Source organism: Gigantopelta aegis, chromosome 8 (genome assembly GCF_016097555.1).
Source record: "Gigantopelta aegis isolate Gae_Host chromosome 8, Gae_host_genome, whole genome shotgun sequence".
Classification (NCBI taxonomy): Eukaryota; Metazoa; Mollusca; class Gastropoda; order Neomphalida; family Peltospiridae; genus Gigantopelta; species Gigantopelta aegis.
In genome coordinates, this window is record NC_054706.1 from 27,519,453 (window position 1) to 27,663,631 (window position 144,179).

At 37.7% G+C, this 144,179-nt stretch overlaps 7 protein-coding genes across 8 annotated transcripts in view; 4 read left to right on the forward strand and 3 right to left on the reverse strand.

The window, feature by feature from the left end:
- Window positions 1-22,338: 22,338 nt before the first annotated feature.
- On the forward strand, window positions 22,339-38,537 carry LOC121380042 (ragulator complex protein LAMTOR3-A-like). Its single transcript, XM_041508770.1, has 6 exons — window positions 22,339-22,539; window positions 25,335-25,369; window positions 28,402-28,460; window positions 29,606-29,739; window positions 36,374-36,437; window positions 38,253-38,537. The coding sequence occupies exons 1-6, from the start codon at window positions 22,531-22,533 to the stop codon at window positions 38,324-38,326; spliced, it is 375 nt and encodes a 124-aa protein (XP_041364704.1). The 5' UTR covers window positions 22,339-22,530; the 3' UTR covers window positions 38,327-38,537.
- A 9,687-nt stretch (window positions 38,538-48,224) lies between these two features.
- LOC121379594 (transmembrane protein 26-like) lies at window positions 48,225-62,066 on the forward strand. Its single transcript, XM_041508242.1, has 4 exons — window positions 48,225-48,421; window positions 55,854-55,995; window positions 59,242-59,569; window positions 61,600-62,066. The coding sequence occupies exons 1-4, from the start codon at window positions 48,225-48,227 to the stop codon at window positions 62,064-62,066; spliced, it is 1,134 nt and encodes a 377-aa protein (XP_041364176.1).
- Window positions 62,067-64,576: 2,510 nt separating this feature from the next.
- On the forward strand, window positions 64,577-73,015 carry LOC121379595 (transmembrane protein 26-like). The gene is made up of 3 exons (XM_041508243.1): window positions 64,577-64,812; window positions 68,436-68,565; window positions 72,293-73,015. Exons 1-3 carry the CDS (start codon window positions 64,577-64,579, stop codon window positions 72,920-72,922), a joined length of 996 nt encoding a protein of 331 aa, XP_041364177.1. The 3' UTR covers window positions 72,923-73,015.
- A 4,705-nt stretch (window positions 73,016-77,720) lies between these two features.
- LOC121379327 (transmembrane protein 26-like) lies at window positions 77,721-89,391 on the reverse strand. Of its 2 annotated transcripts, none has more exons than XM_041507897.1 (3): window positions 89,081-89,391; window positions 81,447-81,588; window positions 77,721-78,886 (listed from the first exon to the last, which is right to left on the reverse strand). In XM_041507897.1, the coding sequence occupies exons 1-3, from the start codon at window positions 89,272-89,274 to the stop codon at window positions 78,395-78,397; spliced, it is 828 nt and encodes a 275-aa protein (XP_041363831.1). In that variant the 5' UTR covers window positions 89,275-89,391; the 3' UTR covers window positions 77,721-78,394. The 2 variants fall into 2 exon arrangements, with proteins under 2 accessions (XP_041363831.1, XP_041363832.1); XM_041507898.1 differs by lacking the exon at window positions 89,081-89,391 and adding an exon at window positions 87,693-87,822.
- Window positions 89,392-93,788: 4,397 nt separating this feature from the next.
- On the forward strand, window positions 93,789-108,414 carry LOC121380158 (transmembrane protein 26-like). The gene is made up of 3 exons (XM_041508952.1): window positions 93,789-94,176; window positions 104,887-105,031; window positions 106,949-108,414. The coding sequence occupies exons 1-3, from the start codon at window positions 93,983-93,985 to the stop codon at window positions 107,498-107,500; spliced, it is 891 nt and encodes a 296-aa protein (XP_041364886.1). The 5' UTR covers window positions 93,789-93,982; the 3' UTR covers window positions 107,501-108,414.
- Window positions 108,415-118,675: 10,261 nt separating this feature from the next.
- On the reverse strand, window positions 118,676-133,234 carry LOC121378890 (transmembrane protein 26-like). The gene is made up of 3 exons (XM_041507248.1): window positions 132,949-133,234; window positions 131,885-132,026; window positions 118,676-120,640 (listed from the first exon to the last, which is right to left on the reverse strand). Exons 1-3 carry the CDS (start codon window positions 133,140-133,142, stop codon window positions 120,155-120,157), a joined length of 822 nt encoding a protein of 273 aa, XP_041363182.1. The 5' UTR covers window positions 133,143-133,234; the 3' UTR covers window positions 118,676-120,154.
- Window positions 133,235-141,699: 8,465 nt separating this feature from the next.
- LOC121379422 (transmembrane protein 26-like) overlaps window positions 141,700-144,179 on the reverse strand; it is a 9,840-nt gene continuing 7,360 nt past the window's right edge. Inside the window, exon 3 of the mRNA XM_041508041.1 lies at window positions 141,700-142,454. Coding sequence (XP_041363975.1) covers window positions 141,765-142,454 — 690 coding nt within the window. The 3' untranslated portion in view covers window positions 141,700-141,764. The remainder of the gene's footprint in view (window positions 142,455-144,179) is intronic.

Sequence of the window (144,179 nt, forward strand, 5' to 3'; positions counted from 1 at the left end):
CATGTATCACCAATCATAGGACTTGTGGTGTTTACGTCTCTGCCAAAAGTTGGGTCCACCTCGAACTTTGACCCAGCCGGAAGTTATTTGGTTTAGTACTACCTATTCTGATAACATACATTTTTCAAAACGTGTCCAACTATGTGTCTTTATGTCAACCAGGATCTGATGTATTCTGACAAAAACCGACAACCTCACTGAAAATGTTGTTTCTACAGTGCAACCTAATATAATGTACACCTCATAAGGCATATATATTGCATACAGTTTTCTACAAATGCAATATGTCATTAAACAACGAAATGTTTTAAAATAAAACTGTCACTTGGGTGTGTTTACGCAGGTATATATATGTAGAGACAACAAAGATGGTCAGATGCACTTGACTGACCCCTAGATTATGAAGACCTTAACTGGCACATCAAAGAAATATCAGTATTAAAAATACACTGTCTAAGGAAGGAAACCAACATGACTGTACCTGTATGAAGTAATGACTTAATGTCCTGAACATAGGTGTCGGGAGGAAATCCTGTATGCTGGGTGTGGGTGTCTTCAAGTTACTAGGTGTGGGAATTTCAAATCCATCGGCCATGCTGATTTTCATAATGAACCATCAAAACCATTGGCAGCCACCAATACTCCTGACTATATTTTATTTATAGCCTACTGTAGATGGAGCTTTTAATAGTTGTGATATCTGCAGCGTTCAAACATTTATTTTTGATTAATTACTGGGGAAAAAACACTATTTTTAAATGACATAATTACCCGAACATCTATTTTCTTGCATTATTTTCTAATCCAGATGAATACAATATGTATATTGGGTGTATTCCTACAATCTGTAATCCAGCATTTTATTTAGCTAGTAACATTGGGTAATACAGCTTTAACAATAAAATAAATTATCAACTTAATCCAAGGCAAATAATCAAATCTGAAAAAAATTGGTTCTGAATTTAGTATAAACTCAGAATGCTCTTCATGAGAGCAAACTAAGTGATTATTTTACAAAATTTATCTGGAGATCTAAATATATGTTTAACAAGAGTATAGTTATGTATAAATAAGAACAGAGGGCACAATAGTGACAACAAATTTAATTATGTTTTTGGTAAAGTTTTTCTTCAAATTTACTTAAAATTTTGGATAAAGCTACAAATTTGTCCAAACTATAACTTAGCACCCTATATATATATATGTCAAAATGACAATAAAAACCAAGTTCTTTACAAATTTGAGTTTTCGGAATTACTAGATACTAGATGAAATAAAATTGCATTTTTGTTTTTACCCAGATGAAACTATATTTTTTACAAACAACACACTCACATTTATCACCAATCACAGGACTTGTGGTGTTCACTTCTCTATCAAACGTTGGGTGCACCTCGAACTTTGACCCAGCCGGAAGTTATTTGGTTTAGTACTACCTGCAGGGATGTTTCCATAAATCACATCGTTGGATTCGCATTGGCAAAAGTAATAAAGTATAGAGTTAAAGTTTGCTTTTCTTAAAGACACAATTATAGCACATTGGTTTATCAACTATCTGCTATTAGATGTCGAATATGTGGTCAGACAAAATCCGTTACAGTTTTCCATCAGTAGCAATGTTTGTCCTGGGCATAAGCTTACGACTTCGCATTTGATATAATCGGGGATAGAAGTGAGTAGTTTTGAGATGGACATAATTAAAAATAAGACAGTTAGTAATGAGCGCAAAATAAGTCCAGAGTAACTTAAGATTAAAAATTAGTTTGTTTTTGTTTAACGACACCACTAAAGCAGACTGATTTATTAATCAGCTATTGGGTGTGAAACATTAATTTTGGTAATTCTGACATATTGTCTTAGAGACGAAACCCGCAACATATTTCCATTAGTAACAATGGCAGAGTAACTTAGGGGGCCAAAATTAAAAGTTTATTTCGAAAATGTTTTCAATCGATTTGAGCTGACTGTTTTGTCAGCAGGCGGCGTTGCTCTCATCTTCCTATGTCGTTATTTCCTTCCTTTATTCCAATGTTTTGCGTCATCTAACAAATAAATGTTTCATTAGTTCTAACTCAACAAATAATATTTAAAATAAGGATAAAATTACTTACGATTACACTTTTAAAAAGACGATCCTCAGTGTATAATTATACTACACACGTCGATCCTTAGTGTATTAAATCATTACAGTAAATGCATGGATTAAGTGTCCTACTTTGAGGTGAATTATTAATCTTACAACTAGCTCATAAATTAAGAATGTTTGAATGACTTTAAATCAAGTAACATGAGTAGTAAGGGGACCTGTTCAGAATCATGACCTACTTTTCCGTGATATTGACCTTGGTGTGTTCCTCCTAGAAGACAATGAACTGGGCATACTAGGGAAGATGCGCGATCTTGGTGTGAGGCATAGCCTGACCTTGGCATGTGCGTGACAGAACAGAACTTAACCGATAGGACCAACGCCTGCCCTTGTCCCCGGCCAAGTTAGATGGACAATGCCCGATTTCTTTCATTCTTAAAAAAACATACATGCAAATATATAATGAAACTCATTTCCGATGTCGTAATTATTACATAATGGACATATTCGATTGTTTAGTGATACATTTTTCCATCTGCCAGTTTCAATAGGAAGATTATGATTTGAAAATCGTAATAATGGATACCAGTGTTTTATCTCTATAAGTGTGAGATATGTGTCAAATTCAACAGTATTCTTTAATAATTTATAATTTGAAGCTTTGGATGAATTATTAACGTGAGTGGAAATAGATCTTTTCAACAAGGAACAACTAGTAATACAATTGCACTGTGAGGACCATATATATGTAGGCCCTACAACCAACATCACCTAAAATTGATTTTACAAACATAATCCACTTGTGATTAAAAACATTATTGTTAACATCGTTTAGTAATAATTTATAGACTAATGATAACTTGGACTGTTTTCCTGTGATTAATCGATACCAGAAAGACATCATTCTTAATTTTACAGTGATATAAACTGGATAACGTCCAAGTTCTCCATATAGCATGTACAATGGTGTAGATTTCCTTACAGGTAATAACAATTTTAAATACTGGTTACATAATATTTTTTTTTCATTCCCAGTCTGGAGCTCCACGAGGTAAGACGTGTTTGTTTCGACTTGGGGGTCTTTCATTTCGTTGTTTTTGTCGGCGAAATGTAGTTTTGTACTGGGATGTATGCGGCCATTGGAACTGATTGAACGCTGGAACGCTTCTCGTTTTGACAGCCTGCACCACCAGGATGGATTCTTTTTTAGCGAGATTCCTTGCCTCCACGTCATTTCTCCGTCTGACTGTCGACTTGGGTTTTTTCGTGACTCGTATGACGGCCATTCTGCAGAACGCCACGGTTGTTCGCGTTTAGTCTCTACATGTCCGAGCCTGTCCTAGTAGCACTGGAAGATTGACCGCCCCACTCTAAGAAGAAATAGGAAGCGGGGTCGGCCCCTACTACTCTTTTTCTAGACTTTACCTTGCTTTATAGTGATACCATCTCGTATCCTCCGGAGTCGGGCCCGTCCGCACCACTATACCAAACCATGATGACTGGACTATACCCTAGTCTGATACTCTCTCTCGTTCAGACGGACCCGGCTTCTCAAGATCTGTATTTCAGCACAGCAATACACCTTCAACGTCTATCGACTGTCAATCTAGGGGTTTTCTTGACGGGATGCAACCCATCTCGTCCCTTTAAGCTGTGCATCCAAACGGCCTTAACGAGGCCACTCGCGTGGACATATCGATCGGACTTTAAACTTTTAGATCTGCGTTCATAATTTTATGTAGAAATTACTTCTTTATTTTTAAATATGATTAAATAGTCCGATCCTCTCTTCTTTCTCTTGTTTAATTTTGGACTGTCCTTCTAAAATGCTCCAAATTATATAAATATTCGGCCGAGCAGTCAATTCTTTTTATTTTTGGCTTGTAACCTTTTTATTTTTTATAATGTTTTTCTATTAACTTTTTTACTAATTGCTATTTTCAAAATTCTGCCCATACCAAGACTAAGCCTGCCGAATCGAAACATTGCAATAGGCCGCCTCCAGTTAGGTCAATCGCAGTCAGCAGTCGCACGCCATATGAACGTCCATCAGAGCACCATTTCACGTCTCTGGGACAGATACTAGCAGTTTCAATCAGCTGAAGACCGGCCCAGAAGTGGAAGACTTCGCATAACAACTGCAGCACAAGATCGCTACATCCGGGTTCTGCACTTGCGTCACCGAACTGCCACAGCAACGAACACTGCTGAACGCATACCTGGTTTGAGAAGGGTGTCTGCCAAAACCATTCGGAACCGACTTCGAGTAGCTGGTTTACGGGCTAGGAGACCCGTCCTGCGACGTCAACATCGACATTTACGTGTTCGCTGGTGCACAGATGTATAGCGGTGGAACTTGGGAAACTGGCGGCGATTATGGTTCAGCTACAGCGACGTGATGGACAACGTGTTTACAGACGCCGCAATGAACGTTTTGCCAACAATTGCGTCGCCCAAGTTGACAGATTCAGTGGAGGGAGTGTCATGATGTGGGGAGCCATCTCATACACCGACAGAAGTGAACTTGTGTTCGCGCAAGACAACCTGACAGTTGTATGCTACCGGGATGAAATTCTTCGCCGTCACATGCTTCGCATTTTGGATTGACAGAGAGAACTCTTTCAGCAGGACAATGCCAGGCCGCATACAACACGTGTAACGATGGATTTCCTACAGAATGAGAACATTAATGTGCTGCATTGGCCATCAAGATCGCCAGATCTCAACCCATTGAATATATATGGGACGAACTGGACAGACGTGTACGCCAGCGTAACCCGGAGCCTCAGACGCTCCCGCAACTGTCACATGTACTGCAGGAAGAATGGGCTAGGATTCCACGTGCCCGGATTCAGAGATTCATTCAATCTATGCCAAGGAGATGTCGCGCAGTGATTGCTGCTGCTGGTGGCCACACACGGTACTGATTACAGCGCCCTCATGCGACGCTGTTTTGTGACGAAAACGCCTCCACTCCCGTCAGTCCATAGCAAGAACATTGCACATACGCCTGTCAAATTTGACTGTGATACGATCATAAATAACGAAATTAAGTTGATGAAATTGCATTTTGATATAATTTGCGATGTGTTAAATATAGGAGCAGGGTTGAAAATTAGCAGTCGCCCGTTGCGACCTTTATTGGCTAAGTGCGACTAAGAATTTTACAAAGGTAGTCCGTTGGGCGACCATCGATTTTACGGTCTGGCTTGTATGGTACTAGTTAAAAAAGAAACACATTGATACTGAATCGCATATGATAAAACACACTATTATATACTACAGATCTGGCAGCAGAAGACATAGAACATGTTCTATAGTTTGACAGCGCCAACATAATGTATAAAGATCACATTCATATAAAAAACATATTAATGTATTAAGTTTTAAATCCATACTGTCTCAAATAACATTTTATTGGAGGTAAAAGTGCAGCGTAAATTAAAACAAAAATTATTTACAAATTACCATCAAACTGCATAGGTTAACTCTTTTTCTCCCTGATACATGTTTTAAGGCAATTGGTGGAACATTCAAGGTAATCAATATATGATCAGGGTCGTATTTCTGCATAAAGCAGAGTCGAGTGACCCTTTGGCAAAATAGTGGATGCTTCCTTGGATCTCTATCTAGTGCCTAGTCTATAGGAGAATAGCCACTCCTGGGGAAATCATTTCTTGGGAATTTAACCTCTCTTGCATCGCCACAAAGCTGATTCTATCCCTCTTTCATCGTCACAAAGAGGACTGCCATTCCCAGACTAATTGACTTTGTATCTATCTTTGTACTGCGTTATCTTTTACAAAATGAGATTTAATATTTATAATTTAATAGTAGTTTGTAAAGAAACATGTTTATTTCTACAGTAGTTATTTTATTTTATTTTATTTTTTAAATTTTTGGAGTCGGTATGGGTTTAACTTTATTCATTATTAAGTTAAATGCCAATTCATCGGTTTTCACATGGATATTATTCAACAAAAACACTCTAATTTTTCTTCAACTGGCCTTGCTGACGACCATAGTTTTGATGTTCAGTTTCAACCCTGTAGGAGATGAATCTAGCGAGCTGTCGTCCACCCTGATTGTTTTGGTTTTCTTGCATGGAATTTTTTCCTTTTTTCAAAGCTGCAATCTCGCCTCACATTAATTATCATAATTTCATTTAAACATACAAAAACACCTACAATTTTAATGAATTGTGTGTGACAGTAAGATAGTTGTAAGTAGTAGACGGGCCTGTATTGGGCCATGACCTACTTTCCCGTGATCACGTGACCTTGGTAGGAAACAATGGCCTTTGTGTAGGAGACAATGGCACAATGGCCTTTGTGTAGGAAATAATGGCCTTTGTGTAGAAAACAATGGCCTTTGTATAGGTGGGTGCAGGTGTATGGCCTTTGTGTAGGAAACAATGGCCTTTGTATAGGTGGGTGTAGGTGTATGGCCTTTGTGCAGGAAACAATGGCGTTTGTATAGATTGGTACAGGTGTGTGACCTGGGTAGGAAACAATGAGCTTTGTGTAGGAAACAATGGCCTTGGAAAGGTATGCGATCATGGTAAGAGACAATGACCTCTGTGTAGGTGTGCGATCATGGTGAATTCAAATCAATTTATTGCATATTACCAAACAAACTGATGTCAGCAAACAAATAAAAGCAAAGAAACATACAGCACCATTAACAACAACAACAATTAATAATAACAATATTAATGTACAGGCCAGGTGTAAGTGACGTTGATGTTGGTTTTGGCTTCATTGTATAACGTCTATTGTGTTGTTGTTTTTTGTATTCACAGTGGACATACACGTGGATGTTTTTTCAGTGTTTTATTCTAGAAACCCAAAATAATAGCCGTTAAAAGATTTCTCGTGGAGAAGGACTGTAACTGTTTGCTGACTGTTTGGTTTAAAGTGAGGCTTTCATTTCGCCAGACAAAATGCGTGTGTGATGATTTTCATTCATTTGTATTTCTTTAGCACATTGTCGACGTTTTCTTTTGTTGCCGTCATTCAGCCATTCATTCATTCGTTTAATAATAGAGGAGTACAAAGAATGAACGATCAAGAGCTTTCTATTCAGTCTGTAAACCTTTATTGATAGCCATTTTACAACTGTCGGACCTCATCCAAAGACATTTTATTACGCCTCTCAGTGTTTATAAAACCAGGTGAACTGCAAAAGACATACCGACGCGTGCCCGTCTTAAGCAGCGAATAAATCTATTATGGTATGCACACTGACCGTCAAATTTTGTTTGTGTTTAGCGACATCACTAGAGGACATTGATTTATTAATCATCGGTTATTGGATGAAAAACATAATTTTGACAGTTTTAGAGAGGAAACCCGCTACATTTTTTCCATGAGTAGCAAGGGATCTTTTAGATACACAATCTCATACCCCTTATGGGGCCAGTATTTCATAATTAAATACAAACTTGTTGTGCGTGCGTGTGCGTGCGTGTGTGTGTGTGTGTGTGAAACACTCCAGCCCATTCCTATGAAGAAAGAACGCGTGACTGCAACTCAACGCTCCAACCTAACCTATGCTCTTTTAACTGCATTTTAAACACAAGTATTTCCCAAGAGTACAAGCCTTTATAGACAGAGATAGACAGAGAGAAAGAGACAGCTAGAAAGAGAGAGAGAGGGGGGGGGGGAGGGAGGGGGAGAGAGAGATGTCACACGTGATTAATCCATTAGTGTAAGTCGGCGACACGCGCGCCGCCATGGATTTAACAAGTAGTACGTGTTAACCAAAGGGAAATAGCTGCATTTTTAAACAGAAAATTTCTCTAGAGTACTAGCCTTCATACGGGGCTTTTTAATTACCAAATGGGTAAATACAGTGATCGATCTAGGATCGATCCCCATCGATGGCCAAATAGGCTATAGCTAACCAGTGCATTATGTCTGGTATATCAAAGGCAGTGGTATGTGATGTCCTACACACAACTCTTGCTACTATAAAGTAGCGGTAGAAATATCCAATCACAAATCTAGTCATAGAGTAAAAAACACACAAAACAAACGCAATGGTTTGGTTTTTATTTTATTTTATTTCTAAAGTACAATCGCTGGTCTCTCTAGAGACAACTACACATGCAATGGACACATATCGGGTTACATCGAGAGGCCTTAAGGGCGACATGTGAATAATATGAGTGTTCATTTCTCTTCATCTTCGTGCTCATCATCAGTATCAGCATCATCGGTATCGTCATCGTCTAGTTCGTCCAAATATTCGCCAATCCATGAACGATACTGATTTAATTTAGAACGAATCTATGGTCTGATATCTCTGTCTGGATTCACAAACTGTAGAATTTTTCTCGTGTTGGGGCCTTTGTCAAAGTAATGCATATACGTCAGAAAGCGAGAGTACGTGTCTTTAAATAACTACCATTGCAATGTCTTCATGTTTCTTTCGATGGCATCTTGGGACATGTTTTTTTCTTCGTAGCGTTTCCTCTTGCTTTCGAAATAGTCACGATTGATGTCGAATTCACGCTCGATCATCAGACGTACGCCTTCGTTTTCCAGATCGGACGACGGCTCTTCATTTCCCTTCTCGCACGTTTTCACGTGTCGCTGTAAGTCACTCCCGTCTTTAAAGACCAGACCATACTTATCGCAAGACTGCATCCTCTTGACCTTTTTCAGATAGAGCTCTACCTCATTTTCTTCTTCTTCGTGGTCACTTTCGTAGGCGGGTATGCCTGGTAGTTTTCTCTTGAATGCGTTTCTTTGCATGATTTGCACGTAGAGCTCTTTCTCCGACGGTGGTTGAAACTCTTCTGAGACATTCGCCGTTACGTTCGTGCTTTTATACCATTCGGACGGTCCCGTCTCTAAACCATTAGGTTGAAGGCGCCAATGTTCGGGCGTGGTCGGTTTCAAGTCCACCAAGAGATGTCTGTAGGGCCTGTGGGTAGCTTCCTCAAACCGTTGCATGAAATGACGAGTATTTCCAGGATACATCTGCTGTGCCAAGGTTAGGACTTGCTGCTTGTCGATGGGGTTGTTGAACAGTGCCAGGTAATGACAGTTTCTTCTCTGTGTCGGGTCTTTGCTGTTATAGAGGTTCTGGTTGATGGCAATCACCGAGAGGTTTCTGTGGTGACTTCCTTCCGTGAACAGATCGGTGATACGAGAGTCTTTTCCAGCTGTAGACATCAGGTCATCCAACACGATGAGATTTCTGACTCTGGGATCCAAACAACGATCCTTTTCCAAATTCTCGGGTATGCCTTGAAATTTTTTTACTCGAGCAACCATTTTGATCGTATCATAGAGAAGTTGCCATCGTTTATAGAGCGAGATGATGCGCTGGGGAGGCGGGTGGATTTTACCATCCTTAGCAGTTTGTACAACAAAAATGTTTTTCCACACGACGTGGGTCCCGACACGATCATGGTGAACGGATGTAACAATATTAAGGGCTGCTGCTGCTGCTGCTGCTGCTGTTACTGCTGCTGTTGCTGCTGCTGCTGTTGCTGCTGCTGCTGCTGCTGGGAAGGCTTATTTTCAGATTCCAAGAGTCCATGTTTATTTCGTACGTGCCGAGTTAAGTCGTGGGTCCAAACATTTGTTTTTTCGCAAATGTGACACTGATTCATGAGGATGACTGTTGAAGTGTTCGACTTGAACTGGCGATGTTGAAACTGCCATGCCTCCTTTTATAATCTTCTCAGAAATGCTTGTGCCGTGTTTCCCCAGTCTGCTCTCGTCGTTTCTGTTCCACGCCACTCTCTTCACGTTTCCGTTTCTGCTCGGCCTTGGCTTGCTCTACCACCTGCTGCGTTGGGGAGACCATGACGACTTTGGGTGCTAGGGGCTTCTTCTGTTCCTCTTTTTCTTTCTTCCACGTAGGGTCGTAGAGTTCTAGACATCGATCTACACTGTACATGATCTGACTGTTTCCACCACGTTGAATTTCGAAGTGAGGCTGAACTTTGCCTTCTGCTTGCAACTTGTAGAAACGGGTCCACTTGTCCACGTCGGGAACGTACAACTTGTACTGGTCTGACATGTTACTTCTCTGAAGGTTCTACCTCAAATGACGATGTTACCCATTACCCTTTTATTTATACTCTCTACAGTTTCGCGCATGCACACAAAGATTAAATTTTGTGTGGTACGTATGACCCATCCCCCATCCCAAAGCATAGCTCGTGCACGGCTCAGGGCCACTCTCGGGATCACACTCAGGGCCTCACACAGGTCCACACTCAGGGCCACTCAGGGCCATACTCAGGGTCTCAGGTCCACACACACACACACATACACACACACACACACACACACACACACACACACACACAGGGTCACCCTTAAATTACTAACAAACAAAACGTGTTATTCACGAGTTTATTTTACAAAACGAAAAGTATCACACCCATGCAATACGTGCTTAATGTCTGAACACGTTATTCACATAGGGACATCTCGGGGACAGTCTGTAATGTTCCATCACTGGATCGTCCATTCTCTGTCATCGGTAGGCGCGTAGTCCACAGCAGTAACAGACGACGGCATCGTGGTCTCCCGTGTAGAAGAAACCGGCCTTGGCGAGCTCCCTCGGTTTCTGGCGTAATTGTAAGGGCCACCACCCAAATGTCTGCATTCGTGTATAGAATCCTCTCATTTCGGGTCGATGACAGAACAAGTAATGTCTCGAAAAGCCATCTCATTCGTCATCGGCGTCGTAGGCATCATCATCGTAGGGAGCAGCATCCGTTTTATATTCTCTAGCAGCATCCGTCTGATCCATGGGTTCTTCGTTCACGATTTCGACGGGCTCACGGATATCCATGGGGTCTTCATCCACAATTTCACCGGGTTCACGTGCAACGTCCGTTTGATCTGTGTCATTTTCTTCAGGTTTGGTAGTCACTCTTTTGATCGTGTGTCTTTTTGAACATTTGCAGATCAAGACGTCGTCCTCGTCGCTACTGCTGCTGCTACTAACACTGATCGAATATCCCGATGCCATTTTCTTCGTTCCAGATAGAGTGCAACAAGATACAAAAATGTCAAAATCATCACGTCTGCTCTCTTCGAGTTCTCAAGCACGAATGAGCCCTTGGGAGAGAAAACACAGCCTTATATACAAGTCAGTTTAGTTGGAATCATTCTATTGATGGTACCCGTTGGGGTTGCAGAAGGAGCACTGGAGAAATCCCATCTGGTTTTGATGGTCGTCTTGCATGGCGCAGGGCACAATCGAGTTCAGCTCTGGTACAAAATCACACATGACTGTGAAACAGCCTTTCAGTTTCTCCCATTGTTGTAGAGAAAGGAATATTCCTTTCTTCGAAGGTTTCACAGATTTCGTTTCATCACACCACCACCACTGACGCAGGTCCACCCCAGCAAAGTTCTTGTCCATACTAGCATGAATATTGGCTCCAAGGTGTTTGATCAATGTTTCATCCTTCCCTTGTTTCAAGGCTGAAATCGTTTCGTCTATCTGACTCTTACATCCACACAGTTCAACCCACTGCTTTAGATTTACAGCGATACCTCGTTTGGTGGGGAATGTTTTCCCCTTATCACTGTCGAATTTCCGTATATGTATCAAAAGTTCTTGCTTCCATGGTTGGGCCATAACGTATACATTTTGTCCAATTTCTAGTTGGCATCGCGATTTTTCACCCTGTTCAGAACATTGAGTAGTACTTGATGAATGTCCCGATGCCATCTTCTTCTTTCAAAAAAAGCAACAAAACACAAAACTGTGAATATCATCAACCTCTAAAAGAAACTAGACGTAGACCTTGTCTGTGGACTTTTCGGCGAGCGAATATAAATGAAGCCAAAAGCACCCTTTTTATACCCGAGGGAGGCACCCCCAGCTCAGTCCATGATCGTATACCTGCACCCAGGCCATTGTTTCCTACACAAAGGCCATTGTTTTCTATCAAGACCATACACCTGCACCCACCTATACAAAGGCCATTGTTTCCTATACAAATGCCATTGTGCCATTGTCTCCTACACAAAGACCATTGTGTCATTGTTTCCTACACAAAGGTCATTGTTTCCTACCCAGGTCACACACCTGTACCAATCTATACAAAGGCCATTGTTTCCTACACAAAGGCCATACACCTGCACCCACCTATACAAAGGCCATTGTTTCCTACACAAAGGCCATTGTGCCATTGTCTCCTACACAAAGGCCATTGTTTCCTACCAAGGTCACGTGATCACGGGAAAGTAGGTCATGGCCTCATACAGGCCCGTCTACTACTGTTGTAATAGATCAAAGAAAAATATGTTTATAGTGCGTCCCACGGGGAACGCATTTATACAATACTATGGAATTTCCTACAAGTTATTTATTTCTGAGCAGCTTGTTTTCTAAATTACACACAAAAATAGTATATTTTTGTTATTTCCAAAACATTTTTATTTTTACGTCAAACCAAACTAAAATTATTTACAAAAAAAAAACCCGGTCTATATGTAATATTCTGATCAGAAGTCCCCTTCCCCACGTGCGATATTATGTTGTTGTTTTTTTCAATGTATTTCCGGGGACGCATGACCCGACCTCTCCCCTAAAAACACCACTAGCCAGTCTAGACTTCCTCTACACAATTTCCTGCACACGCGCCTGTTTTACTAAATATTTTGTTTGCTGCAAATTAATTAGGCATATATACATTACATTATAAAGTGTAAATTTGACTGTAATAAGAGCTAAATATATAATTTAACTTAAAAACATCCACCTAGTAACAGTACTTGTTTTATTTTCATCAAAATATTTGTATAAACATATTTATGTTAGTCTTGCATGCCGATTATTTAAGGTAGGTAGATGCCCAACATGTTAAAATGAAGACATTGTTATATACATGATTAGGCTATAAGCGTAAGTGGCAGGCAAAACAAACAACAATTTTACCTCCCCGCAAAGAAAACCCCAGTAACAACAAATCTGCCCCCAAATAGATAATAGCCTACAAAACAAGCCCACACACACCAGTACACAAGCACAACCAAAAACATAACCCAGATGAACAAAAAAGGTTTTACCTATGTATATATGGCGTAGGAAGGTGGCAAGGGGGGGGGGGGGGAGGCGCACACGCACACACAAACATATATAGATAGATAGATAGGTAGGTACGTAGATGGATGGATGGATGGATGGATGGATAGATAGATGGATGGATATATAGATAGAGAGATATATAAACAATTTAAATAAATTTTAGTAGAAAGTTTTGTCCACTTCTTAATGCTCTTCGTTAGATAAAGGCAACCATTACGTAATTATCAATCCCTAATTAACTATAAGAATTACACCATTCATACTTATAATGAAAATTTAATTAATTAAAAATTAATATCTGGTGTCCATTTTAAAATGTTCAAACTTGGCGTGATAGAGATATATTTACCCTAGACAATAATAACTTCAGGTGTCAGGTGTGACCATACGGCTTTAATGTATCTACTTGTGTCCACTTTTTTTTATTGATTCTGAAAAAAATGCGTCAAAATGTTAACATTTTCCTCATGTAAAATGACCCCAAAACACATGAAATTGCATCTCAAAGCATCTAATTTTCAAACCGGCCTCGGTGGCGTCGTGGTTAGGCCATCGGTCTACAGGCTGGTAGGTACTGGGTTCGGATCCCAGTCGAGGCATGGGATTTTTAATCCAGACACCGACTCCAAACCCTGAGTGAGTGCTCCGGAAGGCTCAGTGGGTAGGTATAAACCACTTGCACCGACCAGTGATCCATAACTGGTTCAACAAAGGCCATGGTTTGTGCTATCCTGCCTGTGGCAAGCGCAACTAAAAGATCTTTGCTGATTAGTAGCCTATGTAGTGGCGACAGCGGGTTTCCTCTCAAAATCTGTGTGGTCCTTAACCATGTGTCTGACGCCATATAACCGTAAATAAAATGTGTTGAGTACGTCGTTAAATGAAAAAAACAATCTTTTTAATTTTCAAAAACAATTCCGGGGGAGGGGGCATGTCCCCTCCTCCCCCCCCCCCCCCCCCCGAGTCATTTCGGGCTACTTCGTGCGAATAATTGTTACATGCTCATATACCACTAGAGTTTCGAGCTTCGTGTTCCTCAATTAGAATGTCCCTCTTTTCACTTTTTAAAAGTTGGCAAGTATGCCAACACTTGAATTTATTTTTACAGACAAAAAGTTAAAAAAAAAAAAAAAAAAAAAAAAAAAAAATTGAAACTTATTGCGTTGTTCAGATATCGCGGTTATTTCGGCTCGGTTCGATAACGGTGTAACCACAGGTATCCCCAAACAACAACGTCAAATATATTATAATAACGTTATATAATATATATGTAACTATAGCATTCGTATTACAGCAGCGGAACAAGGTCGTAAAGCTTTATTCTCAATTCATAACTTATGTAAAAATTATTCTTTTAATATTGAAACAATGTTACCTGTATTTGATACCTATGTCAACAGTGTTCTTAGTTATGGATCGGAAGTATGGGATTTCCACCCTGGCCAAGACGTTGAAAAGATTCATTTACAATTTTGTAAAAAGTTACTGGGTGTACGGAAAGGGACATGTAATGATTTTGTATATAGTGAATTAGGAAGATTTCCATTGTATATTATTAGAAAACTAAGAATTTTTAAATACTGGATCAAACTACGTAATACTATTAACTGCATATTAATGGCTATATATGAGGAAATGGATCAGCTTAAAAATAATTGGTTAATGGATGTTAAACAGGAACTAAATGTGCTTGGTTTAAATTATATATGGAGTCTAACGGAAGTTGATAATAATACTTACAGTGTAATTAAGCAAAGATTGTTTGATGTGTTCAAGCAGCAATCTTACAATAGAATAACAGCAACGTCAAAAGGTAATTTGTATAAATATTTATTAACTGAATTTAATTTGCAAAGTTATCTTAGAAAACCGTTGGACGTTACACGATTGAAAGAAATTAAAACATTTAGACTCTGCGCCCATAAATTAAATATAGAATTTGGTAGATACAGAAACATTGAAAGATCAGAAAGATTATGTACAGTATGTAATACAAATGAAGTAGAAGATGAGTACCATTTCATTCTACAATGTCCAAGATAAATGATATAAGAACACAATTTATAAAACAATATTATTATAAACGTCCAAGTGTTTTCAAGCTTATACAGCTTTTAAGAACTGACAATAATAAAGATCTTAATAACCTTGGGAAATATTTACAACGGGCAAATAAGGTAAGAAATGAACTAGTGGAATAAAGACGTAATGCTAATAGTGATGTACAACGTAGTGCATCATACATGTGTATCCCGGTAGCACCTCAAGTATTTAACATTTTCTCTTATGTAATAACGACCTATATCTTTATGTGATATAAGTCAGCAGTACTGTGATACTTTGTATTATATATGTCTATAATGTTAAATCACTCTCCACCATTATCCTGTACATTATTGTGTACATATCTGTATAATATATGCTATATTGTTTGTATGATGCTGATGAGTTGTAAAACTTAAGGCAATAAAAGGAACTTGAACTTGTTTGGGGGGTACCTTTGGGTGTAACAGGATCGCTTAAGCTCGGCTGTTAAGCTGAGATTCCTTTTGTCCGGTTGTGTTTGCGGCTCCGTTTACCACTCCGTTTGCGGTTGCGTTTACATACGTTTTGGAGTGAATCCATTTGACGGCAAAGTATGCGTTTATACAGCCTTTTGGCAGAAAGTCATCATGGCGTCAACAATTACCGCACGGCGAAACGGATGAATCGCCCCACGGAGCGATTGAACTAAGCGCAAGCGGTTTCGGATAACTACACGCAAACGGACCGCACTAATGGAATCACTCTCATCTGGAACAAGCTGGCTTGATTAAACCGCACCGCACCGCAAACGGAGCCGCAACGCAACCGGACAAAAGGAATCTCGGCTTTAGACCGTTATCTAAACCACGCCAAATAACCACGTTATAAAATAAATATATAGTCTTCAAAAAAGAAGGAGAACCTGAAATATTAATGCTACTATCAACTATTAGACCGAACATGTATACGTTTTGACCACAGACATCCTAGTAAAGATCGACGTTCAGGTCTGTTTATCAACACATCGAAACACACGAGCGTGGGGTGTCATTCTCGATTTTGACAATTTCCAGGAAGGTTGATTAATCACTGTGGAACATTATTTCTGTCGATCTTTTTCATTCTGTTGATCATACAGTTGTTATTGTTTTGTTTTTAGTCATTTTTATTGTTTGAATTTGGGATTTACTGATAAAAATAACGTCAACTTTCCAATTTCACTTTTGACCCCAATCGTCCTTCCAAGACCTTTGGTGGTCATAAAACCTACTGTAATACTGAACTACCGGTTGTAATGTTTGCCCAATTAATTCACTATTATCATATAACCATTCCCCACAGCTAATATACCTTACAATTTTGGCAATTGTAAATTCTTATTAGAGTTCCCCTACTTATTTTAAGAGTATATAAAACAAACCTATTTACGTGCCAATGGTCGAGTAATATGGCGTGGCTGTCATCCATATTTATTGGATTTGTTATTATCTACGCAAGATGTTGCGTTTCGTTCTTTGTAGTTAAAGGAGCTCAATCACGGTTTTAGTGGGCCTTGTTTCTCTAAATATGTATTATAAATGGAAATTACATTCATTTGGAATACCAAACCTAGTTATTGTATGATCCAAAACATTTTAATTGAACTACGATCGAGGGAATTCCATGACACGCTTCATTTTTAAAATTTGGAAGTCTTCTTGTACAAGGGGTCCAACCTAAACCGTATGACACGTGCTTGAACTTCGTATACCATTACCAAAATGGCGGATAAAGCTCGCTTCGATACACGACGGTGAGTACATTTTGTCTTACAGCTGCATGCTGAATGCCTTTCTGATTAAAATAATATTGCGATACGGCTTTAGAATGAATACTCTATCCATCTGTTTACGTAATTCTCGATTTTGTTCAACCCAAAAAAAGCTATTGAAGAAAAACCTCGTTGTTCTGACGGTCAAAACAAACATGTTCAAAATATTTGGTGTTATTTTAATGAAACAAGTTATATTTATATACTTTGAAAGTGTCATGATGAAAGCTTGTACACCATGGAAGCTAAATTATGCAAATGTGTTTTGGAAAGTCATTTTATAATTGTTCATCCAAGACATTTCTTATAGTTTAGGCACATCTTCGTCTGCTCCCCCTGGCTTAAGCTAAGATTTCGTTTACTTCAAAAAATTATATTTGAATTTGTACCCCTAAACTATCGTGATTATATTTTTCAACTTAAGGTGTGTGTTGTTGTTTTTCAGTAATGGGGAGATACAAAAAGAGGCCAGTTAAGCCTTTACCAATAACGAAAGAGGAAAGTTGTTTTTCCGTCTTGACACCTAGAAGATCCAGTTCTGGCAAAAGGCTGTGTAATCGTCGTACCTCAGACTTTACAAATTGCACAAATAAATGTTTCCTCAATCCATTTAAGAAAGCATCTTCCATATCAACACCTATAGATGTAAATCCTACATCAAATAAGGAATTTCCAACACCACCACAGCAGAGATCATCACAGAAGAAAGGAGAAAAGCGATTTAGGAAGACGTTGTCATTCGCGTCTCATAGTGTAAATGACAGTGATGATAATCATACATTTCAAGTGTTAGATGAACGGTCCCTTGACGCAGACATGTATACTGATGATATAACAGAAACAAAGTCACTCTTCAGAAGCAGGGTTCAAAATGGCTTTTTTTTCCCCACAAAAAACAAAAACAAAACAAAACAAAACATTTCCTATGTATTATTTAAAGATACGCTAAAATGGCACTGTCACGGTAATTCATCCTGCGTGAGGTATTCTGACGCCAACAAGGACTTGTTTTGGACAGGAACTCTTTTGGAGGTCAGTTTATCAGATTCATGAAAGGATTTTCTCGCCGGGATATATCCTGGACCACCTCAAGGAGTTCAACCTGCACGTGCCAACTACAAGGTGGATGAAGGAAAGATACTTCTTTCATTATGACTTGGAATCAAGAACAAATGTTAATGTGTTCAGATGTTACATGCAATTAAATTGTACACATAAACTAAGTTTCAACTATTCAAATGCGTTCTTATTTATTAAAAAAAAACACCTAAAAAACCCACCCAAGTATTGTTCGAGACCTGTGAATGCTTATATATAATTAATTTATGATTTGATTACATGTACATTTGTATTCAAAAGCAGCCTGAATAGTCTATTTATCCTGAAACTACTCGTGTTACATCACTGACACTATGTGATACCACTGGCAGCAGTAATGAAACATTTAGGTTATCACACTCCAGATGACAAACATCTCAGAGGCTTTAGATTGGATAAAAACGAATTGTGATGCAGTATTTTTAATGTGACGTCACAATTGCAATTCCTAATTTTTCTCTGTTCAGCTTGAAAAAATTAAAAACAAAATTTAGTAGAATGGCAAAAGAAACGTAATGCAAATCCCATCATTTATGAAATAAGTTTCTCAATTCATGAAAGTTGACCATCTAACTTATGTCACTCACGTTAGTCAATTTTCAAAACGTCACCTAAGACTAAAACCCATGTCTTAACTAACGAGAGTGAAATAAATACAATGATCAACCGTCACTCGTTGCGGAACGTTTATGTACACAATACAACTTACGTCATATTGTCGTTAAATTTGTCTAAACACATCTGAAAACCCCCAGATGTAGGTCAAGGGTCAGTCAAGGTCACAGTAACCTATTCGAGATACACGGCATGCATCCGTATACTCGGATTGCTGTTTTAGGTGTCCAGTGGGGGACTAATAACAAACTAATACTACATTGCATTATAATGTTGATTTATTAAACAATATATAAAAACTAGATCATTCATTACAATGAATCTGAAAACGCGGTGTCCTTGGAGATGATTCCTAGTTAACAACACTCGTCCACAGTCAGTGCACTGGTGCCCGCCTGGTCTGCCGTGATGGACAACCACATGTCTGGGATCGCAGACCTTCCAGAGTATAGTTGGCCGCAGTCTTCACAAACTGTCCTGAAAAACAAAATTTGGAACATACGATTAGGTGTCCTAAACCCGGGGGAGCAGACGAAGATATGCCTAAACTATAAGAAAATTCTTGGATGGATAATTATATAATGACTTTCGAAACGTATTTGCTTAATTTAGCTTCCAGGGTATACAAATTTTCATCAAGACACTTTATAAATGTATACATATAGCTCGTTTCCTTAAAATAACACCAAAAAAATTAACTAAAACGTGACAAACCTGAGGCTGATGCAACGCCATGCCATGGCTTCCCCACACAGAATGCGACTACGTTGAGTTTAATGTTGTTGCTTGTCAACAATAACCGACGTTAATAGCAACCAAAATGGTTAAAGCATGTGCATTGATAACATTTCCACATTATACTGTAAATAAAATACACAATTCCATATACTTTCATGAAAAAAAAAACCCGGATGCATCCAGTTCTTGAATAAAGAGTAGGCCTATACTCTTTTTTTTTTATCATAAATTTTGTGTGGTCTTCATTTTTCATTTAATCTAATTTTAGTTCAATCAAGACATTCTCTATACTTGTATTTATTTTGCCATCTTCGGCTACTACATCTATTTATTTATTTTTATTTTTAAAATAAAAAGTATGTGCAGTTAAATTACTCTCACACACACACACAATAATAATAATTTATTATACAAGTTGTTTTTTAAACTTTATTTATTTTTATTTTTTCTTGTGTGTGTGCAAATGTGTCTGTAGCAGGCCTGCAGTACGAAAATATAGGTTTTCTACTACTTTATATATAAATATGGCTTCTCCCCCTACCAAGATTGTCCCTACTACTAAAGATGTTGCCCCCTACCCAACTCCAGACAATACATTTGGGCTATTACACGTCCGCAGGTACAATATTATTGTACTTGCGGACGTGTAATAGCCCAAATGTATAATGTATTAAACAATAAAGGTATACTTGTATCTCGGATACATACATACATACATAGGCTACATACGCTACATGTGTATATATATATATATATATATATATATATATATATATATATATATATATATATATATATATATATATATATACATACATGTATAGTTTTCTGGGTTTTTTATTTTTTTATTTACTCTGTTATGAATCAATGTAATTTGGTGGTTGTGGCACCTTTGTAGATTTTGCTTCTGTTCAAGTTAAAGGACTTTCCTTTTTGTATCTACATGTCGTTTTATGGTATTCTGCAGTTCTTCGGATTATGTGTGTGTGTGTGTGTGTGTGTGTGTGTGTGTGTGTGTGTGTGTGTGTGTGTGTGTGTGTGTGTGCATGTGTGCACACAATCTGCTTCAGCAATTATTTGCAATAAAATGAATGGTCATCGCCATATTTGATATTTGTTTTCCTTTCTAAAAACAGTTTCACATGGAGAATAATATGGCATTTAACCATCTCATTCATACATTTTCCTTGAATATGCTACATAAGTGCATCTATACAAGAGGGACCGGCCTCGGTGGCGTCGTGGTTAGGCCATCGGTCTACAGGCTGGTAGGTACTGGGTTCGGATCCCAGTCGAGGCATGGGATTTTTAATCCAGACACCGACTCCAAACCCTGAGTGAGTGCTCCGCAAGGCTCAATGGGTAGGTGTAAACCACTTGCACCGACCAGTGATCCATAACTGGTTCAACAAAGGCCATGGTTTGTGCTATCCTGCCTGTGGGAAGCGCAAATAAAAGATCTTTGCTGCTAATCGGAAAGAGTAGCCCATGTAGTGGCGACAGCGGGTTTCCTCTCAAAATCTGTGTGGTCCTTAACCATATGTCTGACGCCATATAACCGTAAATAAAATGTGTCGAGTGCGTCGTTAAATAAAACATTTCCTTCCTATACAAGAGGTAATTTAACCCTGGTTAAAAGCAACTTAGGTTAAATATGTGTAGTCTAGCAGAAGGCATATTGATACAGATCAGTTTACTAACGGTCACCATAATTGCCTCATCTCCTTTCTCCACCTGTATCTTAGTTTTGTACATATTACTTAAATTTTAATTGCAATAACAGCCCAAGACAAAATCTGCAATATCCACTTACTAGGTAAAACAACACTAAATATATATATATATATATATATATATATATATAACATATAATATATATATACATACACATGTATATATATACATGTATATATCTGTGTGTGTGTGTGTGTGTGTTAATCATTATTTACTTAGGTAAGTTTTTGTGTTTTATTAATAAATATACCATGTTAAACCCTATTATTAAAACAGTTACATAACACTATGTTTTAGTAGGTTGTAGACCGTGACATGAAAATAATATGGGAGTTATTAATTGCTACCCTAACTTAGATTATGGGGGGGGGGGGGGGGCAATTTAAAATATTAATATTCACATGTCACAGGGAGCTATATATTATTCTCCTTGAACTAATCTGAGGGGAGTGATGGGTAGCTAGAGAGAGATATAACTCCCCTTAAATGACAAGGTCTGAGGTTGGCTATATTTTATTATTGGTATTTTCTTTTCGCCTGCAAGGCCAACATCATGAGATAATTTCACAATCTGTAAAAACAAAATCATTTCATTATTTCAAGAAACGGGTTTTTTTTTTTAAAGAATAAAAGAATGTATTCAGTGGAACATTTTCACTGTTGCCAATACATCTATATAATATTATGACAATAATATTACTGTAATTTAAAGTTGTAAAGTAACAACTTTGCAATTGTTTAATTATTACATTCTATTTGGAAATAAAATAATTATGTTAAATCATAAAAATAATTATCTTGAATCATGCATATAAATTTTATTATTATACATACAAATTATATATTTTGTAGCCCACATCATAATTATTATAATATTAATAATTATCTTATCATTTCAAAGTTGTTAAAATTTATAATTAATATGACCTGAAAATTGCATCAACAAAAATTGTTCTGCCCAACCTGCCTCTAGTCAGGTCCCCATGACAATATAAGCTATACGGAAACATGTCGGTAATAAATATAGACTATACTAATTCATATTCCCGTTGTTCGCTTCTATTATATGACAACCCAAGGCGTTATAATACTCATAAGACATGCTGCAACTATGTGTTAGCTACAGAAAATAAATGACAATATGCAAGGCATGCAAATACAGTAATCACTAAGGCTTTGCTTCACCCCCAAAGACCCGGATGATCGGTAACTAGGCCGTGTGACGTCACGCCGGTTCCGAGAATTATCAGTGTGTGTTCCGAGATTGATAATGGTTTCTGGCTTTTTCATATCGGATGTTTAACGCTACAACCCACTTCCGTTGAATGCGTTATGAATTATCAAGACTAATAACATGACTGAGGTGGGTCTTCGTTCTTTTATTGATAATTTACGTTTATCATGATATTCCGCATATTTTATGAATTGACACGAAATAGGTAGACATGACCGTGTTTATAAATTTGTTAAGTGCATATGTGCTTTCTAGAGAATGCTTGTCAACTCGTCCCAAACATGCTCCGCCCCCACTCCGTAAAAAAAAAAAAAAAAAAAAAAAAAAAACCATTCCGCAAGCTCAATTCAGCCGTTTTGTTTAACGACATCACTAGAGCACATTGATTTATTAATCATTATCATTGGCTATTGGATGTCAAACATTTGGTGGTTTTGACATGATGTAGTCTCGGTGATAGATTTAAGCATAATTTTCCACTAGTCCACAAGACAAGTACATATAGAAATCTACTTGTCCGTCAATATCTTCACTTACAAGTCGGGAGTCCAAATAAGTTGTCAGTTTTAAGTGCAAGGACACTGTTTTTGATTGATCAAAATAAAACAGAATTATAAAATTTTTACTTGTCCACTGGACAATCATCGTGGTACATTTTGCTTGTCCCAGTAGATTATCACTTGTCAGGAAAAATGGACTCTTGAGTTTCAGAGATGAAACCTGCTACATTTTTACATTGGTAGCAAGGGATCTTTTATGTGCGACATCCGACATGGACAGACAGGATAGCACATGCCACAGCCTTTGATTACCAGTCGTAAAATAGCCTAATGGCGGCCATGACAAAGTCATGACGGCTAAGCCAATTCACTTAATCATCTCAACCCAGTCACATGCCTCTGAGAATTGAAATTTTTTGTAAACATTTATGGGTTACGCAAAATCAAAACCTATTTCGTTTTTACGTAACCTATCATGAGCATGTAAATGATGTGAGAATTCAGTGCACAGACGGAAAATGGGTTACGCAAAACTATACTTATGCAAGCGATGCACGAACAAAACTATATTTAGTAGTGCTGTAACGATAAACCGGTATATCAGTATACCGCGATAATTGATCAGCTCGATACGAACCGCGGTACAGTTTTGCGTATCTCGATTTTTATATGCTATTTTTTTCCTTGTATCTTATTTGACTTGAAATAGGCAAACAAACAAACAAACAAAAACCACATCATTTTATTAATTGGTGATATGACAGGAAATGTAACAATCATGTCAAGCGTAGTCGGCTTACTTGTTGGCATACGAAGTGATAGGTCGGTTATACTTGGTTCTAACTTCTAAACAAAACGTGTTAAAAGTCCAATGGAAATAACCAGTTAACGATAATTACAAATAAATGTTTTGTTACTTACACATTTATCATTCATTGTTCATTTACATTGGAATACGACTACGGCTATCATCTTCAAAGAAATAAACCAACAAATGAGAATCACACTTCGCTGCTTTTCACTGCACTCGGAATACTTCGGCCGATCGTTCAAAATACCTCGGCTCTGGTTCGGTCGATCTGCCGAAACATTGCGACTCAATACGTACATTTCCATGTCAAGCGAACAGCAACGGAAAAGCCCAATAATAAGGCTTTCCGAATGTGACAATATATAAATAGTTTGACACCGTCACACCGGTGTTCTAGTAGACTAGTATTGTGTTAAAAAGTAAAAATATGGCCTCAAACATTTAGCCTGACAGCTGAAACTAATAAAGATCATTAAAAAGTTATGCCTTTTTTTTTCATTAAAAAAAACACACCCATAAATATTAAATTTAAATAATATCAACTATATTGCAATACTGTTTTTTTTATCGCAATATATCGCAATACGGTTTTGACCGTATCGTTGCACCCCTAATATTCAGAGGACTGCCTAATGATAGTGACCTCTTTCCTAAATCAGTTTAATCTACTTTCACTGTGGTTAATACTAATAGGGCCTCCATGAGTCCAAAATATTTGACTCGAGGGTCAAACTCTACCTAGACCAAGTACCCAACACTAGTTGATAATGATACTAAGTAATAAAGTAAAATAGCATTATGCATCTTAATTCCAGCACAGAATGTGGATGTCGAATCATGCCAAATGTTGTATTGCATAAAGCATAGGGCAAAATGACGTATAAAAAAAATAAAAAATAATAAACAAATAAATTCATTAAATGAGAGTGCTCTTCCTTGCACAGTGCTTGAACCTTAATTGGATATAGGCACATTAATAAGTTATCATATTTTATCTTATTCCTTAAACGGGTACTTGAGTCTTTTGAATGGAATTGAGTCTTGCTAGACTCGGCCCGTGTTCGAGAACTTGTGGATACCCTAGTGGTTTAGCTTGATGAACTACATTGTACCTAGTGGTTATTTCTAGTCAATTAAAAATTGATTAGCAACTACTGTTTAATGTTTCGAAATTGTGTAGCGATTTCTGAAACTTACCTTGTGTAGTAATTATATCCTTCCCACAGGGAGCGCCTTTTTCATACTGTGGAATTTATTACAAGTTATTTACTTCAGAGCCGACTGATTTCTAAATTACACACAAAAATACTGTTGGTTTTTTTGTGTTATTTTCAAAACACTTTTACTTTTCTTCTAACATGAAACCAAACTGAAATTATTTGCAAAAAACATTTTTGTAGGAGGATGGGATGAACTACGTGTACAGTAGCTACTTGTCATACATCAAGGTTTATCTTCATAAACTAATTCTTTCGATCCATCTAATATACATCACAACCCATTTCTGTCGGAGAATAATCTGACTAATTTGTTCGGTTCAGAGGTTTAAGTATTTCTAATAACTGATATGTTATTAATATATAATTAATAAAAATTAATATTTAATTTTTCAGGAGTTGAAGAGTCATTTGCTAAAATTGATGTCCACGTGAGTAACATACACATATACGGTAGCAGAAGATGTCAACATGTAGAGAGTGAAAATGTTATAACAATTAACTTTTAACTTATTATTTATTAGGTTTTTCATCTGTCTGTCTTAGATCAATGAAAAGTTTGTATTGTATAACGACACCACTATTTTTTTATAAATTATCGGTCATTGGATGTCAAACATGGTAATTTTGACATATATATAGTCTTAGAAAGGAAACACGCTACAATTAATCATTAGTAACAAGGGATCTTTTATATTCACCATCCCATAGACAGGATAGCACATACCACAGCTTTTTAAATACTAGTCATGGTGCACTGGCTGGAGCGAGAAATACCCAATGGGCACACTGTGCATCGGGTGGACACTTTACTGCTGGGATACGTTATATACAGGTTCAGCTCTATATGGCTTTATCACATAGAGATGGGAGGGGGGCATAGCCCAGTGGTAATGCACTCGCTTGATGCATGGTCAGTCTAGGATCAGTCCCCGTCGGTGGCCTCATTAGGTTATTTCTCGTTCCAGCCAGTGGACCACACCTGGTGTAACGAAGGCCATGGTATGTACTACCCTGTCTCTGGGATGTTGCATATATAAAAGATCCCTTGCTGCTAATCAAAAAGAGTAGCCCATGAAGTGGCGACAGTGGGTTTCGTCTCAATATCTGTGTGGTCCTTAACCATATGTCTGATGTCATATAACTGTAAATAAAATGTGTTGAGTGCATTGTTAAATAAACCATTTCCTTCCTTCCTTATTGCATAAACTTAACTACAGATTAAGTTCTGTCTAAATTTGTTTAAAGAACTCTTCATGAACATCAAGTATCCAGCAACATGTAATTAAGTTTTAATGTGGTTGTGACTTTCTGTTTGCCATGTTGTCATGTGATTTGATTTTTTTTTTTTTTGATTATTCCCAGGGTATTGTGACCTACACATGTTCCCAAGGACTATGTCGTTTTTATTCCCAATTTTATAATAATAAGAATAATTCCCATTTATTATTATTATTATAGAAAGATATATTTTGAAAACGATACATGATACTTGACAAACGCCCCCTACCTCTCCTACAATGTTTCATAATGCATAATAGATACACAAATTTGAAAAGTAATACTCTTTTAAATTCTAACTTAGCTTAATGAGGTGTTTTTGAAATTAAACTGAACATTTATCAATATTTTTGTAAAACGATGCTAAAATTCCAAAATTGAAAGCCATTGGTGTCAAGTCAAATTTGAGAAATAGGAAACCTTTTATTTAACAATGCACTCAACACATTTTATTTTTCGGTTATATAAATATGGCATCGGCTTGAGAAATAGAACCCTGATTCCCCTTTTATATATTGCATGGTTCTAACATTTAAATGTTATGCGCACTCAGTAAAATTATATACCATTCAAATTAAAACATGATTTGAGTGTACTATCAGGATATACATGCATGTAATAACATTTCTAAAAAATCTCTGAAAAAGTATGAATACAATGATACATGTGGGCTCACTCTGTTCATTGCTAAATTAGCCAATTGCTCATTTTTATACAAAGTGGCTACAACATTTAGTCTTTGGCTAATACAATGTTCTTTAAATTAACCACTCTTTAATAATATTCAAGGAAATTCTCTACATATTAGAGAATTGGCCAAACCAAAATATTTTCCATTGTGAGCCCTGATGCTGGACACAGTATGCTGTAAGGGGCGGGATGTAGCCCAGTGGTAAAGCACTCGCTTGATGCACGGTCAGTTTAGGATCGATCCCTGTCGGTGGTCCGATTGGGCTATTTCTTGTTCAAGCCAGTGCACCACGACTAGTGTAACAAAAGCCATATGGTATGTACCATCCTGTCTGTGGGATGGTGCATATAAAAGATCCCTTGCTGCTAATTGAAAAGAGTAGCCCATGAAGTTCCGACAGCGTGTTTCCTCTCTCTGTATATCTGTGTTGTCCTTAACCATATGTCTGATGCCATATAACTGTAAAATAAAAAATGTGTTGAGTGCATCGTTAAATAAAACATTTCCTGCTTTCCTTCCCGTATGCCGTAAATGTTTCATTATAATTTGCCAACAAAATGCTGGTTTTCTGTCCACAAACTGAATACTGCATGTACCGTACATGTATTCAGTCTCCTTACAGTGTTTCTGCCAGAAAGACATTTTGGTGTATGGCTCTCTGAAATTGAATATTTACATTGTTAGTGCTGAATACAACCACAGTCGATAAGAGGGTATGGGGGAATTCCCCAGAAAGAAAATGGGTTAGGTTTAGGGTTAGGATTAAGAAAATCATACAGTAATCATGATAAGAGTAATTAATTTTGTCAAAAGGTCAATTTAAAACAATAATATCTGCAACATTTTGGGGGTATGGCGTCATACCCATTTTACCCTCTTGCAGAAACCCTGCCTTAGTAAATAATTATTTTATTTAAAAATGACTGGGTGTTTAAATGTTTAAAAGAGATGATTTGTCGAAGTTTTCTGCTCACCCAGAGCTAGCCATGGCTATGAATAAAACAGAAGTAAATAAATGTCTTGTTTTCACTTTAGTGCATCGAAAGAAAGAAATGTTTTATTTAACGACACACTCAACACATTTTATTTACAGTTATATGGCGTCAGACATATGGTTAAGGACCACACCGATTTTGAGAGGAAACCCGCTGTCGCCACTACATGGACTACTCTTTCCAATTAGCAGCAAGGGATCTATTATTTGCGCTTCCCACAGGCAGGATAGCACAAACCATGGCCTTTGTTGAACCAGTTATGGATCACTGGTCAGTGCAAGTGGTTTACACCTACCCATTGAGCCTTGCAGAGCATCACTCAGGGTTTGGAGTCGGTATCTGGATTAAAAATCCCATGCCTCAACTGTGATCCGAACCCATTACCTAGCTACCAGCCTGTAGATCGATGGCCTAACCACGACGCCACCGAGGCAGGTTGCTTTAGTGCATCGAATACAATAATTACCAGTAGTTAATTTTCCTTTTTTCTTTTTAGAATTGATGGGCTTCATGCTATTGTTGTTACAGACAGAGATGGGGTATTAATGCTGAAAGGTTCGGAATTTAATTTCATGTTTCTTTTTGTTATTTTTTTAATGAAAAGTCACAAAAGATAGCCTTCCTGATATTTTGTTAGCTGGAAACTACTAATGTTTATTTTTAGTGATATTAAATACATGTACTCCTATTGTAAAAAAATTAAAATTATACTTGTCAATGAGTACTATTCTTATGTCTTGTATGAAATAATATGTATTAAAGACACTGTTTTGAGTTTGCAGCTATTGTAATATGTTTCCGACTAACATAGCCTTTTCTGTGATTAAAATAACATTTTAAATAATATTAGTTCCTTGTTTAGAATACCTGTGTCTGAATATCTGATGGGTTTGTCTTTGTGGTTGTGAGTTAATGTTTTTATTGGTCATGGTTGATTTTGTTATGTGATATATATTTTCTTTTGAACATACAAAATTATTGGAAGGTAAAATCTGGTTTGGGCTACTACGAACATTAGGGTGGTATCAAACACCTTGTTTATCAAAATAGTGATATTCTAAAGAAGACAGTATCTTTAATATGTAATTTTAGTCATCAACACGGATCTGTTCATCACAAACATGTTTCAATGGCAGCTAACCCTTTAAACAAATTTCACAATTCACAATACAGCATATAATTGGTGTTTCACAGGAAGTTTCATTTTGATTGCTTGTGTCCTACATGTTTCTGACTTTAAGGGACATTTCTGAGTTTGCTGCATTGTAAGATACATGTACATGTATTTCCGACTAATAAAATATTTTATGATTACCGGTAAACTTACATATTAAATATATTTTCTTGTTTAGAATATTAGTGTCTGTATATTCAATGTCATGTTAATATTTGTAAGAAGCCCATACTGGATTTTGCCTTTAAATAATTTCGTACATACGAAAAAATTATATTTTAGGAAATAAAATAAATTTAACCTAGTATAAATATTAAAACGATCATAAACACGTTTAATATACAGCCACTAATATTTTATGCAGATAAATATATTTGATATTTAATTACAATTGTTAAAAAGTCTCTGTTAGTTGATAACATCTTAAAAATTGCAACAAACTCAGGAATATCCCTTTAAACCAGCTTTTGGGATATATATTTTTAGATATCTTTTCAGCTAATTGTGATGGGTTATTGTTTTACAGTTGCTAATGAGAATGCCCCTGAACTGGCACTGCGACCAGCATTCTTATGTGCATTTGGACTGATGACAGAACAGGCTGGCAAGATGGGAATGTCACAGAACAAATCCATTGTGTCCATGTACAGTTCATATCAGGTTAACATCATTTAAACAATCAGCATTCTCTTCACCTAATTAGCTTTTTAAACAAGAGACATGTGTAAGTGTATTGTGGGTTTTTTTGTTTGTTTGCTGATGTACAATATATACTCTTCAAAAGAAGAAACGCAAAACCACATTGTCGTAACATTTGGAGAATTGATTTAATTATTGAATGGTGAGTCCGATAATTACCAAATGTTGCAGGATTGTTCACAATTCACTCTAGTCCATTGTGAGTAAGTGATAGGACACACCACCAAGGTCAAGGTCATCTGGAGTCAATACCGGGTGTGGCCTCCGCGTGTGTTGACAACTGCCTGGCACCGCCTGCCCATTGAAGCAACCAGAGTACGGATGACGTCCCGGGGGATGGTGGCCCACTCGGCCTGCAAGGCTGCTGCCAGCTCGGGCAGGGTCTGGGGCTGTGGTTGTCGCTGTCGAAGGCGTCGGTCCAACTCGTCCCATAGATGCTCAATTGGGTTCAAATCCGGTGATATCGATGGCCAAGGAAGGACATTAATGTTGTTGTTCTGTAGGAAAGCCGTTGTGAGACGTGCTGTGTGAGGCCTGGCATTGTCATGTTGGAACACTGCGTTGGCGTTGGCCATAACTGGAACGATGCGTGGCCGGAGGATCTGGTCAATGTAGCCCTGTGCATTCAGGTTGCCCTGCACGTGGACCAGGTCAGTTCTGCCAGTGTGTGAGATGGCTGCCCACACCATGACACTACCCCCGCCGAATCTGTCCACTTCCTGCACGCAGTTTGCCGCATAACGTTCACCACGACGCCTATACACGCGACATCTTCCATCATGACGTCGGAGCAGAAATCGGGACTCGTCACTGAACCACACCTGTCTCCATCGCAGTTGAGGCCATTGTCGATGAATCTGGCACCACTGCAGTCGGAGTCGACGGTGTTGTGGTGTTAAGATGACACCTCGAACTGGACGTCTGGCACGAATTCCTACCTCACGTAGGCGGTTCCGTACGGTCTGGTCGGATATCCTGCGCAAACCTGATATTGCTGCGGCTGTGGAGGTGGCAGTAGTCAATCGTTCCCGAAGGTGGCGTACCCGGATGTAGCGGTCCTGCCCGGGGGTAGTGACCCGTGGTCGACCGGATCTAGGGAGGTCACGTGTTGATCCATGTTGCTGGTAACGGTCCCACAGTCTGGAGATGGTGTTTGGGGACACATGGAATGCCCTGGCAACGGCCGTTCTGGATTCGCCTGCGTCTAGTCGGCCGATGGCATTGTTTCTCTGCGGTTCACTGAGACGTGGCATGTCCTGGATTGTCAACTGTCGGCCAGATACAGAGGCCAGGCAAGCGAACACCCTGCACTTTTATACTGTCGGTGTTCATGTTGCACGTGCAGACAACGCACGTGCAGTGGTGACATGGTTTGCACGTGGCTGCGTTTTTGCGAATATTCACATTTTGGAACTTTATTGTACAGTAGCTGCGTTTTATCGAATGTAACCGTGGGAATGTGTTTGGGACATGCAATGACCTTATATTCACAAAGCATGAACCGGTAGGAAACATAAAATCGGAGTTATAACCCATTTGTACCCTTTTGCGTTTCTTTTTTTGAAGAGTATATATCCATAGGTCTTGGAACTGGGCCCCCTCTCCCATTTCTGAAAATAATTAATTGCCCCCTCTCTCCCCCCCCCCCCCCCCCCCCCCTTTAGTTGTAAGGAAGGAAGGAAATGTTTTATTTAACGACATACTCAACACATTTTATTTACAGTTATATGGCGTCAGACATGGTTATGGACCACACATATATTGAGAGAGGAAACCCGTTGTCGCCACTTCTTGGGCTACTCTTTTTGATTAGCAGCATGGGATCTTTTATATGCACCATCCCACAGACAGGATAGTATATACCAAGGCTTTTGTTACACCAGTCGTGGTGCACTGGCTGGAACGAGAAATAGCCCAATGGGTCCACCAACGGGAATTGATCCTGGACCGACCACGCATCAAGTGAACACTATACCACTGGGCTACGTCCCGCCCCCTTAGTTTGAAAGCAGATGAATACATTATTGGTTCCTCCAGTTCCTGGTACCTGTATTACAGGGTTTTTTTACTGTCAAAAACATTGTTTTATTGGGGTACGATTCAAGGTAACTTTCTTTTCATTACATTGTCCAATAAGCTTTTAATGTGAATTTTATTGTACCCGTCTAAGAAAAACAATTGTCTGTTTGTTTATTAGCCTCTCATCTTCTTATCCCTAGCCTCTCATACCGAAAATAGAAATCTAACTTTGGTGTTTTCTAATCTCAGAAATTTGTGGCTTTTACTAGCAAGTGATTTTATGGTCATTGGGTGCCATTACTTTTCACACAATGTTCTTCACAAAGGAGACATTATTCAAAGATGTGAGTTTTCAACTTTTTATCTGATTTAATAAAAAATAATAAAAAAAAATTTCAAATAATTTTCACAAAGTACATGTATGGTTAAACCCCTCTAAACCGGAGACGCTAGGGACCAAGTGAAACGTCTGTTTTTAAGAGGTGTCCGGTTAATTACGAAGCTGATTTTTAAGAAGGACTGTAAAAAAAATTCAGTTTGATGGGAATTCTGGTTTACAGAGAGTCCGATTTTGAGAGGTTCCACTGTAGCTTGGTTTGATCTCATATGCTGAGAAATAACTTTTATTTAAACATATTATAGAGTGTTCTGCTTTTTAAAGATAATTTCAGCTTTTATTACATAATAAAAATATATCTGTATTATTATTGGTCAAAAACCAGTCACATGACCTTCTGGAAATAGTGATATTGCTCTCAGACGGTCTCACCTGTCCGATCAAAAGTGATTGATATTGCCCTGGGAGGTTTAACCAGTGAAAATAAAGATGAGACAAAATTCTATCCAATTAATGAGTAGGTAACATAATGCAACATCAACTGCTAATTCTGATGTAAACAACCATAAACTTGTGACAAAACGCTTTCCTGTCCTTCAACAAAAACTATAACATCTTTATTCATACTGAGTTTAATTCCGCAAATACGAAAAAGACAAGGTCAGTAATTGTCAAATTTTGTAAGGAAAATCTCGCAGATTTAGGAACGTACTTGATACATCAAAATGCAGTTGGATTCGGCATTCCCTGGATTATATGTTACAAATAAAGAATGCATTTGGAGATAATCAGCAACTGTTCAATTTAAATGTATGTGCAGATTTATTATATTTAGTTTTTTATTTTGTTATTAATATGATTTTGACATTCTTGCTGGTCATACTGTCGCTAATTTACTTAATGTTTGCAGGGCTCGAACTTAACGATGGCAATTGCCGTCAGTGAGATATAAACTGCCATCAGTAAAGCTCCTCACAATGGCAAAATGTATAAACATGTCTGAACATTATCTGCCAGTATTTAACACAGACATTTAGGGTCCTGGTTGGAGTTAATGGGTGTTTAGTTAGTACCACTCGATGGAACGAGCTATGTGCATACACTGTATAGTCGTATAATATACGTTCTAACTGCATTTTGCTGTCCTGCTTTTATGTTATGTCGCGCGTACCCCCCCCCCCCCCCTTCATATTCAAAATGCACACTCTTTTCACACTGAAAAACATTGATCAATCTGCACACTGAACATCAAGGAAAACAAGCAGCAGTGTGTACAGCAGGGGTGGGGAAAAATAAAATTGTCAATCGGTCCCACTTGATGTTGTCACTACGGGGGGGGGGGGGGGGGGGGGGGAGAAAAAGAAGAACATTTAAAAAACGATATTTGCCAAATAGTTAAAAAAAAAAATCATAGTGATATTTGTATAGTTTTATTTTGAATCATGAATGCGAAACGATAAACATAAAAACATGAAGAAAAAAAAATTTGATCACATAATAATGATCAGTGAAAACCCCCACAAATTGTATATATTTTACATAATAGAATAAATAATATAAAAAAGGAATAAAAGTTATGAATTTGAAATCCCATATATGTATAAAAAGTATGAGTATTCAGTACTGTGTCCTGAAAATTAATAAAAGATGGCACCGTTCGAAGCTTTTGACAGCCTAAGCTAGCACATTTTTAGACAAAGATACTAATAACGTCATCACTGATTGGATGAAATTTGACCTCTACTGGCTCTTGAGATAACAGTACATGTAGCTGTTCTGCTTACTCCCACTTGTTAAAAAAAAGGTGGAAACCTGTTGTTAATTTTAAAATCCTTTATAATTATTGGATACACTACATTGAACAGTCAACAATAAATACATTTATAGATTATTTTATTATATTTTATGCTATTTTAAGCAGTTTGTATTGCACAAAAGCCTCTTGCTTCAGACTAGGACACTCGACCCGACACTACGACAGAGCTCCGTACACAGGTGTTGACAGGTGTTGATTGTAACCAGTTGCAAATTCTGGGTCCTTTGTTTTAATTGGCGTGTAATACCTTGATGGCTTTCTAAACCATGAATGGTGCTATCGTTAAGGTCTGTTTAATCTCTTGACCGACTCAGCGACTTTGATAAATGTCTAGCCTAGTGGCAGTCGATTGACACTGCTGTAGGTCCCAACTTCAGTGACTGGCGATATACTTAGGCAGACTTTAAAATCACAAATGTCTGAAACACCAGCCATATTGACCACTATTTATTTATTATTTTAAATCATGCACGAGATACCGATATCTGGGCTGGCCGGTCCACTCGACCGATTGGAATTTGTTCTAATAATAGAAATGGACAGGTGCTTCGGACCGACAAGAATGACAAAAGTGGGACCGGCAAACGCGCGTTTTTCAAAAATAATTTCGGTCTCAGGTATCGAGAATCGGTCCCAGACTGGGAAAAAAAGGGCTTTTCCCCACCCCTGATGTACAGAAACACAACTGACGAACATATTCAGCAGGTTACGACAGTTACCGTTATGTAATTTAACAGTATTTTTTTAACAGCCTCTATTGTGTACCATACTGGTATCTATTTGTGTTTTTTAAAACAAACAATGAGCAATGAAAACATTTCATTTTTATCATTTCGGCAATCTCCGACTGTTTGGCACCTAATTTGTCACGTGATCAGAACGGTCATTCTGTCTTGTGTGTCCACTAACTCATCTGATATTTTATCCTCGGTTGCATATTTAACTGGTCTAACTGATAATTTTTACTTACCGGTACTGTCATTTGTTCAGCGATACCTAATAAAATATTCAAAACTTTTAACTTTGTTAGGTATAAAAACAATGGAAGTGGTAGTGTTCATTATTAAAATAATTTATCTTGGGTGCCACATAATATGTACAAAACGAAGCTACTTTTATCAGCTATTGATATCATATAAATGACATTTTGTAATCGATTCATTCGAAAAAGATAGAAATAAAAAGAACAAAAAGATGTTATTCCACATTAGGGCATCACTTTAATCTTTATTATTTTTCAGATGTCTTGAAATCTTTATTGAAATAATATTAAAACTTTGATCAGTTCACCAAAATGAATGTCAGACCGACATCATCTCCTGTTCAACTACACAAAACATGAGTGTTTGTACATTGTAGTAACCTTTTTGTACCAGATATTGAGGGGCAAACAAAGGGGTAGGTCTTTCCACAAAGTTGACCAACACAGAACGATATACAGTAACCAAGCTTTCCTTTTTATTTATTTTATTTTATTTTTTACTCTCTTTTTTAGAAGGGGAGGTCACACACTCACCCCCTTTAATTTCCCCCCAGAGAGAACAATAAAGGGCTGGCGGTATATATTGAGGAAGGGTTGGCAATGCTAAGAGATCAAATACACATCCCCACTCGCTAAAAACAATGACTGTAAAACACAAAAAAAGACATTTACACCACAAAACCTATGTCCATTGATTCCAAGAATGATAATCTTTCTACCTGTAAAATTTAATACCATCCATGTAACAATTTTCATGTTGTATTCACCGAAAACTTGGACAACTTCGTCTCAGAAACACCAGGTTCCATGAAAGTTTAGCTTATGCTACTAGTTCACGATTCCATTTATAATAAATTCTTGTTTATGGAAGTTTATTTACATAAATTTAAGAAATATGACTACATGTCCATACAAAAAAATAAGCTTTCAGTAATTAAAGCTTATTTACTGCAAAAATCAGCTTTAAAAAATTCCCGTCGATGTTCCCATTCACCCACGGTAAATTAAAACAAAATTGCTGTGGGTGATAAATTCTTAAGTTCGAGCCCTGTGTTTGTTTTGGTTTCAACTGTTTATTTCCGCATTTCTCTGCTTGTCATGCGATGTCTTAGGATTACGTGACGTCACTAAATCACACATTTTGCAGGAAATTATAAGAAATCACTTATTTTGATTCTGATAAATAAAGCAGTAATATACAAGTCTTATGGATGTTATATATAATAAAACAATTAGTGACCATCATTGAGGGCAATATCAAATTTTTCTGTCCATGAAACCTGATATCGCCCTCAATGGCAGTCAATAATTGATAAGTATTTTTAATCTGTGATTAGTGTTAGTTTATATTTTTTAAAATGTACTGCCACATATCAGTTAGCAAGGGTATTGTGTACTATTAGCTTGTTTGTTAAATTTGGCTTTTTAAATACTTTTATAGGTGGTACAGCTGAACAAACCTCCTCTTTTGGTTTCTATGATAGCAGATGCTGATGCGAATACAGGTATAGTGGAATTTCACTAATATATATATATCACATTTTTCAGGATGTTGTTTTAATAATAGGTTTGTATTCCTCAAATTAAGGGGCGGGATGTAGCCCAGTGGTAAAGTGTTCACACGATGCGCAGTCGGTCTGGGATCGATCTCCATCTGTGGGCCCATTGGGCTATTTCTCGTTCCAGCCAGTGCACCACAACTGGTATATCAAAGGCCGTGGTATGTACTAATCTGTCTGTGGGATGCATTAAGCAAAACCAACAAACTTTCTTTAGTAAAACATATAAAGTGTGTGACAGAAAATCTGCAGTGTGTATCCATTAAAATAGCAATCAGTTCTTTGTCAATATGAAAATGCAATTCAGATTCAAACTGCAATGTCGCATGTTGACCTGTCTGCCAACCATGTTGGATTTTGTAATACAGTAATATAAATTTAGATGTAATTTTTTTATAGGTTTATAATTCAAGGTATAATCTTTTATATTTCATATGAAAAATAACACAATATTTTTGGTCACTACACAGCTTAGAGACCACTGGTTTAATAACTTACCATAACTTAATTTTAAATGCCTTAAATGTTTAATTAATCGTAAATTATTTCATTAGAGTTCGTTGAAACAATAAGTAGGTTTTTTCCCATCCTAACCAGTATCCCACTGAAAAAAAGAAAGAAAAAGGTTCATGGTTTAAGTTGTTCACCACATCGACAAATGTGAAATTGGCTAACATCTAAGATAACAGCTAATTTTAAATATCCTTAAGTTTGTTGGGGCGGAATGTAAATCAGTGGTAAAGTGCTCGCCTGGTGTGTGATCGCTCTAGTAATGTAATTGGGGCTTAAAAGCACGAAGGTGATTGCATGCTCTTTATGGTGATTAGTATTAGTCCAATGATTCAATTTTAATAGTTTAATTGTTTTTGTTGTGTAATGTTATTTTTATATATAGGGACCATACATGGAATGTTCCACTTTTAACTGGGGATGTCATCTTTTCATACCTAGTGTAGGCAAACTGAGTTGTAGACAAACTGAGTGTAGGCAAAGTGGGTTGTAGGCAAACTGAGTTGTAGACAAACTGAGTGTAGGCAAACTGAGTTGTAGGCAAACTGAGTTGTAGACAAACTGAGTGTAGGCAAAGTGGGTTGTAGGCAAACTGAATGTAGGCAAAGTGGGTTGTAGGCAAACTGAATGTAGGCAAAGTGGGTTGTAGGCAAACTGAATGTAGGCAAAGTGGGTTGTAGGCAAAGTGGGTTGTAGGCAAACTGAGTGTAGGCAAAGTGGGTTGTAGGCAAACTGAATGTAGGCAAAGTGGGTTGTAGGCAAACTGAGTGTAGGCAAAGTGGGTTGTAGGCAAACTGAATGTAGGCAAAGTGGGTTGTAGGCAAACTGAGTGTAGGCAAAGTGGGTTGTAGGCAAACTGAATGTAGGCAAAGTGGGTTGTAGGCAAACTGAGTGTAGGCAAACTGTAGGCAAACTGAGTTGTAGACAAAGTGGGAGGACACTGGAAAGACAGCCCAGATAGCTGAGGTGTGTGCCCAGGACAGCATGCTTGAACCTCAATTGGATATAAGCATGACAATCTAAGTGTTTTAAAACTCCATCTCCTTCTAAAGGTGACTTAGCTGATTATTCCTATTAGTTAAATTTTATTTACTTAAAGTAAGGCTAGTGGATTTTTAATCATGGCTAGTACATTTTTTTAAATCACTGATCCCATGGCTAGTGGATTTTTATGACAATTCTAGAAGCCCTGTATTATTATTATTCTGAATGGTTGGCATGGCATAACGAGCTATTTATTTTTATTTTTAGGTGATATCCTACATTTGGAAAACGAACTTAAAGATGTTTTAACAGATGTGGCTAAAGTGATTCAGATGTCATGATGTTTGTGTGTACTTCCTACCATGAAAAACAAACAATTGCCATGTGAAATACTGGACATTGATCATGTGAAAACATCATTGGTTCATCATCAAATAATACTGTTATAATGTACAGACTGGCTGCCAGGGAAGACATACCAATTTTAAAACTGATAATTATGCTGTTATATTTTTCACATTTGCCAAAGTATAAATCGTTTGGAAACCATATTGCTCACTCAATCTTTACATTTACATAAATTTTCTGTAACCTGTTGTCCACTTGGTCAAGGGTAGATAGCTTGAAATAATAATCTCTTTTGGCTTATAGCAGTCAGTTTTATTGGTGACTTTGTGGCAGTCACACCTTACAGAGATCGGTATTGGATCTTTCTGTTTGTACATTCGGGTGGTGGAAACAGCACTAAGTCTTGAGAGCATTAAAATTTTAGTTTTTGAAATCAGTTCTTTAATCTGTACTCCGTTACACAGCTGATGGTGATAGCAACCAAGTGTTTCATAACCCTCTCAACTAGGGCTTCATGAGTACTTTTTCACCGGCCTTGGTGGCGTCGTGGTTAGGGTAGGTACTGGGTTCGGATCCCAGTCGAGGCATGGGATTTTTAATCCAGATACCGACTCCAAACCCTGAGTGAGTGCTCCGCAAGGCTCAATGGTAGGTGTAAAAACAACTTGCACCGACCAGTGATCCATAACTGGTTCAACAAAGGCCATGGTTTGTGCTATCCTGCCTGTGGGAAGCGCAAATAATAGATCCCTTGCTGCTAATTGGAAAGAGTAGCCCATGTAGTGGTGACAGTGGGTTTCCTCTCAAAATCTGTGTGGTCCTTAACCATATGTCTGACGCCATATAACCGTAAATAAAATGTGTTGAGTGTGTCGTTAAATAAAACATTTCTTTCTTTCGATGCACTAAAGTGAAAACAAGACATTTATTTAATTCTGTTTTATTCATAGCCATGGCTAGCTCTGGGTGAGCAGAAAAATTCGACAAATCGTCTCTTTTTTGTTTTTAAATTAAAACATTTAAACACCCGTGGTAGGCCATCGGTCTACAGCCTGGTAGGTACTGGGTTCGGATCCCAGTCGAGGCATGGGATTTTCAATCCAGATACCGACTCCAAACCCTGAGTGAGTGCTCCGCAAGGCTCAATGGGTAGGTGTAAACCGCTTGCACCGACCAGTGATCCATAACTGGTTCAACAAAGGCCATGGTTTGTGCTATCCTGCCTGTGGGAAGCACAAATAAAAGATCCCTTGCTGTTAATCGGAAAGAGTAGCCCATGTAGTGGCGACAGCGGGTTTCCTCTCAAAATCTGTGTGGTCCTTAACCATATATCTGACGCCATATAACCGTAAATAAAATGTGTTGAGTGCGTCGTTAAATAAAACATTTCTTTCTTTCTAAACTGGATGCATGTGTCTACAAAATGCATGCGGCCAACCACAATGAAATAAAGTAGCAGATGCAGCAAACACAGCAGTCGGACCGCACGCACACGTCGCATCATGTCTGTACGAGTCTTTACTTGTGAAAGTGTGCAGAAGAAACTAAGGTTTCAGTAAAAACAGCCCACCCCTTTCCACATATAATTGTGAAAATATGTTTACCATTATTTGAAATTACTGAAGTTGTATGTTACAGGAGCCAATTTCACAAAACATCGTAAATTTAAACCGGTCATACGTTTACAGATGTTTGGAATCTTATTTCACACAGAAAATGACACTATGGAAAATGGAGCATTTTATTACACAAAATAAAACGAAATATGTGTATTTTAAACTATATTTTGTGTATTGTTAATAGTAACAAGGACTGTCGTTTAGTCGCAGATTTACGTTCACGTGCAAAACTAGGCATTCGATGTTTTGTGAAATAGGGCCCAGGGGCCTATTTCACAAACATCGTAAGTTTACAACTAGTGATTATACCGGGCATACATTTATGTGTGTTTGGCAACTATTTCACGCATTTTTTTTTTTTTTTTACACCATTACAGAAGATTGGGCATTTTAAGGACAAAAGTAAATGAAATGTATGTATTTTAAACAATATTTGTTGTACTATAATAGTAATACACATTTTGGTTTAGTCATAGATTTACGTTCACGTGCAAAACAAGGCTTACGATGTCTTGTGAAATTGGTCCCAGGCCTATAGGAACTGACACGATGGGAGGAGGCCTGTGTATCCCCTACCTAAGGGCCAAAACATTTACTATTTTTCGTAGTCCTATATAAGCCTAAGAAAAAAGTGTGTGTGTGTACACCCTTGCCCTCTCACATCACATATTGTTCCTATGGGCCTGCCTTACAGGTTACATGTTTATGGAAAATAAAGTTTGTTATATGCTATATGCTTTTGTGTTGACTGTTCCAAGAGTCCATCCTTTTTCTTTTAGCCTTTCTGTACATCGTGAATCCACTTTATTTTAAATTCTGGCTAAGGGTCGCATATATTATAATTCTGTGATAAAGACAATTAATTTAGGTCACTGGTATTAAACAGTTTATTTTGTTTAACAACACCACTAGAGCACATTGATTGATTCATCATCGGCCATTGAATGTCAACCATTTGGTAATTCTGACTCGTAGACCTCGGATGAAACCTGCTATATTTTTCCATTAGCAGCAAGATATATTTTTAGATGTACTTTCCCACAGACAGGAAGGCCTTTGACCAGTTGTGGTGCACTGGTTGGAATGAGAACATTGGTGTTAAAGGCAGGATCATTTGGGAGTAGTCTGGAGGGACGTAGTAATTGTGGTTCTTACGTATTCCCTTAATGTGCCCCGTGCACTGATATGGGAGTTTACATACTGAAAACAATTAGGAGAGGCCTAGTAATTTGGCAAACGTGTGTCCAATTCCTGTGTTGTTTATATAATATAATATTTTTTCAGTCGGTGGCACAAGTGCATGGATTGTTATTACTCCCCTATCAGTACAACCGGAGGTGGCGATTGAGCTTAACGTGCACACACAGAGCAAGCTGTTGTAGCGCAGGGAGTCGACTTAAGTCGGCTCGTCTATCCATACGACCATATGTTTTATCTCTGTCCTTTTTGTCTGTCTGTCCCACATTTTTTCCCCATAGCTTTTTTTTCCAGAATGCCTCAAGATATTGAGTAGAAATTTTGCGTATAGCTCTATCATATACTGTTACATGTCAGTATTTGCCCATTTTTTTTACACAGTAATGGCTACATCAAGTTTACATTTTGATGCGAATTTTATTCAAGGGACATAACTGTTAACAACTTGTCCATGTTTCACAGAATTATGACCCTTGAATTTGGGAGATAACGAATATTTGTGGGCCCGGTAGGAAATATGTGTTGCTTTAGCAGTACTCTCAGAATGCTTGTTTGTAAGTTGCTCTTCGTAGCATCTCGCCAGATCAAAGTTCAAAGTACACCTAACAACTTTTAATATTGCATTAAATAAGGTCACGCCTGCCATTGGTGGTAGATGTGGCATGGTCATAAAATATTTCATCCGGTAGTAAATTCCTGTAATTTAATTTGAACCATTATCAGTGTATCAGCTTCTAATATGCTTGAAACATGCGGGATCCTACTATAAATAGGACGACAAGTTTTGTGTGCAACTAGATAAGTCAATTATCTCTGAAACTAACAGATTAACCGCCTATAATATTTGTGATTTACTAAGTATGAGGTATTATAGTATTAAAGATCGTGGTATGTGTTTTCCTGTCTGTGGTAAAGTGCGTGTAAAAGATCCCTTTCTACATTAGGGAAAATGTAGCGTGTTTCCTCTGATGACTACGTGTCAGAATTTCCAAATGTTAGACATCCAATAGCCGAAGATTAATTAATCAATGTGCCCTAGTGGTGTCGTTAAGTAAATCAAACTTTATAGTATTGATATATATATACACGTTGCATATAGCAGCTTCAGCCACATTATGTTGATTTGGTGGTATACACCCTTGATCTACAGCTCGCTGCGATAACCCATAAAGAGCGAGTTGTACACCAAAATGCTGAGACTGTAGGCAGTAGAATGAAGTACATTTCAGAATCAATTACATAATGTTTTGTATTCAAACAGGACCCAAAAGAACGAAAAACGTAATCCTTTATTTTCAATAAAGCGATATGCATGTATTTATATTTTTTTGTGTGTGCGTGCGCGCGCGCGCGTGTGTGTGTGTGTTTGTGTGGCAATGGACCAGGACATGCTGTTCATCTTCTACACAGTTGCGGCAATTAAAACAAACTTTCTCATCAACTGGGGTGTTATTGTAACGACCGGTTTCTATACGTATAGGAGCAACCCCACAGCGAAACATAGTAAACGCTCGTTTATGAGATCTAATCATATTAGTAAGTATAAATTGCTCAGCTCCAAAGTCCATTTTGAACAACCTATAAACACGAAGTTTATTACCCCATGTTCATGAAAGTTTCCAGTTATCTATGAAATTTCGAAACATAGTTTTTCTCACCGTGGAAACCACATATTTATTCAAATGTCCGTTTGAAATATTAATAAAGTGATCCAAACCAAGACTACACAAATTATACAGTACTCTGTAAGTATAATTTTTCTTGTTCTTATTTGCTAGTTGTTTTGCCTACTGATAATAATATGTTATAGGTTATCCTGTTGTTATTTAGACAGTTCAATCTCGTGTTCAGTCTAACAACACTGCCCCACGGTACTGGTTCACAACAGGCGGGATCCAACACATATCACTAATTACAGCGCCATTGAGCCTAAGAGGTCGTATGCCTGACTTTATCTCTAATTTTTTTGTTTAAATAGGTCTTTCAAGGTTTGAGTGGGATCTACGTTATCCCATTCTCTCTCCCAAGAGATGAGTGTGCCTCAAGGTAGCATCCTGTCAGTGACTTTATTTTCTGTGAAAATTAATAGCATCACCTAAAGTGTTTAAAACCTGGTGTTGATAGCTCGTTACATGTCGATGATTTTCAGGGTTGATACAAATCGTCCAGTACGAGTATCACTGAACAATGGGCAACTGGCAATGGATTTCAATTCTCAAAGTCAAAGACTGTCTGTGTGCATATCTGCCAGGAAAAGAGGTCACCGTTTAGATCCTCAGCTTGTTTTGGACACACACAAAAAAAACCGATTCTAGACCAAATTTCTGGGGGTTATTTTTTGATAGGAGGCTATCTTTTGTACCTCATTTAAAATGTGTTAAAAATTGTGTTAAAATATTTTAAAAGTTATTGGCAAGACTAAATGTGGAGCGGGACGAAAGGTTATGCTCCGTCAGATCACAGCTTGACTATGCCTTACACCACATGGAATTGGAGCATTCCTTAATTGGGATGGTGATACGAAAGTGTGTCTTTTTATTTTTTGTCAATAAAGATGTTATATTTTGTTGGGTACCCAGCCATGTTGGTATTAAGTGCAATGAAAAGGCAGATGTTGCTGCTAAGTCTGCTTTGAATTTGCCATGTGACTGTCGGTAACATATTAATCAATATAACTTTTCGACTTGGCAAGATGATTGGGACAGTGCGGTCGCGAACAAGCTTCATTATGTCAGTCCAGTCCTGTGAGAGTGGTAGTCCTCCTACAGGCGGTGCAGGAAGGATGAAGTAGACTTGTGTCGTGGCCGCATCGGCCATACATATTTGACGCATTCATTTGTTTTAAAGAAGGACCCTCCACGTCAGAGTGAACATTGTCAGTGTACACTGACTGTGCGCCACATTTTGTTGGAGTGTGATCATCTCAAGCCGACGAGAAATTATATATTTGGTAATAGAAATGTTTTGGAATCTTTTAAATTCCACCCAGAATTAATTTTAAAATGTTTAAAACACTTTAATTTCTATACAAAGTTTTAAAATATACTTACCATCGATGACATTAAAGTATTGCATTATACTGTTCCCCACATTTCCTAACACTGTGGTTTTCCATAATTATATCAATAATATTTCAATATACTTACCTTTTCTGACACCCAATAGCCGATGGGCTTTTTTGGTAGGTTTTTTTTTATGCTGGTGTGTCGTTAAATATCCATTCATTCATTTTTAAACAGGCATTCTAAAGCAATATATGTCCCCTACCCGGCCCAACAAATTTTCGTATTTCCTAAATTCAACGGCCATAACTGTGTGAAAATGGGTAAATTGCCATGAAAGTCAAACTTGATCTATAACAGAACATGATAAAGCTATGCACAAAATGTCAGCTCAATATACTGAGGTACTGCCAAAAAAAGTCCGGAAAACACATTTTCATATCTCATAAGTTCAAGGGCCATAACTGTCAAAAACTAGGTAAATCGCCATGAAAGTCAAAGTTGGTCTGTAACAGTACGTGATAAAGCTGTATATATTTCAGCTCAGTATATCAAGGCATTTGTGAAAGAAACTTCCGGAAAACAGTATGTATGACAGACAGAAGGACACATAGAAGGACGGACATGAAACCTATAATCTCCCCCGGTCGGACTGGTAGGGGACTAAATATGTGAAATGGGGCGATGATTGGTGTCTGTTTGCCAGGAAATTCCAAAGCGAATGATTAAATATTCTCTTTTTTCTTTCTTTCTTTTTTTCTTTTTTTTTTTTTTTTTTTTTTTTTTTTTTTTTAACGAAGCGATTGATTGTTGAGTAAATTATTTTTTTTGTCTTGGTAATTAGTATGTATAAAATAGTGCAACTATTTTAGTACTTGCTATGACTTTCAAAAAAAGAACAACCTTCACCGCATTCTTTTAAATATTGTTTTTAAATGTTATATGTTGTGTGTATAATGTTTTGTTTAGCGACACCATTTGAGCACATTGATCTATTAATCATCGGCTAATGGATGTCAACCATTTAGTAATTTTAACATGTAGTCTTAGAAAGAAAAACCGCTATATTTTTTCATTAGTAGCGAGGGATCTTTTATATGCACCATCTCACAGGCAGGATAGCATCAGTCGTGCTGCACTGGCTGGAACGAGAAATAGCCCAATGGGCCCATCGACAGGGGTCGATCCCAGATAAACTGTGCATCAGCAGTGCTGTCAAGTCTCGCGCATTTGAACGTCGTGTCACGCTCTCACGCCAGTACATGATTTTCTCACGCATTTTAAATATTATAGCAAAACAAATTATACATATATATTTTTTGTTGTTCATTCGATCTCAATGACCGACAAACAAGCCTGCGACTGCCGGTTAAGCACCATAAGGCATTAAAATCAAATAATAGGTGTCCATGTTGTTTATTGGTCAGAATTTCGAACCTTCCCGCGCCGGTTTATTCGGATTTACGATGTCGGACAAAATCTCACTCCTTGCAAAAGTTCCAACTTGAGAGCTCTGCATCAGGCTAGCTCTTTACCATTGGGGTGCGTCCCGCCATCCATGAGAACGAAAACGAAAACTAAAATTAATCTTGTGTGTATACAAATAATGTTTATCAAACTTTATGTGTGTGTGCACATGTTTAAATACAGATAGATATAGGTGCATACATATTACATAGATATAGATATTATGTAGTGTCTGGGTCGTTACACAAATGGGTAATTATTTTGTTTTTAAATATGTAATATATGGCCTTTGTTTAATATTTATATATATAAGGCGAACTAAAATAAATTTCTGGTCTCTGATCAGCGCGCGCGTCTATTTTGACCGTTACGCGTCAACATTTTAAAATATTATTATTAGTTTATTTTCCACGGTATGATGTTGATTTTTGCCGGGCTTTTCTTGCTTAGACGTAAAAAAAAGCCGCATTTGGAGTCAAAATGCTATCGCGCATGAACTAGGACGTGCATTCTGATTTCCATTTTAATATGCACTTTATTTTGGTATCAAATATATCCACCTTTTCTATGCAATCCATGCTTTATAAAAAAAAACCCGCATCGTCGCATCTAATCTGGAACTTTGGTCTGACCAGAGTCCGACATTTCTCTCTCTCTCTCTCTCTCTCTCTCTCTCTCTCTCTCTCTCTCTCTCTCTCTCTCTCTCTCTCTCTCTAATATATCTATATATATAATATATATATATATATATATATATATATATATATATATATATCCCCGACAGCCTGTAAAGTGCATGTTTATCTATTTCGACGTGAGTTTAGCACTTAACTGCATAAAGTGGGCAATGGTTACGAATATATTCTTTTGATTCTTAGTGACTGTTACCACTGAAACGTTCGTTCTTGCATAAATTCCGAGTTATACTTATATATATATATATATATATATATATATATATATATATATATATATATATATATATATATATATATATATATATATGTATATATATATATATATGTATATATATATATATATATATATATACATGTATATATATATATATATATATATATATATATATATATATATCTATATATATATATATATATATATATGTTAATATTCTCGTATATGAAATAAATGGCGCTTGTAATAATTTAAGGTCGCTTAGTATTTTACCATTGTCATAACAATACGCATTGTGTTTTGCACTTTTATTTGCTTATTTTGGCACTCCTTCGTCCACGGCTTATGTTTCTCTCTATGTGCCTTCAGGCAAAATAGCGCGCCCCCAACCTGTTCTTCATTTCGTCTATTGTTATGAAACAATACAAAGTGCGAATGTAGTTTTGTAGCTGTTGTTCTCGAAACATTCCACGAGTTAACTGAACTGGTCTGTAGTCTTATTGTCACAACTCAGTTTTTACTTAGTATAGTCTGATCATAAACTCTTACGTAACTAATTGCTGTTTGTTTGTGTAGAAAATAACTCGGAGAAGTAAGGTTAGTCAGTTGACCGTGATGAAACAAGAATCGTATAACCATTAAAGCTTGAAACAGTTTTCATTTTGTCGACGGGGTCAACATGAGGGTGTTGTCGGAATCACCCGAGAATTAAACGAACAAAGCTACAGACAGGGGACAAACGGTGATTCTTATCTTTATGATTGATCAAAGTATTGTGTTGGCTGAAGTTAAAAATGGGGAGTTCAGCACAGAGGTTTGCATTGAGGTTTTATTCGACTCGCGGTTTAATTAAACGATTCAAGAAGAACTGCGATCTTTACAAAGCGTATGGACTGTAATGGATACGACAGAATTAGCATTGTTGAAACGGAACTAAAACCAAGACATCTGGAATCTTTATTGGCCGTAAACGGAACAGCTTATAGGTATAAAGACTATAAGTCCACAACAATGCTATGACAATTAAGCATTGAGTTGAAGGGTCACTAATGTGTGTATAGATTTAAGTTGTAGGCCCTACAATGACGAGCCGGGAACCTGCTGTATCGAAGGTTGTAAAAATCAACAAACATGGAAAGGAATAAATTTTGATTACCAAATCCTCGCTGGATTACTGGTTAAGCGTGTTTATCCCACAATCGACATAATTGTTGAAGTGTAAAGAGCAAGGCGGATTCCGAATAAGACATGTTTTGGGGGGATAAGGTTACTCAAGGTTTAGCCTATTCTAGCGAATAATGGTAAGACCTATAAACTTAGAAGTCAGTGTTTGTCAGAATGGTATTAACCGTGACAATGGGATATGATTTCTGCTGTTTTAACTCTTAAAACAGGAACCGAAGTTTGACTACCAGAAGGCAGGAACTGGATATTATTGAAATTCTAATTTATCCCTAACAGTGGATTTGGAATTTAACATCATTACTAATTGATGCCTTAACAGAGGAACTGGACTTTTACACTACACTGTCTACACTACGGTGCTCTACCTTAGCCTACGAACGTTTGTGATCGGCGAATTTTAGAAACATTGGAGAATAAATGTAACCGATGTGAATTACTTTCACTTGTTCAAGAAGTTTTGTATGTTGTGTTCTGTTTGATTCGCCTCTCGCCTCTCGCCGACGGCAGACATGAAATCCTCACTACGGGACATCTTCTGGGCGTTCGTGGTTCGCCTGATTCTCATCTGTCACACGTTTGTCGCCTACTGGCGCATCACGGATGTCACGCAGAACGGCACTTATTGGTATCTGCTCATCCTCAACGTTTTAGTGTTGGGCGAAACGTTTTACAGAATCAAAGTCAAGCGTGGCAAAGAAGCAAAATGGTATTTTCCTATTTTTTCTTTTTTTACTTTTTAAAAAATAATTTCCAGAGAGAAAAAAATACTTACATATGTATGTATATATATATATATAATTATTATTATTATTATTATTATTTATTATTATTATTATATTATATTTTTTACTTTATTTTATTTTATTGGTTTTTGTTTTGTGTGTGTTTTTGTTCTTTTTATTTATATCTTTATATTTGCTTGGATTTTTATTATTATTATTATTATTATTATTATCATTATTTATTTATTTATTTGGCTGTGTGTGTGTGTTGGATGTAGGTTTGTTGTTCTTGTTGTTTACACTTTTACTGCTGCTTTCATTCCTTCACTGTCTTACGTCTCTGTCATACTTCTCTGTTCTGATATTATCGTCTGTATATCCAATTCCAACCATATGCACTACATCCCAATCCTTGTCTCTCTAAACGCCATAATATGTGCTTGTTACTTGTGGATGTTTGCCAACGTTCAAGCTGTGAACCTTGTCCACTCTTAATATTATTCCATGGTGGTTTCTAGCATTGTAAAGCAGAACCTGTATTCACATACTACGTGTGATCACTAGTTAAATTAATACCGTTTATGGACGATGTACCCAGTAGGTACATTATTATTAATAATGTACTCAAATCCTAACACTACCAATGTATTTTGGGGCAATAAACAATTAAAAAAATAATAATAATAAAAAAAAAAAAAAAAAAAAAAAAAAATAATAATAATGTACTCAATATGCATGTGTACATAATTTTATTGCTTTGAATGTGTGCGCGTGCGTGCGTGTCTGTATACATTCGTGTATTGGATTGTTGTAGTTTGAGATATGTCTCATGGGATGTTCTTTTTAATTTGTTTTTTTAATATATGAAATACCCGAAGTTAAACTTTTAGGTTTTGCTGAAACTTGTCCTCGAATTACCAAAACAATGATTTCCAGTTGCAAGACATCTCACATCCCTAAACTGGCTTCCCTTAACTTCCCCTTCAAGGCGATTCTGTCTGCGTTACTGTTGTGTAGACTGTTTACGAGAATGCACCGTAGTAACCTATTGATTTTTTATTATAATTAGATACATTTATATACCCAAAGAAATTTTTTCCTGTGCACCAAATAAAAAGATCACCTACCACCTGCAACGTTTGTAAATGATTGAAATTTGTTTAAGATGATGACGCATTATAATTATGATAATAAATAAATAATTTCCTGATAACGAATTAGACATATACCTTGTATATATCTTGCAATACCTGCAGACGAACCTTTTTCCGTGACTATATAATTATTTGAGTTTGGGACTGTTAAATTCAGCAGGCTAAAGTTAATCGTAAGGTCTGTTACTCTCAGCAGTGAATGTCTTAACTCTTGATAGCTACCATATGAAACGATTAACGCGATGAAGCAATTAAATCTGGATAGATTATATCGATCGATTATATGGATAGACGTATTATCGTGTATATTAAATATACAGTTCAGGTTATATATGTTTTATTCTTATTAAATAAGGTTTATGAAAGAAAAAAACGTTAATTAAGTAAATTGGGAACTGAGAAAATATTACCACTAGTGTTATCATATTAAATAGAGTTGGAACGTGGCTTAAATTTGTAATAAAACTTAACTTGTATTCGGCCTAAGTGTGTTACACCCCTGCGCGTGTTGTAACCTCACCGTGGTGCAGGGGTGTAACATTCTCTTTGAGAATGGCCAGTACAGCACAAATCCCCTTGTTTTCTTCGCAATACAATTAAAATTTGAATAAAAGTCAGTATCTATCTGTGATATTTGTATTTTTGCACAGTTCTTTAGGTATTACTAAACCAAATAACTTCCAGCTGGGTCAAAGTTCGAGGTGCACCCAACTTTTGATAGAGAAGTGAACACCACAAGTCCTGTGATTGGTTATAAATGTGAGTGTGTTGGTTGTGAAAAATAATAGTTTCATCTGGGCAAAACAAATAAGCAATTTTATTTCATCTAGTACCAATGTGTCAAGTAGCCTTGTGCTCGAATTTTGTAAGGAACTAGCAGCTTGACCCCCCATTTTTTCTGATTCACTTTAAGTGTGAAGGGTAGTAGTATTTATATCCGTGGCGTTTATGTTGATTGATACGCTACAGGTAGGAGTTTTAGCCACATATGTTACTATTGTCGTCTATGGGATTTGATTTGGTAGTATACACCCTTTACACTGTGTTTTTATTTAAATCTTGCATTTTTATATTCTGCCATTAAATGCAGGTTTCTGCCAGAGGGTAAAACGGGTATAGCGCCATACCCAAATTGTTTTGCAGATTTTATTATTTTAACTTAACCTTTTGACAAAACTTATCATTACTGTATGATTTTCTTAACCCTAACCCTAACCCTAAACGCAACCCATTTTCTTTCGGAGGTGGGGAGGGGGCTCATACACCTTGTCGACTGCGGTTGCATTCAGCGTACACATTGTAAATATTCAATTCCATAGCGCCATACACAAACCTTTCTTTCTGGCAGAAACCATGTAATGCAATATAAAATTATAATTACAAAGGTGCTATAATACAAGACAACATAAAACATCGTTTTACCACATTAGTAAGTATTGAGTAGCTTCTAAATGGTACAACTTTGTTTTGGGTGTTTCTCAACATTAAGTGTTCTCTCGGGTAACAGGTCGTTTCGCATTTATTACTATTTCACCCGAGTCGTTTTGAACAGGGTTGATTCGTACCTCTAACTGTGTTCGTTTCGCCCCATGTTTGATTCGCCCTAATTTTTTATTTTGTTAAACGCAGCGTTCGAACTGGTTTTAGGGCGAAACGACTTGGAATCTGATACAAAGATTCCGGGTCACACTGAAAAGTAAGCTATGTATCACAATGAAATTCTGCCAATAACAGATAACACAATTTATTACCCAATCAAACTTAAAAACAACTATCTATTAAACTCAATATGGGTCTCCCCCCCCCCCCCCCCCCCCCCCCCCCCAATATAAAATCCTGGTTACGCCAGTGGTATCGTAACAATATTGTACGCACAATTGTCGTACAGAAGTTGCCAATTCCAAATCAAAACGACCTAGATAAATTGGTGGCGATTTTTTTGGTTATTTGTTTTATTTGTTTTATTTTGTTTTTATTTTATTACTTTTTTTTAGCGCATATAATATGTGTCTCGCCCGCTCCATAGCGACAGAAAGTTCATAAAATGTTTACTTACACACTTATTTGTAAAACACGCATTCTCTCTCACTCCCCCTTCTCTCTCTCTCTCTCTCTCTCTCTCTCTCTCTCTCTCTCTCTCTCTCTCTCTCTCTCTCTCTCTCTCTCTCTCTCACACACACACACGCGAAAAATATTGACTAAATTGACAATTTACACTTTACAAGTGTGTGTGTGCCTGTGTGTGTGTGTATGTGTGTGTGTATGTGTTTGTGTAAGTGTGTGTGTCAGTCTGTGTGTGAGTGTGTGTAAGTGTGTTTGTGTGTGTGTGTGCGTGTGTCTCCGTGTGTGTAAGTATGTGTGTGTGTGTAAGTGTGTGTGTGAGAGAGAGTGTGTGTATAAGTGTGTGTCTGTGCGTATGTGCGTGTGCGTGTGTGTCTGCGTATGTGTCTGTGTGTGTGTCTGCATGTGTGTGTGTGTGTGTGTGTGCAGCCGCGCGCACACAGAACAAAAGCTAACGAGCTATAATAAGAGAAAATAGGGAGTCAATCAACCATCGTTTTAGTACGTTTTGTGCATTGAATAGTTTCGTGATAGTATAGCTTTTTCCTTCTTCTTTGTTTGACATTACGTTTTGTATCATGCGCATTTTAAAAGCAAACTATGTATACAAATGAATTTCTGTCATTAATAAATAACACAATAAGCTGGTATTTCGTGCATTGAATGAATGAATGAATGAATAAATGTTTAACGACACCCCAGCACGAAAAATACATCGGCTATTGGGTGTCAAACTATGGTAATGCAAATAAATAAAGTGATGATCAACATCAATATAAAAATCAAGACAAACAAAAACAGTGTAAAGAACTGTGCAAAAACACAAATATCACCGAATTTTACGGATACTGAATTTTACTCAAAACTTCAATTGTGTGCTGTATTGGCCATTCTCAAAGAGAATGTTACACCCCTGCACCACGGTGAGGTTACAGCACACGCAGGGGTATTTCGTGCAAGTTCTCAATATTATGCGCTGCATACGCTTTCCGCTATTTAACTTCAGAAAGTGGAACGTCATTATGTACATGTATTATTTAGAATCATCAACGTTGTCCACGAGTTACAATACTGTAATTCTGATCTATTAACAAATGTTTATGAGAGTAAACGCAGTCGCTCGGGTACCTGTGTTTGATTCCAAACAGAACCCCTTTCGTTAATGGACTGATAGCAATGTCATTTATGTTTTGTAATCATATCTTTTATTCCCTGGGAGTACCAAATAAAAAAGCTTCGATTATAGTTCATAGATACCAGATAACAGATCGAAATGCGAGAAAAAAATACTATTATTCTTTAATTACACTTGTCTTTGTATGTCTATCTGGCTGGCTTGCTCTGTCTCTGCTCTCTGCTCTCTCTCTCTCTCTCTCTCTCTCTCTCTCTCTCTCTCTCTCTCTCTCTCTCTGCGACTGTCTCTTTGTCTCTTTTTATCTTTGTTTCGCTCTCTGTCTCTCTCTTTGGGTCCGTCTCTCTCTTTCTCTCTCTCCATTCCCTCCATCTCTCTCTCTCTCTCTCTCTCTCTCTCTCTCTCTCTCTCTCTCTCTCTCTCTCTCTCTGCGCCTGTCTCTTTCTCTCTTTTTGTTTGTTTCCCTCTGTGTCTCTGTCTGTCTCTGTCTCTGTGTGTGTCTCTCTCTCTCTCTCTCTCTCTCTCTCTCTCTCTCTCTCTCTCTCTCTCTCTCTGTGCGCCTGTCTCTTTCTCTCTTTTTGTTTGTTTCCCTCTGTGTCTCTGTCTGTCTCTGTCTCTGTGTGTCTCCCCCCCCTCTCTCCTCTCTCTCTCTCTCTCTCTCTCTCTCTCTCTCTCTCTCTCTCTCTCTCTCTCTCTCTCTCTCTCTCTCTGCGTGTTTGCGTGTGTTTGTTTTTACTACGCCCAAAGGCCCAAGGGTATGTACATAATTCATAACGTATGATAACAAAGCAAGACAAGCCACAGGTGACTAATTTTACTAGTATTCTGTACTCACGGTTAATGGTATTAATTATATATGTGAATAAAACCAATGGTAATTATATACATACGTCGAGTTTCAAAAGGTGAACAAGTATTTGTGTATTTCGCACCTGATGCGATTCAGTAATTTAACTGAACTTAATGCATGATCAGATACCCAAATTGATGTTCAGTTTTGTAAGTATCGATTGATCTAGAAATCATCAGAACCGGGGCGGGTGGAGTGTTTCATAAGATCCATAACTCGTGTCTTTTTTTTCTGGGGGATTGCTTATAGACTTTTTTTGTCTTTCTTTCTTTCTTTCCTTTCTTTCTTTCTTTCTTTGCATGTGTATGTGTGTATATGTGTGTCTCTCTGTGTGTTTTCAATACAATGTCCATCCTCATCCCATATAATATTTTCTTCAAATTAATAATAAGCTGAGGATGTTACACATATCTTCGCATATTTGAATATACATTTGTGACATCTTCTTCTTTCTTTTTACTTAAAACAAACCCCAAAACATTCAGTTCTCTTTTAAAATTAAACAAATAATACAACCCATTGTTTCGGGTGTTCAGCTGGTACGTGCTATCCTGTTTGTTATAAAGTTTAAATAACATATAACCGTTCTTAAAGTTAAAGTTATAGTTTGTTTTGTTTAACGATACCACTAGAGCAAATTGATTTATTAATCATCGGCTATTGGATGTCAAACATTTGGTAATTTTGACATATAGTGTTGGAGAGGAAACTCTCTATATTTGTCTTAATGCAGCAATGGATCTCTTATATTCATCATCCCACGGACAGGATAGCACATATCACGGTCTTTGATATGCCAGCCGTGGTGCACTGGCTGGAACGAGAAATAGCCCAATGGACCGCTCTCTTAATGCAGTTGAAATGAATACCCTTCGTGGTAACTGAGCGTTTCCTGGCCTTCGTTCAGCCAACCATTTTTTCTTTAAAACGCTTGCAAACAATTATTTTGACTGGCCATGTAGATGCGGATCTAAGGGGCCCGCCCCCCTAAATTTTGCGACCGTTATAATTTTATTATATATTAATTTTCATTTTTTGACGATGCCCTCCAAACCTCCCCTAAAATTCCATTGGCATTCCGCCTCATGTCATTGCCCCCCCCCCCCCCCCAAATGGATTTTCTGGATCCGCCACTGCCATGGTTCCTGAAGTGGTTATTCAGTTTAACGTGTAGTGTAAAACTCAGTCTAGCAAGCGCTTGCAGCGCAATTCAGTGTTGTATATTGGAGGTTTTTTTAAAAGTCATATAAAGGGACACATCAAAGAGGCGGGAAAGGGGTTACGTAATTGCAGTTGTAAAAATGCTCTATTGGTTGGCTGACTCTCACGTCATTCATCTTTCTCATCTATCACCCTGCGTCTATGACTCATTATCTTAATACATTAAACATTCATTCATTCATTCATTCGTTCATACATTCATTCATTCATTCATTCAGAATTATCAAATGCTTGACATCCAATAGTCGATGATTAAGAAATCAGTGTGCTCTAGTGGTGTCGTTAAACAAAACAAACTTTAAACAACAACAACAACTGTTCTGTCAGTTTCGTCCGACTTGTCTATGAGCTGTCCACAACCGGCCTCGTGGTGTCGTGGTTAAGCCAACGGACATAAGGCTGGTAGGTACAAGGTTCGCAGCCAGGTACCGGCTCCCACCCAGAGCGAGTTTTAACGACTCAGTGGGTAGGTGTAAGACCACTACACCCTCTTCTCTCTCATTAACCACTAACAACTTAACAACTAAGCCACTGGCCTGGACAGACAGCCCAGATAGCTGAAGTGTGTGCCCAAGACAGCGTGCTTGAACCTTAATTGGATATAAATACGAAAATAAGTTGCAATGAAATGAATATTGGTTAGAAACACTTTACATTGGCTACAGTCTTTTGAAACAACATGCTGGCCTTCTCGTTAAAGAGACAAACCCTAGTTTTTAAACACTACGATGTATTTTTCACTGTTAGAGCCGTTTTTTATATTTAAATTAGGAGTACTTACATTTCGTAAATTTTGAATAGTCCAGTAATGGTTATCGAGACAAGGTATTGTTATTTTTGACGGTATTTCCCTGTTTAACCATCACAGACTTTAGCTTCTCTCTGTTATAACCTTATCCAAATGCGTTGTAGGTTTGTAGATTATCTAAATTTAGTATTACATTTTCGCGAGCTGAAACTAGCGTCTGCGCCTTTAAACCAAATTCCTTCCATTTTAGGTTCTGTCCCTGCTTCCTGTTTTACCTGATCTGCACCGTTCCAGCGATATACATCCTAGAGCTGGATCGCCTGGAGGCTTACAACAAGATCTTTAACGATCAGAATATAACACAGAGCGTTGGTCTGTCCACGTTTCAAGGGGTACGTAAAACCTGGGTTTTTAAAAATTATTGTTCACCTTCTTTATCTTTCACGGGGCCGGACGTAGACCAGTGGTAAAGTGGTAGACCGGTGTAAAGGGAACGCAGGTCCTTGGGAACCTAGCCCGAGTACTCTGACGGTGAGAGAGCTAGACGGATATTTGGACAGTTATCAACGCTCTCAAACTGTTAACTGTCCAAAAGTCCATCTATCTCTCTTACCCGTCAGGGTACTCGGGCTAGGTGGAGCTGAGGTCCTATGTGGTACTATACGGACGGAAAGAGTAGTCCTATCGAACCTCCATATCTTAGAAACCATAGTCCTACCCGGACTTTCATACATGGTTTATTTTTAAGCGGGTTTTTTTCCCCTCCTCCTTCTTCTTCTTCTAGGACTTGTATTCTTACCGGATTTAAATTCTCTTTACACCGGTCTAGGATCGATCCCCGTCGGTGGGCTCATTGGGCTATTTATCGTTCCAGCCAGTGCACCATGACTGGTATATTAAAGGCCGTGGTATGTGCTATATTTTCTGTGAGACTTGATGCATATCAAATATCCCTTGCTATTAATGGAAACATGTAGTGGGTTTCCTCTATGAGACTATATATCACAATTACCAAATGTTTGGCACCCAATAGTCGATGATTAATGTGCTCTAGTTGTGTCGTTAAACAAACTAAAAGTTTAACTCTTCTCTTTCGCAAGCTACACCTGCCTTTCGTTGAGCGATGTTAACGTTCGTGGACTACTTGACTAGCTCAGGGCTTAGTTCAGACTGGTTCCCGAAGTGGTCATTCAGTTTAACGTGTAGCGTAAAAATCAGTCTAGCAAGCGTTAGCAATAAACGACTGGCTGAACTTACCCCAGTAGTACAGTCTGTACGGTGGAATGAGGTGTCTTTTCCAGTGTTGAAGAGATTCGATGGGCCACTGCTATTGGCGGATCCAAGGGGAGGGTGCTGTGATGCGTAACCCCCTCGAATTTCATATACAATACCTTCGTCGGCTTCTTGTTTTTTTGTTTGTGGGGGGGGGGGGGGGGGGGAGATTGTCATATATATAATGCATTTTAGTGTATTTTTAACTATTGTAGGTGCTCTATTTAACGTTACATCCTCCCTCAATACTGCTGGTGCCTTTTTAAACGTTTCACCCTCTCCCTGGTAAAATCTTGCACCACCCCCCCCCCCCCCCCTCACTGCAGTCATTATGTTGTTAATGCTGGATCCTTATTTTAGTTCTGGTCCTCACCCAAAGATTAATAAAGCAACATAACGGTTTTTCTCCGTAAGTCATCTTTCCAACTGTATGCCGACTTATTGTAAATCATAAAATATTAGCGATTTTAGCCAAATCCAAACAAAGTGACATATTAGCGACATAGACCTTTAGGAAGGTCATCATATCAGAAACTAAAAAATTAATACGTTTAAGTTGTAGGATCAGCTGAAATAATGTTTTTGGCGAATCTTGACGTTATGCAGCTTACATACATCTTGAATTTAGTAGAAAAGTGCAGTAATGTGCATGCTAACTAATTATTGTTATTTGCTATCCTTTTGGTTTAATCAATGGTATGTAACTATTGTTGTGCCTTCAGTTAATCACAGACAAAACAATCGCACACTTTGTGTTTTGGAACAGTTTCTTGTATTTCTCTTTAAATTTAGCGTCATGAAATATTGGCGTCTTGGATGACCTCGCTAAATTAGCTAACAATATCAATAATATATCATAATATTATTAACATGTCTATGACTATACTCCTCAAAATATCAGTGCCATAAATTGAAAAAGAACAGCCATCTATCTCAGTGCAGGGGCAGAACGTAGCTCAGTGGTACAGCGTTCGCCTGATGCGTGATCGATCTAGGATCGATTCCCGTCGGTGGACCCATTGGGCTATTTCTCTTTCCAGCCAGTGCTCCAAAAACTGGTGTAACAAAGACCGTGGTATGTACTATCCTGTTTGTGGGATGGTGCATATAAAAGATCCCTTGTTGCTAATCGAAAAGAGTAGACCATGAAGTGGCGACAGCGGGTTTCCTCTCTCAATATCTGTGTGGTCCTTAACCATATTGTCACAGTGCTAAATGTCAACTTTATAACAATACGGATTATATCTTACTTTTACAAGTGCATTACTTAGAATTAGTTAATTGGTAATCTGACGTCTGCCATGGTATCCACTTAGCGATTTGCCAATCAAACCAATTAGTGTCAAGACCTAATTAAATATGTAACGAGCAATCTGATACAATGCAATTTAATTGGTGCTACCTAAGGACTAAAATCCATGGCAATTACGAGTCAACAAACATGTCTATCTTATAAATATTAGTTTTTCCATACATGAAAGTATAGAGACCCGCAGATAGACCGAAGAGGGAGACCCAAGGGCCCACCTTGGGGTCTCAGTCGCAGTGTCAACTCTGTCGTTCACCTAAGAGCTTAGACAATATATATTTTATCTGTATCACCATGTTGGTAATTTATTAATCATATTTCATGTTTGGAAAGTAAAATACAAGAAACTACATCACCAACTTGAGACTTCTGTATTCATTCAAATCCACAAACAAAACTAAGAAAATACGCTGTGTTAATATGTCCGACGCCATATGACCGTAAATAAAATGAGTTGAGTGTGTCTTTAAATAAAACATTTTCTACTTTCCTTCTATCTCACTGCAAGTGTGCTTTTAAATATATCAAGTCAATCATAAATGGCTTAAATAATTTGTTTAAGGGGATGGTGGGGAGATATATTTGAGGTAATATTTCTGTTGGGGTTATTCCGTAGATCAACCCAATCCTACAGGTAGCAGGGAAGTACATCATAATACACTGTTTACCATATTAACATAAATTCAAAACAGCGGAGAACAAGAACTGTCATGGGTGAATCACATACAGTGATAATAACCAGTCCATATTTTGTGCTTCAAAAATATAACCCCTAGTTAAGATATTTTTGAAGCACAAACTATATATACCTGGTTTTCCGTTTCTCGGTTGCTAGGAAGTTATTACACCCCAGGCTTGTATTCATACTCGGTACACAGAAATGCATGTAGGTGATGGAAAATACTATTTCATTTTAAAAACTTGTCAACAACATACGCAGGTGTCAAACATGTTTTTTTTAAACACGTGTGTAACACAACGCTGATTGGTCAGTTTACTTCCCTGCTACATCCAATGCCTTTAATATATTGTTTCTTCTTTCTTTGCTCCTCCACAGGTAACTTTGCCAATCACTTTGAACCCAGATATCTGGGTGTCCGTCATCGAACAGTCCATGCTCTTTCTCATGATTCTGGGACGCTGGCTGCTACCAAGAGGCGGGCTGTCTCGTGATCAACTCTCCCAGCTCCTGTTCGTGTACATCGGCATGGGGTCAGACAACATGGAACTGTTCGTCCTGTTCGAGGAGTCCCCCGTGAGACAGGACCGACTCTTGACGTTCGGGATCCTCGGCATCTGGACGATCAGTCTGATCCAGTTCAGCGTGGTTCTCACGGCCACGAAGAAGTCGAAGTCAAAAACCAAGAGCAGAGTAACTCCTTCAGGTTAGTAGTAACGACCCCATTTACAGCCGGGGCGGGACGTAGCCCGGTGGTAAAGCATTTGCTTGATGTGCGGTCGGTCTAGGATCGATCTTCTCCGCCAGTGGACCCATTGGACTATTTATCGTTCCAGCCAGTGCTCCACAACTGGTCTAACAAATGCCGTGATATGTACTATTCTGTCTGTGGGATGGTGCATATAAAAGATCCCTTGCTGCTAATCGTAAGAGTAGCCCATGAAGTGGCGACAGCGGGTTTTCTCTCTCAATATCTGTGTGTTCCTCAACCATATGTCTGACGCTATATAACCGTAAATAAAATGTGTTGAGTGCGTCGTTAAATAAATTACTAGCAAGGGATATTTTATATGTACCATCCAACTGACATGATAGCACATACCACGGCCTTTAATATGCCAGTTGTGGTGCACTGACCGGAACGATAAATAGTCCAACGGGCCCACTGACGGGCATCGATCCTAGATCGACCGCACATAAGGCGAGCGTTTTACCACCTGTCTACGTCCCGCCTCTCCTATAGGGCAGCACAAGACTCGCATATATATATATATATAGCGCCAAGTTACCATTGCACCGTCCTTTCCTTCTGGGCATATGGCGAGTGATCCATTGCTGGGCAATTAAAGACCTTGCTATGTGATGTTCAATTGCTGTTTGCCAGAAAGTATACAGAAAATATACCTGATATCTAATCACAAACGAGTCTAAAACCCCAGAGTTTTACACTCAACAGTTCATTATTAAAGTGAAATTCATTGGCATGTTGCTAATTTGGTGACAACTGTCATATCAGGCACATTAGCACATTGGGTCCAACGTCCGCAAATTTTCCTTTTCTTAAAATGTATTTTCCGTGGGAACATGACCAACTCAGTCCAGACCCCCACCTTGCACAATCTCCTACCTACAATTTACAATTTGCACTTAATTATTTAAAATAAATTTGTTGGAATTTTGTTCTAGTCCCTTACTTTAGTTCTCAAGATAGATTTTGATTTGTTACAAACATCAGGATGACTAGAAAGGCTTCCGATTGATTACATGATTAATATAAATGATGATTAAAACTGACAACAGCAACGTAAATGGTCTTGGGTGCATTCTGAGACATTTTGAATCAGACTTTTCCATCATTTTAAAACTAGTGTGTACATGTGTTAAAACAGGTCTGATCTTGACCACAGTCAACCATTCTAGGCGTTAAATGTCTTGAATCTGAACGAAAAAACCCGTAACCACGCATTTTTTTTGCATGATGCAGAGTCGAATGGGCATTTGGCAAAATAGTGGTTGATTCTATCTAGTAGTGCCTCGTCTATAGGAGGACAGCCACACTCGAGGAGATCCTTTACTGGAAATTTCATTCCTCTCGCATCGTTAAAGGTACTGAATAGCCGATAAAATATTATTTAAAATAAAAATGTCCGGCGGTGCTGTTGGACAAATTTAATATTTCTCTTGTATTTAGCCAGGTTCAAATATTGCCGATGACAAAGATATAAAGGTACTGAATAGCCGGTAATATTATTTAAAATAGAAATGTTCGGTGGTGCTGTTAGATAAATATTTCGCTTATATTTCTCCAGTTTCAGATGTTGCCGATGACAAGTATATAAAGGTCTTGAATAGCCGATGATATTATTTAAAATATACAAATATTTCTCTTACATTTCTTCAGGTTCAGATGTTGCCGATGACAAGGATATAAAAGTCTTGAATAGCCGATGATATTATTTAAAATAGACAAATTGTTAGTTGTTATATTTCTTCAAGTTCAGATCTTGATGATGGCAAGGATATAAAATCCTCTTATACTTCTCCAGGTTTAGAAGATCTTGCCGATAACAATGATATCAAATTCTTGAATAGCCGATAATATTATTTAAAATAGAGAATTCGCTAGTTGTCATATTTCTCCAGGTTCAGATGTTGCCGATGACAAGGATATAAAGGTCTTGAATAGCCTATACTATTATTTAAAATAAGAAAAATGTTTCTCTTATATTTATCCAGGTTCAGAAGATCTTGTCGAGCACAAGGAATCGTGTGTTGTCGGCTGCTTCAGAACGGAACTGTGGAGTCTGGTTCTGACGTTCTGCTGTCAGGATGGACCCTACCTGTCGATTCGCCTCTACGCCATGATAGCACACCGACTCATCACCTACAGCATCATCTTTTTCACATGCAAGAACCTCTTTATCATAGGACTGCTGCTGTACCGTCTGTTCGTGATGTGCTTTGACAAAGAGGACGAGGATTCTCCCAAAGAGGACATTGTGACTAGGCCCAGGAAATCACAACTCTGGCCCAGAAGACTTCCTCGCAATTCTACAAGCTCCGTGATCAGCGAACAGAGAAATGGGGTCAATGGTCAAATGTCGCCGAATGATTCGGTTTTCGAACGAAATGATTATCGTAGGCAGCCGTCCTCAAATTCAAAAGGAAGCAAGAAACTTTCGGTTATTTCTTTAGACATATGAAAAGAAAGGGAAATATTGCTACATGATGTGCAAGTTTTGGACTCAATAGTCGACGCGATTGTTATTGGAGAGTTCTGTGTTGAAGCCTTGTTAAGTGTTTTATTTGTATTGCAGACCACTGTCATACGTCATCAAAGTCGAAAGGTAGCAAGAAACATTTTGTTATTTCTTTAGACATGAAAAAAACAAGATTGCTACATGTTGTGTCTATGTTGGATTCAGTAGTCAACGCAATTGTTATTGGGTTGGGGTTTTTTGGGGGGGGTGTGTGGGGTTGTTTTTTTTTTGGGGGGGGGGGTTGCCGTGAGGGTCTTGGAGCGTTGTTAAATGTTTTACTGGCATTGCAGATCACTTGATTGCTACCATGCAATGCAGGTGATCTACACCAAGTTCCCTAATCATACACCTCAGTCATTAACCTTGCTCTTTCACAGTTCTTGTTATATCACTGTACTCCCAGTTTTTGTTATATTACTGTTCTTCTTTTACCCCAAAAAACAACAACAGTGTCGAATGCAGAATTATTCCAGGGATAGGGTGTAACAATTTACACAAAGGGCACCAACATTCAGGGAGACGTACATTATTGAACAGTACACTAACATGCATTGTATATGGCACTACTTCCCAAAACACCATGCTGTCCCCAACTGAAAACAAATAAATTCCTTCTATGAATTTGCTATGCACTGGATTGTTTCGAGACACTTCCAAATTTGACGGGGGTGCACACCACCAGCACTCTCCTCCCTAGATGCGTGCTTGTAAAATATTTAATTACACAGGTAGGCAAAAGGAGAATCATCGTATTACCAAACGTCTTTTTCATTACCTTGATAAATGACCATATTGATTCAGGGATAATATATTGGGTGCCCACCTAAAAACAAAAACCGATTACCCAACTGAATATGTATTTTTTTACAACGTACGGGGACTGTAACTTTGGTATTTGACGCCCATTACTATTATAGATATTTGCCACCTTCCAGTGAAAAGTTTAGGCCCATAGGTCAAAATAGCAACATATTCAAATAAGTAAAACAATGCGACGCCAGACGGAAGGGCAGTATTAAGTGCAAATGTTTTATATCACTTACAATTTTCAATATGTTGCCAAACAGTTCAGCCGCTTACACTTATAAACTGGACCACAGAACTCAATGGCTTTTTATTATTTTGCATTCCATTTGTGGATTTTTAAAAGCTGTTTCAGATTAATACACACTCACTCACTGAAACGAATGCACTCATTTAATATTAATTTCCAATACCGGTAACTATAATGATGATATTTGTATGTTCAGAAGATGGTTCAGTACGTTTCATTATATTCTCATTATATATTATACACATTTCTGGATCTGTTTTCTTTTTCTTTCTCTTCCTGGTGGGCGGGTAGATAGTTGAGGTAGTTGTATGACTCCTCTATATTAAAAAACAACAACACGAAACACATTATGATGGTATAGTATTTCTAGAGTGTGTAGATGCTTTCAACGGCGTGACTCTAAGAACTTAATTAATATAAGATAAAACCTATTACGAACAGCTCTTGTTGAAATAGAAAACCTATTTTTCATTTCGATTTCGATTCTAATACACGAGCCACCATACCTGACAATACCTGAGAGCGTATGATTATGTCGTGTGACACCTCGGCATTATTGGCGTCCCATTAATAAAACATAGAGTGAAAAGCTCTCTAATCTTAACCCTATTGTAAATATTGTGTATCTGAACCCAATCTAAGATCATGTATGGAGGAATTGTTAAATCGTTGTTTGTATGCTTATTGAACTTCAAACATCGCAAAACGTGATCTCAATACGCAGAATAATTTCGTGACTTTTGTTGGTGCTTTCGTGCGATTGTTTTCGCATGAAATGGTATTTAGTGGAAATGCTTAGCAACGGCATAAACAGTAATAATGTTATATATAAATATACAGAAGGTCTGTTCTATCAGATATTGCGCTGCTGACTCTGTTTACCCGCATGTCTGACATATTGTTTTATTCACAAAGACCCGCACGAGGGGGGTTCTTTCTCTCGGTATTGATCGATTCTATAATTACTCTACTCTAATAGAAAGGAACCACTGATTTGCTGCGACACGTTTTATGCAGACAGTTTGATTAAACATATAAATTTTCCAGCAGCTATATATTTTGTCATATAAAAAAAATCAACTCGCGCAAATCTTCAAGGTGGAATATAATATTTTCATACTGATTAATCTGTAGTCCTTCCCTGTGACTGAGGCAGATTCGGATATAACAAGAGGTTCTGGAATAATACTTTAAAAACCTGGGTCCAACTTCTCTGGTTGTGAAAACCCCCCAGAAAACAAGCAAATGTGAGCGCAAAGAGAAAATTAACAAAAATCAAGAAGCATACGTAAAACTCAAAACCACTGTGGTTAAAAAGGTGCATTCAAAAATAACTAATAACACAAATAATACAAAGGGGAAAGTACACAATACCCTTCATACTTCTTCATCAGCAACAATGGAACAGAGAGTGGAACATGGGGACAATATGAGAAGTAGATTCTTGAAAATGAAGGATATATTTATGGCGCTGTTTGTTCGTCTGCTTCTCTTCATCCACTCGGTGTTGGCGTACTGGCGCGTGGAGTCCACTGGGCGGTATGGACAGAGTTGGTGGTTCCTCCTGCTCCTGGTGCTGCAGCTTCTGGAGGCTGGTTACACGGTCATCAGAAGAAAAGGAGTGGAAAACGAGTGGTGAGTCAACCAAACTGTTCAGAGTCTGCTGCCTTAAAAATTGTGTGTTGCAACAGGGAACATGTTGAATTTAATTTTTGAATTGGGGTAGGTGGGGTGTTTGTGTGTGTGTGTGTATATATATATATATATATATATATATATATATATATATATATATATACTACTCAAAAGAATTTAAGGGTCAAAAATTTATAACCAAATAAGTTTCAGAGTGTATTAGATTGATGATGTAAACTACACCAAAAATTTAATTTATTGTTCCATATTTACAAAAAAACACAAATAAACGTCACTGTATACAAGAAAGTCACATGACATGCTGTCAAAGTTGAAGGTTGTCAAACATGGATTTTACACATTAGAACATTCGTTTAATAGTGTGTGAATCCACCCCTGGCGCGAATACACTCGACACATCGTTGCCTCATGCTGTTGATCAGACGTCTGAAGAACTCTTGGGGAATGGCCTGCCACTCTGCCATAAGAAGTTGACCCAGATCATGAAGGTTGGCCGGAGGGGCATGGTTATCCCGAACTCTCCTGCCTAATTCGTCCCAGGCGTGCTCTACTGGGGCCAAGTCAGGCGAATATGCTGGCCAATCCATCCTGACGATACCTTGTTGTCTGAGAAAGTCCGTTACCACCCTGGCGCGGTGGGGTCTGGCATTGTCATCATGCAGAACTGCCCCGCCGCCAATCTGCTGAAGGCCTGGGAGAACCAACGGCCGGATAATCTCATTCAGATAGCGGATTCCATTCAGATTGCCATCCACCACATAGAGGGGGGTCCTGTGGTGGATAGAGATGCCGCCCCACACCATGACGCTGCCACCACCGAACCGGTGACGTTGTCTAACGTTAACGTCAGCGAAGCGCTCCCCAGGACGTCTGTAGACACGAACCCGACCGTCGTTGAACTGGAGACTAAACCTGGACTCATCAGTGAACATCACTTGACCCCACTGAACACGTTGCCACCGCAGATGAAGCGTGCACCAGTGACGTCTGGCCGTTCTGTGACGTGGTAGGAGTGGTGGTCGAACAGCCTGGCGACGGCAGCGTAGATTATTGACTCTCAGACGTATGGTTTGATCAGACACTCGAGTTCCAGTCGCAGTCCGCAGATTGTTACGTAATCGGCGTGCAGTGGTTGTGCGTTGACGTAGAGCCATATTGGTGATGTAGCGGTCCTCTCTATTTGTAGTGCTTCGGGGTCTTCCCGAACGTGGACGATTTCGAACAGAATTCGTTGCTTGGTACCGTTGTCACAGTCGGCCAACGACACTCTGACTGACACCAAGTCTCAGAGCAACATTTCTTTGCGTATTGCCATCCTGAAGCCAAGCAATAGCCCTTACTCGATCTTCGATAGTCAGTTGAAGTCGCACCATTGTCGAATTTGGAGTGTGCACCGTACACGAACGCAAGCTCCAATTATACGGAAATTCAGCATTGGGAACATGGAATACACGTGCAAAGCGTGCAAATGAAGCGCTTTGTGAAAAAGCAAGTTATGGGCACTTAGCAGACCTTTCGCTTTCGCCCTAATTTACGTGCAAATGTAAGCATGTTTTCGCCATTATAACTAGTCGACCGTGTCAATGACAGTGGATTTTAATTCATTTATGGGTTGCTTAGACCCACTTTCGTCAAAATGGAACAATACCATGCGTGACGTTATGGTCTAGCTAATATAATTGACATTCAGAAAATAATGTCGAAAATATCGTCTGACCCTTAAATTCTTTTGAGTAGTATATATATATATATATATATATATATATATATGTGTGTGTGTGTGTGTGTGTGTGTGTGTGTGTGTGTGCGTGCGTGCGTGCCTGTGTTTGTGAGAGAGAGAGGGGTGGTGGGGGAGACTGCTGTCCATTTGAACATGTTTTCGACTAGGGTCTAAAATAATTTTGTTTTGTAGGGAACATGTCTGGAAATTTGTTTTTAGGTAAGATGTTCTCTTTTTCCCCCCACTTTTTTCTTTTTTTTTTCTTTTGTATATTTGTTTACTACATTCTATTTACACCTACGGGTCTAAATAAAATGGTATGTATGTACTCTTTTTTACCTACAAATTAATTTTAAAATACTAAAAAAAAAAAAAACCCACACACATCTAAAAATAAATCAGGGTCGGACTTATTTCCAAGGTAGGGTTTGGTTATCGGAAACACCCTTTTTTAGGCATAACACTAGCATAAATTACGTAGTAAGTACAATTTCTTGTTTACAATATTATACCAGAGCTTTTTTAAGGACTAATATTACGTACGAAATACAATTTCTTGTTTAGAATATTATAATAGAGCTTTTTAACGACTAATATTACGTACGAAATAATTTTTTCTTTACAATATTGTAATAGAGCTTTTTTCAATTATTAATATTACGTACGAAATACAATTTGTTGTTTAGAATATTATAATAGAGCTTATTTACCGACTAATATTACGTACGAAATATACTTTCTTCATTATAATATTAGTACGTGTATTGTGGAGGTAGAAAACGTAAGAGAAGAGCAAAGGCAGATATTAGATTGGATGGTAAAGATATTATAAAGACGGGGCGGGACGTAGCCCAATGGTAAAGCGCTCGCCTGATGCGCGGTTGGTCTGGAATCTATCCCCATCGGCGGGCCCACTGCGGGCAATTTCTCGTTCCAACCTGATGTATCAAGGGCCGTGGTATGTGCTATCCGGTATGTGGGATGGTGAAAATAAAAGATCCCTTACTACTAATGGAAAAATGTAGCGGGTTTCCTCTCTGAGACTATATGTCAAAATTACCAAATGTTTGACATCCAATAGATAAATCATCTAGTGGTGTCGATCCCCGTCGGCAGGCTAGTTCCCGTTCCAGCCAATGCACCCTTACTGGTATATCAAAGGCCGTGGTATGTGCTATCCTGTACGTGGGATGGTGCATATAAAAGATCCCTTGCTAGTAATGGGAAAATGTAGCGGGTTTCCTCTGTAAAGTCCAATATAGACTGGATGCGGCGCGTGCGTGCGAACCGACTGTTGTGGCTGATGTGGCTGATGCGTCTGGTGCGTCTGACGCTTGTGTTTTGGACATGTATATCCTAACCGGCCTCGGTGGCGCAGTGGTTAAGCCATAGGACTACAGTCTGGTAGGTACAGGGTTCGCAGTTCTTAAGGGCTCAATGTGTAGGTGTAAGACCACTGCACCCTCTTCTGTCTCACTAACCATCTAACAGCTAACCCACTGCTTGAACCGTATTTGAATATAAGCACGAAAATAAGTTGAAATACAATTAATGAAATGTATATCATATCCGATTCGTCTGTGGGGCCAATGGGCTATTTCTCGTTCCAGCCAATGCTCCACAACTGGTGTAACAAAGGCCGTGGTGTGTACTATCCTGTTTGTGAGATGGTGCATATAAAATATCCCTTGTTGCTAATCGAAAAGAGTAGCCCATGAAGTGGCGACAGCGGGTTTCATAGATCTCAATATGTGTGTGGTCCTTAACCATATGTCCGACGCCATATATCCGTAAAATAAAAAATGTGTTGCGTGCGTCGTTTTATAAAACATTTCCTTCTTTCATATACGACTATTTATTACTATATATTGTATCTTTTCAGGTTTTGTGTTTGCTATTTGTGTTATCTAGCAAGCATTGTACCGGCCATTATAATGTTGGAGATAGATAGACTAATACGTCTCGACCAGGGAAACAAGTCGCAACCAGGGTCACTTTCAACCATTCCAGAGGTAAATAATTATATACACAACGAAGTTAATTAATATAGTTTTGACATTTTGTTGTTAAATATGATTTAAAAAAAAAAAATACAGCTGCTTCCGTTGTAAGCTGTTGACATTGTAGCATGTTCTGACATTTAATTATTTAAACAACAATTTAGACGAACATTTTTTATTTCGACTTATTTTCGTGCTTATATTCAATTAAGGTTCAAGCAAGGTGTCCTGGGCACACACCTCAGATTTCTGGGCTGTCTGTCAAGGACATGACAGTGGGTTTGTTGTAAGTGGTTAGTGAGAAAGAAGAGGGTGTAGTGACCATTTTTTATTTCAACTTATTTCCGTGCTTATATCCAATTAAGATCCAAGCATGCTGTCCTAGGCACACACACCTCAGCTTTCTGGGTTGTCTGTCTAGGACAGTGGGTTAGATGTAGGTGGTTAGTGAGAGAGAAGATGGTATAGTGGCCTTACACCTACCCATCGAGTCGTTAAAAGCCGCTCTGGGTGGGAGCCGGTACCGGGCTGCGAACCCAGTACCTACCAACCTTATGTCCGATGGCTTAACCACGACACCATCGACGGATGTAGACCGAACAGCATGACAAGTATTGTTATGAACCAACGTGTATTTAATCCTAGCCGAATCGGTAGTTTTCTAAATGCACGAGCACCTACCGTGTGAAAGACGTTTGCATGTATCGCAGGTTAAACTTTCATTGAAAAGTTGTTTAGAAGCAATCTGTGATAAACACTTGTTCAAATAATATGACACTTTCAAATAATTACCAAATTTCTACTACCCATTAGCTAAACTTATGATATATATGATATATGATGAAACACGTGGATAATATAATAATTTAAAGCATTTCAATAATTACATAGATACCTAAGCTCACAATACACCGACCTTGTTTAAAATTATTGATTACGAAATACGATTTTCACCAGATATATGAAGTTTAGTGTGGAAGTGGCTTGTGGGGGTTTACATGTTTGTTTGTTTTTTGTTGTTTTTTGTGACTTTAGTGTATTTTTGACCTGGGGTATCGTTAAACATTCATTCATTCATTCATTATTGTGATTTTCTTTTTGATAAAATTTTATACTTCTAAACAGGACTTTCATCACATCTGGTTTTTACCTTAATATAATAATAATAATAATAATAATAATAATAATAATTTAAAACAAAAATCATTGTTCATATAATTACATAATAAATATATAGCATTTTTTCAAATAGTATTTTATTTTTGGAATATATTTACGAATTGAATTTAATGTTTTCCATTTTATCCAAAGACACATGCACCAGCACGCTGCATGGAAGCCGTTCATACTTTAAATACTTAAAAGTCCCAATTCTGGGTATATTTTAAAGGGACATTCCCGAGTTTGCTGCATTGTAAGATGTTTCCGACTAACAAAATATTTCTACGATTAAACGTTCATATTAAATATATTGTCTTGTTTGGAATATCAGTGTCTGTATATCCAATGTGTTTCTGGTCGTCTTAATATTTGTAAGAAGCCCAAACTGGATTTCGTCTTTAAATAATTTCGTACGTACGAAAAAATATGTTTTAGGAAATAAAGTGAAATTTAACCTAGTACAAATATTAGAACGATCAGAAACACGTTTAATATACAGCCACTAATATTTTATGCAGAAAAATACATTTGATATGTAATTACACTCGTTAAAAAGTCTATGTTAGTCGATAACATCTTAAAACTTGTAGCAAACTCAGGAATGTCCCTTTAAAATAATGTCACGATTATTCCCCATAAACACTCCATGACATAGCTGACCGTTCACAGTTGTGAGTAATCTGAGTTACGTGCAAATACTGTTTTCGTCATATCGACCTTCTGAGTGTGAGCGGTTCTGACATATGTATTACTACATTGTAAATTAAAATGATGAAAATGAGTGTTGATGGTGAAAACACGAGAATTAATAAAGCTGTAGTTGTGCAAGGGTAGCAGTGCAAGCTATCACAAAAGGCGCGTACAGTATTTTGGACGGGCTTGCAAGTATTCAAAACTATATAAACAAGCAATACTCGCCTACAACGCCAGCCGACAAAGATATTACTCGTCCTCCACTAAGAATAAATAAATGTATAAACAAGCAATACTCACCTACAACGCCAGCCGACAAATATATTACTTGTCCTCTGCTAACAATAAATAAATGTATAAACAAGCAATAGTCGCCTACAACGCCAGTCGACAAAGATATTACTTGTCCTCTGCTAACAATAAATAAATGTATAAACAAGCAATAGTCGCCTACAACGCCAGTCGACAATGATATTACTTGTCCTCCACTAACAATAAATAAATGTATAAACAAGCAATACCCGCCTACAACGCCAGTCGACAATGATATTACTTGTCCTCCACTAACAATAAATAAATGTATAAACAAGCAATACTCGCCTACAACGCCAGCCGACAAATATATTACTTGTCCTCTGCTAACAATAAATAAATGTATAAACAAGCAATAGTCGCCTACAACGCCAGTCGACAAAGATATTATTTGTCCTCCACTAACAATAAATAAATGTATAAACAAGCAATACCCGCCTACAACGCCAGTCGACAATGATATTACTTGTCCTCCACTAACAATAAATAAATGTATAAACAAGCAATACTCGCCTACAACGCCAGCCGACAAATATATTACTTGTCCTCTGCTAACAATAAATAAATGTATAAACAAGCAATAGTCGCCTACAACGCCAGTCGACAAAGATATTACTTGTCCTCCACTAACAATAAATAAATGTATAAACAAGCAATACCCGCCTACAACGCCAGTCGACAATGATATTACTTGTCCTCCACTAAGAATAAATAAATGTATAAACAAGCAATACTCGCCTACAACGCCAGCCGACAAATATATTACTTGTCCTCTGCTAACAATAAATAAATGTATAAACAAGCAATAGTCGCCTACAACGCCAGTCGACAAAGATATTACTTGTCCTCTGCTAACAATAAATAAATGTATAAACAAGCAATAGTCGCCTACAACGCCAGTCGACAATGATATTACTTGTCCTCCACTAACAATAAATAAATGTATAAACAAGCAATATTCGCCTACAACACCAGCCGAAAAAGACATTATTTGTCCTCCATTAACAATAAATAAATGTAATGTATTCATCGGATGAACATTGGATTTCTTGAGGCACTTCATAATTAGGGATTGCACACCCCTAGCATACTCCGAATACTTCTACTGAATCCGCGCCTGTATTGTTTGTAATAGTAAAATATGTCAAATAATGGGGAAATGAGACGAGCTTTAAGTGGGGATATGCTTCAAAATTGTTCTAATTTGATTTCAGTTCAACTTATTTTCCAATTAAGGTTCAAGCACGCTGTCCTGGGCACGCATCTCAATTATCTGGGCTGTCTGTTCAGGACAGTGGGTTAGTTGTTAGTGATTACTGACAGAGAAGAGGGTGTAGTTGTCTTACCCATACCCACTGAGTCGTTAAAACTCGCTCCGGGTGGAACCCAATACCTACCAGCCTTATGTCCGATAGCTTAACCACGATACCACCGAGGCCTGTGTTGTTCAAATAATGTTTGTTTTTTCGCACAGAAGTTCAAATAGTAAACAAGTATATTCTTGTTTGTAATTTCTTTATTTGCTTAGTGATAAATATTAAATAAACTCTGAATATTTCTCATTTGATTGCAGTTAAATGTTCATCTTACTCTGAATTCACAAATCTGGGTCTCCATCCTCGAGCAACTGATGCTGTTTCTGATGGTCCTGGGAAGACTCCTGCTGCCAAGGGGCAAACTGTCGCGCGACCAGCTCTCTCAGCTCTTGTTCGTCTACATCGGCATGGCTTCTGACGTCACGGACCTCTTCCAGCTGTTCAACGAACGTAACGTGAGGAAGGACAAACCGCTGACGTACAGCATCTTCGCTGTCTGGACAGTCAGCCTCTTACTCTTCACTGTTGTCCTCACGGCATCCATGAGCCCCAAAAAGAGCAGAGTGGCGCCCAGCAGGAACTGCGGGGAAGGTGGCGAAACCAGCAGATGCGCCGTCCTGCGTATGTTTTTCGAAACTGAGATCTGGAGTATTGTGCTGACGTTCCTGTTTCAGGACGGTCCGTTCCTGTGCGTGCGTCTGGTGGCGATAATTAAACACCGTCTCCTCAACTACACCGTCATCTTCTTCGCCAGCAAAAACGTGTTCGTCACCTTGCTGTTGATGTACAGGTTATACGTCTTGTGTTTCGCAGAGCGGCCGGAGCCCAAACAGGAGGATGAACAAGCGCCTGACAGAAGCTGCTCTGAAACCGGTTCCAGTACCTAGCCATTGTAACCAGAGCATCTCAGAACGCGGCGCTAGATTCGACAAGTCATAACAGAACATCTCTAAACCCATCGCTAGCTCTTACACTCTGGTTTTATTTCGATTACTTGTACAAGAGAACATCTCCAAATCTATTCTAATTCCCACCTGCCCTATATGAGAACATTTTCCAAACTCAGCACCAGTTTCCAGAGCGGCCGGATCCGAAACAGGAGGATGTACAAGCGCTTGCTAGCTCTCTTGTAGGGCTAATTGGAACCAGGCCTGGTTCTTATAAAACTTTTAAGAGTCTAGACTGAAAACTCTAATAGAGGTTGAGACGCCAATATCATGACAACGCCGTACGTGTGTGACGTCATTAGAGATTGAGTCTGGACATGGTTTGGAAATGTTATCTTATGAAGTAACTCGACTGAAAGTGTACAAACGCCTGACAGCTCTCGTATAGGGATAATTCGAAACAGAAACCAGGATATTTTAAATGCATTTAAAGGGACATTCCCGAGTTTGCACCATTGTAAGCTGTTTCCGACTAATAAAATATTTCTACGATTAAACTTACATATTAAATATATTTTCTTGTTTAGAATATCAATGTCTGTATATTCAATGTCTTAATATTTGTAAGAAGCCCAAACTGGATTTTGTACGTACGTACGAAAAAATATATTTTAGGAAATATAATGAAATTTAACCTAGTACAAATATTATAACGATCGGAAACATGTTTAATATACAGCCACTAATATATTATGCAGAAAAATATATTTGATATGTAATTACAATCGTTAAAAAGTCTCTGTTAGTCGATAACATCTTAAATACTGCAGCAAACTCAGTAATGTCCCTTTAACAGGGAACGATGTGCTAGTTGTGTATACATCGGTGATGTTTCAACATATAATAGTTATGAACCTCATTTTCAGTCGAGTTACATAATAAGATAACATTTCCAAACCCTGTTGTAGTTCCAATTAGCCCTGTAAGAGAACATCCCCCCAAAAACTGCAACAACTAGGCCTAGAGCCTTTTAACGACAACCATTACACAGCAAACACAATTTCCTGTTTAGAATAACAGTTTCTGCATTTCCACAGATCGTTCGTTGCAGCCAGTGGTATATCAGAGGCCGTGGTATGTGCTATCATGTCTATGGGATGGTGCATATAAAAGATCCCTTGCCAGTCGTCCTCATAAACGTACGAGACAGGGGGGAGGAGGTGCAAAACTGCCCCCCCCCCCCCTCAGTGCTGGAGACAAATTTCAAATTTGGTAAAAAAATTATAGATATTCGGGCAAAATGTGTTAACCTGAGACCTTTTCACCATGTATTTCCATCATTCTATTCTCAAAATTAGATGTAATCTATGTAAAAATGTTTGGTAGTAATGCTAATATGATTTTTTTTCCCCCCATATTCTGATGTTGATCATCACTTTATTTGCATTACCATAGTTTGACACCCAATAGCCGATGTATTTTTCGTGCTGGGGTGTCGTTAAACATTCATTCATTCATTCCCCCATATTCTGGCATTTTCGTTTTATTCGAGGAAAAATAGCCTGCCCCCCCCCCCTACATAAAATGGGAGCCCGTACGGCTATAATCGTCCTACTGTTGGTAGTATCCCAAACTGTGTGTGATGTGTAGTCGGAAACGTTTTACAGTGACAGCAAATTTGAGACATAAAAGGCCGCAGTATGTGAATGAATACAAACGATCAGTCGGTTTTTCAGTCTTACCAATTGTAACCACGTGGTCTGTTAAACAGGCATGTCACATTTTCCTTGTTCGATGGTTCATTTAATTGTTGTTTGTTTCTTGTTTGATTAGGTATCAACTTGATTATATCCCGAGGGTCCAACACGCAATAATTTTAAGCTTAAAGGGACATTCCCGAGTTTGCTGCACTTTTTAAGATTTTATCGACTAACAGAGACACTTTTTGACGACTGTAATTACATATCAGATATATTTTTCTGCATAAAATATTAGTGGCTGTATATTAAACGTGTTTCTGATCGATCTAATATTTGTACTAGGTTAAATTTCATTTTATTTCCTAAAAATTATTTTTTCGTACGTACGAAATTATTTGAAGACAAAATCCAGTTTGGGCGTCTTACAAATATTAAGACAACCAGAAATACATCGAATATACAGACACTGATATTCTAAATAAGAAAATATATTTATTATGTGAGTTTAATCGTAGAAATATTTTATTAGTGGGAAACCGCTTACAATGCAGCAAACTCGGGAATGTCCCTTTAACGTGCCCTTTAAAGGGACATTCCTGAGTTTGCTGCATTGTAAGATGTTTCCGACTAATAAAATATTTCTACGATTAAACTTACATATTAAAGAGACATTCTTGAGTTTGCTGCACTTTTTTAAAGATGTTATCGACTAATGAAATGTCTCTACGATTAAACTTGCATATTAAATATATTTTCTTGTTTGGAATATTAGTGGCTGTATATTAAATGTGTTTCTGATCGTTCTAATATTCGTACTAGGTTAATTTTCATTTTATTTCCTAAAACATTTTTTTTCCATACGTACGAAATCATTTGAAGACAAAATCCAGTTTGGACTTCTTACAAATATTAAGACGACCAGAAACACAGTGAATATACAGACACTGACGTTCTAAACAAGAAAATATATTTAATATGTATGTTTAATCGTAGAAATATTTTATTTGTCGGAAACATATTACAATGTAACAAACTCAGGAATGTCTTTTTAAATATATTTTCTTGGTTTAATTTTTAGGAAATCAAGTGAAATGTAACCAAGTACAAATATTAGAACGATCAGAAACACGTTTAATATACAGCTACTAATATTGTATGCAGAAAAATATATTTGATATGTAATTACAATCGTTAAAAAGTCTCTGTTAGTCGATAACATCTAAAAAATTGCAGCAAACTCAGGAATGTCCCTTTAAGCCAAACATCTGATAGAATAATTCTAGTTTATGGTCAAATGTTCCTAAGCAATGTGTATTCTTTCCTCTCCGAAGTATACAATACCTGAGAAACGTTCAGGAGGGCGAGTGATCGCTTTCGCTCGTTGAACTAGTTTTTGCGTCTAACGTTAGATGAATGTAATGTAACCAGTCAAATTGTTCGCTAGCGCTTGGTCTCCTGAATTGCTTATTGGATTCTTATTTACATGTGGGACAAAGCAATAAAAAATAGAACTTTCATTGAATTCTGTATCCGTCATATTAAAAATAACCTGCATTCAATTGTAGTCATTCACCAAATTTCAAATTGTGGCCACATTTTGACATGTCGTCTAGAAAGAATAAATCTTTGGCTCCTAACATTTAAAGAAAGAAATTACGGTTGGGAATATAGGGACTAATTGTTTTTGTTTCTTGTTTTGTTTATTTTTGGGTTGTTGTTTTTTAGGGTTTTTCTTTTCTTTTTTTTTTCTTTTTTCTTTGGTGGGGATGGGGGTGGGGGTACTGTAATCTCCTTTCGGCATAACTTCTTCCTCCGTGAATGAGTAAATGAAAATAACACGGCATACATTGTAATACATTTTTATTTTATTCAATTATATTAGAAGTAACAAATGTGCTTTAATGCGAACAAACTACTGAAGCAGTCGTGGTGGAATCATTAAACAAAAAGTCCTTAAAAATGTACTGATTTGATTTCTTGACTTAATTATACATGTTGTCTCTTACTAGATGTATCTGTCTCCTAACTAACTTCACCCTCTATATATTATTACAAGGTTGGGGTTATTTTTGTTTTGTTTTTTACATTTGTGTTGTGTTTTGTATTGTTATATATATATAAGCCTTTAATGATAACCACCAGTATTCTATATATATATAGATATAGATATAGATATAGATATATATATATATATTTCTAACGCACATTGTTAAGTTGTTTCTTCGTTTTCATTTAAACAGTTGTTTGTAATATCATTTTGCCGTAATATTTAATTTACTTTTAACAGTTTTCTTCCAGCTTAATCGCAAATACTGCTTTAAACTGTTCATGTTGTTTTTGAAAGATTTTTCTCTTTATTACATACATAGTACATGTATATTTCTTAGCATCACATATGTTGGTTCAATAGGGGTGGGCATGCGCGTGCGTGCGTGGTGATAATTATTGTAGTTTAATGTTATACCGTTATATTTTGCTTTGGTGAGGTGGTGACACTTTTTCAAATTTGTGAAATTGGCCTCTATGAAATCCATTGGCGCATCATGTTTACATCTTTAATGGTAAATCATTAATATTAAGATTGAATAAAAGTGGACTTAAAGCCTCACCTTGTTTAACACATTTGTTATATGAGAAGAATTTTGTTTGCTTTTCGCTAACTTTAATACAGCTTTCTGAATAATAAATACATGGATTCCATTAAATTGAAAAAAACCTACTATCTAAATCGTATTGCAATAATTTTAAAAGCAAGCCCCTTCTCCGCATACTAACGAAAACTTTGCGAAACTAAAACCAAAAAAGCAAGCATATAGCAGCTGACGTTTTTAAAACATATTTTCATTCTACCTTTAAAGGGACATTCCTGAGTTTGTAGCAATTTTTAAAATGTTATCGACTAACAGAGACATTTTAATGATTGTAATTACATATCAAAAATATTTTTTGTGCATAAAATATTAGTGGCTGTATACTAAACGTGTTTCTGATCGTTCTACTATTTGTATTAGGCTACATTTCATTTTATGTCCTGAAATAAAAATTATTTGATGAAAAAATCCAGTTTGGGCATCTTGCAAATATTAAGAGGACCAGATACACATTAAATATACAGATACTGATAATATAAACAAGAAAATATATTTAATATGTAAGTTTATTCGTAAAAATATTTTATTTTTCGGAAACATCTTACAATGTAGCAAACTCAGGAATGTCCGTTTAAGATCTTATATTCTGTCTCCAGTTAGTCGTTTACTTACTCATGAATGTTCAGAACAGTGAAAAAAATTTTTATTATGATTTCGCCATTCATCTGAAGTAGTCTTATCTTCGAGTTTTGACGGGTTTTGGTTTTAGAGATGATAACAAGGGTCAGTATTCCTGTTGATAATTATTTGAACAGTTATTCGGGCCCACAAAATATTCTTTGATCTTCTAAGTTTAAGAGCAATAACTCTGTCAAAATTGGGTAAATCGCCAGGAACTTCAAAATTCATATGTAACAGTACACGATAAAGCTATATTAAACTAATTCGGTTCAATATCTTGAGGCATTGCGAAAACAAATTTTCGTATCTTCTACGTTCAAAGGACATAATTCTGTTTAAAACTGGTGAATTGTCATGAAAGTCAAACATGATTTGTAACAGTACATGATAAAGATATAACCAAAATTCCAGCTCAATATCTTAAGACATTGCAAAAAAAAAGTTCGGACAACTATATATAAGACAGACTGACAGACAGCCAGACGGACAGACCTATAGTCCTAAACATAATCATCATCATTGTCACACAAAGTGAACAGTTTGTAAAATACCAGTATCGTGACAAAGATGTTCTTGAACAGAAAGAAGAGAACGCCATAACTGGCCAACGCGTACTTTGCTAAAACCACTACTCTTACGATCAAATACGGGAAATCCTGCAGAAGGAATGCAAAAAGCAAAGAACAAAATTTCCCGAGAGACGTTTCGGCGACTGTTAGTCCTACTGCATACAATATCATGCTAAGACACCAGATGACAAGGATGGCGATCGTCAACACTCTGTCCTTCCTGACGGCCGACTCGTCGAACAGAACGAACAGATCCGAGTTGTCCGATGCCATGCCGATGAAGACGAACAAAAGTTCTGCAAGCTGGTCACGTGACAGTTCGCCTCGAGGCAGTATCAGTCGTCCCAAGATCATCAGAAAGAGCATTCCTTCTTCAATTAAGGAGACCCAGATGTCAGGTGTAAGGGTAAATGGTAAGGTCACCTGAAATAAAATTACTTAAGTTAAAACAAGAAGGGACTAAAATGCACCTAGTCCGAAATACCATTTGGGAGATTATAAAAAGGAAAAACTGTTTGTTTAAAGGAGCAACCGGGTCAAATATCAGCCTTGTGTGTTGAGAAGATGCATACCTGAACCGCCAACACATACTGATGTTTAAGAAAACATTTGTTTTAGAATTAATATATATATATATATATATATATATTATTTCTGCTAAGTGGGGGCAACCATGTTGTTTCTTTTTCGTCGCCTCCGGGAACTCGAGCGTCAAAAGAAAGTAAAATTACCTCGTGTAAACTATTCCTGTAATGGCTTTCAGCCAAGAATAAACAAACGCAATAATGTGAGCCAAGGCGCTTCGCTTTGATGTAAAACAACATAAATGCTCAGGTAATTATAATAAGTATATAAAACATATTTCAATGTGCATTAAAATAACAAAATGGGGTTTTAATATTTTTTCGTGTATTCTAGCATTCTACACTCGAGCAAAACAACACGACCACCTATGATAACCAAATGATATGATAATTTTCCTTTTCGTGATATGTCAGTTCTGTGATTTTAGATTGGAAAAAAGAAAGAAAGAAATGTTTTATTTAACGACGCACTCAACACATTTTATTTACAGTTATATGGCGTCAGACATATGGTTAAGGACCACACAGATTTTGAGAGGATACCCGCTGTCGCCACTACATGGGCTACTCTTCCGATTAGCAGCAAGGGATCTTTTATTTGCGCTTCCCACAGACAGGATAGCACAAACCATGGCCTTTGTTGAACCAGTTATGGATCACTGGTCAGTGCAAGTGGTTTACACCTACCCATTGAGCCTTGCGGAGCACTCACTCAGGGTTTGGAGTCGGTATCTGGATTAAAAATCCCATGCCTCGACTGGGATCCGAACCCAGTACCTACCAGCCTGTAGACCGATGGCCTGCCACGACGCCACCGAGGCCGGTTTTTTAGATTGGAAGTCTACTTTATCAACAGTATTACATAATTATTTACAGTAATATTGATAATTTGATAATTACAATTTTAGAGGTTACTTGCTTTAATTTTTTAAAAACCCAATGCATCACAATACCCTGTGGTGTTTAATAATACGTAATTTTGTTTTTTATGTCCAGACAGCGGTGTCCAGTGTTCGCGCTTATTCCTGTGTTTGTTGCAATGTTTAAGATGTTATTGACTAACAGAGACGTTTTAACGATTGTAATTACATATCAAATATATTTTTCTGCATACAATATTAGTGGTTGTATATTAAACGTGCTTCTGATCGTTCTAATATTTGTACTAGGTTAACTTTTCCTTACGTACGAAATTATTTGAACACAAAATCCAGTTTGGGCTTCTTACAAATATTAAGACGACCAGAAACACATTGAATATACAGACACTAATATTCTAAACAAGAAACTATGTTTAATATGTAAGTTTAATCGTAGAAATATGTTATTAGTCGGAAACATCTTACAATGCAACAAACTCAGGAATGTCCCTTTAAGCACTTTCACTTGCCCTTGGGATTTGTCATTTGCCCGACTTAAACTTTTACAAATCGTAAAGGAAAAATATTTATGAATATCCAAACAACATATACAATAAGAAAATATGTATTTTGGACATAGAACAATATTTTAGTGCCAGTCAATAAAATAAAATACTATTCACTTAAAACATAGTTAGCCATGCATATTACAATCCTTCCTTCAAACATTATCTCTGATTCGTGTACATATAAGTCTAACAGATATCAGTGATTGTATGCTGTATTTGCAACTCATATAGGCCAAACAATATATATATATATATATTCGGTCTGTGGTCAGACTCAAGTTCCAAACTTGATACTGAGATTTGGATGTTATTGTTTTGTTTGTTTGTTTGTTGTTGTTTGTTGTTGTTGTTGTTTTTTGTTGTTGTGGGTTTTTTTTGTGGGTTTTTTTTTTGGGGGGGGGGGGGGGGGGGGGGCATTAACAGTTGTGTAGGGTTTTTTAAAGCATTGATTTCATAGAATGGTGGGTATATTTTGTTCTGTTTTTTGTATAGCTTCCGTATCAGTCTTGGTCCCTCCTCATTGTTCATGGTACACATTCATTTGCCTTAAATGCCCAAAATGCTTTACATCACATTTTTTCATAGATCCAAGGCAACATTAATTACTTCGACTTCATCCTCAAAATTTAATGACGTCATTTGTACCAAAAAAATCGCATTGTGCGTCGTAATACTATTACCTGAGGAGGCGCGGCATTATTTCTGGTATAGATGGCGCTGTTCTAGCTACCGCGGTAAATTCGGGGGGGGGGGGGGGGGGGGGGGATTATGACGCATATGGTCAAAATCGACTTGCACACAAGAGACCATGAATACATTTTGTTTGGCCTTAAAATCCACGAGAATTTAGGCACGCCTGCAGGACTACAAACTGGCTCAGGTAGTCTGGCATTGGCGTTTTTTATTGTTGCTTTTGGGGTTGTTGCATTTGTCGCTGTTTATATAACTGAAAAGTGATTTTAATACTCACGCCTTTTATAGCTATTAGTGCTTCGAGATGCGTTCCATTTTCTCTTTGGTAAATTTCCGTATAGCGATTGAGTCTGTCTATCTCCAGCATGCAGATTGCAGGAACCGTACTCGCTATGTAGAAGAAGAAGCATGAAGAGAACCTGAAAATACAAATCATTTGTTTTGTTCGGAGTCATTTTATTTCATTTTAACTATTTTCGTGCTTATATCCAATTAACGGTCAAGCACTGTGCCCTGGGCACACACCTCAGAGATTGGGCTGCCTGTCCAGAATAGTAGGTTAATTGTTAGTGGTTAGTGAGAAAAAAAAGGTGTAGTGGTCTTACACCTACCCACTGAGTCGTTAAAACTCGCTCGGAGTGGGAGCCGGTACCTGGCTACGAACCCAGTACCTACCTGTCTTATGTTCGATGGCTTAACCACGACACCACCGAGGCCGGTTGTGCTATGGTTTGCGGGGATTCAATGAAGTGTTCATGGGTTTGTGTTTGAGGCGGAGTGTGGAGTGTTGTTTTGCGGAGTGTGGAGGTTTTCTTTGGAAAAAAATATTAATACAACTACGCAAAACATCAATTAAACAAAATGTCCACTACGATTATTTGATTTTTTTTAAATTGTCTCCAGACCATTAGACAGTGCCAGGGTTGGGGAGCCCTGATACACTGCCTTACAATTTATCTTAAAATTAATATACTGCCCTGCTCTTAATTTGTTTTCGCCTGTGGCGATATTAATTGTGTGCAGTTTAATTGCACTTAGCCCAGATGGGCAACTTGTTACGTAATACTTCTGCGCGACGGTCCTCGATCGGTACGCCTAATACACACCCTTAGCCAGGTGCGGAGGCCATGTGGCGAGTAGTTACGTAATACCTCTGCGAGTGCGGTTTTTACAACCGTGATTTGGCGACGATGGCGTCAGTAAGTCTGACGATCAGAGAGAAATAATACCGCTTGGTCGCGGTGGAAATATCAGATGATAGGGGGAGGTACCGCCTTGTACCCCCAGGCGATTTCTGATTTTATAATAAATAGCTAGTTTTTAGAGATATCGAGGAGAACGAAAAAGGACGGCTCCCAGGGAATGTAGTCCGTTGGACTATGGTAAATATTTTGATTTCTGCCCTGTTGTATAACCTTGATGTGATTGATGTGACTTTAAATATTTTAATACTGTATTATACCAATATTCATTAGACAGTGTCTTCGGTCATCTGACGAAGTAAATCGTAGTCTTACTGTTCTATATTTTATACGAGTATTTGGTAATATAAAGCTTAGCCAGTCATCCTAGAAGATCTAGGTAAACTGTAGGTTATTGTCTTTATTGTGATAGGTACCAGTATTAATTCTGTGTTACAAGGTTACTGAAGGAGTAGTTAGGGTTAATTAAAAATTAACCCGTTAGGAATAGAGCTGTAATTCCTTTATTAATTAAGTTCCCCAAGAAGCGTTTCTAAATTATCACACGTTACTGAACGAGTGGTAAGGGTTAATTAAAAATTAACCAGTTAGGAATGGTGTTGTAATTCCTTTATTAATTAACTTCTCCTGGAAGCGTTTCTCAATTATCACACGTGTGGGTGTTGTGTCACGGTGAAGTGATTCGCATATTGTGTAACTAGACACCTAGAGATTAACTAATTAAGTGATCAGTTCTGGATTGTTATTATTGTTGTTATTAATTAACTACTACGGCTGTACATTTGTCAGCGTAGATTAATACAGATTCCAAAGTGTATTGTGTTTTTGTTGTGTTTTCTAGAGAACTAACGTGCTATAATAATATATACTTTATATAAGATCGTATCTCTGATCATACCTAGACGAGCCATACTAGGGTTTAACCGCCTGTTACAGAGAGATCTAATAGATATACAGTTAGGAGAGATATTTTGATAATCGTGTTTTATTCAGTTACGGGAATTATAGAATCCCCGTGGCATATACATATATGAGTAAACATACATACATATATACAAACAAACATACACACATACATGTACATACGCATACACGCACGCACGTACGCACTGACATTACATTCTATTCTGATATATGCAGGTACAAATCAAAATAAAATAGTACTTCCTTTTATGCACGCCTTATGGTCCAGGACTTTAAAAAAAGAAAAAGAAAAAAGGGTAACAACGAGAGAAGAAGAAGAAGAAAAACAAGGAAAACAAGAAGAACAAGAAGAAGAAGAAGAAGAGGAAGAAAAACCTAAAGTTGATGGTGAGTAACGAAGCAGAATTAAACTGATGATAATAACAGGAACAACAGTCGGGCCTGTGTTGGAATGTTATATGAACATGCTATCACAAAAGGTTTTTCCTTTCGGTAGATCGTTATCTAAGTGTAATGGGGGTTTTTTCCTTTCACTATATAAAAAGGTTGAGCCATTGCGCTCATTCTTTATTAAACTTTTCATAGTTGCAGTTTTTGAAATAAATATATTTCTCAATTTCAAATTTGTTTTGCAAAACGTTTTGAACAGACGCGATAGTTAGGGTTTTTTCTTGCATTTTCTTACAGTATATATAATATTTAATGTTAATAATTAGCCAGTTAATTATATTAACGTTCTTTTTGTTAATAATACCAAACATAACAATATTTTTGTCAAAGTGGACAACAATTCCTGTTTTGGACAAAACCCAGTCTTCTACAGCTTTCCATAAAGTATTAACCTGAGTGCATTCATATAATAAATGTTGTAGAGTTTCTGGGAAGTTATTACAGAATATTAAAACAGAATATATATACATATTAGAATCTACGTAATTAATCATATATAGAAAAGTGTTTGTTGCTAAAATCCTATGTAGGAAACGATACTGAAACCATAATAAAGTTGTATCGTTAATGCTTTGGAAAGGTAATTCATAGTATTGTTCCCAATCATTTGAGTCAAAATTAAATCTTTGATTTCTATATTTTATCTGCGCTTTTGGGATTATGCGTTTATGGTTGAGTATGCAATACATGTTCGTACATCCCTGTTTACTTTTCAAAACAAGTCTTAACCTAAAAGGGAAAATTGGATTATTCACTTTTTTGAAACGATCGTCCCTTAAATCACTGAATGTTGATATGAATGATTTCAGAGCATTTATTAGTGAAGCATAGTTAATGAAATTTGAATTAACATGATATTTTTCTGATTATACCTTTTTGGGCATAATGTTTATATAAAAATGGTTTATGATTTATAACTATTTCACTATTATGCCAAATATTAACTGATAAAATATCATCTACAGATTGTGGCTTATGTTTTTGTTCAGTAGTTATCCAACTCAGTAATGTATCTTTCCAAAACATGTTTGACATCTCATTGCATTTTTTTGAAATAAAAGAATCACCATATATTATTAAATTGTTCTTTGAGATACCTGTAACGGATTTGAAAAGAGTAACCCACTTTGAATTGTTTAAAAACAGTCTTCGTATCCATGAACATTTTAATGAGGTTTTAAAATAATATATGTTTAAAATTTTAATACCCCCTGCTTTATAACCTTATGGTATTAAATCACGTTTGAGCTTTTCTGGTTTATTCTGCCAAATACATTTATGAAATAGCGTCTATATTGTTTTAAAAACCTTTCCCTGGGTCTGGCAATGATATTAGCAAATATATTAGCTTGAGTATTATTAAGGTTTTAAGAACTGTTATTCTCCCCAAAACCGTTAATTTTCTAATGGACCATAATTTTATTAATTTTTGTATTTCCAGTACTTTAAGATCATAATTTAGATACATGATATGTTCCAAGGTAACTGAGAAATTAATACCAAGTATACAAAAATCTGTCGTCCCCCCAATTCCAACTTCCATCGTGCATGGTGAAAAACCTCGATATAGAGAACGTTTTACTTCCAATCCATATGGCTTTTGATTTAGAATAATTTATTTTTAAACCAGAAATACGTGCGTAATAATCTAAAACTTTAAATGTACCGTACAAGGACTCGGGAGTTCCGTCAAGAATGAAGCTTGTGTCATCGGCGTATTGCGATATAAGGTATTCTTGGCCGTCTATATCAATACCTTTAAGTGCTTCGTTATTTCTAACAATAATAGCTAAAAATTCAGCACAAATAATTAAAATATATGGCAACAACGGGTTCCCTTGTCTACACCCCCTTTCTAGCATGAACGATTCAGATAGAAAACCATTTTGCAATATTCGTGATAAGGAGTTGTTATACAATGTTTTGATCCAGTTTTTAATCGAAGATTTAAAATTAAAAATATCAAGTACTTTATTTATGAATGACCACGATACCGAGTCAAAGGCCTTCTCGAAATCGACAAGTAAAGGCGGTTTGATCATTATTTATTATTTTATCTACTACCTGTTTTATTTTGTTTGCGATACAGCCAGATGCCATTTTATAAGTACAGTTCAATACAGTTAACGGCCTCAAGTTTTTAAGAAATTCTTTAGGTTTATTTGCTTTGGTTATACATGTAATTATACCTAATTTTTGTACACTGGACATTTCCTTAATGGAGTAACTATTGTTAATATACCTGTCTTATAAAGTGACCGAAATCAGTCCAGAAGAATTTAAAGAACTCTACAGTAAATCCATCATATCCAGGACTTTTATCGTTTTTCATAGTTTTCAGAAGTGCTAGTACTTCTGAGTATTTTAATTCACCTTCTAATTGTTCAGATTCTTCATCAGTTAATTTATTAAAGTTTAATCCACCCATTCTTTCTATTATATCGTTGCCATCTTGTCCTTCTGGTGCGGAGTAAAGATTTTGATAGAAAGCTCTAGTTTCTTTAAAGAAATTCTTCCTGATCTCGGATTTCTTTTCCATTTTCTAAACGTATTCTTGAAACAAGTTTGCTAAAATAGTTCTAAGTTACAAAAATATTTTGTTGGTTTTTCCTCCTTCTATCCATTTTGCACGTGACCGAATATAATGACCTTTAAGCTTTTCTCTTCGCAGTTCCATTAATTCATTAAAAACAAAATACAATTTCTTTTGAATCAATATTTTCTTCTTCCTCCAAACGTTTAATATCACCGCACAACTTAGTTTCTAATTCATTATTTTGTTTCTTTTTAAAAGCTGCATAAGATATTGTTTTACCTCTTATTTCCATGAGCAGTGTTTCTAAGAAAAGTTGGTCGTTTACAGAAAAATGAATTTCATCATCCGAAATCAATTCTAGTTTTTCATAATTATACACTGGTACTGCATATTGGTATTTAATTTTTATGATTGTATCCTTAACTAGATTAACATAATCTTTACATAATAGCAATGAATTATTGAATTTCCACAGACCTCTACCTGTTTTAAATTGGTTTAGCTGCATAAATAAAACTACTGCTGAGTGGATATAATTCTCTAAATGCATCCTTTACATCAAACATTTCCATATTTTCAACAACTACCTTTTGAGCCTTTGGGTGGTTAACATGTATAACTGGGGTACCACGATATCGCGGTACTTAACTATTTGGAAGAAATTAAGAAATGTACTTACATATATGAAGGTAAATATACTTGGGTTACAATTTTTGCTATATCTGCATCATGCCCATGCCGTTGTGTTGACAAATAAATGCAGTTCTAACATTAAAACATTTGATGGAAGTACACCATAGCACTGGCTTCCGTTCAAGGCAGGTTACCATGATAAATATCGTTACAATACGGTGGACCGCATAGGCCAAAAATGGCTCTTTTTGTACACACATTTGTAGTAATGTCTAGTAAACAACCTTCAACACAAGAACGAAGAAAAGTCAACTTAAAACGTTTCGTTTTTCAAGTTTAGTAACATATTTACATTTTCCAATGGAAAAGTCGGTAATAATAATTATTATTATGCAAGGCAGTGTGGGCATTTAAAAATACTACCAAGCCTCAACACTCTGACTTTAGTAAAATTCAACAGTTATATAATAAATATTTATCGAGTTAAACCAAGAATAGAACATATTAAAGTTATGTGTTGTGTTTAAATTGCCAATAAACAGAGGCGTGGCCCTTAAATGTTTCCATACTTTTCTAGAGGTCGCGCGTTCTACATATAGTAACACTGTGACCGTGAATAGCCTCGTTGTGATTGTCAACAATCAGACGACAGTCGGATAGCGGTCAGAATTGTATGCGAGTATGGTAAGTACTGGGACTATTTATAAGCATTGGTGGTGTCAGTAAAATCACACTTTCTGTTATTTTATGACAAAACAGTAAAGCTATGAATACTTACCCAAACTTTTGACATTTCTTCAAATTAGTTAACGGGCAAAACAATGTGTTGTTTGTCATCACATTTCTAATAATAAACGTGCCACCAGGGGGCGTTGTGCGTTATAAACCGAAAACGATGTAAATCCCACGATATCGTGAGCAAGGAGTATAAATAGTTTTTAGTGTCCAAGTCTTGATTTAATACTAGATTAAAGTCTCCACATACTATGAATTTATCATTTCCAAATTGTACAATATACTCAAATATGTTTTGAAAGAAAATTGTGTTGTCATCATTTGGTCCATATATATTTGTTAGTGTAATTCTTTCACCTACAATTGTAATATCTATTAAAATAAAATTCCCCAAGTTGTCCATTTTAATTTTGTGTACACTGTATTCGAAGTTATTACTAATCATAACGGCTATGCCTCTGGCATTTGTAGCATATGAACTAAAGAAACATTTATACCCCCATTGCGTCTGTATATACGGTTCTAAGGCTGTTGTAAAATGTGTATCCTGGAGACAATAAATGTTATAGTTCTTAGTAGTAAATAGTTTAAATAGTTAAATATTTGATATTAGTCTGGAGGCATAGCAAACGTATTTTATGATAAAGCACTAAATATGGTACATATGAAGTCTAATATACAAGAAGGAGATGGACATTGAAATGTTTGAGATTTTACAAAATAGCGGTCAGACAATATAACCCGGTGTTCAGAAATACCAAGCCAAGAAGATCTGTCTCTTGAAATAGGGATAATGGACATTTGTTTCAACAATACTTATTTAATTGTAGAAATGATTTAATATCTATATTACGGTAATTTACAGAATGTGTACGTACTTATTTTAAGTCAGACTAATTAGTCTTACTGCTCAGGCACGGCGCAGCAGAGGGGGGGGGGGGGGGGGGGGGCTGGGGTGTGGCTCTAGCAATTTCCTGTATTCTACAAGTAAAAATCATCTCTGCCTCAACCGGCCTCGGTGGCGCAGTGGTTAAGCCATCGGACTACAGGCTGGTAGGTACAGGGTTCGCAGCCCGGTACCGGCTCCAACCCAGAGCGAGTTCTTAAGGGCTCAATGGGTAGGTGTAAGGCCACTACACCCTCTTCTCTCTCACTAACGACTAACCAACTAACCCACTGTCCTGGACAGACAGCCCAGATAGCTGAGGTGTGTGCCCAGGACAGCGTGCTTGAACCTTAATTGGATATAAGCACGAAAATAAGTTCAAAATCAAATCAAATCTCTGCCTCAAGATTACTTCCAATATTTTTGATTCAGAATTATTGGGGAATGGGTGAGGCTAGAGCCACCACTCCAGCCCCACTCCTGCTCCGCCGTTCCTGTTGAATTTGGAATCGTTTAATTAAATTTAGAGCATTTATAAACCTTACCACTTGTATTCCACTCCTTTTCTTCCAATGACGGCGTAGAGACACTCGGCCACCTGCAGCAGGAGAAGAAAGAGTAGATAAAACCGAGACTTATCATAGACGGACGCCACGCGCCAGTAAGCCAAGCCAGAATGGATTACAAATATCAGACGAACAATCACTGCTTTCCATATATTTTTGCAACTTTCTTCCATCTTCAGTATTTCTGTCGATTCTTAATGTGTTTATAATCTTAAATATTGACAATAGATGGTTAGATATTTGCCTGGAAGAGCTCCACTATTAACGTCTGTCTGTGGATTAAACTTGGTATAAACGTATATAACGAAAACAGACACGATGGGGCTGTCCCAGGTTAAATATAGAATGGAATGTGTTGCGCAGTAGTGCATATGAGTGCAGAGTTGCGTGACAATTTCTTTTGTATGAAATATTGAAACAAAAATCCCATTCCTCATATTTATAGTACCCGTCTTGATGTAAGGCGGTAAAAATTCCCCATTTCTAATATTTATAATACCTGTCTTGAAGTAACGCGGTAAAAAATCCCCCTTCCATATATTTATAATACTCGTCTTGAAGTAACGCGGTAAAAATATTCCCATTCCATATATTTATAATACCAGTCTTGAAGTTACACGGTAAAAATTCCCCATTCCATATATTTATAATACCCGTCTTGAAGTAAGGCGGTAAGTAGCCCAGTGTTAAATCACTCGCTTGATGCGCGGTCGGTCGTGGATCGATCTCCGTCTGTGGGCCGCTTGAGCTATTTCTTGTCCCAGCCAGTTCTCTACATATGGTGTAACAAAGGCCGTGGTATGTACAATCATGTCTGTGGAATGCTTAATATAAAAAAATAGCTTGCTGTTAATCGGAAAGAGTAGCCCATTGCGTGGCGCCATAACCATGATAGACAGACAGAAAAATTGTTTATTAAAGGGACATTCCTGAGTTTGCTGCATTGTAAGATGTTTCCGACTAATAAAATATTTCTACGATTAAACTTAAATATTAAATATATTTTCTTGTTTAGAATATCAGTGTCTGTATATTAAGTGTGTTTCTGGTCGTCTTAATATTTGTAAGAAGCCCAAACTGGATTTTGTTTTCAAATAATTTCATACGTACGAAAAAATATGTTTTAGGAAATATAATGAAATTTAACCTAGTACAAATAGTAAAACGATCAGAAACACGTTTAATATGCAGCCACTAATATTTTATGCAGTAAAATATATTTGATATGTAATTACAATTGTTAAAAAGTCTTTGTTAGTCGATAACATCTTAAAAAGTGCAGCAAACTCAGGAATGTTCCTTTAAAAAAACGCTCGTCTGCGCCGGGCATTACAGATCTAGTAGTTTGCGTTAGCACAGAATCTGATGCGGCCATTTTTGTTACAATCGAGTACCATAGTTGCCGGACCAAAAACCCAGCACCGGTGTGCTTTGCGTCTTAATATAGAATGGACTCGGTATATAGCCGGTACATATCTTTATATTCACACAGACACACACGCACACTACATACATTACACACACAGTACACACACACGCACACTACATACACTACACACACAGTACACACACTACACACACATTACACACACACACACACAGTACACACACAGACACACTACACACACTACACACACACTACACACACAGTACACACACACACAGTACACGCACAGTACACACACAGACACACACTACACAGTGTGCACACACACACACACACTACACACACACAGACACACTACATACACTACACACACACACTACATACACGACACACACATTACACACACGCACACTACATACACTACACACACACAGTACACACACACACACTACATACACAGACTAAACACAGACACACACGCACACTACACACACAGTACACACACACATACACTACACACAGAGACACACACGCACACTACATACAGTACACACACACGCACACTACACACACAATACATACACACACACACACATACACTACACACACACGCACATTACACACACCCACACAGACACACACACGCACACTACATACACTACACACACAGTACATACACACACACACAAATACACTACACACACACACACACACACTACATACACAGTACAGACAAACACGCACACTACATACACTACACACAGTACACACACACTACACACACAGTACACACACAGTATACACACGCACACTACATACACTACACACACAGTACATACAGAGTACACACACACGCACACTACACACACAGTACACACACACTACATACACTACACACACTACATACACTACACACACACTACACACACACACACACTACATACACACACAGTGGACACACAGACACACACACTACACACACAGACACACACTACATACACTACACACAATACATACACAGTACACACACACGCACACTACATACACTACACACACAGTACATACACAGTGCACACACAGTACACACACACACGCACACTACATACTACACACACAGTACACACACACATGCACACTACACACACTACACACACAGTACACACACACGCACGCACACTACATACACTACACACATTACATACACAGTACACACACACTACATACACTACACACACAGTACACACACACGCACACTACATACACTACACACAGTAAACACGCACACTACACACACAGTACACACACAGTACACACACACACACACGCCACTGGTGATTTAATGGTTTCTTTTCTATAACATTACAGAAATAGTACCAAGTATATGCAAAACATTGAAATCGAATGTAACCTGATAAAACGCAAACTGATGAAGACTGGTAAATAAGGGGTACGGCATTTTATGTAATAAGGAAGGAAATGTTTTATTTAACGACGCACTTATTTACGGTTATATGGCGTCAGACATATTGGTTAAGGACCACACACATATAGAGAGAAGAAACCTGCTGTCGCCACTTCATTGGCTACTCTTTTTGATTAGCAGCAAGGGATCTTTTATATGCACCATCCCACAGACAGGATAGCACATACCACGGCCTTTGATGTACCAGTCGTGGTGAACTGGCTAGAGCGAGAAATAGCCTAATGGGCTCACTGACGGGGATCGATCCCAAACCTACCGCACATCAAGCGAGCGCTTTTCCACTGGGCTATGTCTCGCCCTTTCATTTAATAAACACCGTTTTAAAATAACTTACGTCATATATGTTATATGATCACGAGGCACCACATCCTTGTTCTGCCATATTGATATGTGGGCAATAAATAAATAAATAAATAAATGGAATAAATAAATGAATCGAATTACGAAAGAACAGCTACAACTTACCGCTTCTGCCTTAGTCAACTTAACCTATGTACGTGACGTCAAAAGTTGCGACACACGCTAAAACTATGTGTATTGGTAATAAGTATATTTTCTGAACCCTTTATCATATTTTCATATAACAGGTGTCCATTTGAAGTACACCATTTCTTTTTTATATGATATGCAATATGGGGGATTTAAGGCATCTGTTATGAAAAACTGAGATAAACAGGTTTCAATCGAAACCATAAATAATATACATATATATATCTATTATATATAATATATATATATATATATATATATATATATATATATATATATATATAATCTATGGGGGGGGGGGTATATGGGGGGGGGGGTAGGGGTGTATATATCTGTGTCACCTCACGTTTTAATTCTGTTTGATGTCTGTTGTGCATTTTCATTTTATGATTAATTTTTTAACTGGCATTTTTGTTTCCATAGCATCCATGCAATATAGTATACGTATAGCGGTCCTCGGACATAATGTTTAAAATAAAACACCGGATGTTGCCCTTTTAGTGTACCATTCATAGTATTGTATACTTATTAAAGGTGCAATCACAAAATGTGAAAATTATTAACTTTTATTAGCTTTTGCTTTGAAATGTAAACTTTATACCTTCAGCAATTATGTCCATAACAAATTACAGCTAAATACATGTAGTTTTAATTTACTCGTAGAAAGAATATTGATATTGGAGACTATTTAGAGGACGCCTAAAACAAACTACATTACTCAAAGGAATTTAAAGGCTATAAATTAAAATAAACTATTATACGCAAAATAATTTAAAGGCTATAAATTAAAACAAACAATATTACTCAACAAAATGTAAAGGCTATAAATTAAAACAAACAATATTACTCAAAATTTAAAGGCTATAAATTAAAACAAACAATATTTTTACTTAAAATAATTTAAAGGCTATACATTAAAACAAAGATAAATTGATATAAGAGACACAGAACACTAAGAAAACACCCTAAAATGGCTATATAACACTCAGCGAACAGCTGAATTTGGAATCAGTGTTTGTAAATAACTCGGAAACCACAATCTTGTTTCGCTTTGTATAGCTCTTTTATTCGTCACACCTTACTCAACCATCACAATGCAGTTTTCAGTCTTCTGTTATTGTTGCATCATTCAAACACTGCGAGTGGAAGATATTATGATTGGCAGTGTTGATTGTTTATTGGCGAAATTGATTTTTAAGAGTCATAGCCTATATATACTGACAAGTAATGTGTATCGGTTGCGAGGTGATCTGACAAACTGAAACTGCGTCGTTCCATTAACTCTCTTTAAAGGACGTGTGTGTTTCTTATCGATATATTAGTGCTAAAGTAACTTAAAGACATCAGCTAATAACGGAACTGTTTCTAAAAGACTTCTTAGCAACTACATAATATATTGTGAACATTCATTTTGTAGGGAAATTTATTTCGGCATTGGCGAAACTGTTCCTGTAAGAGCAGCCATTGTGAACAAGTATTCTGCTCAAACGACAAAACAGTTTTAAAAACCAAAATATTGAAGATGGAAGAAGGTACCAAAAATAGATGGAAAGCAGGGTTTGTTCGTCTGATGTTTTTAATCCACTCTTTCCTGGCATACTGGCGCGTGGCGTCCGTCTATGGATCGATTGGGTTTTTTCTACTCTTCCTTCTCCTGCTGCAAGTGGCCGAGGGGATCTACACCGTCGTCAGACAAAAAGGAGAGGAATACAAGTGGTAAGGCCAGTTAGGTTTGATTAATCGCTTTCACGATGTGCTGAAGTTAATAGAATGATTCCATTTGAAAAATAACGCAGACCTACAATACATTCATTTCTTTGTTTACCACACTCCACCGACAAACAACTTACTACAGCACATACTGCTCAAACACACAAACCCATGAACCCTCCGATCAAGCCTCGAATTTGGGGGTTTTAGAGGGCAATGCCCTTTGGCCTCGATCGAAGGAGATTTCTTAAGGCATTACGACCAGACGGCAGGGCAGCAAGGCAACCTTCACCAAGCATCTTAAAGGGACATTCCTGAGTTTGCTGCAATTTTTAAAATGTTATCGACTAACAGAGACTTTTTAACGATTGTAATTACATATCAAATATATTTTTCTGCATAATATATTACTGGCTGTATATTAAACGTGTTTCTGGTCGTTCTAATATTTGTACTTGGTTAAATTTCATTTTATTTCATTCAGTATCAGCAAGACATCGGCCCAAAGCCAATCCAATTCAAAATATCTTTTAGTAAGTTATGGCAATATGATATCGGCTTAGTCACTCAATGTCAACTTAATAATAATATCGCCATACACTGCAAACATATTACCAGACCACAAGAGGCTATGACATGTCAGTAAACAAGCATAAAACAGTATATGTCAGTCCATAATTAGACAGACATCAATATTAGTAATTATCACGGAAAACAAAAGCCATATATTTAAAACATTAATTTTATTTTAGGAAATTCACAGTTACATTAAATACAATATATTTTTGTCTTTTTATTCCTATCATTTCTGACACTGGAAGTTCAAAACCACTTTTTGATTCTTTTAAATGACTTCAGACTATGGAAATGGCCTCTGAAATGTAACAAAAGAAAATACAATTGTATTACTGGATATAATACATGGTATTATATACATGTATCACTATGGATTTTGTGATCATGTTTAAATACTGTATAATTCATCTGATTTACATACATGTGCCTAAAAACAAACCCACAACCCAACTACAAACATGATATATCTCTAATTAGTCATAAGTTAAGTTTGTTCAAATTTGTTTTGTTTAACGATACTACTAGAGCACATTCATTTTCAGTGATTGGCTACTGGCCAGTGTCAAACATTTGGTAATTGTGACATAGTTTTAGAGGAACCCTGCTACAGTTTTCCATTAGTTATTTAGTAGCAAGGGATCTTTTGTATACTCCATCCCAGACAGGATAGCACATACCACAGCCTTTGATATACCAGTCATGGTGCACTAGCTGGAGCGAGAAATAGTCCAATGGTCCCACCGATGGGCATCGATCTCAAACTGACTGCACATCAAGCGAGTGTTTTACCACTGGGCTACATCTAGCTCCCAATGAGTAATAAATGCATGTAGGAAGATTAATTCTTAAAATTTTGAAATTATAATAAGTACTATGTTCAAACAAATTAATGATTGTGTTTATTGTACAAGCATGATGATGTAATGTGTCTGAGATCAACCAATCAGACCTTTGGGTATATAAAAGTTGAACATGCAGTGATGTCATTAAGACATGAAATAACATGAAGATGAAATTAAAGGTGGCTATTACCATCTTCTATAAATGTCACTTGACCTAAACAAGTTGATACCAAAGCCTCACTTAATAAAAATTATGCACTTTCATAGGTTTACTAATATTAATAACTTAAATGTTAACACCATACATTGTACCTTAATTATCAATGAGGGACTAGCATTCAAACAAATATCACAAGGTATTAACATGCACAAATTATGTTTAAAAAATGCTATTTGGTTGAGAAGCATTTATTCTTTGTAATTCTATACCGGTGAACATTTATTAAAGGACAGCTATAAAGTGACTTACAAAGTATTTGGTAAAATATCTTTAAATTAGAAAATATATATTATTATTTGTGGTAATAATGGTTTCATTTGTAAATCTAATTTTGCATAAACTATTTTTCATCTGCATGCATATCCATTTATGCGGGTATAATGGGTTACACAAAAGAAAATGGGTTACTTGAATTTCGTAATCTCGTAAATGGGTTAAGCTAATTTTTGTATTCCCAAGTGTCAGCAATCATACAAATAAATGTAGAAAAATGTAATATTAGCATGAGGAATTATCTTTATAAATATGATATTTGAATGTTAAAAAACCCACTGAATCCAACAAACTATAATTAAACGTCAGGGCTCGAACTTTAGACTCGAACATTTTGTTCAGTATCGCTATATGATTATAAATAGTTAAATAGTACATGAAGTTTCTAATCAAATTTCAAAAACAAAACATGCCATAATGAAATATGCAGTAAAACAGCAAAGACAGTCACTTACAGAAATGATAAATACTTCAGTAAGACATGCAGAATTCATACCATTATTTTTGTCTCTGGATTCGAGCAAACACTCTCTGAAGAAAATGGGGGGGGGGGGGGGGGGGGGGGATATACAAATATTATTGCATGTCAAAAACTATGAGATACATGTAGATGTTAACATTAACGTTTAAGGGCAAGATCAAACAAAATTCCACATTTGAGAAAATAAATTATTTGTGAATTCAGTAACTTGTTTCTTATACATGTAATTATGTCTAGTTCAAAACCTTTTGACAGTTCTAAGATATACCAAGCCCAGGGTTCCTGCAGAATTCCAAGAATCAAATTTCTAAACTTTTCCATGACTTTTCAAAAAAATTAAAGGCATACTGTCACAGATTTAAGGACCTTATTTCTCTTTTAATGAATAATAAATAAAAATTGCATTATTTGTTACAGACCAAATCTAGCTATTGCATCACTTTAACTACATCATGATGGAGTAAAATCCATGTCAACCCTCTCAGCAATGTTAAGTTTTTGAATTATGGACCATTGCCATAATTCAATTATTTTTACAAAATTACATTAATAAGTAATAATATGGTCGTTACGTAGATGGTTGAATAAAGTACATTTAAGGACAAATCAAATATATATATATATTTAAGTAATACTTTGTTAGACCATGTAACAGGTCAGTGGTCTGTGATACTAATTATGCCTCTAATGACCTTTTCGCATACAAATCTGTAAAAATATACAGATGTATCACACTGCCATGAGATATTCAACCCGATAAAAAGACAGGGTTTATACTCTTTGGAGAGGAACAAAATCAAAGACTTTCAATGGTGAAAAAGATTAAAACAGAAAGTAAATATATATATATATATATATATATATATATATATATATATATATATATATATATATATATATATATATATATATATATATATATATATAATCTTCAAAATAAGAAACGCAAAAGGGTACAAATGGGTTATAACTCCGATTTTATGTTTCCTACCGGTTCATGCTTTGTGAATATAAGGTCATTGCATGTCCCAAACACATTCCCACGGTTACATTCGATAAAACGCAGCTACTGTACAATAAAGTTCCAAAATGTGAATATTCGCAAAAACGCAGCCACGTGCAAACCATGTCACCACTGCACGTGCGTTGTCTGCACGTGCAACATGAACACCGACAGTATAAAAGTGCAGGGTGTTCGCTTGCCTTGCCTCTGTATCTGGCCGACAGTTGACAATCCAGGACATGCCACGTCTCAGTGAACCGCAGAGAAACAATGCCATCGGCCGATTAGACGCAGGCGAATCCAGAACGGCCGTTGCCAGGGCATTCCATGTGTCCCCAAGCACCATCTCCAGACTGTGGGACCGTTACCAGCAACATGGATCAACACGTGACCTCCCTAGATCCGGTCGACCACGGGTCACTACCCCCGGGCAGGACCGCTACATCCGGGTACGCCACCTTCGGGAACGATTGACTACTGCCACCTCCACAGCCGCAGCAATACCAGGTTTGCGCAGGATATCCGACCAGACCGTACGGAACCGCCTACGTGAGGTAGGAATTCGTGCCAGACGTCCAGTTCGAGGTGTCATCTTAACACTACAACACCGTCGACTCCGACTGCAGTGGTGCCAGATTCATCGACAATGGCCTCAACTGCGATGGAGACAGGTGTGGTTCAGTGACGAGTCCCGATTTCTGCTCCGACGTCATGATGGAAGATGTCGCGTGTATAGGCGTCGTGGTGAACGTTATGCGGCAAACTGCGTGCAGGAAGTGGACAGATTCGGCGGGGGTAGTGTCATGGTGTGGGCAGCCATCTCACACACTGGCAGAACTGACCTGGTCCACGTGCAGGGCAACCTGAATGCACAGGGCTACATTGACCAGATCCTCCGGCCACACATCGTTCCAGTTATGGCCAACGCCAACGCAGTGTTCCAACATGACAACGCCAGGCCTCACACAGCACGTCTCACAACGGCTTTCCTACAGAACAACAACATTAATGTCCTTCCTTGGCCATCGATATCACCGGATTTGAACCCAATTGAGCATCTATGGGACGAGTTGGACCGACGCCTCCGACAGCGACAACCACAGCCCCAGACCCTGCCCGAGCTGGCAGCAGCCTTGCAGGCCGAGTGGGCCACCATCCCCCGGGACGTCATCCATACTCTGGTTGCTTCAATGGGCAGGCGGTGCCAGGCAGTTGTCAACACACGCGGAGGCCACACCCGGTATTGACTCCAGATGACCTTGACCTTGGTGGTGTGTCCTATTACTTACTTACTCACAATGGACTAGAGTGAATTGTGAACAATCCTGCAACATTTGGTAATTATCGGACTCACCATTCAATAATTAAATCAATTCTCCAAATGTTACGACAATGTGGTTTTGCGTTTCTTCTTTTGAAGAGTATATATATACAGTCACTGTTTATGGCAGCAGCACACAAACAGGATCAACAACAAATACTGGTAATCCAATTACTGTTGGCAAGCTGATGACAGAGTAAGCCACTTGGAATATCCAGGATTGGCAGTTGTCTAGAGACACCATGCTACATTTACACAGTCCTAAGCATGAAAAACTGTACAAAATTCCTGGGCTGGTAGCAAACCACTTAGTAAATATACTTATACACAGCCGTGAACTTGTTAAAAATATTCTGGGCAGCATAAATACAGTCCTTCACTTGTAGCAAATTAAGTATTTACAATCACTGTTTATGACAGGAGCAGTCAAATAGGTGAAACACAAGTTGCATATCACTTGGCTACACTAGCTCATATGTAGGAAAGAAGCTCGTTCCGCTGACTTTCTTTAGCCTTTGCACCTTTCCTGGCACTGTTGGAAACACTCAGGAGGCTTAAGTCATTTTTCTGCTCTGCCATGTCTGCATGTTCGTCGGCAGTTTTTAGCAGTTGATGGATGTCTGCCTCTAGCCTTGCCTTCTTTCTCATAAAGGTGGCCAGTTCTTCATCTTCATCTTTTCTATTTTTTGATCTGTCAGCTTCTTCTGCCCTTTTCCTTGGCTCTTCCAGGTAAAGTCTGTACCTATTCCTGGCATTTGATGCTGATGACACAAGTTCTTTGGACAGCTTTACATTCTAGATGCCTCCAACATGACAAATGTGGTCAAGAATTACCCTCCTTGCTATAAGGAATAGGGCTCTCTGATCATCTGCTAAGGCCTCCTTGTTCACAGAAAAGCCCCTTTCCACATCAGCTTGTCCATGTGATAGCGACAAAAGAAAGATTGACTACTGGCCAAAGCTGGCAGAATTCGTTTTTGTTGCCAAGAAGTGAAGCATACAGGGAGTCAATTTTTTAAGGCGATCATTTTCACATGAGAAGGATTCCAGACTGCTTGTTGCATCGTATTTCAGTGTCTCATCTAAGAACAGTTTGCATTCCTCGAGGATCTCGTCGCAAGCACAGCCAGCAGGATCCTTCAAAATGGCTTTATGAGAGAGACAGGTCAGATTTCTCACCAAAACTATCGTCACTGGTGATTTCATCAGAAGCTTGTTCACTATATCCAACAGAAACTGTCTACAGTCCAATCTGAAGGACAACACATCCCTGTCTGAAATCCTTTTCTGCTTCTTCATATCACGTAGTGCATAACATGTTGCAAAGCCAACATCAATTTTGGATACATCCATTTTATATTTTGACTTTCCTTCTCATTGCGTTTAACATGAAGCGTAAAAACTAGTCTAGCTAGCAGTATTGTCCTGAACGCAACTCTTACAGCGAAATCACGTTGTGCCCATTCAAGAAAAGTAACTCTGCACGCTATGCGACAGGAAGTGATCGCTCGCACTCTAATAAGCATGATCGAAAATATCTCGGCCAATGCGGTTATTTCAAAACGTTTCCATGACTTTTCAGTTTTAACCAAAATTCAAAACTTTTCCAGGTTTTTAATGACCCCGGGAACCCTGCAAGCCATTCAAAAGTTATGCCTATTTTAGCAAATTGTATTTTAGATTTCAACAAGAGTTATTTGTTGTCAAAAATAAATAACTTTTTTTTAGAAAACTTGTACTAGACAGTCCACAATTATTTAGATAAATCGTTCACTTTTAAATATTATAGATTAGTAATAACTCATTAAAATATACTTGTGATGTCTCTCCATTACCAAAAAACACCATGAATTTTCTAAATAAAAGTATGTAAAAGCAAATGTCTAGATTTCTGCCAGAGAGTAAAATGGTTATGGCGCCATACCCAAATTTTTGGCAGATTTTATTTTTTTAAGTTAACCTATTGACAAACTTAAATATTCTTATCATTACTGTATACTTTTCTTAACCCTAACCCTAAACGTAACCTACTTTCTTTCCAGGAGAGGCCCTCCATACCCCTTGTTGACTGTGCTTGCATTCAATTCTATAGCGCCATACCCAAAATTTTCTTTCTGGCAGAAACACTGAATGTTTTTTGGGTTTGTTTTTAATCCATATCATCAACTAATAGCTTGGAAGTAGATATATATTAATAAGTTATACTATTCTTTCTTTTTTTAAATTATATAAATTTTAATCATGGTGACCAGTAATGGAGGGACATTTGTGCCATTGTACATTTAAACAGTTTGTGTGATAAAACCATCTTGTACAAGATCACATGTGTTTTAATTAAAAGAACTGCAATCATTTATGTAACATCAACTTCTGCAATTCAAAAACACGACACGTCCTATGATAACAAAGGGATTAAGGCTGCTAATTGGGGGAATAAAACTTCTATAGGAGAATAAGGGGTTATGCTGGGAGAATAAGGGGTTATGCTGGGAGAATAAGGGGTTATGCTGGCAGACTTCCCAGAGACTACCTGTAATTAATGGACTTCACACATTAGTGTTAATTAAAAGACCAGGGCAATAGGAGCAGTTGTAGTAACTGAAATTGTAAACAGTACCATGAAAGACATCTATATATTCCTTTTTAACTGTCCGAAACAATTTTAAAAATCAACACACTTTTGTGACTAAAATTTAATTACTATAATTAGCACTATTTTTAACTTTCAGTAGTTATCTTTATACTAAATGAAATGGCTATGCGCCATGCATTGACGTACATCAAATAAATTCATCAGACAAAGGATTAGTTGGGGGGGGGGTGGGGTTGGGGGGGTTAACTGAAAAAGCGCAATCATCGTTTTTTGGGGGAAATCCGACAATGATCAGTTTAAAATGAAAACATGAACTGCTAAGATTAAAAAATAGGTGTAACATGTAGTCAGATACTTACAAGAATTAGTCTTCATGTATGCTAGACATATTCCACGTGCCATCTTTTTTCCTAATTTTGTTGTATTCCTCCGCCATCTGGCGAACCACACAATAATGTAAAGTCATTTGTTTTAAAAACGTAATTATATATAATTTACACTTTGAATTTGCACCATAATGCCGAAGGTGGCAAGCTTAATCCCAGTTTTCTACACCACTCATAACGAACACCTGTTCTGCAGCAGTCCCAACGTCAACTTAGGATACTGGCTGTACAGGCAAAATTTCTTTATCAGCGATGGTAAATTAGTGTTGGGCCGACAGTGGGCAAAATTGCTTTATAATGAGTTGTGTGCATGTTTTTAAAATGTTTATTAAAACAAGTTAATTCTAACAAAATATAGACATATATCAACATAATTATTATTTATATCCAGGTAAATTAATGTTGATCTAGTCACTGAAAATATTGCCATTGCACCAATGTATGGCTGACGGCAGACCACTGTAGGCAACTTTTTAAAATCAATTTTTATTTATTATGTTTTGTAATTCAAGCAAAATATGGACAGATCTGTACTTAATTATTATTTCTGATGGTAAATTAGTCTTGTACTAGCCATGGCAGATGTCATCATTGCACCGACGTTGGGCCAACAGCGGGCCGCTGTACATGTAAGCAAACACATTTTATAAGCTTTTTTATTTTTAATTCAAACAAAATGTGGAGAAACAAATATACTACTCAAAAGAATTTAAGGGTCAAAAATTTATAACCAAATAAGTTTCAGAGTGTATTAGATTGATGATGTAAACCACCAAATTTTTTATTTATTGTTCCATATTTACAAAAAACCACAAATAAACGTCACTGTATACAAGGAAGTCACATGACATGCTGTCAAGTTGAAGGTTGTCAAACATGGATTTTACACATTAGAACATTCGTTTAATAGTGTGTGAATCCACCCCTGGCGCGAATACACTCGACACATCGTTGCCTCATGCTGTTGATCAGACGTCTGAAGAACTCTTGGGGAATGGCCTGCCACTCTGCCATAAGAAGTTGACCCAGATCATGAAGTTTGGCCGGAGGGGCATGGTTATCCTGAACTCTCCTGCCTAATTCGTCCCAGGCGTGCTCTATTGGGGCCAAGTCAGGCGAATATGCTGGCCAATCCATCCTGGCGATACCTTGTTGTCTGAGAAAGTCCGTTACCACCCTGGCGCGGTGGGGTCTGGCATTGTCATCCTGCAGAACTGCCCCGCCGCCAATCTGCTGAAGGCCTGGGAGAACCAACGGCCGGATAATCTCATTCAGATAGCGGATTCCATTCAGATTGCCATCCACCACATAGAGGGGGGTCCTGTGGTGGATAGAGATGCCGCCCCACACCATGACGCTGCCACCACCGAACCGGTGACGTTGTCTAACGTTAACGTCAGCGAAGCGCTCCCCAGGACGTCTGTAGACACGAACCTGACCGTCGTTGAACTGGAGACTAAACCTGGACTCATCAGTGAACATCACTCGACCCCACTGAACACGTTGCCACCGCAGATGAAGCGTGCACCAGTGACGTCTGACCGTTCTGTGACGTGGTAGGAGTGGTGGTCGAACAGCCTGGCGACGGCAGCGTAGATTATTGGCTCTCAGACGATTGCGTATGGTTTGATCAGACACTGAGTTCCAGTCGCAGTCCGCAGATTGTCACGTAATCGGCGTGCAGTGGTTGTGCGTTGACGTAGAGCCATATTGGTGATGTAGCGGTCCTCTCTATTTGTAGTGCTTCGGGGTCTTCCCGAACGTGGACGATTTCGAACAGAATTCGTTGCTTGGTACCGTTGCCACAGTCGGCCAACGACACCAAGTCTCAGAGCAACATTTCTTTGCGTATTGCCACCCTGAAGCCAAGCAATAGCCCTTCAACTGACTATCGAAGATCGAGGAAGTCGTATCATTGTCGAATTTGGAGTGTGCACCGTACACGAACGCAAGCTCCAATTATACAGAAATTCAGCATTGGGAACATGGAATACACATGCAAAGCGTGCAAATGAAGCCCTTTGTGAAAAAGCAAGTTATGGGCACTTAGCAGACCTTTCGCTTTCGCCCTAATTTACGTGCAAATGTAAGCATGTTTTCGCCATTAGAACTAGTCGACAGTGTCAATGACAGTGGATTTTAATTCATTTATGGGTTGCTTAGACCCACTTTCGTCAAAATGGAACAATACCATGCGTCACATTATGGTCTAGCTAATATAATTGACATTCAGAAAATAATGTCGAAAATATCGTCTGACCCTTAAATTCTTTTGAGTAGTATATATTGCTCTACATTATTATTTATATCCGATGGCAAATTAGTATTGATCTTACCACAGACAATATTGTCATCGCTCCAACGTCGGATCGACAGAGGCCCGCTGTAGGCAAAAAATAGATACATCTTTTTTTCTTAATTAAAACAAACTATGGATTTATTTACATGATTATAATTAATACCCGATGGTAAATTACTGTTGATGTAGTCACAGAAAATATCGTCATCGCCCTTACGTCGGGCCAACAGCGGACCGCTGCAGGAAAAAATTGCCGATGGTAGCCGCTCATGTCAGACCATTCGCCAACATCGGGCCGACGATGCATGCTTGCTGGGAAGCTATTGCAATACTGGATAGTTGATGCCTTTTCGCCAGTGAGACGCAGAAAACTAAAGCGGACGGGAAATTGCAAGGTGGGGTTGGCGCAGTGCCCCCTAAAACGGGCCAGCGAGAACACTGGATTTGTAACAAAACAACATTTTGCAGTCTCGTTCGAGTCTGATGATGACCAATTAGTAACATTCAAAATAAAGGCATGGTCAACTGACCGTGAAGCTTTGTTTTATTTTCAGGGCATTGAGGCATTTGACTGAGGCATTATGGCAATTTGCCGCATGGCCGCCGTTAAATTCGAGCCCTGCCCTTCAATCCCCGCAAACCCCAATACAACACGACTCAGAACAAACCAAATACCCGAATCCCACACCTCCAATAAACGCTTTGTTGATTTGTATTTTTAGGTTCTCTCAATGCTTCTTCTTCTACATAGCGAGTACGGTTCCTGCAATCTGGATGTTGGAGATAGACAGAATCGATCGTTGCACCGAGATTTACCAAAGAGAAAATGGAACACAACTTGAAGAATTGCTAATAGCTATAAAAGGGGTAAATAAATACTAAAATCACATTTTAGTTATGTGAAGGTCGACGGCTTAACTCAACCACTTAAAAAGCAACACTCGCCGGGAAATGGGAATGGGAACTGTATTAACGTGCCCACATCCAATGAAAGTTCAGGCACGCCCACCCCGGACTTAGCCTCTGACTTCGCCAGTGACCAATTCCGGGACAGGAGGGGGAGGGTAAGTTTGAGGTGGGTGGCATTTGGAAAAATTTAGCAAAGTTGAGAATAACCATGTCCGGTTAAAATTAAGACGAAACAAAAAATTTGACTCCTCATCCAAAGTTGAAGGTGATTGGAGCAATTTAGACGGACTGCCAAAAATAAAGGGTGCCAGACTATTTACAAAATAAAAAACAGTTTTTGAAATGGCGGCCAAAACATTTAAAGTCTGACAAAGTCCATACTCACGAAAGTGAGGGGGAGGCGTCTATGGTGTCCCTTCCTCCCTCCTTCAGACATGCGGACTTTGTGCAACGCAGTCTCCCTCAGCACGGCTGGTTAGTAACGGCTGGAAAGCTTCGTGCTTGGGCATGCTGATCATCTGGCGGACGTCCTCGGTGTTGGTCTTCACAAGCTGAGCAAAGCGTGATGGTAACTTGCCGGCCTGGAGTGACCACTGCTCAGCTTGCTGGATGTCCGGTACCGGCGGTTGCGACGGAGGGCCTGGCTTTGCTGGTTGGTCGCTTGGAGAAGCGGTTGCCTTCCATTTGGCAACGACCACAGATCAGGCCTGCGACTCGACGGCGGCACTCTTCCTATGCGGGGGTGTCTTCGCTGGAGTTGCTGGAACCGAAGTATTCGCAGGTGGTGGGGGCGATTCCATCAGCGCCTAGTTCACGTCCGCCCTTTGCCTGTCCGATGCTTGATCTGGCAGAGCTGGTGCAGCTGGTCTCGCTGGTGTATATCGGTGCTGGGGGTTCACAACGGAAGAGGACGCCGGCGGCAGTTGAGCTGCCTGTTTTATAATCTCTCAACTGGACTAGGCAGATTTTATAATCGCTCAACTGGACTAGGCAGATTTTATAATCGCTCAACTGGACTAGGTAAATTTTATAATCGCTCAACTGGACTAGGTAAATTTTATAATCGCTCAACTGGACTAGGTAGATTTTATAATCGCACAACTGGACTAGGTATATTTTATAATCGCACAACTGGACTAGGTATATTTTATAATCGCTCAACTGGACTAGGCAGATTTTATAATCGCTCAACTGGACTAGATAGATTTTATAATCGCACAATTGGACTAGGTAGATTTTATAATCGCTGAACTGGACTAGGTAGATTTTATAATCGCACAATTGGACTAGTAGATTTTATAATCGCTCAACTGGACTAGGTAGATTTTATAATCACACGACTGGACTAGGTAGATTTTATAATTACACAACTGGACTAGGTAGATTTTATAATCGCTGAACTGGACTAGGTAGATTTTATAATTACACAACTGAACTAGGTAGATTTTATAATTGCACAATTGGACTAGTAGATTTTATAATCGCTCAACTGGACTAGGTAGATTTTATAATTACACAACTGAACTAGGTAGATTTTATAATTGCTCAACTGGACTAGGTTGATTTTATAATTACACAACTGGACTAGGTAGATTTTATAATCGCTGAACTGGACTAGGTAGATTTTATAATTACACAACTGAACTAGGTAGATTTTATAATTGCACAATTGGACTAGTAGATTTTATAATCGCTCAACTGGACTAGGTAGATTTTATAATTACACAACTGAACTAGGTAGATTTTATAATTGCTCAACTGGACTAGGTTGATTTTATAATTACACAACTGAACTAGGTAGATTTTATAATTTAAAAAATTGACTAGTTAAGAGTTTAGCCCCATCTTACTTTAACTTCTCTAATTGTATTTCAGGTGACCTTACCGTTTACTCTTGCACCTGACGTCTGGGTCTCCATCGTTGAACAAGGAATGCTGTTTCTGGTGATCTTAGGAAGGTTAATACTGCCAAGAGGTGAACTGTCTCGTAATGACATCGTACAACTTGTGTTCGTCTACCTCAGCATGGCATCGGACAATTCGGGTCTGTTCGTTCTCTTCGACGAGTCTCCCGTCAGGAAGGATAGAGAGTTGACATTCGCTATCCTTGGCATCTGGACTTTTAGCATGCTGCTTTATACAATAGGACTCGCGGTCACCGAAACGCCTGGCTATAGATTTCGTGCTTTGCTGGGTGTGTTCTTTCTGCAGGATCTTCCGTATTTGATCGTAAGATTGGTTGTTTTAGCAAAGTACGCGTTGGCCAGTTACGTAGTTCTTCTTCCTATTCAAGAATATCTTTGTCACAATCCTGTTATTTTACAAACTCTACGCTTGGTGTGTCGAAGATACATTATAATGCAACTGGCACTTATGTACGCTGTCATGGGCTTTACCACGATGACAGAATTCCGACAACGCGTTTGATATGCCGTCATTTAGCCTCCTCTGTGGTGTTTTCGTTAATATATTATTAATAATTCCGTGTCTTCCATTATATTGAAACTGCGATATAAATAATTTAAAAAAAGAAACTTCAAATGAAAATGATGTCATTGTCATTATTCTATTATTATTTCGTACCATTGTAATGTTTAACCCAGTAACCGTTTTGCAAAACCTTTATCTCTAGAACAGCTCTTTACCATGTTATTGCGTTTTACTCATTTAAACGTGAATTAAAGTCAGAAAATCATCTTTGTAAGTGGTTTCAAAAGAATGCAAATGTAATATGTAAATTTAGAACATGTAATGTGAAACTTCTGATCAAAACTCGAAAATGGTATAATATACTTAGAAAAAAAACACCCGAATATGTCACAGATGTACTCTTAACGAAATTGGAGACGAATTTCATTATATATTTAAATGTAATGATCCGTTATTATTAAATGTCATAAAAAGCATACCCGAGAAATATAGAAAACATCTTCATATAATTCATATCATGAACTGTTTAACAGTAGGCTACCAATTTTTATGTTATAAAGACATTGTGTCTGTTAATAAGAACAATATGTGAAAGTATGTACTCGTAAAACGTTCACGCATGTGCAGTTTTTATTTATGCGTGCGTGTGTGTGTTTCATTCTTTTCTTACACACCCGTTGGTGAGAACACCATGCGTTTTTTACGTGTGTTAACAACTTTAAGACATACGACTGGCTGCTCCTAGGTGATGATGACCAGGTCACCAATGGCATACGCCCAATAAAACAACCGCACGATGGAAATTGATTAAACTGACGTATAGTTAACCTGGCAATCGTGTGTCTGGTGAAGCGTAAGTCAGCTACAAGTGCAACGGCTGTAAATAACTTTCAGTCCAAAAAGATGTTAAAATTTGCTTAAAACCTGGGTTTATTTTAGAATATGTAAGAAATAGAATAATACATTCGTGTCCGTTAGATACCATTTATCTCACAACTTGTTCTTTACAGACGTATCAAACTCGCTTTCGCTCGTTAGATACATTTTAAAAACAACTCGTGAGATAAATTGTATCTAATGGCTAATCATCTCTCTCTCTCTCTCTCTCTCTCTCTCTCTCTCTCTCTCTCTCTCTCTCTCTCTCTCTCTCTCTCTCTCTCTCTCTCTCTCTCTCTCTCTCTCTCTCAGATCCGTTTAGTTGTATTATAATCATGTTTTCTTATCATATAGTATTTTGAGTGAGTTGTTATTATTTATTAAGATTATTATAGTGTTAAATGTATGTATTTACTAGTGGTTTTATATTTGTATTATTTTGTAACAGATTTTCCGGTGAACTCTGAAGAGACAAAAATTGGAAAATAAAAAAGGAATTGTCACTTCAATTTTTTTTTTCATTGTTCATATTTATTTATTACATACCTATTCAATCTTACTATAATGATAAAGACAATTTGAAACCCGTGTGATAAATTTATTTTGTATCGCACATATGTGCGATCTGGACCGAAAATTTTAAATGGGGAATTCCCTTTTTATTTTTACTGCAGTTAGCACCTTTTATTTACTGACGTCATATATGATTTACACATTACGTCACCTGGTATTTGAAACATTACACAAGGCCGATTCTTAACGTTAAGTAAATCCATGAAAGAAGTTTTTATCATAGATTTAACAAAATGTTGTTATGACGTTAAATTAAAAAACTGTTTTTGTAAAACATAAAAGAAGGTATGTAATAAATACAGAACTTCACATATGTTGTTTTCACTTCCTAGTTATTGCACTCGTTTATTTTGCTAAAGAACATACCACGTGGTATATATTCTTGCGCAAAATAAACTCGTGCAATAAATAGGAAGCGAAAACAATGTATGTGAAATTCTGTATATGTATATGTGTATGTGTATGTGTATGTGTATATATATATATATATATATATATATATATATATATATATATACTCTTCAAAAGAAGAAACGCAAAACCACATTGTCGTAACATTTGGAGAATTGATTTAATTATTGAATGGTGAGTCCGATAATTACCAAATGTTGCAGGATTGTTCACAATTCACTCTAGTCCATTGTGAGTAAGTGATAGGACACACCACCAAGGTCAAGGTCATCTGGAGTCAATACCGGGTGTGGCCTCCGCGTGTGTTGAAAACTGCCTGGCACCGCCTGCCCATTGAAGCAACCAGAGTACGGATGACGTCCCGGGGGATGGTGGCCCAGCTCGGGCAGGGTCTGGGGCTGTGGTTGTCGCTGTCGGAGGCGTCGGTCCAACTCGTCCCATAGATGCTCAATTGGGTTCAAATCCGGTGATATCGATGGCCAAGGAAGGACATTAATGTTGTTCTGTAGGAAAGCCGCTGTGAGACGTGCTGTGTGAGGCCTGGCGTTGTCATGTTGGAACACTGCGTTGGCGTTGGCCATAACTGGAACGATGTGTGGCCGGAGGATCTGGTCAATGTAGCCCTGTGCATTCAGGTTGCCCTGCACGTGGACCAGGTCAGTTCTGCCAGTGTGTGAGATGGCTGCCCACACCATGACACTACCCCCGCCGAATCTGTCCACTTCCTGCACGCAGTTTGCCGCATAACGTTCACCACAACGCCTATACACGCGACATCTTCCATCATGACGTCGGAGCAGAAATCGGGACTCGTCACTGAACCACACCTGTCTCCATCGCAGTTGAGGCCATTGTCGATGAATCTGGCACCACTGCAGTCGGAGTCGACGGTGTTGTGGTGTTAAGATGACACCTCGAACTGGACGTCTGGCACGAATTCCTACCTCACGTAGGCGGTTCCGTATTGTCTGGTCGGATATCCTGCGCAAACCTGGTATTGCTGCGGTTGTGGAGGTGACAGTAGTCAATCGTTCCCGAAGATGGCGTACCCGGATGTAGCGGTCATGCCCGGGGGTAGTGACCCGTGGTCGACCGGATCTAGGGAGGTCACGTGTTGATCCATGTTGCTGGTAACGGTCCCACAGTCTGGAGATGGTGCTTGGGGACACTGGAATGCCCTGGCAACGGCCGTTCTGGATTCGCCTGCGTCTAGTCGGCCGATGGCATTGTTTCTCTGCGGTTTACTGAGACGTGGCATGTCCTGGATTGTCAACTGTCGGCCAGATACAGAGGCCAGGCAAGCGAACACCCTGAACTTTTATACTGTCGGTGTTCATGTTGCACGTGCAGACAACGCACGTGCAGTGGTGACATGGTTTGCACGTGGCTGCGTTTTTGCGAATATTCACATTTTGGAACTTTATTGTACAGTAGCTGCGTTTTATCGAATGTAACCGTGGGAATGTGTTTGGGACATGCAATGACCTTATATTCACAAAGCATGAACCGGTAGGAAACATAAAATCGGAGTTATAACCCATTGGTACCCTTTTGCGTTTCTTTTTTTGAAGAGTATATATATATATATATATATATATATATATATATATATATATATATATATATATATATATATATATGTAATGAAATTTACCTTTCGGGTCCCTACGTCGGCTCCACTTGTAATGTAATTTACTTTTCGGGTCCCAATTTGGGGATCACGGGTTCGGCTACCCCTTTCGGTTGTAGACTTTTGCTGGTACTAAGAGTCTATTAATAATTATCTAGAAGGCCGAAATTACCATTTTAAACCAGACAGACTTGGCTAGCACAGAAAACCCAAACTAACAAACAGATTACACATTTATTCGAGGGAGTACAAACAAATAACATATGTATGGTAGTCCTCCAAGATCCATATATGAATTGACTACCACTAAATAAATAAATTTACACCCACCTATCCATACAAATAAATATTTATATTTAGGGACGTGTATGAATGTGTCGTGGATAATCCCGACAAAGAGAATATTCGCGGAATTAAATTTACATCTACAGGACAGCACCACCAAATAATTAGGCTCTACACCTTACCCATCCATGCCGGTGTACACGAACTCCGTTAAATCATATATATTGGATAGCCCCCTTCAAAGCTATTTTTAACCAAAACACCCTATTAAAGTAGTCGTTAATCCATATAATTAGGACTCACTTATTTGGGATGGGGTTACAAACCATCGACAATGACGAAGACCGCTTATTAAAATCAACGAGATCCCAATTTAATCAGGTTTAATTTATTCAGACGGGTCGTCCATTCTCTAACTCAGCCAAAACCATTAAGCGGACAGTTCGTGCACGGTAAAAACACGGAATTATATATGGGACAATTACGCCTTACACGTAACACGGGTCATTGCCCGACTCGCTTTACGTAGTTAATCTATAATTTTAATAACCGAAACTTATAAGATATACATTGGTTAAACGTATATTTAAATGGGCAGACAGCTAGGAATGGAAGCAAACATGTTTACATATATATATAATTCGAAAAACAACAGCACACAAAAACTAACCTCACACAAAAACTAACCTCACACAAAAACAACCCGAGCGCAAGTGGGGATGAATAACGTGCGTCGAAAAATGATCTAACCTGACCAACCTGATTGGTTGATTCAGTCAGGCCACACTCTTGCACGGACTTCTGCCGACAACATTTAAAACGGTTGCACGACACTTATTGTATTATCCCTCGTAGCAATGAGAAAATAACGTTCCTGATATTCATAAGTGAGTAGAGTTACATCATTGTGTTAATGTAATTAGTAAGAGATATAATCAGAATCTTAACTGAATATAATAACCAAAGAAAATATGAAAAGATAGACAGACTGAAAACCAGGAACGCTACATATATATGCCTATATATATATATATATATTGCCATGGCTGTCCAATAATTTTCTTAACCTGGACTTTTCTCAAGTAATTTTAATATTGGACAAAACAGAATATTTATTTTTACATTTAGTAGTAATTATTTGCATATTTGCTTGTATTCTGTAATGTCTGGAACTGCCATTTATTATAGTTATTGTTTAATGAAATTCTTAGTAGTGCAGTTTGTCGTGTTGCGCACTATAGACAAAAACGAAATTGTGTAACCAGTTATTAGCGATCGTTTGGATGCACAATGCGATCTACATTTGGTTGTATTTCAAAATAATATGTTTATAGTGTATGAAACTATGTTTGTAAATAGTTGCCGTAATTTATTTATGGGATATTAGTATATTACGATCCCTAAATCATGCATACAACAAGTTTTTTTTAAGATACTTTTTTATGACTTTTGTAATGTAAACTGAAGTAAATGGACTTAATGAGAAGAAAACACACAAAATGTAATACTATTTCATCACAAATCGTGTTCAGCATAGATGTAAACATGACACGCCAATGGATATTCCAGAGAGCAATTTCGCAAGTTTGCAAAAAAGCGTCCCCTCGTCACCAAAGCAAGATATAATACTTTAACTAAAATCAGCACACTTTTCTTTGTTATCTTAACTAGTTATCCTCCATGTTTTAATGTGTTTGGTTAAACCGTGTATTTTTAAGTATTAAGCAAATGTATTACTCATCTGCCAAAACTGTCCACAGTCGGGCACAGAAACACACAATGTTGGAAAATATTATAATGTTGTCACATACTGAAAATCACTTTACAACAGTGTTCGAGATCAAACATTGTTGGCAGTATCCCAGTTGGATACTAAAATTTCAAAATCTGGTATCCCACCTGATAATTTAGTATCCCATTTAAATGAAATTCATAAATAACATCGTAACAAACTTGGACGACACTGTTCTCGTTCCCAGTCTAATGCTACACCGCAATCAAAATCGCGAAATTCGTGAAATTCGCAATCAAACGGAATCGGCAAAAAGATTTGCTGCATCTATTTTTGCGTAATACTGACATAAATTAACATTTAGCAGTAATCTATAAGTGTTTCTGACATTACTAATGATAAACCTACCTGTATCAATTTTTTGCAGATGTGGAATCAATATCTCAAATAAAATTTGAAGGGAGGAAACTTCCAACAAAAACAATAGCGACTTAGCGGTTCCCAGTCCACTGCTATGCCGCTATTGCTCCAGTGTAGCATTAGACTGGGTACGAGTAAGTGAAAAATACTGTTACTTTACTTCACCAGTAAATTACGACTTTCATTGTTTCAGCGAAAAATAAAAACGCATGTTTAAAAAAAACAAAAAACAACATTATATGGTATCCCGATGGGATACTGGGTTCTTGAAATCTGGTATCCAAACTTAAATTCTAGTATCCCAGGGATATCGGGATACCGTTAATCTCGAACACTGCTTTACAACTATGATTTCCTAGAGACAATATCATTGTGTAGTCTTTGTATTTATTAATATAAAATACATCAGGCCCGTAGGAAATGGGGTGGATTGGGGGAGGGGCGATTTCCTAGGGGCTTGTTCTTCATCCCACACTTGAGAACAAAAATGTATGTTTTAAATTTTCACTACTCCACATAAATAAAGATGATATAAAGATGAAAATCTAGTTTGTATCCCTCACTAGAGACTATACCCCCCCCCCCCCCCCGACACACACACACACATACTTCAAATATCGTTTCTACAGGCATGTACAAATGTAGACAATATGTAGAGGCTGAGGTTAGGAGCCAGTTCCTTTTATTTTAGGATTTTGTAATCATGATTTCAAACCAACTGTATCAGGTAGTTTGCTCCACATACTGACATAAAACACATTTGTTATCATATATTGGAATAAAACAAAAATAGTGTGCATAACGTAATTATTAAATGAAATGATATTTATTTTGTAAAGGTAGATCTCTTCCTAGTGTGACGTAATTTCTGATTGGCTGTTATGGCGTCACGTGGTACTTCACGTCAATGGACGTCAACGGTTGTTCTCTCACTCGTTCGCGGTCTGACAAGCAAACATTAAAGACATGTCCCCTTGTCCAACTTTCCAACTTTATTACATTGCATACATTTAAATTGACACTGGAATAATTTTAATTTATATTTTTAAAGTCAAATTGTATTAATTTACCATCTCTATTTAATTAACTTGTTTTATGGAAGCAACTGCAAGCTGTTTACATTAATTGTATTGGAGATACAGTCCTCACTGGTTTAATATAACTATATCTGAAAGGAAGAGATCTATCTATCTATCTGTTGGAAACTTACCTGTGAACATTAACTTTATTTTTATTTACTCATAACTTTTAAATAAATTTATAATTCTGGAACTGGAACACTTCGGCTTTGTCATCTGTGGATGTTATTTATATTCTCTGGACATTGTTGATATCCTTGAGACGCGGCCACAACTATATATATATATATATATATATATATATATATATATATATATATATATATATATATACACGCAACAAAAACATTATCTTCGATCAAGAAGACAGTATCTCTGCACTATGCAGAGTCGAATGGAAATTTGGCAAACTAGTGGTTTATTCTACGAATCTCTATCTAGTCACTCGTCCTTTAGAAGACAGCCACTCCCAAGAAGATCCTTTACTGGACAACACATCCTTCCTGCACCGCCCAAAAGAAGACTGCCACTTCCAAGCAGATCCTCTACTGGACAACACATCCTTCCTGCACCGCCCAAAAGAAGACTGCCACTAAATAAAAACTAGCACAGGACAGAGCTCATTGGAATAAATGTGGCTGTGATGAGAGGCACTCATGAATCACTGTGACGTTCAAGTTCTTTATTTGCTTTGAGTTTTGCAACTCATCAGCTGAATACATAACACAAATAATACAACATAGTTATACAAAATACAAACGTGCAAAACAATGGTGGGTGTGATTTATATATAATCATGAACAAATGAAGTGATATAAGTTACATTTATTACATTAACTATCATCCTGCATTAACCGATTTCTAATTGTATTAGCTTGTACTAAATAGTTGCCTAGATTATTCGATTCCTAGTTTACACCCATGAAAGTATCACTTCTTATTATTTCGTAATTTACCTCCATTTCTAAAAACAAGGTTTATTTGCATTGACAGTTAAATCCCTGTTTTTGGTATAATTAAACAAAGAATTAATCAAAACAAAGATGATTTCAGGACATTTTCAGGTGTTTGCGAAAGGTGAACATACCCTGCCCCATCGGTAGCACCCGTCATGAGGACTGCCACCACGGCTGTCAAGTCCATCACTTCGTCTAAAGCGAACTGGTCAAAGGTCGTGGTATGAGCTTTTCTGTCTGTGCGAAAGTACATATAAACGATCCTTGGTGCATTAAGAAAAATCTAGCGTTTTTTCTCTGATGACTACGTGTCAGAAGAATTACCAAATGTCTGGCATTCAGTAGCCGACGATTAATTAAAGGGACATTCCTGAGTTTGTAGCATTTTTTAAGATGTTATCGACTAAACGAGACATTTTAACGATTGTAATTACATGTCAAATATATTTTTTTTTGCATACAATATTAGTGGCTGTATACTAAACGTGTTTCTGATCGTTCTATTATTTGTATTGGGCTACATTTCATTTTATGTCCTAAAATATATTTGTTCGTACGTACGAAATTATTTGATGAAAAAATCCAGTTTGGGATTCTTGCAAATATTAAGAGGACCAGATACACATTAAATATACAGATACTGATAATATAAAGAAGAAAATATATTTAATATGTAAGTTTATTCGTAGAAATATTTTATTTTTCGGAAACATCTTACAATGTAGCAAACTCAGGAATGTCCCTTTAATCAATGTTCTCTGGTGGTGTCAGTAAAAAAAATCTTTTAACTGTCTGTATTAATCGTGGTGGTTCTTAGGCTTTAGTTCATGATGCTTAGTTCTGCCCGAGTTAAATTTGTATTACGAGGATGGATTAGCTAAAGCTGTATCCTAACTGGACGCGAGCAACACGAGCGATGCGAAATAATTAATTTCAGTCGGCGTATCCTAACCGGATATTTATCCGTAGCGCCGTATGTGTGTGTGGTTAAGGATACTGCGATTGAAATCAATGATTTCTAAAATAATCGTTCGCGTCACTCGCGTCTGGTTAGGATACACCTTTATGGATCATCACGTCGGAGTCATATACATAGGATCCAGCCACAGACAGTGGATTGTCAACCGTCCACAGGTATCTGTCCTGGCTGTGGTACTTAGTTCTGCATCAGTGACACATCCATTTCTGGGGTGGATTAGCTTATGGATTAATACGTTGGAGTGGGATGCATGGTATCTATGTGCTGAGAGTGAATAATCAACCGTATACAGGTAAGGCATCTATATGTGTGTGTGTTGATACTGTGTATGTTGATACGCTGCTTATATCAGTTTCATTAGTAAACGTTAACATTATCGGCAATAGGAATTGATTTGGTCTATTAGAACCTAAAGCAATACGTCAGCTAAGGTATCACTACACGGATCACTTCCGGGTGAGAGTTCATTGATGACGGTCCACTATAGTTCCTAATTGTGACACATGTTATGGTTCACATATTCACTTCTAGGAAATGGTGAAGAATTAAAACAATATATATGCTTAATGGTACACCTTCTGGCTGTATTTTGCCCATGTCATTTTGTAATATTGAGCATCGACCTTTTGGGACATGGGTGTATAGCCCAAGAGACAGTCGGAGTGAATCGGTTAATGAACCACCTGTTCGGACCGGTACTACAGCCAGATGCGGTCATATAGCCAAAAACTGAGACGGAAATGTTCTCAATTTTGGAGTGAAAATAAATGCTTATATAATGTATGTTCGCAAAGGTGTATGTTGTTAGTGCCAACGAGAACCCATTCATTCTATTGGCAATCTTCGTTCGAAGTTGGGCAGTTTAAAATGGGTTTCAATGGTAGATGACATCTGTGTAGTGAGACCTAAGTTAAATCAGCTAAGTTCAAGGGTCAAACATGGATAAATTCCATATGTGACAGAGTTGTGGCCTTTGAATAAATTCCCATGAAAGTCAAACTTGTTACACCAGTTGTGGAGCACTGGCTGGAACGAGAAATAGCCCAATGGGTACACCGACGGGGATCGATCCTAAACCGACCGCGCATCAAGCGAACGCTCTACCACTGGGCTACGTCCCGCCCCCCTGATATAACAGAGAAAAGTATTTAGTTTGGTTGTTTTGTATGTGCATGTGCACACTAGTATGTCTTCTCTCTCGTCAATTGAAAGTATCATCAAATATACTATAGTACGCTATAGACTAGTGACGTCAGAAGTTTCATAACGACATCATTATGGTTTCTGTAATAGCCACAGGGCCCGGTTTAATGAGCATGGTTAAAAGCTGTGACAGCAAAAATCTGTACTGTCCACTGCGCGGTAACAGCCGTGTGCACGTAAGAAAGTTACAACTCCATGGCTTTGAGGTCACGGTACCAAAATTGCTCAATGTCTCATGTGGAATGGCGCAAGCCAGACTACATTTAGCTGCGACAGGTAACATCAGGATTTCCCTGTACATCCGGTGCAAACTTACGCTTTGTTTCCACCGTCGCCTAAGCACTGGCGTAGTCAGACTTCATTATTTTTATTGGGGCGACGGCCACTAATGTAGACAGAGGTAATGCCATGCTCCCTTACCTAATGCGAGTGCCCCCCTCCAGTGGTGGCGGCAGTCACTCAAACAAAACCCCACCATAGTAAATTCTGTAACGATTTTAAGACAGGCCAATATATATAATTGTGAAGGGGAGAGAGACAACGATTTGATTGAGAGGCCGTGTTCCACTCACTGATATGGCAACACCAATGAGCCTAGAATGCTTTCCCCGTCCCAACCAGTATATCAAATGTCATGGTATGTGCTGTCGTATACGTGGGGAAGTACATATAATATATTCTTTGCTACTTTTGGGAAAATGCAGCGAGTTTTCGTTGAAGGAAATATTCATTATCAATGATTAATTCATCGATACGTTCTAGCGGTGTCGTTAAACAAACAAAAAGCAAGAAAAACAAAGAAAAACAAAACGACCTACAACTGTTTTCTAACTTTGTTGAATAAAAACGTAACTTACTTTATTGAAAGTCAGGCTTTATGTTTTTTTAGGGTAATCACTTATTTAGGGTTTTTCTGTTTTTTTCTTTCTTGTTTTTTTCTTTGGTGGGGAAGGGGGTGGGCGTACTGTAATATCCTTTCAGCATAACTTCTTCCTCGGTGAATGCGTAAATGAAAATAACACTGCATACATTGTAGTAATTTTTTATTATTATTTAATTATATTAGAAGTAACAATTGTGCTTTAATGCGAACAAACTACTGAAGCAGTCGAAGTAGAATCATTAAACAAAAAGTCCTACAAAATATAATTATTTGATTTCTTGACTTAATTATACACGTTGTCTCTTACTAGATGTATTTGTCTCCTAACTAACTTCACCCTCTACATATTATTACAAGGTTGGGGTTGTTTTTGTTGTGTTTTTAGGTTTTTTTACATTTTTTTTTTTTTTTTTTGTTATATTCTAATGCACATTGTAAAGTTGTTTCTTCGTTTTCATTTAAACATAGTTGTTTGTAATATCATTTTGCCATAATATTTAATTTACTTTTAACAGTGTTCTTGCAGCTTAATCGTAAATACTGTTTTAAACTGTTCATGTTGTTTTTGAAAGGTTTTTCTCTTTACTACATACATAGTATATGTATATTTCTTAGCATCACATATGTCGGTTTAATAGGGGTGGGCATGCGCGTGCGTGCGTGGTGATAATTATTGTAGTTTAATGTTATACCGTTATATTTTGCTTTGGTGAGGTGGTGACACTTTTTCAAATTTGTGAAATTGGCCTCTATGAAATCCATTGGCGCATCATGTTTACATCTTTAATGGTAAATCATTAATATTAAGATTGAATAAAAGTGGACTTAAAGACTCACCTTGTTTAACACATTTGTTATATGAGAAGAATTTTGTTTGCTTTTCGCTAACTTTAATACAGCTTTCTGAATTTTTATACATGGATTCCATTAAATTGAAGAAAAAAACTACTATCTAAATCGTACTGCAATAATTTTAAAAGCAAGCCCCTTGTCCGCATACTAACGGAAGCTTTGCGAAAGTAAAACAAAAAAGCAAGCATATAGTAGCTGACGTTTTTAAAACATATTTTTCGTTCTACCTTTAAGATTTTATATTCTGTCTCCAGTTCGTCGTTTACTTACTCGTGAATGTTCGGAACTGTGAAAAATATTTTTATTATGATTTCGTCATTCATTTGAAGTAGTCTTATCTTCGAGTTTTGACGGGTTTTGACAAGGGTCATTATTCCTGTTGATAATTATTTGAACAGTTATTCGGGCCCACAAAATATTCTTTGATCTTCTAAGTTTAAGAGCAATAACTCGGTCAAAATTGGGTAAATCGCCAGGAACTTCAAAATTCATATGTAACAGTACACGATAAAGCTATATTAAAATAATTCGGTTCAATATCTTGAGGCATTGCGAAAACAAATTTTCGTATCTTCTACGTTCAAAGGATATAATTCTGTTTAAAATTGGTGAATTGTCATGAAAGTCAAACATGATTTGTAACAGTACATGATAAAGATATAACCAAAATTCCAGCTCAATATCTTAAGACATTGCAGAAAAAAAAGGTTCGGACAACTATATATGAGACAGACTGACAGACAGCCAGACGGACAGACCTATAGTCCTAATCCTAATCATCTTCATTGTCACACAAAGTGAACAGTTTGTAAAATACCAGTATCGTGACAAAGATGTTCTTGAACAGAAAGAAGAGAACGCCATAACTGGCCAACGCGTACTTTGCTAAAACCACCACTCTTACGATCAAATACGGGAAATCCTGCAGAAGGAATGCGCAGAGCAAAGACCAAAATTTCCCGCGAGACGTTTTGGCGACTGTCAGTCCTACTGCATACAGTATCATGCTAAGACACCAGACGACAAGGATGGCGATCGTCAAACCTCTGTCCTTCCTGACGGCCGACTCGTCGAACAGAACGAACAGATCCGAGTTGTCCGATGCCATGCCGATGAAGACGAACAAAAGTTCTGCAAGCTGGTCACGTGACAGTTCACCTCGAGGCAGTATCAGTCGTCCAAAGATCACCAGAAAGAGCATTCCTTGTTCAATTAAGGAGACCCAGATGTCAGGTGCAAGGGTAAATGGTAAGGTCACCTGAAATAAAATTACTGAAGTTAAAACAAGAAGGGACTAAAATGCACCTAGTCCGAAGTCCCATCAAATATCAGCCTTGTGTGTTGAGAAGATGCATACCTAAACCACTAACACATACTGATGGTTTAACAAATATTTGTTTTTAGAATTAATATATATATATACATATATCTGATTATTCCTGCTAAGTGGGGGCAACCATGTTGTTTCTTTTTCGTCGCCTCCGGGGGCCAAATTCATAAAAGGCATTTAACTTAGTTGTTTGCTAGATGTTAGCAAGCTTCTAAATGCCTAGTTCATTGCTACAGAGCTGGTAGCTAAAATGTAATTCATAAAAGCATGTTAAACATGCTGCTTCATAGTTGCCTGATAAGCATATTGGCACACGTCCAATCCTTGACAACACCATGTCAATTTCTTTACGCACATGTCTATTTCAAAAGTAATGTTGGTAATTTTTTGATAGGATAATAGTTACATCTTTATTGAACATTCTATATTCTTGGCACAAAGGTACGAGGAATTTAAAGATACATTCAACGTCCCCCAGAAAGATTGCAATACCAATAGAAGAAAAAACATGCATGGAAAACGAATGAATGTTTAACGACAACCCAGCAACATGGAAAACGATTCACATGTCACATAAGGCGCGCGCTTCCCTGAGGTTTCGAGAAGTATCGATGATTTGAAACAAAAGCATTCAAAATTAAAATCGGAATCCACAAACACATTTTAGAAAAGAAAAAGATGAGGAAACAGACCGATGGAGGGAACCACTCCAGGACCCTAGTGGTGCTCATGAAAAGATAATCGACTTATGTGAGGATACCCCAAGCTTTAAGGAATAGAAATTTTAAGTATAATAATTATACATAAATAAGTACACGGAGGGGGGGGGGGGGGGGGGGGGGTGGATGTAGCTCGTCGCAAGGATGTCAATATGCAAATTAAGCATACAAACTTACTCCTTGAGCAACAAAAATTAAAACTTGAAATTGAACTGTTGAAACAAAAGGTCAAACAGAATGAAATTAAAACAATTGAAGACAATACTACTTAATCAAATTGTAACAATTTTCAAAACACACACAAACACTGTGTAATTGTATAATAATTTAAAACATACATATTTGTTTATCCTTTGATGGTTTGTTGTTTATATAATCAGTATATGCCAGTTAAACAGACAGTTACTGTTTAACAGGTCCTGACTGCACGACGTAACACAAAAAGTGACTTAGCAGCTTGCTAGTGACTTAGCGGTACTCCCGATCAACTCTAGACTTAGCAAGCAACTTAGAAGCTTGCTACCATTAGAAGGGTTTTATGAATAACACTTAACAACAAACTAGAGTCAGAAGCCAGTTTAGCAACTCACTAGGCTTAGCAAGCTTTTATGAATTTGGCCCCCGGGACTCTAGCGTCAAAAGAATGTGAAATCAACTCCTGTAAACTATTCCTGTAATGGCTTTCAGCCAAGAATAAACAAACGCAATAATGTGAGCCAAGACGCTTCGCTTTGATCAGCCTAACATGTAAAACAACATAAATGCCTAGGTAATTATAATAAAGTATATAAAACATATTTCAATGTACATTAAAAAAAATCCATAGAAAAATGCATTTTAGCCTACACTCGAGCAAAACAACATGACCACCTATGATAACCAAATGATATGATAATTTTCCTTTTCGTGATATGTCAGTTCTGTGATTTTACATTCGAAGTCTACTTTACCAATAGTATTACAGAATTATTTACAGTAATATTGATAATTTGATCATTACAATTTTAGAGGTTACGTGTTTTAATTTTTTTTAAACCCAATGCATCACAATCACCTGTGGTGTTAATAATACCGGTACGTAATCCTTTTTTATGTCCAGACAGCGGTGTCCAGTGTTCGCGATTATTCCTGAGTTTGTTGCAATGTTTAAGATGTTATCGACTAACAGAGACTTTTTAACGATTGTAATTACATATAAAAAAAAAAAATTCTGCAGACAGTATTAGTGGCTGTATATTAAACGTGCTTCTGGTCGTTCTAATATTTGTACTAGGTTAAATATTTCGTACGTACGAAATTATTTGAACACAAAATCCAGTTTGGGTTTCTTACAAATATTAAGACGACCAGAAACACACTGAATATACAGACACTGATATTCTAAACAAGAAACTATGTTTAATATGTAAGTTTAATCGTAGAAATATGTTATTAGTCGGAAACATCTTACAATGCAACAAACTCAGGAATGTCACTTTCACTTGCCCTTGGGATTTTTCACTTGCCCTTGGTATTTTTCACTTGCTCGACTTAAAACTTTTACAAATCGTAAATAAATATATTTATCAATATCCAAACAACATATACAATGCGAAAATATGTGTTTTGGACATAGAACAATATTTTAGTGTCAGTGAATAAAATAAAATACTATTCACTTAAAACATAGTTAGCCATGCATATTACAATCCTTCCTTTTACCCGGACTGTCAATATAACATTATTTTCATATACATTGTATCTTACCATCTAGTCATTCTACTGTGACTGCTGGTGAAATTCGTCATGTTCCAGACTTGTAGGTCTATTAAAAAAATTACTAGTCAGCTGGGTTAGTAAATATAAAAATACAGTAGACAACAGATATTGTCACTAGCCCGAGATTCTTTCCCTCAAATGTTGTAATTGTTTTTTCATATATAAAATAAACTATTTGTCAGCATGCTTTTATTGTTAACCAAAAACAAAAAAGAAGTGAAAACAACACAGACATAAAAAAAAACATATAGTTCAAAACAAATTCACTCGGAGCACCTCGGCAGAAGTGTAAGTAAGAATCAAATGGCCGAATTGTTTCAAATGGGTCAATATCAGAAGTTCTCGGGTAATGTTACATAATACGATAAGAACGGCCGACATCATGGTAATCGTGTTCGTTTGTAATCCGGATTCACTTTAACAAACAATTTATCTTAATTTTCATTTTGATACAAAGAATTTTTTTCCTAATCGCAATGTTAATAGTGAATCTTATCTTTTGTCTCCAAAATTAACGAAAATAGCCGATATTGAAAACCCACTGGGAATGGCTTACGGGTACAAATAATAAAGTTCGGGTACAAATCGAGGATTCAAACAAATAATAAACATGGACAACTTTTACAGAAGACATACGCACGGTATACGCGCATAAGAAAACATCACGTGGATGTGGTAAAATAGCCATTATCGGGGTATTCACTTGGGATTTGTTTTGACTGGCCAATCGGGCCACTCACAGCAACACTTTTACTCGCCCGTACAACTTTTGAATGGCCCGCGCGACCGAATTTCGTTTAAAAGAACTTACTTAAATTGCAGTTTAAAAACATGTTATCATATCATACAAACAATAATAACAACACAAAAGAGGGAACCAAAATTTGTTTTAGGTTACGTTTTATTATTATTATTTTTTTATTGTTTGTTTTGGGTTTTTTGGGGTGTGTTTTTTTTTTGTGTTTTTTTTTGGGGGGGGGGTTTATCCCACTGACCCCTTTCCTTTCTCTCCTTTGAATTCCATCTCATTTCTTCCCGATCTGGCAACTCCCCCTATCTTTCAACTTCTTTCGCTGTCCACCTCCACATCCCAGTCCTTCTCTCTCCAACCGAGACAGGTGCTTGTCTCTTGTGGCTATCTGTGCCACACACCTGCCATTTCCCATCAGCTTTTAGCTGTGGGCTTAGTCTGACCACTTCGGGGAGTGTTCAGTAATTACTTCTGGCATTGTTAAGAAGCACTTGTAACCACCTACTATGCAACCCTACTACCGGTGGTCGTTAGTTAGTGCCGTGGGTCAGACCAGCTTTATTAGCGGCAAAGGACGAGGATGCCAGGTGGGTGCAAGGAAATACACAGAGACTGCAACCGTGGAGGAAGTTGAGACAGGTAGGCGATGGTGTGGACAGCTCAGAAGGCAGAGTCGGAGGAAACTGACAGAAAGGGTCGAAAGAGATTGAAATCGTGGACTTGTTTTAGTTTTATTAGAAACTGTTGTAATTAAATTATAATTATTATGTTGTTCCTGGGGTAGCTTCTTCTACCATTTTGTTTAGGACAGTAGTCTTGTGTGCCTCACTCTTTTCGTGTAAATGAAAGAAGATGTTAACAAACTGAATCACAATTGACAACATTCAGCAGGCTTTTTTTATATTATTATTCATGCAATATACTGATATTGCTGTAACATACTGAATAATTATTTAATGTTATAATATATAATTTAAAACGTTATCAGTGATACTGAAAAACCTAACTTTTAGGCCTTAAAAAATATCATTTGCCGCAGGGGGTTGGTAAGTGTGTGTGTGTGGATGGGGGGGGGGGGGCAATGCTCTATCCCCAATCAGGAATTTGTTTGCCTTTATAAATTTGTTTTCTAAAATGTTGGTTGCCCACCCCCACTCCTATCGGATCCCCCACCAGTGCCACCCCTTGCACATATAAAACACATGGGGGAAATGGATGCCCACTCCACATACCCATCAATCCAAATTGATGGCTATTAGTGCTTTCAAGTTATGTAAAACCTATAATTGTGGTTGCTAAATACAGATTATTTATCATAATTTATATTACATACCTTTATACTTTCCATCTTCATTGTGGAACATTCATTCACAAACATACTGGCATTGCCCCATGCACTGTGAACATGGTGCTTTCGGTAGTACTAAAACAAATAACTTCCGGCTGGGTCAAAGTGCGAAGTGCACCAAACTTTTTATAGAGATGTGAACACCATAAGTCCTGTGATTGGTGATAAATGTGAGTGTGTTGGTTGTAAAAAAAATAGTTTCATCTGAGCAAAAAAAAATGTATGCAATTTTATTTCATCTTGTACCGCTGTGTCAAGTAGCCTTGTGCTTAGAACATGTATGGGGTATATAAAAAAAAAACCTTAAATTTTGTGCGAAACTAGGGGCATTGTGAAAACATCTGGTTATACCGAAAATTAGCCATGAAAGGTACCATTTTCTGCAGTTAATACTTTGAGGTAGGGGTTGTAGTACTGATATTTATGGGTTATAGTTTGGTTGATAGGAAAGAGTCCGACACGTACCCCTATATATCAAAGGCTCTAAAGACTAACCCTAACCCTATCCCTGAAACTACCTGATCCATTGAAAGGGGGGGGGGGGGGGGGGGGGTACGGGTCGAATTCATGTCCACTTGGTTAGGCAGTGTAGAAATGGCTGCGTGAAAATTTCCCGTCACTATTTAGCTGTGTCTATTTTTAGTGTCAACCTCACTGCTCCACAAAACTGACTTCGCTGACGGGTTATAAATAGGTATACCATTTTATTTTGCATTACGCAGTAAAATTATATTGTTTGATTAATAATTACAGTAATTATTAAACTACTAAACATTTGTATGAAATGACTCTAAACCAATAATGCTTAAAACAATCATAATGTTACATGTGTTTGTGATACAGACGCGGATTCGGGGCAGATGTTCGGGCTTTCTAGCCCCTTGCTTCTGAAAACACACACGCACGCACGTCTGTAGACAGATACACAAAGACACACAAACACGCATATACACATACACAAAGTTACAAATGCATGCTCATAAAAGCACAAACACATGGACATACATAGGCCTACACACACGCAAACACACTCACAGATGCAAACACTCACACATTCATACATATACATACGTAATACACACATACACAAGCGTACAAATACATACTCATAAAAACACAAACACATGAACATACACACATGCAAACCCCAACATTTACGACATAAACACACTCACAGACACGCAAACACACTCAGATACAACACAAACACATTAACAGACACACAAACACACATACGACACAAACACATTCACTGACACGCAAACACACAAATACACATGCAACACTCACACATACGGCAAAAACATTCACAGACACACGCACACACACAAACACACTGACAGACACACAAAAACACACTGACACACACACAAACACTGACAGACACAAACAAACATACACACACAGAGACACTGATAAACACACTGACAGACACACACAAACACACACACATACCCTACCACACACATACACAATAATACAAACATACATAGAGAAACGTACACGCACAAAAAATACACACAGACATACATACAAACAAAAATGCGCACACACATACATCCACAAAAATACACACATACACAAATATACACAAACACATAGACACATGCATTAAAATGCACAACACATACACATACACAAAAATACACACACGTGCGCGCACACACAAAACACGCACATACACGCAAACACGTGGAACTTTGTTTCGGTACACAACATTTATCAGAGGAGTTTAGCTGGGGGAGGGGTCAGGGTGGGGGTGGGTGGGGGTCTATTTTTTATTTATTATTTTTTATTTTATTATTATTATTATTATTATTATTATTTGCAGTTTTGTTAGCAACTAAAATGCAGGTGAAAGTTTCTATTTAACAATCCTAAGGTATAAAACGTCATTCATTGTTGTTTGTGTGTGTGTGTGTGTGTGTGTGTGTGTGTGTGTGTGTGTGTGTGTGTCTGTGGTTTTGTTGGCAACTAAAATGCAGGTGAAAGTTTCTATTTAACAATCCTAAGGTATAAAACGTCATTCATTGTTGTTTTTGTGTGTGTGTGTGTGTGGTTTGTTAGTAACTAAAATGCAGGTGAAAGTTCCTGGTTAACAACCCTAACGTATAAATTATCGCGTCATTTCTCACTACAACCGCTTCGATATAAATTATAAACGTTAATTACAAAATAATAATATTTTAAAATATATTCACATGTGAAATAAAAACATCTACAAGTTACAGTCATAGTATTCCCGATTTTAAAAAATAGTCCACAGTCAATCTTAGACACGTCTATCTGTCCGTGTTGGACTTTCCCAGTTCCTCGAGAATAGATATATTGATTAGAATACGTGACTGGGCTGATGCATTGTTCTTTGACTTAACAATACCAAAAACGTAGATTACACTTTATGGTTTTCGCACAGTAAAAGTAAACATATTGTTAGTTTGATATATAGCAGTCCTTTATAATGTCATCTTGCTGAGGTGTTTGTGTATGTGTTGGGGGTCGTGTCTCAATCGGCAGATTTATGAAAGAAATGTATATATTGAATGCTGTGACATTTATTACATATTAAATAGGATTGATTTAAGACCGGCTACATAATAGTCCATACTGATCCCACCTCTAATGTGAAAACAGGGTCTTGAGACCCATAAGACACACACACACACACACACACACACACACACCACCACCACCACCACCACCCCCCAACCCCCCAACCGGATCCGCAACTGCTTTATATGGTGCATGTATAGGGTTGAATCACTGTGGGGTTTTATCGGAAATTTCCAGTCACATGTCAGGGGAAAATGTGATTATTATTATACTTGTATACAGGTGACTAAGCAGAAAAACAAGAAACGGTGTCTGTTGTCAAGTGGTTAAGCTGTCGAGCATTTTCACCGGGTATTTGAAGTCAGGTAGCATGGGCTGAAATGAGGACACATGCATAACAGCGGCCCGACGTGTGATTATAAATACACAAATTACGTAATAGACAGTCGATCAGGACTGACGTGTTAAATTCAAATTGTCTGTCTGTCTGTGTTCTAACCTGTTAGTGGGAAAATCATATTAAAATGACTCTACAACGGGTTGTTCTCTACAGCCAAACTGCAAGCATGTATATTGAATAGAACCCTTCGTAACCAGAAAAGCGTACTTTGACCGGAATTATATACGAACATGGAAATAAACTAAGATCACCATGACAACTCGTATATTTAAGGTTATTTTATATTGCAATACAACAAATAGACGACAATAACATTGTGAACTAAATATCTTTTCCCCATAACACACACGATACACCCAATTAATTCATTAATAGAGAGCGAGAGGAGCTATACAGAAAGAGACACAGACAGAGAGAGAGAGAGAGAGAGAGAGAGAGAGAGAGAGAGAGAGAGAGAGAGAGAGGGGGGGAGGGAGAGGGAGAGAGAGAGGGGGACGAGAGGGGGTCGATAGACACAGAGATACAAAGAGAAACTGATAGAGGCGGAGAGGCAGACAGATACAGAGAGAGAGAGAGAGAGAGAGAGAGAGAGAGAGAGAGAGAGAGAGAGAGAGAGGTTGGTTTTTTTGCAAAGTGATGGTATTTTGAGATATATTCATATATATGTTGCTATCATATTTTATTCCCGATTTTAAAAGTAGTCCAGTCTATCTTACAAACACGTTTCGTTTTCCGTGTTGGACTTTCCCAGTTCCTCCAGAATAGATATATTGATTTGAATGCGGACTGTAGTAATAGTATGATAACACGGTTGGGTAGATACGCTTTATTATTCTGTCGTGGGGTGGGGGTTGTGGGTGTGTGAGGTGTAATGGGGGGACGTTTTAAAGATGAGATTTATGACTGTACGTGAAGTAAATATCAATCTGATTAAAATCAGGTCCTCTACATGTGACCAGTATAAATATTAAATACTTGTACAGTATGCAGGTGACTAAGCAGAAAAACAAACAGAAAACATTTCAGCCTGTGATACCCGACCCCCCCCCCCCCCCCTCTCTCTCTCTCTCTCTCTCTCTCTCTCTCTCTCTCTCTCTCTCTCTCTCTCTCTCTCTCTCTCTTTCTCTCTCTCTCTCTCTCTCTGTTGAGTGTGTTCTCTCATACATAATTAACATTTTAATGATGTATCTATTAACAAAACCAGGGACAGTCCGTTGAGTGTATTGTCAAAAATTGACGTACAGCCGACTTAAGAGAAACAAATTTGTGTGTATGTGAAATATAGTGTGTGTGTGTGTGTGTGTGTGTGTGTGTGTGTGTGTGTGTGTGTATGATATAGTGTGTCCATGTGTATGTGTGTATGATGTGTGTGAATTTGTGTGTGGGTGGGGGTATGTGTGTTAATTTATTTGTGCGTGTGCGTGCGTGTGTGAATTTGCAGGGCCGTACCCTGATCAAAATCTAGGGAGGGGGCACTACTTTTTATAAACAAATGAAACGCTATACAAATTAAACTCTCAGATGTGTATGCTATTTTCTGGAGTTAAAAAACAACAACCCGATTTGTATGTGTGTGTGTGTTTTCGCTTCAGTTTTTGTATGAATTTGTGTGTTTCTATGTGTGTTCACTTCAATTTGTTTGTACGAATTAGTTGGTAAACCATGCTTTCTTGGGCATAAATAGTCCGTGATTCCAGAGGTCAATTCAAACATACCACCTTATTAAAAATGTGGCATCCCTAATAAGGTATTCTGGTGGACCCTTGATATACAGATGCACATGTATATATTATAAATTCAACTGTGACGACACGGACACAGGTTATTCTGGTTGACCCTTCGGTCTCACTACACAGTTGACTTCTGGGTGAGAGTTGATCAATGACGATCCACTATACTTCCTAATTGTGACACGTTATGGTTCACATATTCACTTACAGGAAATGATGAAGAATTAAAACAATATGTATGTTTAATGGTAAGCCTTCTGGCTGTATCTTGCCCATGTTATTTTGTAATACTGTGCATTGACCATTTGGGACATGGGTGTATAGCGCAAGAGACAGTCGGAGTGAATCGGTTAATGAACCACTTGTTCGGATCGGTACTACAACCAGATGCGGTCATATAGTAAAAAAACTGAGACGGAAATGTTCTCAATTTTTGAGTGAAAATAAATGCTTATATAATGTATGTTCGCAATGGTGTATGTTGTTAGTGCCAATGGGTTCTCATTTGAAGTTGGGCAATATAACATAGGTTTTAATGGCAGATGACATCTGTGTAGTGAGAACTAAACAAAATCTTTCTACGAAACATAGCGTAGCGGAATGTGACGAATTGTTCCGATTGTAACTAAATGGAAAGTAAAGACGGACATGATCGAGGTGTTCCGATTGAATCTACGAATACATTTACGTGGCCGAGGTTTTCCGAATACATAATCAAAACCGGCCGAGGCATTCCGAATGGTTTTAGACTGTTCGATAGACCGGGGAAGTAATCGCTATTATGTCCTATATGGGTTTGGTTGCGCAGATACTAATAGGAAACTAGTTGAAAACAATAAATAAAAAATAACTTTCCGATCTCTTACAAACATCAGTTATTTGCATTTTGATACATAATACATATGCGGAAATTTTCGGTCGCCAGGCGGGCGACACGTGATAAGGTATTGACTTGCCCGACGCTATTGTGACTCGCCATGGGCGATCGGGCGACCGTAAAGTGCACACCCTGCATTATGTTCACAGACAAACGGGGTTTCCGAACTCTACCTCGTTTTTGCTAAGTTAAAACGAGTATGCATTGCAAACGACACCGCGCGACGTTCAAAACGTGTACCGAATTCGCAGATCAACGTTGCAAAAATATGAGTCGTTCAGTAAGATATTGCAATAAGTGGATTTTGGTATTGACTCACCTAGGAATTATTTTTCTTTTTTTTTTCCCATTTTGGATGAGCTGGGCTAAAAATGGCAAATTTGAAAAATCGAAAGAACGTGAGTTTTTTCTATCTCTACAGTTACGGTTTCCGGGTTTTCTTATATAACGAAATCCGAACTGATTCCACGGTTAACCGCACATCATTATGATGAATATAAATGTGAACATTCAGTCACTGTGACTGTCAGTCAATATTTTTATCGTCAGGCGGGCAACCTGGGACAAAGGTTTGACTTGCCAGTTGGTATTTTCAGTCGCCAGGAGCGATCGAACGACCGTTGAGATTGAACCCTGAGTGTCACTACCAGATAAATGCAATGTCTTGTAATATAACACACACCAGTCTAAACAAAAATCACAGATAAAGGCAACTAAAAGAATGGACCAATTGACTAAGTAAACAGTCATTTGATCATTTCAGCATGAAGACTTCAAACGCTTTAAAAAAGCAATGTTTTAGATAATGATATTCGTCTGTTTAACAAGTTAATGATGACGCATAGGGTCAAAATCGACGTGCACACAAGAGACCAGGAATACGTTTTGTTTGGCCTTAAAATCCACGAGAATTTAGGCACGCCTGCAGGACTACAAATTGTCTCAGCTAGGCTAGCATTTGGCGTTTTTTATTGTTGCTTTTGGGGTTGTTGCATTTGTCGCTGTTTGTATGACTGAAAGTGATTATAATTCTCACCCCTTTTATAGCTATTAGTGCTTCGAGATGTGTTCCATTTTCTCTTTGGTAAATTTCCGTATAGCGATCGAGTCTGTCTATCTCCAGCATCCAGATTGCAGGAACCGTACTCGCTATGTAGAAGAAGAAGCATGAAGAGAACCTGAAAATACAAATCAACAAAGCGTTTATTGGAGGTGTGGGGTTCGGGTATTTGGTTTGTTCAGTCCTGGGCACACACCTCAAATATCTGGGCTGCCTGTCCAGGGTAGTGGGTTAGTTGTTAGTGGTTAGTGAGGAGAAAAGAGAGTAGTGGTGTTACACCTACCCATTGAGTCGTTAAAACTCGCTCTGGGTTGAGAACCCAGTACCTACCAGCCTTATGTCCGATGGCTTAACCACGACACCACCGAGGCCGGTTGTACTATGAGTCGTGTTGTGTTAGGGTTTGCGGGGATTCAATGAAGGGTTCATGGGTTTGGGCTTGAGGCGGAGTGTGGACGCAAAACATCAGTTAAACCAAATGTCCACTACGATTATTTGATATTAGTCTTGAGGCATAGCAAACGTATTTTATTATAAAGCACTAAATATGGTACATATGAAGTCTAATATACAAGAAGGGGATGGACATTGAAATGTTTGAGATTTTACAAAATAGCGGTCAGACAATATAACCCGGTGTTCAGAAATACCAAGCCAAGAAGATCTATGTCTCTTGAAATAGGGATAATGGACATTTGTTTCAACAATACTTATTTAATTGTAGAAATAATTGTAGAAATGATTTAATATCTATATTACGGTAATTTACAGAATGTGTACGTACTTATTTTAAGTCAGACTAATTAGCCTTACTGCTCAGGCACGGCGGAACGGGAGGGGGGGGGGGGGGGGGGCTTTAGCAATTTCCTGCATTCTCCAAGTAAAATTCATCTCTGTCTTAAGATTTACTTCCAATAATATTTTTGATTCAGAATTATTGGGGAATGGGGCTAGAGCCACCACCCCAGCCCCCTCCTGCTCCGCCGTTCCCGTTGAATTTGAAATCGTTTAATTAAATTTAGAGCATTGATAAACCTTACCACTTGTATTCCACTCCTTTTCTTCCAATGACGGTGTAGAGACACTCGGCCACCTGCAGCAGGAGAAGAAAGAGTAGATAAAACCGAGACTTATCATAGACGGACGCCACGCGCCAGTAAGCCAGGCCAGAATGGATTACAAATATCAGACGAACAATCACTGCTTTCCATATATTTTTGCAACTTTCTTCCATCTTCAGTATTTCTGTCGATTCTTAATGTGTTTATAATCTTAAATATTGACAATAGATGGTTAGATATTTGCCTGGAAGAGCTCCACTATTAACGTCTGTGGATTAAACTTGGTATAAACGTATATAACGAAAACAGACACGATGGGGCTGTCCCAGGTTAAATATAGAATGGAATGTGTTGCGCAGTAGTGCATATGAGTGCAGAGTAGCGTGACAATTTCTTTTGTATGAAATATTCAGAGAAAAATCCCCATTCCTCATATTTATAATACCCGCCTTGAAGTAAGGCGGTAAAATTCCCCATTCCTCATATTTATAATATCCGTCTTGAAGTAACGCGATAAAAAATTCACCATTTCTCATATTTATAATACCTGTCTTGAAGTAAGGCGGTAGAAATTCCCCATTTCTCATATTTATAGTACCCGTCTTGAAGTATGGCGGTAAAAATTCCCCATTTCTCATATTTATAATACCTGTCTTGAAGTAAGGCGGTAAAAATGCCCATTTCTTATATTTATAATACCCGTCTTGAAGTAACGCGGTAAAAATTCCCCATTCCATATATTTATAATACCCGTATTAAGGCATTTTAAGATGTTTCCGACTAATAAAATATTTCTACGATTAAACTTACATATTAAATTTATTTTCTTGTTTAGAATATCAGTGTCTGTATATTCAATGTGCTTCTGGTCGTCTTAATATTTGTAAGAAGCCCAAACTGGATTTTGTCTTCAAATAATTTCGTTCGTATGAAAAAAATATATTTTAGGAAATAAATTGAAATTTAATCTAGTACAGATATTAGAATGATCAGAAACACGTTTAATATACAGCCACTAATATTTTATGCAGAAAAACATATTTTTGTAATTACAATCGTTAAAAAGTCTCTGTTAGTCGATAACATCTTAAAAATTGCAGCAAACTCAGGAATGTCCCTTTAAAGGGACAGACCTGGGTTTCTTGCCATTGTAAGATGTTCCGATCAATAAAATATTTTAACGACTAAAAGTACATACTAAATATTGTTTCTTCTTTAGAATATAGATGTCTGTATATTCAGTGTTTCTTGTTGTCCTCTTATTTGTATGTAGTTCAAACTGGATTTGGTCTCTCAACACTTTCGAAACGAAATGAAGTTTCAGCTAGTACAATACTGTGAAGATCAGAAACATATTTAAATATACAGACACTGATATTTTATGCTGGAAAATGTATTTAATTCAAATTTGTTGTCCTTGAAACGTCTCTGGTAGTCCGCAACATCTTGACAATGGCAACAAACTGTCCCTTCAACCATACACTGTGTATGTCCAATGACATATAACCGTAATTAAAATGTGTTAAGTGTGTGTTCTTCCTTGAAATATTGTATGATGTTTTTATTTAGTTATTTTGTAAACAATTCCTTTGAAATACTGCTTTTGAGGAAAGGGGTAGGGTTATCAAAAGCGTTGTTACACAAAAACACTTCCAAGAAAACTTGATATATAGGACGTAAATATTAACTAGATGTCAAAAAAAGAATATATGAGGTGCTGAGCCTAAACTTTATGAAAAATAAAACTGTGTGAATTGTATTTTGTAACGTTACAGAAAATGTGTTATATGAGACCCTCATCCTCAAAGGATTACAATATTGTTAACATGTCTGTATTCTCCAATCTACTAACTCCCAATCCTTCAAGTTTTGTATTCCTAAATGCCCTGACAAATATTTTACAGTGCGTTTAATATAGTCACCCGTTAGCAATTCTGTAAAAATACAACTTTCGTGGAAATGGGGGTAGGGTCACAAAACGGGTGGATACACACAGAAAGCTGTGAGTCCTGCAGTGCTGTCATTAACAAATATCACTATGAGCATTCGTCCCCCAGGAGGTACCAACTGGCCAAATTTTGGGTCCTGGCTTATGGACTAAAGTAGCAAACTCGGTATATGGTGTGCAGTAGCCAAGTGGTTAAGCCCTCGCCTGTTGCACGATTGGTCTAGGATCGTCAGATGTAACCAACGATATATACAAATATTAATGTATCAGTAGAAAAGAGTTTATAATTTTAATTATAAGAATATGTTTGCATAGAAGAGGTCAGGGTAGGTCAGGTCATAGGGCTTAACGTGCACATTCAGAGCAAGCTGTTGTAGCGCACGCCTGTCATGGGCGCAGGTGTCGGCAGAATACTTGTTCACAATGGCTGCTTTTCCAGGAACAGTTTCGCCAATGCCGAAATAAATTTCTCAACAAAATGAATGTTCACAATATATTATGTAGTTGCTAAGAAGTATTTTAGAACAGTTTCGTTATTAGCTGATGTCTTTAATTTACTTGGCACGAATATATCTATAACAAACACACACGTCCTTTAAAGAGAGTTAATGGAACGACGCAATTTCAATTTGTCAGATCACCACGCAACCGATACACATTACTTGTCACTATATATAGGCTATGACATCAGAATTCTAAAGAACGATTTCGTCACACACTGCCAATCATATCTTCCACTCGCTTTACAATAGTCAATGCACACACACACACACACACACACACACACGTTTTAGGTGTAGCAATAGTAACCGTGTAAACATAGACATTGAAGATCACAGAAACACGAGTATAAACTACATTGTGATTGCTGAGTAAGATGTGACGAACAAAAGAGCTGTAGAAAGCGAAACTAGATTGTGGTTTCTGAGTTATTTACGAACTGATTCCTAATTCAACTATTCGCTAAGTGTTAATCGCTATTTTAGGGTGTTTTCTTGGTGTTCTATACAAATATATCTCTTATATCAAAACAAACAAACATACATACATCAGAGATGGGGCGATTACTTGACAAAAGTAATCGATTACGATTACGATTACTTTAGAATGTCACGATTACGATTACGATTACGATAACAAGATAATTGAAAGTAATCGATTACGATTGCGAATACATTGTCTAGCAATCATGATTACAATCATGATTACATTTCCACAAATCTACACAAATAATGAAATGATGTTACCACCATGAAGTTATGCACTTTATTTTACAACCATACCGATTTCATTCATTGAAAGACATAATGGATAATTTTGGATTATTTATTAAATTATTTCAAACATTTATAAACGACGTATGTATACTGCAGGGAGGGAATCAGTTTCCAAAACCAGATTTATTATTCTTAAATTTGGATTATTGACGAATATGTACCCATAACCATAGGTATAATAATTGTATCAATGCATAACATATATATTTTGTTATATTATTGAAATAAGCCATAATTAGTAATTGCAAACTGTCTGATCACTATTACTTGTTTTGTTTTTTTATTGTTTGTAGAACGTATACCATTTAATACCATCCACAAATTTAATTTATAAATTAAGAAATAAAGAACGAAAGAAAAGAACAGACAAGTAAATAAATAATTATATTTATATCTGCATACATATACATGTGCACAAGTTGCTCATTGCATTTAATTATTGACATTCCAAAAACGACTATTATTAATGAATCGATTTGCAGTCATGCTTGCTTTGTGCCATATTATAAGGATCCAGTTGTATCGGTGAAAATTATAAGTATCTTGGTCTGGGTGTTTTTATTTTGGTATCATTAGAAGCGCCGCGTTTCGTAGAACATCTGTTAAAATCAGCTTTTGGGAATTTGTATCAGACGTATTAATATTTTAAGCTATTTTAAAGGGAAAATAAACCAAGGTTTATCGTGATAGACTACTTTCAACTGGGTGTTTGCTTAATTAGTTACGTTATTTGTGGTTGTGTCTGCGACAGGGTGAGGATGACTGCCCTGGGTAACATTCATTTGATAATCCAGACGTTATGATCCCCTGTTTCTCAAGACAAATAATAGTTCTACTATGAGAGTAGTAGACAATGGGAGATCAGTTCTACAGACTGACCAGTACTGCTTCTAACTATAGGCACTGTTACTGGAGTTGATGCTAAACACATCTAAGTTTAGTAAATAATTATGAGTAATCATGAAAGTAATCGCTGATTACGATTACATTAGCAATGTAATCGATTACGATTGCGATTACATGACATTCTCAAACAATGTAATCGATTACGATTGCGATTACATGAAAACATGTAATCGATTACTGATTACGATTGCCCCATCTCTGATAGATATATATATATATACATAAATTGCACTTTGGTCCTACACCAAAGTGCAATTTATTTATTACATGCTCTACTCTCTTAAAGTATTGAGCACCTTTCAAGCCTTTAACTATAACCACCAGTATTCTATATATATATATATATATATATATATATATATATATATATATATATATATATATACACACACACACAGACAGACAGACAGACAGACAGACAGACATACATACATACAGAGAGAGAGAGAGAGAGAGAGAGAGAGAGAGAGAGAGAGAGAGAGAGAGAGAGAGAGAGAGAGAGAGAGGGGAGAGAGAGAGAGAGAGTATAATACAATCTACCTAGTCCAGTTGTGCGATTATAACGACAGTAATATATTTTTGCAATTTAAAGGGTCATTCCCGAGTTTGCTGCACGTTTTAAGATGTTATCGACTAACAAACTTTTTAATGATTATAATTACATATCAAATATATTTTTCTGCATAAAGTATTAGTGGCTGTATGTTAAACGTGTTTCTGATCGTTCTAATATTTGTACTAGGTTAAATGTCATCTTATTTCCTAAACCGGCCTCGCTGGCGTCGTGGAAGGCCATCGGTCTACAGGCTGGTAGGTACTGGGTTCGGATCCCAGTCGAGGCATGGGATGTTTAATCCAGATACCGACTCCAAACCCTGAGTGAGTGCCCCGCAAGGCTCAATGGGTAGGTGTAAACCACTTGCACCGACCAGTGATCCATAACTGGTTCAACAAAGGCCATGGTTTGTGCTATCCTGCCTGTGGGAAGCGCAAATAAAAGATCCCTTGCTGCCTGTCGTAAAAGAGTAGCCTATGTGGCGACAGCGGGTTTCCTCTAAAAAAAATCTGTGTGGTCCTTAACCATATGTCTGACGCCATATAACCGTAAATAAAATGTGTTGAGTGCGTCGTTAAATAAAACACTTCTTTCTTTCTTTCTGATTTCCTAAAATACTGTTTTTTCGTACGTACGAAATTATTTGAAGACAAAACCCAGTTTGGGGTTTTTACATATATTAAGACGACGAGAAACACATTGAATATGCAGACACTGATATTCTAAACAAGAAAATATATTTATTATGTAAGTTTAATCGTAGAAATATTTTATTAGTCGAAAACATCTTTCAGTGCATCAAACTCAGGAATGTCCCTTTAAATATGAACAGAAATAAATATTACTGAGAGAGAGAGAGAGAGAGAGAGAGAGAGAGAGAGAGAGAGAGAGAGAGAGAGAGAGAGAGAGAGAGAGAGAGATGGAAATGGAGAAAAGACGCAATAAAGTTTTCTAAAAACCAACATTTTGAAGATGGAAGAAGGTACCAAAAATATATTGAAAGCAGTGTTTGTTCGTCTGATGTTTTTAATCCACACTTTCCTGGCCTACTGGCGCGTGGCGTCCGTCTATGGTTAGATTTGTTTTTTTCTACTCTTCCTTCTCCTGCTGCAGGTGGCCGAGGGGATCTACACCGTCGTCAGAAGAAGAGGAGTGGAATATGAATGGTAAGGCCAGTTAGGTTTGATTAATCGCTTTAACGATGTGCTGCAGGTGGCCGAGGGGATCTACACCGTCGTCACAAGAAGAGGAGTGGAATATGAATGGTAAGGCCAGTTAGGTTTGATTAATCGCTTTAACGATGTGCTGCAGGTGGCCGAGGGGATCTACACCGTCGTCAGAAGAAGAGGAGTGGAATATGAATGGTAAGGCCAGTTAGGTTTGATTAATCGCTTTAACGATGTGCTGAAGTTAATAGAATGATTCCGCTTGAAAAATAACGCAGACCTACAATACATTAATTTCTTTGCTAACCACACTCCACCACCAAACAAATTACTACAGAACGCACTGCTCAAACACATAAACCCATGAACCCTCGATCGAAGGAGATTTCTTAAGGCATTACGACCAGAAGGCAACCTTCACCAAGCATCTTAATAAGTTAATATAACACAAGAACACCGTGTGTGGCGGGAGGGGGAGGCGGGTGCATATCAATCAATGCCCCACGATTAGTAATGGCTTATAAGGCCGTTGTATGTACCATCCTGTCTATGGCAGCGCTTGTGCCGCCCGCCCCAGGCGGAATGTATGGCTGTGTGTGAATGTTTTAGTTTTTAATTATTTATGGTATATTAATATACTTTTAATTAATTGTTATAATAAATATGGTGTATTAGTTGTTGAACTTTCCTCTTAGCAATTTTAATTTAGTACTATTTTTATATATATGTACCCGTTTTCTTTTAAATCAAACAGGTTTTAAACGGTATTAATTTGATCGGTCAATTTGTATTTATACAAAAAAAAAAAAAACCTGACCGGTACTCGGAGCCACCCACTTGACGACTAGTGGTCACCTGGGTGACACCGAGGATTATATAATAATGACTTTGTCATCCGTTTAGGTGACGCACCCGATTGGGTGTGGTGCTCACGAATGCTTGGGGAGAGCGGCGAGGACACCTCACCATAGTAACTGAATCAATCCACCAGCCAATTAACAACACCAAAGACTCCTATACGTTTCACCAGCACTCCAGACGGCGGCTCGCGGGCTTATCATCTATCATTATCATATCATTCATACCATCCTAAATACCGGCCCACCTGTGTTACATGGATAACCTGGGGGGGGGGGGGGGGGGGGACGCCGTGGTAGGGTGCATATTTGGGTGCGGTAGGGCGTTGGCGGTTTTGGCCGATAGGGAAGCCTGTTAGGAGGCCTCCCCCCCCCCCCGGAACGCCCCCCCGTGGAAATCCGGACTTACCATAGTGGGCCTCCCGCCTGTTTGATCGCCTGATTGCCGGTGGCGCGGTGCTCCCCGCTTTACGAATCCTTTATCCTCCAGGGCCTAATTAATAAAATAAAAAAATATATATATATATATATATAAATATTATTAGTAATTAATTAATTATATTATATAATTATTTAGATTTGCCCGATCGAAATTTCAATTAATTGCACCTACTAATTATATATTAAAACAATAGAAGGATATAAGGCTTTTAATTATGGTGCTATTATAAATATGTGAGTAATAATATGTAAATATGATAGATCCCTAACTGTAATTGATATAATTAATTAAGTTTGTAAGTGGTCATACCACAACATTTAAAATTACCCCATGCATTTTTTTAACCACCCCTCCCCCCCCCCCCCCCCCTCCCGCCCCGGAATCGACAACTGGCGATGTCAGAGGCCGAGTCCGGGGTGGGCGTGCCTGAACCCTCGTGGATAGGGGCACGTAAATATAGTTACCCATACCCATATGGCTCGTATCAAAGACTCCTATTGCTACTTTTCGAACGAATCAGCAGTAGAGGATTCTTTCTTTCTCTCTCGTAATAGGTGGGGGGATGTGGCACAGTAGTTAGTGGGTGGGGCACAAGCCATATTTTATATCTTTATTTATAGAGTATGGCAAAAAACCGTGTCATTTTCCGTCTGCGGGTGTCTCGCACATCGGCGCGTCGAGAGCATCCCTCGGTGTTGACGGCGGGTCCGGATGAGCTGGTCTTTTCGTCTTGGGCCGAGCCGGGGGCGGCGACGCAGAAGGGACCGCCGCTGCCGGTTGAGCCGCCAGTTTTCGTAATTCGTAATTCACCCGAATCATTTCGTATACCCTCGGCATAATCCCGAATGTTTTCAAATTCTTTTCAAATCACTGGCATGATTTTGCAAGTAAGGTTTTGATTGGTTGAATGAAAGGTCAACTGGACATGAGCTCCAACGGGCTGCTGTTAGATCCACATGTAATAGTGGAGCTAATTTTAATTAGATTGGAAGAAGTATAAAAGGCTGACGTCAATGGACGTCAACGGCCCTGCCTACCGGTGTCTACACAATTGCGCGAGTCTTCCCTGGGTTTTCATGCCACGACCAGAAGCGGTCAGGCCCTTTTTAAGGGCCCTATGGGCAACCTAGGGAGACACCACAACATCGTAGAAGTCTAATTAACGAGCTACACTCGATTCACTAATGTCAAAACCTATATTAGCTTTTACACTTTCTTTTTTGACCGACCGTTCAATAAACTTTATTTAAAAAATAATTTTTTTTTTTTTTTTTTAAAACATCCACGTCACAGCACGTCCACGTCACAGCATACAGTTACGAAAATTGTTGGGACAGCCATGACAATATTATATGATTGTAAAGTAGCGATACCAGGGCCCCAACCCTGGCACTACTAAAAAACATTCTGAGGTTAATAAACTTTATTTAAAATAAAAAAATAAAAACATTTTAAAAAACATTATCACCATCATACCAAAACTGTCTTTAAAGCGGCCTATAATTGATTAAAGCTTCATAGTAATGTTTCCAGCACCCTGCCTTCAATTTGTTTTCGCTACAAAATATACAACACACAAAGTGCGATAGATACATCTTGCTACAAGATATATACATACATAAATATATTAATATGTTATGACGCTACTTCAACTTAGTTGTTTCGAGTTCATTAAGTTCATTCAGTTCGGTGCCAGAGTCGATAATGGAAATCTTATCTTCATTTCGGTCACTCGTCTTGTTCTCTTCATCATCGCCATCATTCTCGCTGTTGGACGCCGTGTATCCGAACAGGACGAGCAGTCTGTAGATCAGAAGGATGATCACGAATATGTTCTTGAAGGTAAAGAACAAAATACTGTACGTGATCAGCCTGTACCGTATTAAAGCGGACAAACGCACGCTCAAATACGGACCATCTTGTAGAAGAAACGTTAACACAATACTCCAGATTTCTGTTTCGAAAAATCCCCGCAGTGGAGATCTCTTGCTGCTTATAACGTCGTCTTGGAGTCTCCTTGGAGCCACGCGACTTTTCTTGGAACTTTTCGTGGCGGTGAGGACTACCGTGAAGAGCATCAGACTAAACGTCCAAGCCACCAAGATTCCAATCGTCAAATCTCGGTCCTGCCTGACAGGCGATTCGTCGAAGAGAACAAACAGTTCAGAATTGTCGGAAGCCATCCCGATGTAGACGAATAAAAGTTGCGAGAGTTGGTCACGTGACAGTTTACCTCTTGGCAACATTATCCTACCTAAGACCATCAGAAACAGCATTGACTGTTCAATGATGGAGACCCAGATGTCGGGTGCAAGAGTAAACGGTAAGGTCACCTGAAATAAAGATAGTAAAGTTAAAACAAGAATCGACCTATTCTGTACTTTGAAGGCTGATGTTGGTGATCATAAAAACGAAAAAAATATTTATTTATGGAAATCCACATGAACTGTAAGGTCACCTGAAACAAACCAGATGAACTGTAAGATTAAACCAAATGAACTGTAAGGTCACCTGAAACAAACCAGTTGAACTTTTATATTTACACACTTTTACACTATTATAAAGCAAATATAAAACACAATATCTCAAAAAGTGGGGGAACATGCCCCCCTTGCCCCCCCCCCCCCCCATTTTCTACGCCAGTGTCCTGAAACAAACCAGATGAATTGTAACGTCAAACCAAATGAATTGTAAGGTCACCTGAAACAAATCAATTGAAATGTAAGATCACTTGAAACAAACATGACAAACTGTAAGGTCAAACTAAATGAATTGTAAGGTCACCTGAAACAAACCAATGGAACTGTAAGATCAATTGAAACAACCATGATGAACTGTAAGGTCACTTGAAACAAATCAGATGAACTGTAAGGTCACCTGAAACAAACCAGATGAACTGTAAGGTCAAACTAAATGAATTGTAAGGTCACCTGACACAAACCAATTGAACTGTAAGATCAATTGAAACAACCATTATGAACTGTAAGGTAACTTGAAACAAATCAGATGAACTGTAAAGTCACCTGAAACAAACATGACAAACTGTAAGGTCAAACTAAATGAATTGTAAGGTCACCTGAAACAAACCAAAGGAACTGTAAGATCAATTGAAACAACCATGATGAACTGTAAGGTCACTTGAAAGAAATCAGATGAACTGTAAGGTCAAACTAAATGAATTGTAAGGTCACCTGACACAAACCAATTGAACTGTAAGATCAATTGAAACAACCATTATGAACTGTAAGGTAACTTGAAACAAATCAGATGAACTGTGAGGTCACCTGAAACAAACCAGATGAACTGTAAGGTCAAACTAAATGAATTGTAAGGTCACCTGAAACAAACCAACTGAACTGTAAGATCAATTGAAACAACCATGATGAACTGTAAGGTCACCTAAAACAAACCAGATAAACTGTAGTCACCTGAAACAAACCAGATGAACTGTAGGTAGTACTAAAGCAAATAACTTCCGGCTGGGTCAAAGTTCGAGGTGCACCGAACTTTTGATAGAGAAGTGATCACCACAAGTCCTGTGATTGGTTATAAATATGAGTGTGTTGGCTGTAAAAAATAATAGTTTCATCTGGGTAAAAAAAAAATGCAATTTTATTTCATATAGTACCAATGTGTCAAGTAGCCTTGTGCTTGAAACATGTATGGGGTTACCTGTAAAAAAACATACTCGAATTTTGTGCGGAACTAGGGTAGTCATAGACGCTACCCGTTATCTCAGAAACGAGCAGCTTGACCCCCCATTTTTTTCTGATTCACTTTAAGTGTGAGGGGTGGTAATATTTATATCCGTGGCGTTTATGTCGATTGATACGCTACAGGTAGGAGTTTTAGCCACATATGTTACTGTTGTCGTCTATGGGATTTGATTTGATAGTATACACCCTATAGCACATATTCAGTGCATAATAAAAAATATTATGATTTTGTCATTTTATTTAATTAAACTATACTGGTTGATTAATTAGCCATCACTCGACCATGCAAGTTCACAATGACCTTGGCCTTGATAATAATCTCTGTACATGGCTCTGAATGGA

Coding starts and splice junctions, on each gene's coding strand:
- LOC121380042 (XM_041508770.1), top strand. Junction 25,370..28,401: donor TTGCTAAAATTGATGTCCAC/GTGAGTAACATA, acceptor TTTTCTTTTTAG/AATTGATGGGCTTCATGCTA. Junction 36,438..38,252: donor AGATGCTGATGCGAATACAG/GTATAGTGGAAT, acceptor TTTTATTTTTAG/GTGATATCCTACATTTGGAA.
- LOC121379594 (XM_041508242.1), top strand. CDS start 48,225: ATGAAATCCTCACTACGGGACATCTTCTGGGCGTTCGTGGTTCGCCTG. Junction 48,422..55,853: donor CGTGGCAAAGAAGCAAAATG/GTATTTTCCTAT, acceptor CTTCCATTTTAG/GTTCTGTCCCTGCTTCCTGT. Junction 59,570..61,599: donor GAGCAGAGTAACTCCTTCAG/GTTAGTAGTAAC, acceptor ATATTTATCCAG/GTTCAGAAGATCTTGTCGAG.
- LOC121379595 (XM_041508243.1), top strand. CDS start 64,577: ATGGAACAGAGAGTGGAACATGGGGACAATATGAGAAGTAGATTCTTG. Junction 64,813..68,435: donor AAAGGAGTGGAAAACGAGTG/GTGAGTCAACCA, acceptor GTATCTTTTCAG/GTTTTGTGTTTGCTATTTGT. Junction 68,566..72,292: donor CACTTTCAACCATTCCAGAG/GTAAATAATTAT, acceptor ATTTGATTGCAG/TTAAATGTTCATCTTACTCT.
- LOC121379327 (XM_041507897.1), bottom strand. CDS start 89,274: ATGGAAGAAAGTTGCAAAAATATATGGAAAGCAGTGATTGTTCGTCTG. Junction 81,589..89,080: donor AAAGGAGTGGAATACAAGTG/GTAAGGTTTATA, acceptor TTGTATTTTCAG/GTTCTCTTCATGCTTCTTCT. Junction 78,887..81,446: donor CACTAATAGCTATAAAAGGC/GTGAGTATTAAA, acceptor ATTTTATTTCAG/GTGACCTTACCATTTACCCT.
- LOC121380158 (XM_041508952.1), top strand. CDS start 93,983: ATGGAAGAAGGTACCAAAAATAGATGGAAAGCAGGGTTTGTTCGTCTG. Junction 94,177..104,886: donor AAAGGAGAGGAATACAAGTG/GTAAGGCCAGTT, acceptor TTGTATTTTTAG/GTTCTCTCAATGCTTCTTCT. Junction 105,032..106,948: donor TGCTAATAGCTATAAAAGGG/GTAAATAAATAC, acceptor ATTGTATTTCAG/GTGACCTTACCGTTTACTCT.
- LOC121378890 (XM_041507248.1), bottom strand. CDS start 133,142: ATGGAAGAAAGTTGCAAAAATATATGGAAAGCAGTGATTGTTCGTCTG. Junction 132,027..132,948: donor AAAGGAGTGGAATACAAGTG/GTAAGGTTTATC, acceptor TTGTATTTTCAG/GTTCTCTTCATGCTTCTTCT. Junction 120,641..131,884: donor CACTAATAGCTATAAAAGGG/GTGAGAATTATA, acceptor ATTTTATTTCAG/GTGACCTTACCATTTACCCT.